Genomic DNA, 144179 nt, shown 5'->3' on the forward strand with positions numbered 1-144179 from the left:
CAAGGCTGAAAAAAGGAAAAAGAAGCAAAAAGAGGAAAGAAAAAGAAGAAAGAAGGGAGGGAAAACAGGTGGGAAACAAGGAAGAAGGAAGAAGCCTCATTCAACTGAAAGTCTGGAATTGGGGTCAAATTTGGGACACAAATCACATCATTAGGGCTAGGTTTGTACCCCTTCCTCCTCAGTTCTAATTTCCTTTGCATTGATCCACTCTCAGCTAGGCTCTTCCCTTTGTATGGAAATTACACTTCAAGAATTATCTTAGCAGCCTCCAGAAGTGAATGAATATTTTTTCTCTAATATTTCCCAGAAAACAAACAACACAAAAATCCTTGGACACACTTTGGTTTGAATTGCCCTGGGTAGGATCGCCTATGCAAATCTAGATCCAGAAAATTTTTAAATCATACACCCTATATTACTTTCCCAACTCTACCATAAATAAGTACTACAAATTTCTGTGGCTTAAAACCTCAGAAATCTATTCTTTCACAGTTCTCAAGTCAAGATGTTGGCAGGGCCAAGCACCCTCTAAAGAGGGTTCTAGGACAGAATCTTTCCTTGTCTTTCCCAGCTTCTGGCATTTCTTGAGTGGTAAACACTTCATTCAGTCTCTACCCCCACCATCCTCTCCTCAGTGTGTGTCCCTGTGCCCTCTTTTTTTTTATGAGGAGTGCAGATGTATTTAGACCCCACCCCAAATCTAGGATAATTTTATCTCAAGATCCTTAACTAATTACATCTGTAAAGGTCTTATCACCAAATAAGATCACATTCTGAGGTTCCTGGAAGATAAATTTTGGGGAGACTATACTCAACCCACCACACAACTTAATACAAAATTAGAAACTAAATGAGACCAAGGAAAGGAAAGAATATGATCTCATAAAACGATAAGAAAAAAATGTGAGACTGTGGATATAGTTTTCACTTGCTATGTAACAAACTACCACAAACTTAGCAGTTTAAAGCAATATCCACTTAGTATCTCAAACTTCTATAAGTCAGGATGCAGGTGCAGTATGGCTGGATTCTCTACCGGCATCCCAGAAACTGAAATCAAGGTGTTGGACACATTGAGTTTTAGCCTGGAGCCTCTGAGGAGTAATTCACTAACAAGCTCCATTCAGATGGTTGGAAGAAATCAGTTCCTTGTGGCTGATGGACTGAGGTTCATGTTTCTTTGCTGGCTGACAGCTGAGGACTATGCTTGAATCCTGAAGACTACCTACATCTCTAGTCACAGAGTCATCTCCCTCTTTAAAGCAAGCAACATCAGCACCTGGATAGCTCAGTGGTTGAGCAGCTGCCTTTGGCTCAGGTCATGATCCCAGGGTCCTGGGATCAGGTCCCGCATCAGCCCCCAACCCCACAGGGAGCCTGATTCTCCCTCTGCCTATGTCTCTGCCTCTCTCTGTGTCGCTCATGAATAAATAAATGAAATCTTTATTTAAAAAGCAAGCAACAGAAAATATGCTTTGTGTTGAATCTCTCATGATTCATTGCTTCTTCTTCTAGGAGAACCAGTTCCTTTTTTAGGGTTTACCTGCTTGGGTTAAGCACACCAAAGTAGGATCCTCATCTTAAAGTCAACTTATTGAGATCTTAATCAAATTTGCAAACTCCCTTCACAGCAGTACCTAGATTAGGGTTTCACTGAATAACTGGGACAAAGTATCTATATACTGGGGGCATATTTCTTAGGAACCATCCTAGAGTTTTGCTACCACAATGGGTCAAGGAAAGGTTGCCTGAGAAAGTCATCATGAATCTGAGACTATAGGCTGTCTTAGCTAGATGAGGAAAAGAAGGACCATTATGGGGATAGAAAGAGTGAAGAGCTACTCTCATTAAACTGTGAGGATGCCCACATGGCAAGAAGACAGAGAATATGGGTGAGTCTGGAGAAAGGTACAGGTATATGGGTAGGGCCACATCATACAGAGCCACAAAAGCCATGAGAGGACTTGAATCCTCCTCTCTGTGGGGTGTAGTTTATAGCCAGAGGCTAAAGTAGAATCTCTCTCACCATCTACAGAATTTGAAAATTTGAAAAAGGCCAAGTCTGTAGGGATAATAGCCAAAACGTTTACTAACTAATTGGGCAGAGTTACCAGCCTTGATCCTGGGCCATCCTCCTTTCTGTAGGCCCTGCCTGCATTGTCATTAACCCTCTGCCTGCTATTTGTAGGGAGATCCAAGGGGAGGATACAGTGGAGGACCCTTAGTTGAGTGACCACATAATTTATCACCCAAACTAAAACAGTTTTGAGAGTGATAAAGGGCATTCTATTAATGACACTAGGATAAGAAGTATAAACCAGGACCTTCAGAATTTTGGGTCACTTTAGTTTTTGGAACTCAAGGCAATGACTATTTACTAACCAAAAAAGAATTTAAAAAAATATGTTAACAAAGTAAAGTCTCATTCGTGCATATTGACTGCATATCTGCACTACACACTGAGGCAAGAGGCTTGAATTCAGTAACTAATGGGGCATTAATTGTCATTCTGGCAAATTGTTCTAATACCCCAACTTCCCCTGCTTTGAAAGTACGTTTACTGCTATTTCTCCTAAATTCATTCCATGTGAATTCCATTTCACCTGATTTATGGATACACATTTCTTTCTTTCTCAACGTGTAAATTGCAAAATATTTCCTGTGGCTTTCCACTGTGATAGCATTGGGGAGAAATTTGATAAGACAAATAAAAATTCCTGAATGAACAATGGCGAGAATTGTGCTCAGGGATGCCGTCTCTTCAAGGTCTGAGGTAGTTTAATCCTTGCGTGTAAAGCCTGGATGGAGTCTTCCGTTCCTGTGCACAAAGGCCACTCTCTGTAGGAAGTCAGCCAGCTGTCGCTTTGCTCTGCTCTAAGCAGAGTAGAGAAAATCTCCACTGATTCCACAGGGGAGCATTTCTCGCTCTTCTCCATTTAGCAGCATGTTACCCATTCCTCAAGAGCCTACCTCAAATCCTGCCATTCCTGGGAATTCTTGGCTCATGATGCCAGCTGGTGGCTCTTTCTCTCTCAAGTTACACATTTTATGTCTTTTGTGTGCATCACGTGATGGGTATTTTATCACATAGCACCCTGTTCGGTAAGTGCCTATGTTTCACAATGTCCCAATTTTGTGTGACTTCTCACAACCAGATCCCGGGGTATAACAAATTGGGCTAATCAGCTTGAGCCCCTCACTTTGGGGGGCCCTCACCACTCCTGGGACCAGGTGGCTAAGGTTTCACATGACAGGAGTGAAGGGGAAGGGCTGCCAACTGGTCCGAAAACAGATCTGAGGCTGGTGTACACGCAGTCAGTGAATCAAAATGACCCTGAGGGCAGCAGCCCCTTCCACATGCTCTCTTAGGAACATACACTTTCCTTCTGTTTTGCCTTCAAACAGACCCTTGAGATTCATCTTAACCTCAATATTCCCCAAAAAGCCTGTGGAGACCAGGCTCATTGTGGTCTACCTTATGCCTGTAAACCTTTAGGAGTATCTCAAAGTATTTCTGCAGCCTCTGTCTAAAGCAAGTGTTGGCAAACTGTTTCCGGAAATGGACAGAGAATAGATATTGTAGGTTTCTAGGCCATATGGTCTCTGTAGCAATTGCTCAACTCTGCCATTGTAGTGAGAAATCAATGAATGTGGCTTTCTCTAGTAAAACTTTATTGACAAAAACAGATGGTAGGCTGGATTTGACCCACAGGCCATAGTTTGCGGACCCCTGCTCTAAAATTCAGTGTAACCTAGTGTCCGATCAGTATGTAAGCATCTGAGGTACAAACTGCCTGATTCATCCAAGCTTTAATTCTGTATTTTTCAGCCTTTCTCCTTTCCTTTCTTACATTATATCCTTGGTTTCTTAGTAACAGCAACTACGTATTTTACAGGGTCCCAATAAGTCCAGGCCCAAAGGGGAAAAAAAAGAAACATACTTTTCTATACCTAGTTCATACTTTGCTTGTTCTACAAACCTGAAAATCTCTTACTGAGGAAGAAGTAATATATATTTTTTAAAATCTTGGGAGCCATTTGAAAATGCAAACCTAAGTAGAGAAAATTGCAAGCTCTGTGCATGTGTTACAGCACATTAGTGAGGGATGTAACCTCATTACTGCTGACCTGATTTACCGTGCCTGTGTTGAGTAATCACATCAGAACTTATATGAATGAAAGCTTTGTTTTGCTGTCTTTTTAATAGTAATTGTCCTATGATGCTGAACTTATAGGACAACCTGAATTTCTTTTCTATTAAAGTGGCTAGCATGATTTCTAGATTTCAGTAAGTTCCTATTGCTAGATTATAACACAAAAACACATGGTGGATCTCTGCTGGACCCCCATGGAGTTGGAGAATGTTCTTAGTGTGAATTTGAGAATCAGTGTAAGTGAATTGCTGACTTTCCATCAAAGACTCCAGTGACTTGGTCTCTTTGGCAACCTGAATAGCTAGAGAGATTCCCAGCTATTCAGAAAGTAAATAATTCCAGGATAGCTTTCCTATAAACTGTGTTCTTCTCATATGATATCATCCTATTTACTGCCCTACAGAATTTGTCCTTTTGCCTTTACTTGCACCTTTCAACTCCCTATTTCTGGACTTTTCCATATTATCCAATTCCTGTGAGATGCTTTTCTCCCTACCCCAAAGTTATGCCCCTCCACTTTGAGATCTTTCCTCAAAATCCTGTCTGTGTTTCAACCTTTTTGTCATAGTAACATGTATGTTAGAATTCTCTATATTACTTAACAATCAAGACTGGAACAAGATTTAGGGCAAAAAGCATGAGCCTCTGAGCTACATGTTTATGTAACAACTATAAAACCACACAGAGAATCCATTAGTCACTACATTTCTCACTAACCTGGCCCTCACTGCAGGGACTTCTTGGTCTTGAGGTCAAGGGTGAGACATCCAAGGCACCCCTGCCTCCCATGATCCATGCATAAGTCTTCCTGCCAGTGAGGAGACCAAGTACAGAACCTAAAATCAGCACAAGCAGTGCCTTCAAACACAAGGCGCAAAGGCCAAAGCATTTTGAACTCCCTTGGGAAGAAGTGTTACTGGGGTCAGATGGGTTTTCTTTTGAATGCCGAAATTTAACGTTTTCTCAAAAGACGCAGAAGAAGTTGTAATAGGAAAAGAATTCCATAAATAAAGGTTATTAAAATGCCAGAAAATCGTCAAATGATAGTCATACAAAACAGATCCCTTGTTTAAATTTTAAAACAAGCCGCCCTCACCTTAATAGGAAAAATATGTGTTTGTTAAGCTCAGGGGCCCTATTCTGCTTTCAATGAAAATCCGGAATTCCTGCTTAAGTGAATGGGGTGTGTGTGTGTGTGTGTGTGTGTGTGTGTGAGTGAGTGTGTGTGTGTGTGTGTGTGTGTGTGTGGCAGGTCTTTTAGAGTAATGATGGAGAATAGAGGGATGGGCAAAGGAGCAAGATAATGTTTCAAGGCAGAGTTAGAACCTGGAATAAGGACCATCCTGTGTGAGGCAAGTACTCACCACACCAGGATGACTATATACAGTTGTTGAAGGCCAGTATCCATTCTGATGCATCAATGTTTCATGCATTACAGTCATTACATCTTTTTAATATCATTCTCCTAAAATTTCTTTGCACCAAAAGCCTACTTTGCCTAGCAGTTGAAATTTGCTAGAGGTCTTAAAAGAGAGTTATTATTTAAAAAGGGGTCATAGGGCAGCCTGGGTGGCTCAGCGGTTTAGCATCTGCCTTCAGCCCAGGGCCTGATCCTGGAGACCTGGGATCGAGTCCCGTGTCGGGCTCCCTGCGTGGAGCCTGCTTCTCCCTCTGCCTGTGTCTCTCTCTCTCCCCTCTCTGTGTTCCTCATGAATAAATAAATAAAATCTTTAAAAAAAATCAAATAAAAAATAAAAAGGGGTCATACACCATCTTACAAGGACTATTTCCCTTATCTTCTTTCTGAGTCACATATCTATTATCTTTCTTTCACATTGTCACTTGCTATGAATCCAGAAAGATACATGGTTAAGTGCCAATATTGGATGGCAATGGATGGTTAAATGGCAACAACATAAAAATTTACTTGTGTGCGATCAAAGAAAGATGGTTTGGGGTACAGTCATTTTATATTGTCCAGTTAGGTATAATTAGCAGTATTGCATCAGCTTATGCAATGAAAATTTACATTTTTAAGAACTAAACTATTCTAAAAATGAGAAAGATATGCTGTCATATACTCAAGAGTGGATGCCGCAAATAACTCTCTAAGTAGCTCAGTCAAAAAAGGGGGGAGGGGTGATGGTTTAACATCATGAGATACTTAGAATGGCAAAAACTTCTCTAAGGCACAAGGTCTTAAGTCTGGAACATAGTCAATCTCCTCTCCCCCTAAATCTCACTCTTTATCTCTCTGCTAGTTGGGTCCCTGCTCTCACGCTTCTCTGCATCATAGAGACATGGCCACTGATAACTCTAAAGTCACACACTTACATCCTTTGGTCAAAAAGCAAAATGGCTCTCTATTTCCCTTCTTCAGTTTTCAATACCCAGGGGAAGGATGAGGGTTGTCCTGAATTCTCCCTCATTTCAGGTATAACATTTGAAGAGTCCTAAGAAGAAAACAGCTTCCTATCTTAACATATGACATTTAACTATCACATCCATTAAGCCTCTGAACTTCAAAAGATCTTGATCCATTGGCACATACTAGTGACTTACTATTAAACAATACAGTCTACTGTATTGGCTAAGAATGAAAGGAATAGAAGACCTGTCTGGAGAGACAGGACACCAGAGGTTAAAGTGGGTGGCCCAAGGGGCAAGACTTCCTGGGCTTGGAACTTGTTTTGCTGCTCTCTGAATATCTGACTCTGGGATGAGAGCTTAACCAAGATGGCAAATGATAATGCCAGATAAGCCCAAAAAAGGGGCTTGCAAGAATTAAATTTAAATTAAATCAGTATCTGACACTTAGTATGACATACATCAAAATTTCACACTGAGTTAATCCTTCTTTTATTATCCAATGTAGTGCTAAATCATTTGGTCTAACAGAGCTAGCCAAAGGCAATAATATTCCTTTCCAGGATAAAATTTAGCAATCCTTAGCAGTCATACAATGCCCATTGTTTTCTGACCCCATCTCACCTCCCACTACTCACCTCATATAACCACACCAGATTACTGTCCCTTCTCTGAACCAGACCTATGTTGACTCCAAACCCCTGGGATTTTGTATATAAATTTCCTGCATTGTTCTCTTTTGGTCATTTTCCCCCAAGCACATCTCTATGTATCTTTGAAGTCCTAGCTCCTGTGACTTCCTCTGAATTCCCAAAGGACATGTGGATTGCTTTCCCTGCTTTATCTGCCTCCATTATAACAATCGTCATCTTATATTATAATTGTTAAGAAATTTGTTTTATTCTACTAGAATGTAAAAGGAGGCAGTGTCTCATTCAATTTTCGGTTTATTTCTAGAGCCAATAATGACCAGAATATAGTACAGTTCAATAAATGCTGTTGAATAAAGGGGGAGATTCATTTTCTTTTATCTCAAACTTCGCTGCATTGAAGCATGAAAAGGGATGGCATTTTTCCCAGATAGGAAAAATATCACAAGATTGTTGGGCCCAAATTCATTTGAGCACAAAGGTGTCACTGGGCAACAGATGTCATCATGCAGTTATCCTCTCCAAGTCATAGCCCTTTCTAGCAGCTCACTTCTAAGGGTTTAGTACATAATCCCACCCGTCCTAAAGGTAATACACTCTTTCATCTAAGAGGAATTTCTCCGCTTTGTTTTAACAAGTGTGATCAGCTCCCTGGAAACATTTGCAAATCCCAATCAGAAAGAAAGCTTCTTATAGCACACAGACAAACCGCCACATGCATGATATCACATGCAGAACAAAAGAAATATTATAGGGCTGACCAGCTCAGACATCTCTGCACTAATATTTCCAACAGATGTCAAGAACCTTTCCTCTTTTCATAATGTGATTGAGATAAATGTGTTACATTATTCCTTAGAGTAAAAAGACATTTAAAACTATGAAAAGATATTTGCATATGGATGTATCCTTAGGAAGATATAGAAATATGTGTATGCCTATCTTGTATACGACAGTTTTTACTAAACAACAAAAAATCCGATACTTTGACATACCTACAGCTTCTTGCTGCCTGTTGTTTGTTGAGTGCTTTTTAGGTCTATGTTATGTTAGACCTAAATCATTGAGTTCTTAACCATTTAAATGGTAACCATTTAAACTCTTTGAGAACTCTGAAAAGTAGGCATTTTTAGACCCTTCTAACATAACAGAAAACTAAAGCTTGGATAATTTAAATAACAAGTCAAAGGTCAGACATCAAGTAAGAGGTAGAGTGCAGATTTGAATCTGGTCTTATCTGATTTTAAATTCCTTTGCTCTACATTTTCAAATTCTTTTCACATACATCTCATTAGAATACTTCAATAACAATATGAGGCAGAACAAAAATACAAAATATTATACCATCTAAGGATATGCGTGCGTGCATCTATGCCCGTGTGGACATTCACACAGACTACTAGGGTTTGATGATTTTAAATGCTCAAGACTTGTTTTGAACCTAGAACTTTTGACTCCAAAGAGATTTCGGTTTTACTAACTACTTAAAAAAACTATGTACTCTTTATAACAAAACCTATATTTAATGAAACTAATATCCACGGTACCAGATATTTTTATTTCTTTAGGCTATCTATGAACCAATCATCCTTTCTATGGCCAAGACATATGCCTAGATTATAGAAAAGACTACCTTCCAATGTAGACTTGGAGAATGTCAGCCTCCCTTAAAACTAGGGAGCAGATGCAAGACGTAGGTTTCTCTAATCACAATCACCTTTCCTGAATTTTGGATTTTGAGAAGGAAGACGAGAAAATGGTCCACATAGAATCCATTGTGGTTTGTCTTGGATGGTGAGGTGGAGATACAGAAGAATTATCACCTGCATCAGTTTTCAGGGGCAGAAGTGCCCAACAATGGTGTTGATGATGCTGGCTACTCTGGTTGTGTCTCATAGTCATAGTTTATGTGTAGGTTTGCGGCATGACTTGAGGTATTGTTCCTGGTTGCATCGCCCAAACCAGTTCTCCGATCCTCTTGGAGAATTAATGAGCCACCACTGATTTCCTAATAAATTGCTTTACTAGTTATATTAGTTTATTTTTGTTGCTTTCAATTAATTACACTATCAAATGCCCCTACCATTGGTCTAAGTGATAGATACTTTTTTCTTGGAGTCATATTTGACTATTTAAATAGGTATAATTTCTGAAGTTACATATACTTCAGAGAATTTTTTTCTTTTTTTTTAGTAAAGAAAATGCTTGTGTTCCAAGAAACTCTACAAGCGAGAAGGAGAAAGGAATAAACATATCATGAAACAACCAAGTCTTGTTTAATCTTACAGATCTTCTGCAGATGTTTAATACAATCATCCTTCGTTCCTTTCGTAACATTTTCCTGAAAAATATCTTATTTCTATGGGGAAAACTTTAGGCATGAAATGACTGGAATGACTGCAGGATTTTTTGACATCTTGAAAAAATAACTGAAACCAAGAGTATTTTGAAGTTAGCAGTAACATGCAGTCACCCACAGGGATATCTGTTTCCTTAATATTCTACCTTCAAAAATGTGACCTTTGATGGTCTGCTTTTTATATATGGGTGTGTATTTCTTTGATATTAATGTTTAATCATCTTTAGAGATGCACTCCAGTTGGAAATCTGGAATTTTCCCTCTTGATGTTTTTAGTAGTTTTTATTAGAAGCTGTATTTCCCAGATTGTCTCAGCTGAGGAAAGCATCATTACAGTAATTTGGCAGTAAAATTTAAATATTTCATGAGGGAAATTAATCTTTATTTGGTTAATGAACAGCAATGTAGACACTGTTTTTCTTTAATGAATGAATGAGGAATCTTCTGGAAATTTCATTCACTATAAATGACTTTATTGTCCTCAATATTTTAGCCCCAAATCTTAGAAGATTAGATTTTTGTTTGTCTGTTTTGTTCTGTTTTATTTTGTTTATGAAAAGGAAAGAGAATAATGAGAAAAGAAAAAGAAAAAATAGGAAAGGAAGAAATGTAAGCTGCCAGTCAGAGTGGAACAGACTGTCTCTTAAAGGATACCACTGAAAGTCATGGGCAAGTTTTTGTTCATCTTTTGGCTGAACACTAATAGCCACAAGACCTATTTTGTTCCATCAGCCTCCACATCTATATCATACCTACCTCTTTCCGTTCCTCAGAGGATCACTAATTTTGTTCTACCAGCTTCTTGGTTTTCTTCTTTGCCATGGCTTATAAGTCAACTGAATCTCCTGGTACAATTGTACTCCACTGAGGGACCCACATCCATCTAAAAGTTTCTCACCTACATACTATGAGCCAGGAATTGTGCTAAGCGTCCTACATTTGATGGTAAACAAAATGAATGGGGTCTTCACTTTTGCCAAATATACAGTGCAATGATGATGACAACTTTTTCAAAAAGATTTATTTTCTTTATTTATTTAGAGAATGTGCCCTGGCAGGAGTCCAGAGGGAGAGAAAACCTCAAAAATCCATTTTGAGGAGAAATCCTCAAAAGTCCTGCTGAGCATGGAGCCAGGTGCAGGATTCCATCTCACGTTCCTGAGATCATGACCTGAGCCAAAATCAAGAGTTGGACACTTAACTGACTAAGCCACCCAGGTGCCCCTTAGTAAAATAATATATAAGCAATTACATAAATACAGATACCTTTTATGAAGGAAAAGAGAAAGACGCAGAAGAAAAGTTGGAAAAGGTAAACTCACAGAGGAAGCTCAACTGTTGGAAGATTAGTGAAAGTCTATCTGAAGAGACCAATTTAAGTTAAAATCTGAAAGATGAGAAAGCCAGCCAAGTTGTCAGTTAGCAGAGGTGAAGGTCCATGCAAGGCCAAGAGTTTGATGCTTGGGAATTAAAATAAGGTCACTAGCTAGAGAAGCAAAATAAAGGGCAGTCCACATTGAAGTTCTAGTGTAAAGCTGGGAACATACCACTTAGGGCCTAGTAGACCAAGGTATAAAATAATACAAAGTAAAATAGTAAGCAACAGAAGGACTTTGAGCAAGCAAGTAATATCATCTGATTAATATTTAAAGACTATTCACATCTTTAGAGGATATATTTTGCAAAGAGCTGATTTACTTGTAAACTTTAAATATGATAAGTATTATGCAAAATTCCACCCACTGAGAGGATTTCTCTTCCCCTATTGTCCCTCAAGGCCAGTCATGCTGCAGGTTGTAATGCTGGTGCTAGCACATGAAGCATAGTCATCTTAAACAAGGCTCTTTTTCTCTCCACATCATTTGTTCATAGGAAACTGCTCTTAGGGCCATGATAGTATTTTGAGAGAGAAGCAGCAGTATGTTTGAAACAGGCATTGAGGGTATATCAGCCACTTTGTGCCATCAGGACATGCTTGGATCCTGACCTGTAAATTCAATTTCCATTTGATAAAAGAGTTCCCAAGGAAACATTTGACTTCATGGCTCATCCAATCAGATGAGGCTGAATTGATGCTGGAGATACTGTGCTTAGATAGCACAGTAACTCTATGTTTAGTCTCTATGAGGTCACAATAACAAGTTAGGGTCTCCTCTCCCAAATAAAAAATCACCTGCTGCAAAAATATCCCTTTGCTCCAAGCTCTATGGAGTTTGCCATCAGCTCATACCACAGTGATGTCTTCCATAGATACTCTATCAGATAGGTAAAGCCACTGCTATGACAAATTATCTCTAATTCTTACTAGTTTAACACTATACATATTTTTTTTTGTCCCATTATATTATAGGTCATTGGAGGCAGTGAGGGAAATATCCTCTGCTCTAAGATCTTCCCATCTTGTGATTCCCACAGGTCCTCAGAGATCTCTGGATTCAGACAGGTATTATGGAAAAGGGGCTTGGGAAGGGTTTTGTGGGGCAGGTTCATAAGTGATATACATCATTCCCACCAATCCTATTGGGTAGAATTCAATCATAGGAGCTAGGTGTGGATCTAACCATAGGAAGTCTAGATAATTTAGTCTGGATGTGTGGCCAGAAGAAGAGAAAATGAATATGGATGAGCACTACCAACTATTTGGCAAATATTGAACCCATTAGATCCAATGGGTCTTAAGAGATTGGTGACAACATCCTGATTGGGTTCTAAGTACATTGCACTTTATACACAATTTTGAGCTTTGCCAAGTCAGAAAAGATCATTTTATCAAGGCTCGATTTGTAATAATAAGCAAAGGCTGCAAATCGCTGATCAGACCACGTACAGAATAAGATCTTTCCTTGGGCCCAGTGTTCCATTGGCACAAAAACAATTATATATCAGAGTTCCATTCTAAATCTTTAGACCATTGAATGCCATCATCTCTCACATCCCTGGCATTGTTGGCTTCTACCCAAAATTCAAGTCTTTTTGTACGCCATTCCCTGCCAAACTCTCATGCAAACCCCATTTCGTTCTACTCATCATCGCTTTGAGTCTCTCCTTGCCAATATTTTTAAGGACACTCTCTGGAATGCATGTTTAAGTGTAAACTCTCTATCTATCATCACCTTCAATTTGCTCACAAAAGGTTCCCTTTACCTAAAACCATCCCTAAGATCACGTTTCCCTCTATTTTTCCTTAAGATAAATTTTTTTTCTCCTTAAGACTTTTCCCATTTGCTTTTGGTCCACTCAGGTAGAGCCTACACATTCTCCAACTCCATGTTCCCACAAGGTTAAAAATAGGGAGCAGACGTGAAGATCAGGAAGCATGTGGAAATTATTCAATAATTTCTTGTTGCCCATTGCTACTTGTACAGCTTTACGAATCTGATCCCCTAGAGTAATTATATCTCTCTGGGACTCCTCATCCCTGTCATCTACTTATATTTTACTTCCTTCTCCACATTCACTAATGATATTTAGCAGTAGATTTATGGTCTTTGATGGGCGTAGACCCATAGTCTTGCCAACATCTTAGATGACGTCCATGTCCATTCTGACAATCCTACTATCTTAGGCAAAGTGCTTCTTGGCCTCCTCCATTTCAGTGATTCCTATCTTCACACAATCAGTTTCTACAAATCTTGGTTATATTTTTGTGAAATCCCACGTAGTGTTAGTTAAATTCTAATATGCCGCTCTCCCACCACAAACTCATCATTCCAACTCTTTCTATTTCTTGCCCTCATACAGATGGTCTGGCTGTGACACCCATCAATGCTTCCTAATTACCTGCATTTTCCAGACTTACTTCTTTTCATTTCCAGCTGATTTGTTTAGGATTCTCACATAAACACCTCCTTGTTCTTTCCCTAAACGCTTGTTTTCTTGCTTTCTTGTTTTTTTCTGCCTCACCTGTCCTGGAATAGTTTAGACCTGGGTAAATTTAATTGTCTAACTTGTTTTTTCTGTCTTTCAGACTGCTGAACACTGCTAACGCATTCTACCCAGTGATCTTGATGAGAACCAGTATTAATAATTTCCTAGCTCATATATTAATAACCCCAGGAGCCCCTCTAGCTACCCAAACTCCTCTTTTACATGCTCTTTAGCAGGTGTTCTAAATTTTGCTTCTTCCCTCAAAACTTCTAACCCATTACCTGCTTGCTCACTCATGGAAGCTTTGGACACAGCTAATCAAGAAAGATTAAGATCTGTTGAGGCAGAGACCTTTAAGTCCTTTCTGAGAATGAGGGAACTATCAAACCAAACAGAAAAATTCCTATTGATTAGAAACCTTATTCCTCACTTTGTTCCGTCTCTGAAGGAAAATTAAAACCTCAGCTCTCCATCTCCATAGGGGATTTCTCACTTACTTTTTACAAAGAAGCAATTTGATATACAAGCAAACATTTGCATTGTCTTTGTGATATGTCAGGCACTTTTCTGAGTGTGTTATGTATATCAACACATCAGAGGTGTGACTCCATAAGCCACCACATGCGTCTTTCTAAATTATAGCATTTCCTCTGTTTATAATTAGAGTCAACACAGCACTCTGCTTCTGCCTTATGCCTACCTCACATTAATTATGTAACATCTAAACTGTTCCTCAATCTGTTATGGTATCAGCTAAGATCAGTGACCAAAGTCCTCTTACCTAGGACCCTGTCCATGGTTGGCCAACTTCACAAGGACCAGATCAGTCTTTTAGAATTAGAGAAGAGTTGCCTTGTTTAGCAATGGCCTTGATTCTATCTTCAAGAGAGAATATGACTGATAGTGAATTCTCTAGAGAGATCAGAGATGTGACTCAAGGGGAATGTCCACTTGAGGATAAAGAAGGCCAAGTAAGGAGCATCTAATGTTTGAGGAGACCACTTCTCCTTATCCAGATACAGGTCAGTCTCACATGCCAGAAAATACTGAAACCTATATCTAAATCCCAAACCCCAAACTGCTACCTTAAGTTCTAGACACAAATTTTCCTGAGCATGCCCACTTCCCTCCTCTTGTGTTCCCTATCTTAGCTAATGATCCCACCCATTCCCAATTACCCAGACTAGAAATGAAGGAACCTTGAGTCAAGCAGTCACAAAAATCAAAAAGATTCCATCTTTCACGTCCCTTTTCATCTTCCTCTTCCCAAGCTTTCATCATAGCCTATGTAGATAGGCAAATAAGGCTTCTCTCCACTCCCAAATCCTAGACGGGGGCTTTCCTTTGCTGTACTATCAGAGTGATATTTCCAAAATCTTAATCTGGTAATGCAACAGTTATACATTTTTCAATGGTCCCCAGAGGTATTATGATCAAGTTTTAATAGTCCAGGTAAGTGTTCAGGGCTCCAGATGATCTAGATCTGCCTTGTCTCTTCCTGTTCCCTATTTTGAATCCCTAATTCCAGGCATACTAAATACTCCAGTCCCTTAAATAAACATGATAGTTCTTATCTTCATTTTATTGTGTATGCTAAGTCCTTCAACAGACATCTTTTCCATACCACCACTACCAAGCTAAGTCTTACTCTTCTCTGGATCTCAGATCAAGTATCATCTCCTCTGAGAAGCCTGGTTTAAAGATTCTCCTCTTTCCTCTGAAGACACCCAGCAATCATCACACTTCACTCATTGTGTGTTATAAAAAGTTTAAATGTCTGTCTGCAAGCATGATTAATGCCTGAGGGAATTCACTTCCTTTATTCATGTTTATGTCACAATACTTATAAAAAATGGTCAGGTACATATTGGACACTAAATAAATGCTTGAATGAGATTTTTGTTTGAACTGCACCCACAACACCCCCACAACACCTTCTGGTGAAATTGCCGGTGGTAGACCTTCCGAAATTTCTATAGCTATCAAGTATATAACAATAAGATGTTTTATAAAGAGAAATGGACCAAATCAATTATTTGAGCCAAGGCAAAGTCAAAATATTTATTATAGTCTAGTTGCTTTTACAAAATACAAATTCAATAATGACCTAGCAACTCTTAAGGATCTACAAGCTTTTAAAGTCATTTCATCTTAACATGGCTATAGGGTTTTCACTGACTTCTACCAACATCAAAAGAAACAAGAAAAACATGTACATTTTAAGTGCAGGAGGAAACAGGTTGCAAATATCTTGTGTTTTGTAATAACTTTTGTTTCATGGAAGTTTCTTTGCAGATTATAAATACTTATCTTAAATTATCTTATTGAAGCTTTAAAATCACCTGGTGAAAGATATATCATAATTCTTATTTTATAAATCAAGAAACCATGACCAGAGAAATTAGATTTGCACAAAAGGACATAACTAATAAGTGTAAAGTATTACTACACAATATTACTGTCGGTTTTCTGTCATGATTCTATATAAAATTTTCTGTTACTCATTAAATTTTCCTCCAATACACAGCTAATTGAGTAGAAGGAGTAGTCCAACTACACTCCAAATTATTTAAAACAATAAAGTTCAGTGTTTAATAATACAGATTCTGCAGAGAACTGAGGCTGTCATTGCTGTCCTGGCTATCCCACCTCACCTTCACCACTCTGATTCTATTTCCATATCAACAAACAGGGATGGTCCATAGTGCGTTCCTCATAGGGCCATTCTGATTACTGGATAAGATAATAAATGTAAAACACTTAAAAAGATGCCTGTACAAAGTGCTATTATGTAATATTAAAAACTAATGAGGGGCAGCCTAGGTGGCTCAGTGGTTTAGCGTTGTCTTCAGCCCAGGGCATGATCCTGGAGACCTGGGATCGAGTCCCACGTCGGGCTCCCTGCATGGAGCCTGCTTCTCCCTCTGCCTGTGTCTCTGTCTCTGTCTCTGTCTCTCTCTCTCTCTGTGTCTCTCATGAATAAATAAATAAAATCTTTTAAAAAAATTAATGATTTCATGGAAATGATGACCTATGAGATTAAGTCTACAAAAAGTTGTGCTTACAGGGTAGTTCAATTTTTCCACCTAAATAATGCCACTTAATTTAAAAACTAATCAGACTCTCAATCATATTTATTTATGTTTAAATATATATACAAATATATATACAAAACAGGATCACTTAAGCACCTCATCCTAAAGGTAAAGTAATTGACACATACTTAGTTGACCGTTGAACACACAAGTTTGAACTACATGGATCCACTTACATACAAATTTTTTTCAACAAATACAATACAGAACCATAAATGTATTTTCTCTTCTTTATGATTTTCCTAATAACATTTTCTTTTCTCTAGCTTACTGTATCATAAGAACACAGTTACAATACTTGTAACATAGAAAATAGGTGTTAACTGTTTATGTTATCAGTAAGGTTTCTGGGCAACAGGAAGCTATTCATAGTTAAGTTTTGGGGGAGTCAAAAGCAATATGCAGATTTTTTACTGCATTGGTGGAAGGTGGGCAGGTTGGTGCCCCTAACCCCCATGTTGTTCAAGAGTCAACTGTAGTTTTAAAAATATAAAGACTTTAAGAGTCTTTATGTTTGTATTTTGAGAAAATTTCTTTCTTTTTTTTGTGGGGGGGGGGTATTAAGTTGGTAACTAATATGGTGGCTGTACTCTGTTTCAAATATTTTAGGCATGTGTAAGAAAAGTGAAAATACAAATGATTTACTTATAGAAATGAATGTTTATGGGAATAAGTAACACTTAACATGATTTATGGGTAGATGTGGTAAATATAAACAAAAATAGAAGGTTCTGTATAATAGTGGGTTTTTTTTCCTTTTTATTGCGTACATATAACAATATACCTAAAAGCTACATGTAAAGGTTAAAATTCTATTTCATTAAATATTATAATTTTTCACAGTGTTACACTAATTCATAAAGATGGATTAAGTCAAATACAATATTATCATAAAATAGAAAACATTTTATCATAAAAATAGGAAGCATTATTATTATTTCCCCACAATAAAATACTTCTATTATAACCTTAAGACTCAAATGATTATACATTTACTTAAAGTATTAAGCAAGAGCAACTAGATTTGGAATATTTATTTAAGTTTATAATATCCACCATAGCGAGTAAATAAATGATAAGGATTAAGAAAAACGAATACCAAGATCATGGCATGAATGAGTCCTAACTCCTTTTTGGGAGAATGGGAAGAAGGTGAAGCCTGTTAAGAAAGGAGGCCAGAAGCCAGAAGGAGTGAAGGGAGCAAACAAATATCTGTTTCAAAAGAATATATGAGCTGTCCTAACTGCACAAATATTTCTACCAAGCAACCATTGAATTCCCATGAAGTCATGGCCAAAACACCCAGGAGGTAGAACGAAGAAAAGTGAGAGATATTAATCAAGACATTCCATCACCAGTAATGGGAAAACAACAGCATTTCACCCACAAGAGGACTGATCATTATGAATAGGTATCCTGGAAATGCTCGTAGAACGTGAAGACTATGTAACTGGCCAGTCTGTGAGCACATTTCTTCACCATAGTGATTCAAGTGAATGATTTCCATTGAAAATATGTCTCCCTGACACTCTGGAGTCAGTCATCTAAATCTGGCTTATTGGGAAGTCTGCTGGGCTGGACATGAAAAGCAGGTATATAATTGTTAGAAGAACATTTGATATTAGCATTCAGGAAAGTGGCCTAGCAAGTCTCTTTATGAACAAGGCAAGGACTTACATGTTTTTGATTTCCTCTTTTCCATCTTGATTGCTTTGAAAATGCCATTTCCTTTTGTTCAATATGTTCCTTCCACGTTGTCCTGCTAGAAAAATCCCCCTTATTCTTTAAAACATGGTTCAAATGTCACTCTCTGACAAAAGCCTAGTCGAAATTCTCAGGCAGAGCTAACCAAATCCTTCTCTGTGCATTGCTCACACTTTTATAAGGACATTTGTCATACCACTGTAATTATTTCCAGGTTGATCTGTCTAGTAGACGATGAGATCTTGGAATAAAGAAATGAATGAGAAAATGAATGGAGGGACATGTGTTTCAGAAAGGGAAATTATTGCTTTCTGTTCATTTAATGCCAAGAAAAATAGCTTTCTATAATCTGGGATTTCTAGCACTTTGAATTTATTTTATAAACTATAAATTGGGGACAACAGGTGGCTTCCATTTAACTGACTCAAAATTTACTTTTCTAACCCCATGTATTCATTTTTCTTTCTTGTTCTTGTCAATAGTATGCTTTGGATCAGTAACCCTTTCCTCTAAGAAGGAAAGGTCATTCAGATTTTTATTAAGTCCTAACAATTTCCTTTTTAGCTCTCTTTGTTGTTCTGCTCGCCAGTCTTGTGAACAGGGGATGCCATGTTTTTCTGTGAAAGAAAATGCCTCACAGAGTAACCCCATCCTGCTTGAAACATTGAACAACTTTTACTTTTATGTGCTGGAAAGAAAAAAAAAAAATGCTGCTCAACATGTTCTTCTTCCTGAGTTCGTTCTAATTTAACAGGAGAAAGGGAAAGGGTGCTTGGCACTCAAAAAGCTCAAATGATCCTGAAAAAATGTAAAATTTATGGAAATTTCAACTCATGTAAAAAACAAACTTTTTCCTCATACTTCATAGGCAAGATATAAAGAAGTATGGTTGTCAAAAAACAGAAAATTTCCTTCCTCTTCTTTAATGAAAACTGAAAAAAATAGGAAGACTTGTTTTGTGAGATTATTAAACTGTATACCCATGGAATCACATTTTTTTTTTTAAAATGCTTCCTTTCCTATTCACCAGAAAAGTAAGGTTGATTTTTTGTATTCTAGCTAATTTGAATGTCTGCTTATGGGTTTTTTCTTCATTCCCCTTCTAAAGAGAAACTTATAAGGGTTTAACATGTCTAGTGTACACTAAACAACGACAAAATTAAGTCCTTACATAATTACTATTTTTTAAGGATTTATTTTTGCCGAATTGTGATTCTGCCCACAGATTTCCAGTTTCATAGTATAGACAATGTGAAGTCAGAAGCAAGCATTGGTGCTGCTTTTCTGGCAATAGGCTAAATGAAAAAATATTATGTAGAAATTATGTATGGAAATATTTGTTCATTCAACAAATATTTGTTATGTTTTTATAAGTGACAGACACAGTAGACCCAAGAGCAAAACAGACAAAAAGGAAAAAATCTTTGATGTGTAACTTACAAACCATTGAAGAGAAACAGAACATGAAGATAAATAAATTAATAGTGTGTGTGTGTGTGTGTGTGTGTGTGTGTGTGTAATGTTAAATGGTGATAAACTGTTAAGTACCAAGGAGAAAACTAACAGGAGAAGGGAATTGAAAGGGCCTGATTCCTTATCCTATCTTATTTTTTATTTTATTTTTTTTAAGATTTTATTTATTTATTCATGAGAGACACAGAGAGAGAGGCAGAGACATAGGCAGAGGGAGAAGCAGGCTCCTCACAGGGAGCCTGATGTGGGACTCGATCCCCAGACCTGGACTCCCTAAGCCGAAGGCAGACGCTTAACCACTGAGCCACCCAGATATCCCTCCTTATCTTATTTTAAATAGAGTTATTAAAGGGGCGCCTGGGTGGCTCAGTCAGTTAAGTGGTGGACTCTTGATTATGGCTCAGGTCAGGATCTGAGTGGTAGGATGGAGCCACACTTGGGGCTCTGCCCTCAGCAGGGAATCTGCTTGAGATGCTATCTCTCCCTCTCCCTCTGCCCTTTCCCACTGCCCGAGAGTGCACTCTCTCCCTTTCTCTCTCAAATAAATAAATCCTTTAAAAATGATAAAATAATTAAAATAGAGCTACTAAAATAATTTTTATCATAAGAACATGCACATAAAAACATAGTTTGATCAAAAAATAGGAAATGAGCCCTTGCTCGAGCTCTCTCTCTTTCTAAAAAAATATATATATTTAAAGATTTTATTTACTTATATATTTATTCATGAGAGATACAGGGAGAGAGAGAGAGGCGGAGACATAGGCAGAGGGAAAAGCAGGCTCCCTCTAGGGAGCTTGATGTGAGACTCAATCCCAGGATCCTAGGATCATGACCTGAACCAAAGGCAGACGCTGAACCACTGAACCACCCAGGCATCCCCCCCATTTTTTTTTTAAAAGAGAAAGAGAGAAGAACCTGAGACTTCACAAAGCAATATTTAGTATGCCAATTTTTTGATTATGTACTCATGCATAAGAATGAACTACTTATTGTCAAGATTTCAAAAAAACAATAGCCTTTGAATTAGGTGATTCTGGTTCAGACAAAATGACACCAACACAAGTTTAAAAACAGGGAAGGGGAATAAGTGCCATGAAATTGAAGCTCATCTGCCTTCTAATAACTTTTATATCAAATATTTCTTTTAAGGGAAATAGTATGCATTCAAGCATAGCATCGAAATTCCCTAATAAGGAAACACAAAGAATACAAACAAAACAAAACAAAACAAAAAGCTTAAAGCTTAGCAGATCTGGAGTCTTTGGTATCCAGACATGATTTATATTACAAACAAAAGCAGTGAGCCTGGCCCAAAGTACAGAAGTGGAGCCTGATGAACTCAGAGCATTGAAACTCTCCTCAATAAATCACAATTACCAAAACACCAATGATAAATAGTTGGAATTTCAAAGTATTTAATAGCTCTCCCTATCTGTTGGTTTGTTGACCATTTGATACTCTCCTTCAGAAAGTGTTCTTTGGTAGTTCAGCCCCAATACATTAATATTTAATCATGAGCCCATTGGAAACATGAGCTAGGAAATTTCTAAAGAACTTACTATTATAAACAAGACTGGAGCGCTGGAAAAGAATTATTTTTCATGAATCTATGTTACAGTTGAGAAGAGGAAAAAGGCTCTAAGATCACTTTAGATCAAAGCAGAGATGTTTAAAAATGGAAAGAAGAACTTAGATAAACAAGGAAAGGAACACTGTTGTTTCAGTGTCAATCAGAATGTCTCCAAAAAAGCAGCTAAGTCAGGGCACCTGGGTGGCTCAGTCAGTTAAGCATCTGACTCTCAATTTGGGCTCAGGTCATGATCTCATGGTCTTGAGATCAAGCCCTGTGTTGGGCTCCACACTCAGCAAGGAGTCTGCTTAAGGATTCTTTCTCTCCTTCCTTCCTCAGACCCCACTCCATGCTTGCTCTCCATCTCAACTAAAAAAATAAATCTTAAAACAAAGCAAAAAAACAAAACAAAACAAAAAACAAAAACAAAACAAACAAAAAAAACAAAGGGCAGTTAAGTAAACAATTGATGTGTTTAGGGAGTGTAATCCAAAAGAGCAGGTAAGAATGTGAGTTTTATCAATAAATCCAGTCAATGATCATTTTGCATAAATATAAATAATGTTTTACTCTTGTAACATTTCATCCATGCAGAATGACTCAATAACATTTCTTTTTTTAATATTTTATTTATTTATTGAAAGAGAGAGAGAAAGAGCATGAGCAGGGGGAGAGGGAGGCAGAGGAGGAGAAAGAGAATCTTGAAGCAGACTCCCCACTGAGTGTGCAGCCCAAAGTACAGCTCGATCTCAAGACCCTGAGACCATGACCTGAGCCAAAAGCAAGAGTCAGACACTCAACCAATCGTACCACCCAGGTGCCCCAATATAACATTTCTTAAGTTGTTTCTTTTAGTAGCGTCATGAAGCAGCATCGATCTCCTCATTTTGGAGATGATGAGAATAAAGGCATTGAGATTGCAGAGGATGAATATAAAGGAAAAAGTGCCAGAATCAAGGCTAAATCCAAAAATGCGTATTTTTAATATTTTTTGTAATTATCTAAGTATTTATTTTTACACTGTTAAAACATTTTTATCGACCATAATTTTTAGCATTGTCTTGAGATCGTAATGCCCAAATATAAATCTAGAATTCCCAGTTCTCCCAAAGTGGACCCCAACACCAATAGAATTCCCAGTTCTCCCAAAGTGGACCCCAACACCTATTTACAATTAATGCAGCCTCCATAATTTACCCAATCAATCCCTCAATTACTCTGGATGGGACTTCATTGATAGGAAGAACCCAAGCACCTTCAATCTAAAATCACTTTCCATTCTTGTTCCCCACGCCACAATTGAGAGCTATCAGCAGGAGAAAGGCTTTGAATGAAACATAAATTGGTATTGTAAGCAGCTGTAACTTTAGGGAAAAATGTTTTGAGCAAAACTAGTCCTGAGCAGAACTGTAAAAGTGTAGTGTTTCTTATCATCACCATCAATTCTGTTTCTCTTTTCTGGATTATTTTGTTGGGTTTGTTTTGTTTTGTTGGGTTAGGTTGATTTGTTGATGTTTTTAAATCAAAACAATGCTAACACCAACTAGAAAACAAAACAAAACAGAAACACCTGCATTTCAGATGAGCTTGATCACAAAGCTATTGCCACGTGGAATTCACTCCAGAGTCTCTCATACTAGAAGTTTGTTCATCCTCTAGGTTTGCTCCTGAATTTTAACCACATCTCTAAAGACAGTAAAAAAGAATCAGAAATTCATACAGTCCCAAAAACAAGAGGATTTGACTGATTTATGTTCTCCAAAGAAATGGGTCTCTAATCTAGCTGCACATCATACTTTTGATTTTATGTTCAAGGCTTAAGGTTACACATTAAGTACAAATTATGGATGATGCATATTTGAAACAACTTGTTAAGATAAAATATTTCCTTCCATGATGTGAGATGACTGCTCACCTCATTCTCTACCTTTTCCAAAACATACAATCCCATTGACTCTCACATGAAAATCCCAAGCAACATACTCTTAAAATGTGTATCCTTAATTTTTTTCATAGGTCATATAACAATTTGTAGGTATAAGTTAAAGTCTTCCTTCTACCACTCTTTTTTTTTCTCATCACAACCACACCCACTAACCAAGCAACCACTATTAGAGATTCCTGTAAATTCTTTCTGAAGTTCTAAGCCACACACTTTTGATTTTGCACTACTGCTAGCATACCATACCGAATACTCTGTATTTCTTTTGCTTAATATCAGATCATTCTATATACATACATGAAGAGCTCACTCATTATTTTATAAGGGCCCAAGGTAACCCATTTTGAAAACTGGCTCTTGTCCTAACAAGAACCCAAATGAAAACATTCTCACTTACCATGGCCCTTCTTCCTGCTTCTATTCTGGGTTCTTAAAATTTTTCCCAGGCACTGACCAAAGTTGCAGCTCTACTTTTACCACCACTATCCGACTCCCCTTGGCTCAAACTACCACCTTGGATCTTGGCCATTGTCTACTCTTGCTTGTGTGGTTGCCTACGTATACAGCCCATAAGCCTTTCTAATCTATGCCTGGAGTTGACCCTCATTAACTATAATATTCTCTGAAATTACATGATTTGTTAGCAGTCACTGAGTTTGTGTCCCTTCTCTGTCACACACTGTCAACTACATTTCAGCATTTCTAATCTCATTTGTTTATCCTGAACCCATCAGCAGCCCTCTTCTGTGATTCTAGAACAAATGGTAAGATACACAATGTATTTTTCTTCCTGAGCTTAGAATCATCATGTTGCTCCTCTTCTTTTTTTGAAAATACAAGTGTTGGCTTTTAAGAGGAACCTCTTCTCTGTAATATACTTAAACAATTCCCAGAGCAAAAGCTCTCTGCTCAACTATGAAAATGTTGCTCAGAGAGTAATTTCTGTGACTGCTTTCTTTCGCAACTTTTCTTTTTGACATAATCCTTCTAAAAGCTTTCAGCACCTCTTAGATGTTTTCTGAGATCCTCTGAGACATGCAAAAAAATGTGAAACAAGCAGCCATTTGTTCTAGCATCCTGAGTCTACCTCCCTCCTGAAGAATGCTGCCTATCTATTCTTTATTCTCTAGGAAAAGAAGAAAGGTGGTTTTGATCCTACCCTTTTTCCTAACACTGTAATATTACTTGTTAATTAACTTATAGTTCTGCTTAGCCTCAGGATAGAAGCAGATGTGTTTTGTTTGAAGGCTACATGAAAACTAGAAAAGAACAGAAACCACTTGGCCTCTTTATTGTTTATCTCAGTTAAGGGTAGAGGCACCATCATCCTCCCAGTCAGCGGGAGATAGGAAACTGGGAATCAGTTTCAAGAACCTTGCAACTTCCTCTCCAAAACATCAGCATCTTCAATGTCTTTGAACTCACTCATTTTCTAGTCTCATGGACATTGACCTAGCTCAGATTCTCTTTGCTTCTAATGGTTCTCCTCTTTATATCACCTTCCAGGGAGGCCTCTGAAAATACAAACAGCTACTTTCCCCTGTGCCTTCTTTTTCTTCCCTGGAGGGGGAGGAACACTCAATGAGTCAGATCCCAGGCATGTGCCTAGGCCACATTTACTATTGAGCAAGGTCACTGTGGATTAATAATCGGACCCATGGGTATGGCTCTTTCTTTTGCTTTCTCCTTTTATGGATCTAGAATGGCAAAATGGTACAGGACTTCTCCCACATAGGGGAGACTGAGTCAGCCTAATGTCCTGCTCATCACTTCCCTTTCATACTCATTTCAGTCCACCAATCTCAAAAGTCTGTCCTTCCTTAAGGCCAGGAAGAGCACAGTGCCCAGGTTAGGGTCTAGACCTAGGGATAAAAAAAGAAGCTCCTCTGGCTTCTAGTCTATATACCACCTTCTAAGCCCATCTTACTAGATAGAGTTCTCTAGAGTTGAGGACAAACAGTCCAACTAATAATAAAATATTATTTTGCTTTTTCTTACCTTTGACCCCCCCACATGGATATTTCCCTTGGCAACCTTATGAGAAGAATAGCTGTATTCCTGTTAGTATTTGGATACCAGACCATCAGTCCTAACATTCCTTGGAACCATAAACGGCATGGTTCTGCAGTCCATATCCAATCATGCCAGGTCTTTCTTGGAATTCTCTGATGTTCTGTTTGCCTCCATTGGTACAAAATAAAATTTAAATCTGTAGAATGCCATGTAAGACTATCCAATATCTAGGACTAAACCTACCTTTATAATTTCTTTATTCACTTATCTCAACTCATGAATTCACCAGCCACTAACTTCCTAAATGGATCCTTTCCATGGCTCCATGTGTGGTTTATACTGTTTGCCCTCCAGGATGCTCTCCCATACTCTTGACCCCCACATGCCATACTCAGTCACTTCACACTTAACCACTGAGCACCTTCTATGTAGTAGGCACCAAGCCAGGGCCTGTGGAAATGTAAGGCAAACAAGATATTCAAAGTCCCACCACTCCTAGAAATCTTATCATATCTTCCCAGCTGCTAGGAATATCTCCTTCCTTTGTGCTCTGATCTTACCTTATTTATTGTGCCTTGGACTACAGAAATGTACCTATACTCCACATCCCTGCCACTGAATAACATGTCTCCTGGTGGCAGACACTATTTTTTTTATTCATCCCTACATTCTTTCAATGCCTTAAAAAGAGATATGTTTATAGATGACTTTATAAGATTAGTTAATTATTCTGCTGTCACCTGGAAAGTCAAGCTTGGAGTCTGGAGGTGATGGCTAATTTGTAATATTAACCAACATTTGCACACCACTTATTACATTCCAAGCAAAGATTGTTCGAAAGACCTTGCATACATGAATTCAATTTTCCCTCACAACAGCCTTTTGAGGTAGGTGCATTATTATATTCATTTATACAGATGAGGACACTGAGATATGTTAAATAACTTGCCACACAGTTGGTGAGTGGAAAAGCCAGACCACTGATGCTTATAGTGAATGACTAGGTCAGAACGTGCACATCAAGGGTACTTTCTGGAAAGCTCCAGCCTGAGTATTTCCCTTGCAATTTCCTAGAAGAGTGGATATCCAAGGTCATTTCAAAGGAATAAACCACACTGTTAGGAGATGGAACACCTCTGAAAAAAAAAAAATGATGAGGGCATCAAAATTGCTGAGCTGTAGTACAAATAACCCTTAACTAGCATCCAAAACACTTGGTTTTCCTGGGCTTTGCCACTTAAGAAGTGGGTAACCTTGCATAGGTTACCCCTCAATTCTTTTCTTATTGGGAAATGGGCATAATTATGCCTGTTTTGTAGGGTTGTTGAGAAGATTAAATGAGACACTAAACAAGACAGCATTCAACATTAGAATATAGAACAAATGGAAGGATCCGTGTAGCTTCAGTTTTATGGCAGGACTATCCTGGTTGGCAGGGTAATGGGCAGGGAGTTTGTTGGGAGTCCCAGTGAGAAAGCTGTCATGTGGGGTTTGGTACAAGACCTGAATTTGCTTCTGTAGTCTGTGAGGATTCATTTTTCGCTATGTTGAGACAGAGAAAGAGAGGGTGAACAGGGCCTATTTTAACTCCAGAAATTTTGATTGGAAATTTTCTCCTTATTTTCAGTACTGTTTGAGAACCTGTTCCAGTGAATAAAATGATTTCCATCTAAGTTTAAAATCCAAGTCGATATTTTGTTCTTTTTTTAACTTGCAAGACTTGGAAATCACAGGCCAGAGCTGACAACATTCAACATTCTAAGTAAGGATCCTCCTAGGGGATTCAAAAATCTCCCTAGCAACTTCTTCCAGGTCCTTATATTGAACCCGAATCCCTCTAGCTGCAGCCCTGTTCCTCCAGCTTATTTTAGGAAGGAACAGCTGGTCTGCAATCTCCATATAATATCCATTCATGGATTTATGAAATCGTAATGCATATTAGCTGTGTTACGTATTCTGAAAGTAGCAGGCTCTTAGCGTTACCAGCAGTCATTTTTCAGTCCTCTGCAAAATATACCCCTGGGAGCTCTTAGCAGATGTTTGGTAAAAATTATTGAAAGAAACAAGAAACAAGACATTCCCTGGTTTTAAATCCATGGTGAGTAAATCATTCAAAAACAGCCACTAGGCATCTCAAAGTCTAAAAATTAGGAAAGGCACTCTTATTGTCAATATCCTTAACCAAGCAAAGACATCACAAGTTGAATCCCAAACGAAGATGCGATCTCACACAGGAGAGCATATTCCCATCACAACAGTTATGGCTTGTGTATGTTAAAATACCATTTTTAAAACTCTGATTTTGTGTAATCTTACCTACAAAGAAACAGATAGGATCAGGCTTTGTGTAACAACCTAAATCAGGAAGCAAAGAGAGAGAGAGAGAGAGAGAGCAATAAAGTAAGAATAAGAACAAGAAAAAAAGGAATGGAGGGTCAAAGGAAGAAGGAAAAGGGAGAAAAATCTCTTTTTAGTTATTCCTAAAACACATATGGCTATTTTACAGCATTTTATTTGTTTTCATTTATTTTCTACATTGCACTATGCAAAGCCTGTTCTGGGAGAAATCTTGGAAGGAGTGGATCAAAATAAAAGGGGCATATAGGGTCAGATGAAGAAAACAATTTCCCTGGAGAAATACTAAACATTGCAACCTCCCATTGTACTTCTCACTGAATGAGTTTCTATTCATACCAACTCATGATTTCTTTCCTCATTCAGTAGACATGGAAACTAGCACCTTGCTATTGTTATTTGTCTAGAAATTGACATTTTCTCCTTCCCCACAAGGATGTTTGAATTCCTTTCTCCTAAATATCCCCCTGGTTATAAGTCAAAATTCATGTCTCAGCAGTTGACAAAGACTATGGGCCACAAAATTCTATGCTTTGCTTAGAGCTTAACGTGTTGGCTGTTTCTAAGAAGAGAATGAAGTTCCAAATTATGCATAGTTATGAGGGAAGCATTTTAGGAAGTAATCATCAAGGAATAACAAAAGAAAGCAATTCCCACTTGGCACCCTGCGAAGGAAGAGATTGAGCTTTTAATGCTGTGCTTGTAATAAGTGCATGCCAAAGAAACCCCAGACTGAGATTTTGAGAATAGAAAACAGAGAATGGTGAGACACTTTGTGGGAATAAACTTCATGTACGTCCATCATTGCAGGGCACTATGTGCATACAGAATGCTTTCTTCCTCATCCCACGAAGGGAACCAATGTTGTCTCCGAAGACAAATATCCCTTGTATGAGAATACTTCTATTATTCCTTCACAATGGTAAGTAACACATAGCCAATGTGGACAGCCTTGAAAGTACAGAAATTACAAAGAAAAAGGGAAAATTCCCCTTGACTGTGATACCCCAAGAAAAACATTGATCACACTTTGATGTATTTTCATACTGGAATTATTTTTTTCCTTAAACAATGGCAATGTATTGTCTCATAGTTCTGGAGGCTAGAAGTCCAAGATCAAAGTGTTGGCATGGTTGGTTCCTCCTGGAATTTTTTCACACCCAGAGAGATTATTCCTTTCTTATGAAATTCTGATGACTCTGTAAATATGATAATTTTCATTTAATATAATAAGTATCTTCTATGTCATTGAATGTTTTCAAAAATTAAATCGATGCATTTTATTCCATAGTACAATGATGGTATCATTTGGTTGACCATAGTCTATTATCAGTACTGGGTTGGTTCTAATTTTTGAATATTACAAATAAATATTTAATAGGCATTGTTGTACATAAATCTTTGCTTAATCTCTGACAATTTTTGTAGGATAAGTCCCTGAATATGAAATTACTAAATCAAAGGGAAAACAAATATTTTGAGGCCCCTGTCCAAAATTATCAAATTGCCTTTCTGAAAAAGCAGGCCAATTTATAGTCACACCTGTTAAGTGAAAAATGTCCATTTCTTAAACCCATAGAAATCATTTTTGTATTTATCTTTGACAATTTAAGAGTCATGACATGGTACATCACTGTTAGTTTTACGTGCACTTTCTTAACAATTAATATGGTTGAACAGAGTGATTCCTATTAGTCAAGTGTTCACTCAAGCCAAAATGTTGCTAGCTCAGACCTCCTCAGCACTTTCCTTACTCAAAGCAGGGACAAGCGGAAGAAGCAAGGTGTACTTGAATTCTGGATTTGGTTTCCTCTTCTTGGCAATCCTTTCATTCATAATACCAGCTTCATTCATGAAATCTCATTATCTAACCAGGAAGTGAGATATTTACTTAGAAATGTAGACTACAGTGAATCATTGAAGTGTGTGAACATTATAAATAGATTCTTGTGGATACTAAGAAAGATGCTTGTAAGTTTTAAAATATAAAAGAAAGCCTAAGTCAGTCAACTCTGAAGATAGGACTGCAAATTCCCATCTGTATAGCTGATATGGTTAATGTTAAGTTTCAAGAATCTAATGTCAGTATTTGTATTTCAAATTGACCATTTTATTATCTGGTGTGTTGGCTATAGTTAACAACTTCAATAATAAAAACAAAAATCATTAATACACATAGACCAGCATATTAGATCCTAGATTTAATAAGAAAGAGAGATCGATGTTGCCCTAAAAGAATTGTGTAGGGCAAGTAGATATTCACTGCAAGAAAGTGCTAGATATAGTGTGATTATATTTTTGAAATATCTGAACTGGCTTTTACAGATATTTAAGGGTATTTTCTTCTGTAGCCTATCTTTTACCCTTTTCCAATCCAACCACCTAAGCCTTCTTCATTTATTATCTCAGAGGAGGCATATAGCCAGACCAAAAGTAAAGGTGATAAAGACCACTCATTCTTCTATTTCAAAAATCTTTACCCTAAGGGAGTTGAAAAGCTTATTTTAGTCATTCTGGGGATTTGAGAAGTGAGTTCATCCACTAACACCTGCCCCAGTAGTTGATATCTTCTCCCTGGACAAGAGAGAAGGGAAGAAAAAGGAAGTGCTGAGAAGAAAGAAGTGAATTGATACTAATCATAGGGGCCAACTGGCCCCCAAGAGTGTGCCCAATATTAGGAAACTCAGAAGCAGCAGACAGGCAGCAAAATCAAAGAGATAAAAAGAATGAGAATGGTTTCACAGTGTAGGTGCTCGTAGGTATACAAAACAAGAGACTGCTTTATGGGTTCTCATGTTCTGGCATGGCACAGAAAAAGCAGAATAATTCTCATGTGCTTTCTTAGGACATCCCCAAACAAGGCAGTTGCAGGTGGGAATGAGGGCATATTCACAGTCACATAGAAAATGGTAAGTAAGAACCAGACCGGATGATGCATGTCTGTGATAGATGACATCAAGGATTAAAGGCATTATACATCCTTCACTGCAAGCATTTTGGCACAGCTAAGGTCAGATTCCTATCCAGTAAATAGGTAAGAACAACATCTCCAAATGTGGTGGCAACAGAAGCCTACCAAGTTTGTGCTTCTTTCTCAGTGGTAGAGGATGCAAGATGCAATACTTTGTCCTCTTCTTCACAAGGGATTTCACAGCATATTCTAGACCATTAGATCCCTACAGCTTTACTGATGTGGCCTACCACATCTTGAAATATGGTATAATTTATCTCTCATCCTCTGGAGCACATGTAAATTACAAAGAACTTCAAATATCTGCTATTTATCAGTCCAATTTGCTCTATCAGTCCAATTAACATTATCTCATCAATACAGTAGACTAGGTTCTGCAGATATCCAAATGGTCCAATCCCTTTGGACTATATTATAACAAAAGCAGGGAGGATTAATTATCCCTGGGAAAACATAATAAATGTATACTATTTTTGTTTTTGTCCCACATCAACGCAAATTGCATCTGAACCTACTTCCTCATAAGGGTGGAAAAAAAATATATGTTCACCATATTGATCACTTCATACAATGTACTGAGGCTGTGTTAATCTACTATAGCAAAGTCACGGACCTGGCCCAGCAACTGCAATTGGGAATGTCACTTAGTTAAGTTTGAAGTAGTCTACTCTTATCCACCAGGACCTATCTGGTTTCTGTTGGGCCCAGCTGATGGATAAAGTCTGGATATAATGCACACTTTAAGTCTTTAAAGGTGACATTAATATCTTCCATTTCTCCTGGTATGTGACACTGCCTTTTATATACCTCTTAGCTGGGGTAGTGGTGTGGAGTAGGGACAGGGACCATTTCAAAAATTTCTCTTTGGCCTTATACATTTTGTGTTAAGGTATTTCTTATCCCCACAGGCCAAGGAAAAAATATGAGGATTATAGGTCCAGAAACTGGGAGAGGAACCATGACTTTCTTTGGCATAGCTGCCCTCAGCCTCCTGATCATCCATCCATGATTTCTTTTGATAACATAGATTAAGCAGTATCATTATTGGCCACCCATCTATCTCCCTGCTAGGATGTACTTTGTTAACAACCTAACTCTCTGCATGTCAGGCTTCTTCACTGCTACTCAACCTTGACTCTCATTACAAAAATTAAGCCCTCATTCATTCAGAGGTTAAGCTTTATTACTTGGTCTCTATTATTTTGGAATCCTATAATCCCCTTTTCTATTAGGAAGCCAAGATATACAACATCTCCTATCATTAGCCCTAGCATACAGAGCATGGCCACTACTGAACTTCCCAGTAATATGAGTACCCCCTTACCATCATATTCCTCATCACTTTGATAAATGAGGGGTATTTCAAATCCTCCCATAGAACATAGTTAGCTGGTGGGGTCTCCAGCCTTCCTTGGAATATCCAAGCTACATCAAGTGTATTCACTCCTCTAAGCCTTGGATACATTATTACTCCATTATCTTCCACAGAAATTCTGATACTTGTATTTCATTTTGTATAGGCCATTTCTTTTTCTCAAACTCATAAAAGTCATCCTAGCAGTATATTAGTGCAGTCTCCCTGGCTTCTGGTCAGGTGATAAATTCTGTGTCCTGGGAAAATATTCCTATACTGATCAGTTTTTCAGTCCAGTGCTCCCTGGATCATGTCTATATTTACTCTCATAGCTCCTGCAGGTACCTACTGGCTGGGCCATGTCGCAACATTAGCCTCTTTCTTTCCTTAGCAGGATAGCATTTCCCCAGGTGGATTATACTATAAGTTGGTCCTGATTTGGTGTCTAGGAAGGGAAGTAGTGGTGGACACTATGGCAGGTAGGGTGCATGTTGTCTTACAAGCTAGAGGCTACTGAAATGTCTTCAAGCCAAAGGGAGCACGGTCCTCTAATAGAAATGAGAAGGCCAGTTCTGCAGGCACAAAGTTTTAGAGGAATCCAAGTTTTCAAGGTTCTTGAGTACATCAAATTAGATGTCTTCATATCAAGTCTCAACATGTCATGCATTTCTAGTCAAGGCCTTGACCTTGGCCTGGCATATTTGCCAGAGTTGAATATTAGACCATACCTAGAACTCTGCTACAGACCTATCCTCATCACCAGGTTTTTCTGGCTCCTGAATACAAGAAATGAAAGTCTCATCATACAGAGGTAAGGAGGCCTTCTGAGTTTCACACTTCATCTTCAGTTGGTGATGAATCACTCAGTTTTCTGCAATGCATCCAGAGCTCCCAACAGCAATCTGATTCCCTGGACCTTATAAGTAGAATTCTCCCCCTGTATCTCCCAAATGCCTGAGAAATAGTACCAGCTAATGCATTCCCTTCCACAGAGATCGTATCTCCATCTCATCTGCGGTGAACACGTTAACACTAGCACAGTCACGGTATACAGCGATTGCTTGTATTCCCACCTATGTCTGGGTCTTTGGTACAGTAGTCTAGCTCCCAAACTTCATTTCGGAGTCTGCTTCCTAGAACTGCTCCTAATACCTACCACCTTAGGTCAGGTCCCTTGAAAGAGAGAATTGTGTGCTGAAATTTGTTTGGAAATATATTTGGGAGCACAGGCAAAGACCTAAATGAAGCAGATTTGGGCAGGGATGGAGCTAAAGAGCAATGCAGTTATAACTGAGGTCTCAGATAATTCTTTAGGGAGCTCTGGGCTGGGAGAGACTCTCAGAATTGTCCCATATTGAGGCTAGGGGGTGAGCCTTTGTACTCCCATTTCAATCATCATTGGATATGTCTTGCTTCCAGGAAAGGGCTATAACCTAGGGCACCTCTTTTAAGCCAAGGTCAAGTTTCAGGGTGGAATGAAGCTGTGAGCTCTCCAGAGACAACACTCTCCTCAGCTGGGGGAATAGATATCTCTGTGCTGATAAAGGAATCTGGGAAGAGTACCCAGGGTCCATTTCACCTGGTTAGGGCCTCCAATTCACCCCCCCTCCAAACATAGCTACAATGTATATAAAAAGCATAGGAAACCCCAAGTTGACTAAAATTGTTTTTGCTACCACTCTAGCAGGATAGAGATTCTAAAGACACGTAGAATAATATCGGTAACCATAGCGATGTTACCTTAACCTCTTACATATGACAAAAAAAAAAAAAAACACTACTACAAAATTAATTTATAAATATCCTAGTCATTTATTCAACTATATTGCCAAACGTCTTGCCTTGTGTGTCTGAGCTAACTGTGGTTCAAAATACAGAGATAGATAACAAAGTCTGACTTCATGGATGTCAATCTTACAAGGGAGGTCTGGCAATGAGAGCAGAATGAAGTATCCAATTGTCTGGTCAGAATTATCTAGTGGGTTCTAGTCTGAACGATGGCAAGTCTAAGGTTTACCTATGTGACAACTATGTCCAGATCACTTTTTGCCAGTAGAGTATGGACCCCAGGAATACCAGACTGCCCGAGTCGAAATCTGAACTTCATCACTAAGTACTTACAGTAAATTATTTTAACCTTTCTGGGGCAACATCTATGTGGATCAAATGGTGATTATTATTGCATATAAATCGTGGGGTTGTTGCAGGGATTAAAATTTAAAAACTCACACAAAGTACTTAACACTGTGCCTGGCACATAGTAATCACTATGTAAATATCAACTGTCATACATCGTCTCACCCTCGTAGACTTAAAATCCAGTTCCAGTTATTAAAATTCAAGGTACTCACATTTCTCTTTTGGATAAAGCATATGAAATGAGGTGCATCTGGCATACACTCAGACTGGGGTGGGATCGTGTAGAAATATGGGTTATTTTTGATGCCACCAATTCTGCCCTTGGTTACTAATTATTCATGTAATTTAGAAATCAAATCCATAATTATTAAAGGTGGAACAGTTGCTTTGTTGCTCAGCTATTCCCTGATCTAAATTTCATGTCATTCATAGTAGGCGGGCCATCCAGAACGTCGTAATCATGCCTCTGGGATGACTTACCCAATATTTGTTTGTTTATTTGTTTACCTCTAGAAGAAGGACCAACTGCTAACCCATTCCATTATGCATGTACCTGGGTTTCCCAAGTCTTTGCATCCAGACTATCTTCTATCACTATACTTTTCCTATCATGAAATTCAACAGTTATATGGGCGGGGGGAGGGGGGGATTATACGAAGAAAATGGAACTTGTCCTTGTTCATCATGGAAAAGAGAAACTATCTCTGCCCATAACCTCCAGGACCGCTTGGCTGCAAAGCAATAATGCACCACCCGGGCTGGGCTTCCTGCTTCTTTTGGTACCACTGGGACTGGCTTAGCAGAGAAGACAAAGCAAGAAGCAGAGCATGAGCAATTCACACTACAGTGGTATTCTTGCTACCTGCAAGACTAATTGAGGAGGCTCGCGTGTGAGAGTTACAGCCAGCCTCCTGGCTTCCCAAACAATGACACAATGGCTATCACACACTACAGTGCACACGCAGCTTGCAGAGGCACCAGCTCACTACAGCAGATGCTTAGCACCTGGCTGTGCTGTGAGCTGGCAGGGGCACTCACCATATCCTATGCTGCAAAATCACAGGAAGGGCTGTTTATAAACCTGCGAAAGGAGGAAGCGTCTTTAAAGGGAAAAGGCTTTAGAGGAAATCCAGCTGCCTGGCACATTAAGCTGTTTCCCCTGCCTTCATCTTCCCGGGGACCTTGCAGTAAGTAACGCAAAAATGACCATTATATTTTCGAAACACCGCAGAGTGTTCTTGGGACCCAAGGCAGTATAGCCGGTTTGCTGGGAAGCTGCATTTGGGAGCTGGTAAGAGCATTTCCTCCTAAATTGCTGAATATCTAAGACTTTATGTGAAAGTCATCAGATGAATGTCTTTAACCCCGTTTTGCCTGCAGTCCGTTGGGCATTCCGTAGGTGTTTCAGCGCTTAATAAAACATGTCAATAAAGCAAAAGAAAGAACTGGGCTGAATTCTAAGAAGCTCCAAGTTAGACCTTCCCTGCAAATTCAGATGGGTAACACAGGACTCGATCACAGTTCTGAATCACAGCCACCAGGCACTTGGTTGATTTCGTGCAATTTACCAGAATGACAAAGATCGCCACATTGCAGCATAACTCTTCTGCATACGGAAAAATCTAATGAAACCACTGGGGAAATTAGTTTTAACCTAGTGCCCAACTGTAAATCTTTCTATGGCTGGTCACAAATTTAATCTTTGGCAAAGCTCTGGTTTTCAGCTTTTCCGTTGTTTTGCCCTACAAAGCTTAGGGTGCAATTGAATCATTGCCAAAAATGATCATGGTTAAAATTAAACCATATCCTCATATCCTCTCTCTCTCTCTCTCTCTCTCATTCTGTCTCTCTCTCTCTCACACACACACATGCACACACACACACAATTCATTTGAAGCAAATACCGACAACTAGATTTTACTCCCAGATACCAGATAACATGAGAGAGAGAAAGAGAGAGAGAGAAGGAGTGCAAAGAGTCCCTCCTGGCACTCTGTGTACAAATGCGTTTTCTCTCCACCACTTTCCTTGTGAAAGTGTTAAGAATATTACGTTAGAATGCTTTTGCAGGACTCCAAAGATTACCATCACCGTATTTCAGAATCACACATAGAATTATGATTTCCCTTCCAAGTCAAGTGCCGGCCTGAACCCCTGGAAATGCCTTATTCTTACTCCTTCCCACTATTCAAGAAACTCCTGATGTGAAAGTCATCGGAAGTTTGAAAGGACCAAACACAAAGCCACACTACTTTTCTCCTCCTAAATCCCTCTCAAAGAGTCACCTCTGGCCAACTGGTTTTCCCTACCTCAGCTTCCTCCAGACAGCTTAATCCCAACCTACAATATTGAACATTCCTGACTCCTACATCCCACTGACCCCCTAATCTTTTAAATCACTTCCCACTCCCCTTTCCCACATTCCTTGGATTTACCCAACTTGTGTGATTCAGGATTACTTTGCTTATTTACCTTGGGTCACCCTGGGATACCCAGAACTATTCCAGGGCTTGGTGAGTTTGCTGTCCCCTAAGGAAGTTAGAGGTAGATGACCTATAAATCCAGATTCTAGGACACTAATACATGTCCTAAATGCCAGATTTAGCATGCCAGATTGAGCAAATAAACATGGAGAGTATTCAATAAAATTTGAATTTTGAATAAACAATATCTTTTGTGTAAGCGTGTCCTTCGCGATATTCGGGGCATATTGAGAACCAAAATGTATTTGCTGTTTACCTGACATTTGGGTTTCTCTGAACATCCAGTGTTTTATCTGACCACCTTAGCTGAGTCTGGACATGGTGAGGAGGAAGTCAAAGCTTAATTAACCGGTGATATTCCAGAAGCATAGCTCAACAATGTGACAGATGATCCATGCCTTGCCTTAGAGTTTAGGAGAGCCTGTAGCAAGAAGGGCAAATCAAGGGGCTCTGGGTGGCTTAGTGGTTGAGCATCTACCTTTGGCTCAGGTCATGATCCCAGAGTCCTGGGATGGAGCCCCGCATCAGGCTCCCCAGGCTCCAGAAGGAGCCTGCTTCTCCCTCTGCCTATGTCTCTGCCTCTCTGTGTGTGCCTCTCATGAATAAATAAATAATCTCTTAAAAAAAAAATAAGGACAAATCAAGGCATGCAACTGCCCTTCCCTTGCCCAACACCCATGGCCAGTATCCTTGATCAGTCAAGATACCTCTTTCTGGTTTCATCACAGCCCCTCAGGCATCTATTACAAATTAATCAGATCTTGCTTGTGAGATGAAACTTTACAGTAATCTTTGGCCTTGACAGGACTGAGAAGGTGGAAATATAGAATTACTCAGGCTTGGTTCCCAGGCAAATCTCAATGCATTCTCCTATAGTCTCTGAAAAATGGGGGAAAAAACAATTACCTTAAAAAGCTATAAAACTGTAGAGTTGTTACTAGGTAGCTCAGCTTTGGTAATAAATGATTCTCTGGTAGCGGCTCTAAAATATGGATTATAATCTACATTGGGCCTCTTAATAATGCACATTCTGTGGTTCTTTCAGCTAAACAATGCATAATTCATATAGTGTCATTTTTATATACATTCAGTGACCACATATTGGCCACCTAGTGAATGAATGAGTTAAAGTTACTAAAATACTGTATTTGCAAAATTAAATTCTTGTTTGAGTAGAGCTTACTGATGAGTCTAATACAGGGTGCTACCTCACCATGTAACACTAGAAGGTTGCACAACTCTGAGAGCAACTTGTGGAATTCCTGCAGATTTCAGGAAGTGTACTTGGTTATCTGTGCGGTCTTAGCGTAGCCATGGTTTCCAAATGCCTTCTACTTATGAATTACTTTTGGCTTAGCTTCTTCATTCACATTGGACTTTGTTGTGGATTGTTTGGTTAACCCCAGAGTGTAGAGTGATATATGCTTCTATCAATGGTACTTGAGGACCATAATTTTGCAATCACTAGACTTTAAGTCATATATACATTGTGACTCAAATGCAAATCATCTCTACCACTCTGTGAAGGCAAACCACAAAAATTTGCTTATACAGTGACACGTTCCCTCTTATTACGATATTCTTTTTCCTCTGTAGGGTGGGAATGGATAGAATAAGTGGGCTTTGGGGTCTCTTGCCCTGCCAATCACACTATGGTAAAAAATTGTTTGAAAAATTCTTTTCTAGAATAGTGATAGTCAACTGTAATCAGGTGATGTTAAATACTAATACATTAGTGATATCATTAGGTCAGACTTTTCTTCTCAAGAAAAATGTCATGCCAAGAAATATTAATTCTATGATAATAAGATTCCAATCAAAATCACATCACTATTTTTTTTAATTAGACTAAGCATAATTGACTCTTTCCATTTCTTTTCCCATGAATATTTGTCTCCTCTTCCTTTATTATGTTTACTGACAGTTGCTAGCAATCAAGTAATGGCAAAGCCAGATCTTTTTAAAAACTGTACAGGAAAAAAAAATCTTTGAATAGACAAACTCTTTTCTATTTAATTTCTTTTTCTTTTTTTTTTTTCTGAAAACTGGGAAAGTACTTCCTGCATTCTATTTCAGGACTAGGCCACTTTGGTCTCTTTAGGAACATAAACCAAATGTGTCACAAAAAATTAGTGACTTATGAAATCAGTGGAGTGGGTGTTGACCTGTATTTTGTTTTAGAATAGGCCAGAATAGGATAGCATAGCATAGACGACATACATTTCCCCCCCTGAAAAATTGTCTTCAGATGCAAGTGCATGAGCACACATCTTCTATGCCACAATGTAAAATGAGTATCTTGCCATGTGGAAGGGTGAGTTTAAAAAAAAAAAAAAAAACTTGAAAAAAACATTGCCCTAGACTAATGTTTCTCAAACTTAACGCATAAAAACTACCTGGGGATCCTGTTAAAATGCAGTTTCTGATTCAGCAGATCCACAGTAGGGCATTATATTTTGCATTTCCAGGAAACTCTGAAGTCATTCTGATGTTGCTGGTCCTGGGATCACAGTTTGAGTGGCAACACCCTAGAGGAAGAGCCACAAGTCATGTGCAAAGGAAGACTAGCCCTGTACAGGAATGGCAAATGGAAACCCTATATTCTTATATATCCCACTCCAGATACCCAACTAGCATGAGGAGCCTCCTATCATGGAATCTAGCTAAAGTAGTTCTTTCTACCAGAACCTCAGACTGCTTATCCTCCTTCTTCTGTTGCCTTATTTTCCTCCATTCCAATTTCCAGAACCCAGTTGCCTTTTCCAGTCATCTATGTGTTCTTGTACCATCCAGAGTAAATTCTCCATCTGGGTGACTCCTATTCATCCTCCAAAATTCCCCTTTGAAAGTTTCCTTAACTACTCCCTTGCCCTGTGTGTGTGTGTGTGTGTGTGTGTCCCTGGTAAAAGAGAATTCCAAGTACCCACATTAATCACTAACTACCCATAGGGTTTATCACCTGTCCTGGTACTCTAAATATACTTGCCACTCTAGGATTTTCAGTTGACATCAAGTTTTGGTCGATTATATTTCTATTACATTTCTTCCATTTTCAGATATATTTGTTCTTCAAAAAGTTTTCCAGCTAAACATTAATGCCTATCTCAGAGAATTATTGATTTGCCTTAAGCAGAATTATTATATGTCATCCCCTTTAACTGCTGCCCTGAAATGTTTGAATTCTGCATATGATGCTTCTGGTGTTCCTAAAGCCATCCCCAAGCTCTTGCTATATCTGCATCAAGGGCAAAGACAGTCTAAAAATGGTACTATTCGTATAGGTATTATTCAGGATTAGCTGAAGAATGATTTTAAAGGCAACATGGTATGACAAGCATGTAAAGTGTATTTTCTCCTTTGATAACATGGTCTACTCAAGATTTCCAATTGTATTCTTATATCCTTTTTATCTGTTATTATTACAGAATGATGTATTCTACATAAATACATCTTGAATTAAAACTTCACCCCTATGTGTGTTTCATGAAGTAGATGTTCAAAGCTTTTTTTTGAAAAGGGTATGGTATTTCGATTTTAATCATTTTATGTTAAGTATTTCCAAGCCATATGATACGCTTGTTTGCTTAAACAAGAAATTCTAAATTTGATCTACTTTTTCTGGATTGTTAGCATTATGACCATCAATCTATAACAAGAATTAAGACTTGTTTTGTTGTTGGTGGTGGCTTATCTTCTTTCTTCAGTCTTCCCTTCCTTTATCAGCTCTTTTCAATGTATTTTATCCTGAAGAAAAATGACCAAGTCCTTAGAATTATAAGAAAAGTAGGGGCTGGGAGTCAGAAAGCCTGAGCTCTAGTACTGATTAATTCTTAACCAATGATAAGAATTTATGCAATCCCTCTTCCCCAGCTTCAGTTACCTGATCTGAAAAGTATGTGAGTGACATGATCTTGAAGGTCCCCTCCAATTTGAGAAGTTCTCTTCTCACCCTTTTTCCCTGTAAATAGCCATCCTGCCTTCCATTCCCCATACTCACAATTTTCACACTCACACTTCAGCCTGGAAAGTGCTTCTTCCATGACACTCAACACCTTGCCCCACCTTCTTACTATTTCTCTGGTCTCAAGGACACATCACCACCTCCAGGGCACCTTCTTTGAAGCTCCAAATCCTGGATTATATGCCTCCCCTGGGTGCTCCCATAATATCCCTACCACTTCATATGCATTGTGTGTAATTGCCTGTCTTGCTTCACCTGACTGGGTACAGCAGGAGGGAAAGGGCTTACCTTCATTGTCCCACAGCCCTAACATGGGTCCTGCCATGCAAGAAAGGATGGAGCATTGACAAGGGGACTTAATGAAAAAGCACCTTTATTCATTCAGGAAATCAATAAGCCCAAGTGACCATGGAGCTCCCTAAAAAAGCATGATGCAAGAATTCGGAACACTAGCTCTCCTTTTTTTTTACTCTTCTGTTGAGATTCAAGCAGCTAGAAATAGCCTCTGGATAAGCTTCTTCCTTGTATAAATTACTCTAGATAAGTTATTTTTCTATGCATGTAGAAAATTTTCATTTTGTTGAAAATCTTCCAAAAACATAGGTTGAAGTTTATGTATTTCTCTTCTCTCATAACTTCTTAAGGTAAAGTGTTTTGATTCAAGGGAGGTGAGAGGAGAAGTTACCTCACCATGGGTTGGATGGATCTTAACCCTAATATCTCTCTTAGATCCTGCCTTGACCCATGCAAGAAACCCTTCTCTGCCCTTTCTCTCTTTAAAAGCGAAAGACGAGAAAAACACCAAAAAAATCTTCCTTGTATTGGAACTCTGTCAATAACTACAGGGCACTGGATTGATCACTATGGTGTTTTATGAGTTTTCTCATTTTGCATCTACACCTTCTGAAGGTGTGGAAAAAGTACCGTGGATTCATCTGCAAAGAATGAGTTGCATCCAAATAAGATTCACAGCATGAAAGATAAGTAAATTTTTATATTTTGCTACTTGACAGAAACTATTTTTCTGAAATTTAATAAATCCAGTTGGTTTATCTTTCTTTGAAGAGCTTAGAGGTGCCTAAATGCTGAGTATTATTAAGAGATACTTAATTGACATTTTTTATGACATGCTACCCAAACTATCCCTTCCAGTAGAAGATGTGACATTTGTACACATCATCCTTGTCTACTAAGTATGCTTTTTTTCTTTCCCTTGTATTCTTCTAAGTTGACCAACTCCAAAATATTTTGCTTTAGGATGAGCATAACTGTCAAGTAAAAGCTCATTGTTTTTAAGTCAAAATTACATCTAGTTAATGCTACAAATTCTGTCAATCAGTTTCCCTTATTATTCTAGAAATATATATGAGAGAGTTTGATTTTTTTCAAATTCTCAGTAATCATAGAACAAGATTGGGTCCTAATTGCTAAAAATGGCTTAGGGAGGATTCCTCAAAGACCCATTAAGTCGCTGTTGGCACCACTGAGACCTTGGTTTCACAACAAAGAGAGCTAGAAGGAATAACAATTGAGCAGAAAGAAAAAAAGAGGTTACAAAAAAAAATTTTTTTAAGCTCTTCAAATTGCACAATTAAGATATATCTGGAATAACAAACATTGGAAAGACAGCATTGCAGTATTTATTTTGCAGAATAACACTTTAAGAATTGGTTTGTTTACTATCAGGTTTTCACTCCTGTTGTCATCCTTTTATAAATAATGTTTTCACATATATGGAGACAAGAAGCTTCCTGCATTAAAATTGTGCTATTGTTCCCAAGCTCTAAAAGTTTCATTGTCTACATTTGAATGCTAATACATGTAGCCTAGAATTCTCATTAATGTTTGATTTACATACCTACCCCCAGGAAATTTTTACCCCCCTTCCTTCTGATTCTCAATTGCATATTTGTCCTTGTGTCACATGGGAGAAATTCGAGAGGAATTTAGGACTTTTGCCAAATTCTCTAAATTCTTGAATCCTAACAGTTCAAGTACGATGAAACAGGAAATCCAAAGGGTATCCTCTGAGCAGGAAAACACCTCCTCCCTCATCAAAGGAATACAGTAAAACAATCCCTTATTTCAGGGAACTTGACTGGACTGTGAGAAGGGTGGCATACCAGATTATTACAGAAAATTCCTTCAAAAACTACTTGAGCCAACTCTAAATATCAGTCTCCATCACATGGCTCAGCTAGGATGCTAATTTGTCCAGAGAGTAGAACCAAGATGTCCTTCTACCAACAGACCTAGGTCAGGGCTATTTAAAGTTTCCTCCAGGGACTAGTGCTTGTCTTCAAACTGTTTATTACCTGTCCATAGTGCCACAAGCACAGAAATTGGAAGTATTTAGAAACTATTTAGTCAATTGACTTGCCTAATCAGCAGACTTATGTTTGTAGATCTTTTCTTTCCTTGGAAATAAAGCATAAAACCTGGTCCTTCATCATATATAGTGTGAAAAGTCATGAAGTAGGTGTTCCTTTAGGCACTTCTAGATTGTTGTCATTGGTGATGGATGGGCATAGCTATGGAAAGAGCCATTCAGACACAAGAGATGGCTGCCTAGGGTGTCCCCCAACTATTTGAAATCTTCCCGGGCTGAGGCACACTGGGGAGGAAGGGCACCACCACTATTGCCCAACCCAACATCAGAAAAAATGTTGTAGGCTTTTTTTTTATTATCATTAAACCTTCATGAAAATGGAAAAAATAATAATTTCTCACTAGGAAATGGTACTGGAGCCTGACTCTCCCTCAATTACATACGGATTCAAGATAATTTGCAAAAACACTCTAAACTGGTAACTGCCCTCCCAGAGTTTCAGCTACGATACAGTAGCATAGTAAAGGATGCTTCATTCTGCAGGTTCATTGTCCAGAAGAATTTTAAATAGAATTAACAACACAGGGGATTGGAGTATCTGTTATTCCACCAAAAAGTTAGATGCACTTAGACTATCAGAGAATTTTCACATCCTTAGAGGATCTGGGAATGATCATAAAAGACTTACTACTCAGGGATATTTTTTCAAAATTCTAATTCTCTTCTTGATGGCATAACACTCAAAATAGAGTGTGTAGGGCAGCCCCAGTGGCTCAGCGGTTTAGAACCACCTTCAGTCCAGGGTGGGATCCTGGAGGCCCGGGATCGAGTCCCACATCAGACTCCCTGCATGGTGCCTACTTCTCCCTCTGCCTGTGTCTCTGCCTCTCTCTCTCTCTCTCTCTATGTCTCTCATGCATAAATAAATACAATTTTTAAAAAAATAGAGTATGTATAAATTAGAAGCATCCAAACTTATAACTAAGGTAAGCCATTTCAGTATGACCTGTGACTGGCAGAGTCTGGACTGCTTGTTGAGAGCCAACAATATTAATCTATAAGTGAATATGTGTGAATATTGTCAGAGAAAACTAAGAACGATATCTTTTTGGCCCTATAAGGCATTTTTCAAGTTAGGATAACACACCAAGTGACTTTAAGTACATCTTATATCTATTAAAGTACAACTTACATCAATTTATTTTGATTTGCAAAACTAACTGATACTACCCAAAGGCAAATGTTTTAATGCTTGAGGTTCTCCCTGATATCCTTAAGCATTTAAGAAGGAAAAGATGCTGAATGTCATATCGACTCAGACTTATTGACCCTAGTTGCCTAGAAATATCAAAATTAACCATAGAAGAAAAAATCTAGAAGTCTGATGGACACCGACTTTCTATTTTTCAAAGTAGAACTATAATAAATGAGCTGCATTATAATGATTTTATTGGAATGTATATTTGAGGATTCTGTGAACATATTGCTTGGATCTACAGGGAAAATGTTGTATATTTTGCAATTTCCCATCTAGGTGGGACTTCAAAAGCCACTAGGAAACACCGAGATTCACCATTCCCATTGGATGCTCTTTAGAACAGCTGATTAACACCACATGAAATTTGCCAGAAACACACCTATAATACCCTCCAAAATAACATTTCAGAATTTTTTTATATTTGACTGAGATTTTTTATGTTTGACTGAGAGCCTAGGCTGAGCACTGATGTATGTTCTAGCATGAGCTCTAAAGGTTGGGATGTCGAGTTTCCACTCAACGTGCCAGAAGCCTAAGGAAATAAAATCCTACCTCTCTTGCTTGTCTATAGACATAGCCAATGCTGAATAGAAAGAGTCACGATATGAAATGAGTACACATTGTCCAGAATGTTAAAAAGGCATTTGTTAGCTTCATAAAGTAGACACATTCATAAAGCCTAAAATAGCAAATGACTGGAAAGCTACTCCTTGCCAAGTGATAGGGAGAGAAGTTGAAAGCTCCTGCTAAACAATGTACAATAACTTTTACCAGTCAGGAAGCTAGCGAGGCAAGTAACAAAAAGATGTCTTGCTTTATAGATAAGTCAACAATTTAAGCATCAGTAAAATCTTTAGCTACAATGGAATAATCTCTCTTATCATAAATTCAAAAGCTCAGCATTACATTGTAGAGCAGGGACACCAAAGAAAAAGGTGTCCATCTGTGATTAGATTACCTTAGCATCGTCCATTAATATTAGATATTCCCCTCATGAACATGTTTACCTGTTATTCAAATGCAGTTATGGTTGAATCTGCATTCAAATATTTGAAGTGTTTTTCTTCTTCAAGAAGAAAAAAATAATAATAGCAATAAAGGACTGTTGGGATGTTTCAATTTTGCCAAGAGAGATGTTTATCTTCAGCAATTATGTAGGAGAAATCTTACTTTTCTCCTCCCTTTCCTCCTTCTCTTCCTTCTCTAGCTCTTCTCCTCCTCTTCTTTTTTCTCCTTCTCCTTTTTCTTGTCCTTCTTCTTATCATTTCTACCTTAGAAAGATGTCAGAACCAACAATAGCAGCCTTAAATTCTTGGGTGGAGGAAGGGGAGCGTCACCTGCTGAAAATTCTCCTTTTAGAAAAATAGAAGTGAATATTCAGCATCACTTGAGAACTGTTCCCTCTCCAACACCAAACCTCCAGAGTCCCTTTGCTGGACCACCAATGAGGATGGCTGGTTCCCAAGGAAGTCTTTGTAATCCCCTTCACTTTGATGACTTTGTAAACACAATCACAACTGATAGCAGGTCCAGGACAAAATTCTTTTCCTTCTTCCCCTCCTGATGCCCTCTGTCCAGTAACAAAATCCACCAGAATGAGGAAAAAAATTAGACAAATGTTGTACTTTAATGCCATTTCCTTCTAGATACAGAAGATTTGTAAATGTCAGAGAATGCATTTGATCCCAGAGAAGGCCAAGAGGAAGGGGCAGGAAATGGAAAGCAGTAAGGCTTATGTTCTAAATATGAATATCAATTTCGAAAAGCTCTCTGTTTCTGAACTTGAATAAGTTCATTTAACCTCCCTGCTTGCATTTTACCACCCAGATTGGAGGGACTAATTCAAAACAGAACTAATCTGAGCACCCCACTGAGGTTGGTGTTTCTAAAATGCTTCACACTGTATAAAAGGGGGAGCTAGGTGCCAAATGCTATTACTGTCCACTCCTGCCATGTTTCAAATTGACCTCTAACCTTTGATACAATGGAGTGTGAAACCAGCTTTAAGATCTATGTAATGCCAAACTGGCTCCAAGGGAAAATAGAAAAAGTAAGGCTGGCTGAGTAAGCTCTATCATACCACAATTTCACAGTTGAACCAAAAGTAGTACCAATTCAAATTGTAGGGTGTAAAGAGCCTAAAACTTTGAAGTCAATGCCCTGGAAATTGAAAGGGAGGGCTTGTTTATAACTGCAAGTTAACCCTTAGGTAGGATAGGATCAAGAAACAGAACCCCAGGGATACCTGAGTGGCTCAGGGATTGAACGTCTGCCTTCAGCTCAGGGTGTGATCCTGGGGTCCTCGGATCTAGCCCCTCACCAGAATCCCCACAGGAAGCCTGCTTCTCCCTCTGCCTGTGTCTCTGCCTCTATGTCTCTCATGAGTAAATAATTTTTAAAAAAATCTAAATAAAAGGAAACAGAAATGCAGCCACTACTACAAGCTCATCTCTCAAGTTATTGAATTTAACTAACTGTAATAATATTAATAATGATAACAGTTGCAGCCCCATTTTAACGATCCCTCCTATGCACCCTGAGGTGTGCTGAATGTGTGGCCTGTGTTACCTCACATACATCTCAAAATTCCACAATAAGGGAGAGTATCTTATTACTCCCATGTTACCCAGAAGGCAGATTGAGATTGAATGCATTGCTTGGAGTCACTTGGAGAGTAATAAAGAAAGCCAGGATCCAACTCAGGCCACCTGACTTCATGGAGCACAAACTGTGACAAAACATCTATTCTGAGGCAAAAATCTCTGGTCAGAAAGCAGCAGATGGGCAGTAGATGCTGCAGTGCAGTACTTCCCTCAACACTTGCCTGACTGTGAAACCATTTACCTTTCAACATCTTGTGACTCCTGGAGCTGAAGCCTAAAGGTTTTCACGGGAATGTGAAGGCTGCAGATGGGCTCTAGCCCTTGTCCTATGGTCTCCATAAAATTCTCATTTAAGACTCTCCTACTCACAGCCCTTCATGTTGCGAAGTGTTTCTTTAAAGAATTTTAGGCCATATTAGGCTCCAAGACCACATGTCTACTGTCCTCTCTCCTTTTTGTTCTTGTCTTCTAGTTAAAGGAAGAAGGAGATTTTTTTGTTCTCCTCTGAGAAGGACTGGCTTCAGAGTGTCTTTGGCCAGTGAGTTTCCATCCCACCCACCACAGCCATGACATCCCTCATTCCTCTCCTGAAGACATGGTTGAATTACTCCCTCAGCATCCCCAGACTGCCCCAAACACTCATGACAGTTTGGAAAATATCCCAAAGAAATACAACACTCTGCCTTAACTTGTCTTCTGACTTTCAGCTACTTTTCTCCTTCTCTCTGGATCCTTCATTTTATTTCCAAAAAGCCTAGAGAAATCTACCTCTGGGTAATTAGAAGTTTGAGAAAGGTTTCCAACTAAAAGCCAGAAATAATTTTTTCAAAAAAAAAAAAAAAAAAAAAAAAAAACAATAACTTGCCAGTCTAAAGGGAGATTTTTTTTATACAGTGACTCAAATTTCTGTGGCCAAAATCTTCTTTCCCGATCATGATGATCTCCCTATTCAGTGGAAGATATTTAAGATTCTCTTCTTTTCCATAGCTGTGCTCTCACTGTGATAGACATAAAAATAAGAGAGAGTTACTCCCTATACTCCAATTCCTTATAAAGCATTGCTGAAAAATTACGTGTAGTGTGTTCTATCAGAAGTTGCCATATTTCTCCCATGAAAGCATCTTCTTCTACATTAATGAGCCTCACCATTGTCTAAGTATCTGCTCAGAGTTACAGGAAATCAGCAAGGGAAAAATCAGAAAGGACTGAGATAAAAACTGGCAAGGTCAGTGAGACCTGGCAGAGAGTTCCGTGTGCCTTGGGAGGTCCCAAGTGTAGGAGTAAAGGTGGAAAGTGGGAGATGTAAGAAGCAAGGAATAAGAAAACACTGTTGAAAACCCAATTTGGAGTGATTGTCCCAATCAAACATAAATGGACAAAGCTAAAAGAGCTGAGTTCAGGAGCCACATTCAGAAGTCCAGGCTGGGCAGAGGGGCAGAGGTCCAATCTAAAACCTATCTACATCACTAGAATTCTGGAATTCAAAGGAGAAAGGGGAAAAATGCACATTTCAAAATACTTGAAAGCATATCTCAGTAGCTGAAGTGGGAAAGTTGAATTAAGACAGCCTCTTCTGAAACAGCATCTTTAACCATCCCAAAGGGGCTAATGGGAGGTGCCCTGCTCCCAGATAGACAGGCTTGGTGAGCAACCTTCTCAGGGAATGCATTGTCATCTCAAGGCAAATTTGTATAAAGAATAATAATATATTTATTGACTAGGACCAAAGAGGGTATAGTCAGTAAATGTAAATTCCCTCCTTTTTAGGATACCATACTTATATTAGTAAAGAGTGGTGTTCATTTGTGACACTCTTCTGGGACTCCTATAAACTGAATGTCTTGGTTCTGACCTGATTCTGCAGAGTGTACTCATGCAGGCATGCAGAGCTACTCTGAAGAACAATGCCCAGGTTTAGGGTAAAACTCCTGACCATTTATCCAAGCAATATTCTTTTCACTTCTGCTAAGATCAGCTATCCTTTGCTAACCCAGTTCAAGAATTCAACCTCAGCCCCTCCTTAATGAAATCTGAGATGAGGGTAGCCAGAATAATGCCCCCCCAAAGATGGCCACACCCTAACCCTCGTACTCAGGAAAATGTTATGTTATGTGGCAAGGGAGAATAAAGGTTGCAGGTAGAATTAAGTGGGCTAATCAGCTAACCTTAAATGGAGAGATTATACTGGATTATATGGGTGGACCCAATGTAATCATGAGGTATTTTTTTTTAAGTGGAAGAAGGCGGAACAGAAGGAGATGTGATGATGAAGTCCAAGATTGGAGTCATACCCATGAGAAGGACCCAATGTCCCATTGCTGGCTTCAAAATTGGAAGGGAACCATAGGGCAAGAAATGCCAACAGCTTCTAGAAGCTGGAAAAGACAAGGAAACAGATTCTCCTCTACAACTTCCAGAAAGGAATAAATGTCTGCCAATACTTTCATTTTAGCCTACTGAGACCCATAACAGACTTCTGGCCTATAAAACTGTAAGATAATAAATTTATGTTGTCAGAAGCCACAAATTTATGGTGATTTTTAAAGTTTCCGTAGAAAATACAATTTCCAAGAGGTACCAACTGCTTCTGAGCCATCAATGAAGCATTCACATTCAAGACAGGAAGGGTCTCTCTCCTATGCAGAGAAAAGTTCTCATGTTAAAGAAAAAGATTGCAGTTGGTGTCTTCCCACATGTATAAAGCAACTAGGCCACAAATGACTTTTGGGTCCAAGGAATGTGTTGCTATGCAATATAATGGTGAAGAGTCTAGGTTAAGAAGTCAGACAAAACTAGTTAGCAAGCATTGCCAACATATAATTATCCAGAAATGACTATATATATCCTGTTTATACTGGGGTGTGGATTGTTTGAAAAATGCAACTTTTCTACCCCCTCCCTCTTGTTCTCCATCTCTCAGACATAAGAAAGGGGAAATAGACCTTTTTTTTTTTTTTCTCAATTCAGGTTCACACCTCTAAGACTGTCAAGAAGTAAAGAGTACTAAAGATGGAAGATGACATTGTTTACTGTTCCTGAAATTCATTCATGGCTTTGGTCAAAGGGTCAAGCATTCCAAGCTCTAGAAAACAGAGAAAAAAAAAGGGCATAATTCCCAATCCATCTAGAAAGATGTCCATTAAATGTTACTTTTAATATTGGAGAGAACTATTTCTCAAGCCATGTATAATGAACACAGATTTCCAAAGACGGCATCATTTTATTTGCCACTTTTCCTGATGGAAAGGAAAAAAGAGGTCATTCCAAATCAGCTATAATGAAGCCTACTATTCCTGTATGCTCTACCAATGAGATAAAATTATTTGGAAGATCTTTTTCCTAACTGAACAGAGATCAATTCTCCCAAGCCAAAGTTATCTTTATATCATTCAATTAAACTCTTTTCCTTCCTAAGAAATGGAAACCAAAAGAGGTAGAAATACATTTCATAAGAAAGCTGAGAAAATAGTCAAATATTCAGAGAAAAGAGGACTCACAGTGCCACGAAAGCTGCATAAGGCCCTTTTGTACCCCAGGGGCATCTGGGGAAGCCACATATGTATGTTGCAATGGAATTGTGTCATCATTTCCCTGAATCTGAGGGGAGGGTTTGCTCTATATAAATTGTGGTCACAGAAGCTAACTGAGCTCACTTCTGTTACATTTGTGGCCAGGAGAAGAATTGCACGTAATTATGCATCTTTGTTCACCATGCGTGGAAACAAATCCCGGAAATGAAACCAACTATTCTATCAAGTTCTCCAAGCACATATCCATCACATTTACCAGACCTCAAGAGTGTGAATTTAGAAACTCAAGAATGGTGCTTCCCCTGCAATGATTTCCCAAGGTGTGTGGTCAACAGGGGATGGAATCCTTTACAGTGTGACACGGAGCCAGGAGAGAGTATCTGGGTACAACATTGTAAATGAAGGACAGCTTCAGTCACCTAATACATCTGCAACAGCTGTTTTGGCACCCAGTTATTGAGCTCACAAAGACTTATTTAACAGTGAGAATACACAACGTAGTGTGTGTATCTGTGTATGTTTTTAATGACCTACACACAGGCTACTATTTTATAGTGGCTTCCAGCAGAGAGAGGAAAAAACAAGATTCAACTATAGAAGCTGTCTACATTTAATATTTCTGTTAGTTTTCTGTCTGCCAGTCTGGCAGATTGGCCCAATTGGAAAAACAACATCTATGATTGCTGAAACAGTTCCTGGCTACATTTGGCACCCTTCATCACTGTACGACACAGAAATCCCTGTCTGCAAATCTAAGGCAAAAGAGGCCAGGCTTTGTGTATCACCAAGACTTATCTGTTCGTCTTTATTTCAAAGTCCAAATTCTAATGTCATTCCTCAATTCAATAGCATAGCAGTCTGCCACATTTCACAAAAACAATGCAAACTCTATGCAAATCCTTGGGTTAACTAGATGTCATCAGTCCCGTGTCACTATAAAAAAATGAATCTCTCTCCTGTTTTCTGCTTTGTTTTGTTTTTCTAGGCCAAGAAAAAAAAATCCAAACTTTTATTCATTTCACTCAAACTCTATTTTTAACGGGAGTAGAATTAAAATAATTTTTCTATACATTGATATACAAATAACAAAAATACACTTGACATCATGTGCTTTTGATTACTGTTGGACCAACAAAATTCTTCAATGTGGTGAAAAATGTTTAAAAAGTACTGAACCTGAAATTGGAAGTGCCAAGTCTGAAACTTGGTCTTGACTCTTAGTAACTGGGAGAGATTTGACAACTCACTCAACCCTCTGAGTCACCCAGCCTCACATTATTGGAACATCAAATAGGATTTCATGTCTGGTAAAAGACAAAGTCCCATTCAAATGTAATGTGATATACTAGAAAATTAAGAGAGAACACATTTGTCTGTAGGTAGTATTTAAACCAAAGCTTACCAGCAAATAAATCTGTAATTCTTAAAAAGAAAAAAAAAAAAAAAAAAGGCTGAAAATCCTATTCCCAACCTTCATCAGTGTTCATCTGTGCTCTTGTTGAGTGAAGAAACTGTAATATTTGGTCCCACATCTAATTAGGTCCTGGAAATTCAGCAGGATGTGAATGGAAGTTTTGTTTCTATGCAAGAAATCCTGGCAACCAGAGCATCTTTTTTTCTCAGCACATCAACATTCCATACCACAAATTACTGGCATAGACTGCCTGCAGAATCAGCTACCTTACCCTTAACCCTTTAGCTGCCAAGGGATGGGAAGTACACATTATCAGCAGAGATGCCATGGCCCAGGGGATAGGCATAGGAGAAGACTGAGAGCACCTTGAGTGAGGCTTTGAAATGGTTATTACAAATAAAGCATGAGCTTTAAAGCCAGAGTGTGGTCATTCCAATGTTGATTACACCATTTTCCTCTTCCCATCTGTAGGTTGACATAATAATAATCCACAGGATGGTAGCCTTGTTGTGGAGTTTAATAAGATAATTTCGGGACACCTGGATGGCTCAGTGGTTGAGCGTCTGCTTTTGGCTCACGTCGTGATCCCGGGGTCCCAGGATAGAGTCCCGATGGGGAGCCTGCTTCTCCTTCTGCCTGTGTCTCTGCCTCTCTCCCTCTCTCTCTCTGTCATGAATAAATAAATAAAATATTTAAAAACAAAATTTCAGATGCGTGCCCCAATGGCCAGCAAGACAGAAAATACCCAACAAAAGGTTGCCATTACTCTAATTATCAACCGTGAGCTAATGTTTTGGGGTGCTTTAATGCTCACCCACATTTTCTATGCCTGAAAAACTGTTAGTTATGCAACAACTCAAAAATATAATATTATCTCAATAACGGCATATTCCTATATGTTTGTTTTAGAGTAATTACATTTTTGCAATAGAAAAGAGCTCTACTCTTCTTCCCCTCACACATACAAATCAGCTCAAGCTGGAAAACTAAATTTATTCTACTGTTTTTTCCCAAATCAATTTTCAAATCCTATCAATTTAATCTCTAAAACCCTCTCTCAGAGCCCCCATCCCTGCTCTTGTTCCTGCCCTGCTCTGCCCTGGACCTCACCACCACTCTCTCCAACAGCTTCTTGGTTTCTTATTTTGTCTCCATGCCTCCGATCTTGTACTCCTTCAACCCATGCTCTGCACTGCCACTCATTTCTGGATTCCCACTGGGCATCATGGGTAACATGAAGAATAATCTTCCAATAAGATCTCATTAACCAAAATATTCAAATTCTTGACTGTGACAGATAGTTCCCTTCACAAACTGATCCAAGGGAACCTTTTGGTCACAGCCAGGCACTCCCTAGGCACTGCCATTTTGTACCTAAGTGTATGCAGTGGGGTGTTCCAATGGGAACTTCTACTTCAGTGGACACCAGATGCCAAAGTAAGGGTGAGGCTGATGTAGGTTAGCAGAGGTAGGCAAAGCAAATAGAACCCTGAGTGTCTTTACCACACCCCAACCCCATTTAGGGTTAAAAAAAATGGGCCTATATGTGAAGAGAGGGCATTTTGTGGGACATTTCCACTAAAGAAGCTATTACCATTTAGTCTTATCCTTATCTTTTTTGGAGAGAGATGAAGGGATCCTACCTTCTAAACTGCCCCACCAAGAGAAGACTCGCTGCCCCAGCTGCTAGGAAAGCAAGTGGCACAATCCTTTTGGCTTTCAGCCCCTACAGAGACTCCCTCGGGTACAGAAAAAAAGCCTATTTCGGGCAGCCTGGGTGGCTCAGTGGTTTAGCACCTGCCTTCAGCCCAAGGCGTGATCTTGGAGTCCCGGAATCAAGTCCCATGTCTGGCTCCCTGCATGGAGCCTGCTCCTCCCTCTGCCTGTGTCTCTGCCCTTCTCTCTCTCTCTTTTCTCTCTCTCTCTCTCGTAAATAAATAAAATCTTTAAATAAAAGAAAAGAAAAAAGCCTATTTCAAGATCCTGCCCTATCACAGTGGCCCATATCCAATGAAGAATCCAGTGATGGAGGCCACACTATTTCAGCCTATCAGGCCAAATCCAAGTGGCATTTTTAGCACCAGAACTTCACCTGAGGCCTCCTTCACAGCTCAACGACTCCCTCTCCCCTTTCCTTCAAGTGTTGATCCCTTAGGCCTTTCCCAATAAACATTTTATATGTTAAATTTCTTCTCAGAGCCAGCTTCCAGGGGAATCAAACCTGCAATAGTGTGTTCTAGTGGCTTACTTTCAATACATCTGCCTCCCAGGCTGTAAGTCCCTTGAGAGCAGGGATGAGTCTTAATGTATCTCTGCATTGCTCAGACTCGGCACCTGGGAAGGGGCACAGGATTTTCATTTAATATAAGACATCAAAACCAGGATGAAAGAGTGAAATGCAAGATTTTAAATCAGCACAGGAACACTTTTCTATGCGAGGGACCTTTTTTAAAAAAAAATTGATTGATTGATTTGAGAGGGAGAGAGAGAGAGAAAATGCAAGCACAAGTGGGGGAAGGACAAAGAGAGAGAATCTCCAGCAGACTCTGCCCTGAATGTAATGCCCAATAGAGGGCTCAATCCCATGACCCACGAGATCATGACCTGAGCCAAAAGAGAGCGGAACACTAAAACTACTGAGCTACCCAGGTGCCCCATTTATGCAAGGGTTCTTTAACATGGGGTGGTCCTCATTGTAAAAGAGAAATACTTTTTTTTTTTTTTTTTTTTTTAACTATTATCACTTCTATGAGAAGAAATTTTCCCTTAAAACATTTCTGGCCTATGGCTCTAACCTCATTCTTACCTGTAGAAGTAAAGTAACTCACCCAGTCACTAGATAACCCTGTGGCTTAAGGACACTCATCCATTTGCACTCACATTTACATATGTAGAGAGACATATTTGGAATAACACTACTGGCTTTTCTCAACCCTCAGTTTTTTCCCAGCAAAGGAGAAACTGACTTATTGGCAGGTAAATTTGATAAAAGGAATTAATCCTTCCTCTTCCCCAGGTAATTTGGAATCTACCTACCTAACAAAAGCATATTGTCTTCTCTACTTCTGCAAGCTATACCGGGTAGCCCCCAAGGATGAAGTATGCAGCTGCAGAAAGCAAGGATAGTTGTCTGCTTTGGGGGTAGATTAGCAAGCCTCCTTAGCAAATTCGCTTGTGCTACTTATTTATTGCTTAGGAAAATATTGCTAAAAACCTAGCTGCTTAAAACAATTTGTTATCCTACAATTTCTGTGGGTCAGGAATCTTGACGTGGCTTAGCTATGTCTTCTGCTTCAAGGTTTCTTATAAGATATCAGCCAGAGCTGAGATTTCATTTGAGGGCTCAACTGGAGAAATATCTGCTTCCAAACTCATTTGGCTGTTGACAGGATCACTTTCTTGCACGACATTGGGCTGGGGCCTCAGTTCCTCATGGGCTACAGCCCAGAGGCTGCCCTATATTTCTTGCTTCTTGAGTGTCTCCATCTTGCTTCATCAAACCCAGTAAGGGAGAGGGTCAGTAAAGAATCTACCAGCAAAATGGAAGTTAAAATCTTATATATAGGCATCACTGTTGCCATTCTATTCATTAAAGCAAGTTACTAGGCCTCAAGGGGAAGAGATCACATACACATGAGGATACCAGCAGATTGATGTCACTGGAGGTCATGTCAGAAGCTGCCTTCTACAACCCCTAAGCCCCATTGTCCAGCAGTTTTATCAAAAAATCATAAAGATGATTATTCTTATTCCCATGAGTCTGATTCCAATGCCCATTTCTCCATTGGTTCCAATCTCAGGAAGGGAAGAAAAATGCCATTTATAGGGCCCCCTCAAGGCACCAACAACCATCCCTGAGATTATTTCACTCATAACTAGATAACCTTTCAGGGGCAAGGAAGACTGACCTCAGGTCCCTTTCTTGACTATGAACATTTATCCCAGTGTAAGGCAGACTCTTGCTGAGGACATTAACTTTAACCTGTAGCAAATACGCTCTGCACTTATCCTTAGAGAAACTTGAAGGAACGTACCCCACAACCTCACCCAGGCTAATGATTTCACATAACCAAATGCTGAGGCCAAATGTATACTTGTCATGCCAGCTCTCAGGAGACAGAAATACTAAAGACTCATGTGACTCTGGAGGAATGGCACTGGAGGGCGTGTGACGCCAAAATCCGAACCATGTCTCAGTCACAGAGAAGCGTTGAAAAGTGTGCCACGTACTTATCACCACAAAGGTCCTGTCCATATTGAAACAAATCCAAAGGATAAGATTGACTGAATTACATAAGTCCTTCTGTGCTCAGGAAGCATTCTCAAGTGCCATGCGTAAGACAGTGACATTTATACACTGGAAAAGGGCTTCAGAGCTAAATTGGAAGCAGCTAAGCATTGCTTGGGGCACTCATATACCTTACTTCTCTAAGGCATTGAAATTAATAGGCTCTAATAAAATGGAGCTAATTGTAGGTAAAGTCAAAGCCACATAAACCCCCCATGAGAGCAGAGGCTGGGTTATTCCCTCATCACCAGACCTATATATGGCAAAGTTTTATGGATATGTGTTTATAGGATGTTTTATAGATGTGTGTTTCACTGTTTAATTGCTAAGTTTTTGTTGTGTGTTGTTTGGCCACTAACAGCCTTCCCAATTTTTGGCTTTTTACCTACATTACAATGTGTGTGATTGCCATATAAGACTTCTGGATAGCTAAGGAGATCCTTTACAGGTTTTTAATTATTTGATCAAAAATACATATCAAGAGTACCAAGATGAGAATCATAGCCAACAACAGAAACACAGGACTAAATTAGATGTAAGCATCTTGACAAAGTATGGTAACAGGTGCTGGGCGTCTTGTGTTCAAATAAGAAAAGAAAGTCTTAAGAGAAATCTCACAGAGCTTAGATCACACCATGGTTTAGTACATGCTAGACATTTTGGTTAGGTACCTTCTGAAGATACAGACCATTTCTCTGGGAAATGGTGCTACCTGGACATTGTGAGAAGAAGCCTTGCCCTGTTTACAGCATTGTGCTTATTCCAAAGTTGGACAATCCATCTTATAAAGCAAGGTCATCCAACAGATGCCTCTGAGATAATGGAAATCTAGTCTGTGCTGCCCAATACCTCACACACTAGCATGTGAGACTACTGAGCACTTAAAACATGGCTAATAAGACTGAGGACTAAATGTTTATTTAAATTTGAATATGAATAGCTACCCACAAATAGTAGTAACTATCAGACAACACAGAGCTAGAAATTTACTACTCAAAGTGTGGCCTGGAGACCCATAGCCTTGGCATCCTCTGTTCATAGATTTCCCAACAGAATCTGTGTTTTACCAGGAATCCTAGGCGATGTGCACACACATCAGAATTTATGGAATGCTACTCCAAAATATTTCTTTATAAGACTGGCTCTCTAAGGGGATAAAAATCTCAGAGCTGTTTTTTTGAACCGAGAAACTAGAGAATGAAATCTTCTGGAGTCCTATAAAATGTGATCTGTATTCATTCAATAGACACAGTCTTTCTTCTCATCAGGGCTGACTTCACAAGCACATTTGGTAAAAGATTTTCGCTGACCCTAGAAAAGGCCTCTGTAGTACACCTAGAATTTCCATGAAACTTCCTGCCATTGATACTGGTTTGCCAATAAAGATCAAGGCTCAAAAGTTTATGTCCTAAAAAACTAATATGAAATTTGCTCTAAGCCAGGAGAAATCACAATATTAGTTATCTGAGGGATGCCTGGGTGGCTCAGCGGTTGAGCACCTGCCTTTGGCCCAGGGCATTATCCTGGAGTCCTGGGATCGAGTCCCACATCAGGCTCCCTGCATGGAGCCTGCTTCTCTCTCTGCCTATGTGTCTGCTTCTCTCTCTCTCTCTCTCTCTCTCTCAAATAAATAAATAAATAATCTTTAAAAAAAATATTAGTTATCTGAGCACTAAATGTAATAAGGAAGAGGTGAGGAAGGACACTTTCCCAGAAACTTAAAGTGGAAAGAAAGGAAGACCACAGGGGTGAAGGAAGAGAGAAGAAAGGAACATTGATGTTGCATGTAGCATGCTACACAGGCTATGTTTCTGGACTGAGAAAGCCCTTGTGGTCCAGAACCATTTTCTACAGAGAGTGGCAGCAGTCACTCTGAGAAACTAAATTCTGGGAACGTGAGGTGCCTACGTTGGAAAGGTCAGAGTGCCCCCAGAGGCACCTATATTTAATCATTCTTCAGCACAGCTGTTCCTACCACAACCTAAATTGTCGTTGTCAGGAGCACTAATGTGTCCCTTCTGTAGTAGACATCGTTGCTTGTATCTGTTTGCTTGTTTTCAGGCTCTGCAGGCACGTCCTCTTTTTCCAATATTAGCTCCATAATATCATCTGGGGATTTACCCACCAGTGACTCTTAGCCAAGTGTGTCACTACTTCCACACACAAGCAGAAAATAGGGCAAACTCAAACCACTAGCCCGGTGATGGTGATGAGTCCCAGGAAGTTTACCTACATCAATCAAAACAAAACAGAAGCATTGACTTTGGCTGCAACTTCCAGCAAAAAGACCCTTGTCCGTTTTAGTTGGACTTGAAACTGTGAAGTGTTGGGTTAAGCAGCCCTTTATAAGGTAGAGGAGAGAACCTGTATGAGTCTAAAGACTGAAAAGAAGGATGCCAGTTTTTTAGGATCTGACTGAAGCCTCGCCTAAAGTCAGTCCTACACACTGTACACCGCGCGAATCAATAAATTGCTTCTTTTTCCCTCAAAAAGTCTGGATTTAAATGCATATCGCTTGGAACCAAATAAGCCCGAACAGATAGAGCTCCTCTCGAAGGAATATCTTAAAAAGAAAAAGAAAAAGTTGGCTGAAAGCACAGTGAGGTAAAAAACAAATGACAAATGCGGTGCTCTAAATAACACGTGGCTAAGAATACTGCTGTGAACAGGAAGCTTTCTTACTTTCTTTCTTCTGTACTGTATAAAGATTTCTGTAAGTAAATATATAGCCCAGAAATAAGATTTACAAAACAAACTCTTTAGAAAACATGAAAATATTAACTTGTGATGATAAAACTCCCAGTTGTTCCCATTCATTTATGACAGAAATAACATCATCCATCCATCACTTTGGTGAGAAGTCACAAGATTCCAAGTGTATAATACTTAGTAGCTCCACTTCACAGATTCAGCAACATTTAATTTTAATGTACAAATAGCAAGAGAAGTTAGGCTACACACTCTCAGCTATCTTGCCCTATTATTAAAATTTTACTTCTATAGAGAAAGCTATGAGATCAGAAGAAATAAGGGAGAAATACTTCAATGGGGTTCCCTAAAATGTTGGGAAAAAATTGTTATAGTGAATACAATTACTGTAAGGCACATGTTAATATGTCTGGGTTGTTTCTTATTAGTGAAACAATGTTTGGAACTGAGTTAGGAGTCTATTTCATATAAGATATTAGACGGTGTAAAACACATAAGCAGCAATAATAAATCAGTGTCAGGGTTTCTGACAGTGCATAATGTAATACCAGGCATAGAGTGGCATTCTATCTTGAGCCACTTGAACCACTTACACCCCTAAAGGAAATGCCAGTCACGTGTCCTAAGTAACAAGTTTCCACAACACCGGAGACTTCCAGCATTCCATTGCTTTTTGGACACTATATGCAAAACTGCATCGAACATGCATTCATTTTAATATGAATCATTTTTAGAGGGAGCTAAGCATTCTGTGTCAAATCAGGAATGGGAGTTGCAGCCAATGAAGATGAGGGGGAAAAAAAGATAGCTTATCCCTTACTGCTGGCAAAGCCAATTAGGCGTATCTTTGTTTCATGACAGCTATATAAAGAGTTGGGAGTTGGGAGTGTGGGCATTTGATATGGATGTGCAAACTAATTCTTTCTGTTGGCTCACATAAACAACAGTTAGTGGCATATCCGGTAGATGTTGTTTGGCCTCACTTCCCCAGACCATGTAAGGCAACGCAATTTGATACCTGCAGAGGCTTTTTGTCTCTTATCCAAAAAAATTACAAGAGCTTCTTCAAATAGAGTATTTAAGATGTGCTGAGATAACAACCCTGATCCATTAGAATATTCAGTTTGAAACTAAGATCAAGCTCACATTTGCATTATGGGCTTGATGACCTTGACTTTGCATTTCTGCCTTGTGCTAGCAATACAGTAACCACTGGGTATACAAATTCAGCACCAATATGAACTTTGTCATTGAATTTATTTTATTATGTTTAACCTTTGCAATTTATTTACTGGTCCATCTCTTCTGCTGGATGATGAGGTCCCAGAAAATAAAAGCTTCATTTGTGTCTGCTGTGCCCATACTACACACATAGTGGGAACTCATCTGTTTTTGAAATAAATTCAGTATTGGTTTCTACAGAGAAGTGTATTAAGCATTTTGATTAATATTTATTAAGGAAGTCCCACAGGTAAGGTTAGTAGGATTCTTCTGGCCAGCACTCATTTTTATTTTACAAACACATAATTTTTGAAGTTCTCTTAAGCACAAAACCTATGGCAATAGCAGCCAGCATTTCCTTATTTTAGGTGTCCAGTAAAATACTAGGAACTGTCAATCCCCTATTTCTCCTTTTTTATATGGTAATGCAATTACTATCTAAATGTTATAAGTAAGGAAACTGATACTTCCTTAATAATCAAAGGACTTAGTTGTATTCTTAAATTCATACAATCTGAAACTTGAGTCCTCATTCTTAGCTATCCCACTACACTCCAACCTATAGATTGTATATTTTGATGACCATGAGAAGTAGTGGGGAATCCCAAGTCTGTGGAAATAGGCAAATAGATAATTAACTTTGCTATAAACTCTAATCATTCTTCCTTTTTGTTTCTTAGTTTCAGAAATGAGATCAACCACATAAATGCATTCAATCCCAAAGGTATATATGGAAATAGATCACAGAAGATTTTAAATCAGGAACTTGTTTGGCTTCAAGCAAGTTGGCACAAACCAACACCATTGCAAGGCACAGTCAGCTCTGTGCTCAAAAATGGTAAATGTGCAGAAGGAGCAATGAATCCTACTGCTTCCTGAGGATTGGTGGGTCTGAAAAGTTAGTTGAGCATGGAATAACAGCATTTCTTGTGTCAATGGCTCCTCCTGTCTCAGGTGATATAAAAATGACAAAGGGAAAAATATTATGAGCATTTTCTATGGCAACTGGAGATGCTTGGCTAGATAGCCATCACGCTAAACAGGTAAATAATTAATAGTGACTAATATATATTTGGACACAAAATGTTACTTGATATTTTCACATAAAGTTTCCAATAGCTTTACCAACATTAAAGCATATTTTTGTCATGTAAAATAAGAAAAAACAATTCCTCTAAACTAACACTAGAAAAAAAAACATTTACATAAGGTTAAGCTCATTCTGTTTCTTTTACAAAGAATCTATTTTGAATTCAAGAGCTCACAAATAATGTGGGAGACCAATTAGGGGACTACCAGGATGGCTGCGTTATTGAATATTCTAGAAATCATAGTCTGTTTTCCCGAGCCCTTTTTAATAGATCCAGAAGGGAGTAATTGAATATATGAAACCACTTGTCAGAGCTGAGACAAAATTAAGGTCAGTCTTTCAAAAAGCCAATAGTAGGAGAAACCATATCAATAATAATTCATGACTTGATGGCTTGATGGGAAAAAGCATCCTCATCTTCAGGCACTTCTACCTTTCCAAACATTTTCCCTGCCAAAGTCCGCCATCAAAAGTAAGAGAATAGCGATCTTGGAAAACACTGGTTCTGAGATTTGAAGAAGTTTGAGCTAATTTCTGAGATCATACATTCATAACATCCACAGGACATCCCCAAATATAATGCACAATAACAACTGGTAAAACAATCCATGACACCTAAACAGAATCAAGCAGGACCACGGATCCAATAATTTGAAAAGAGTTGTATAATAAAGCATCCAGATAGTCAGGTCTGTGGATTCTTCTGTGTTATGGTCTATAGTCATATACACTATATTTACATCTAATAATTTAGAATTCTTTTGATCATTGCAACATCTTTGTAGGGTATGCAAGCCTTGTCCTCATGCTACAGATGAAGAAGCTGAGACCTAGAAAATTTTAGGGATTGCCATTTTCATACAGATAATATAGTGGAGAGCCATAATTCCATCCTTTTCCTGACTTTTCACTAAACTAGGCAATTTCTCAAAGATGTTAACGTGAAAATGCTCAAATATTTTAAATTCTTTGGAATGTTTATATATTGTGGATATATTACTTTCCCTGTGTAAGCAATCTATGTAGATTATGATTCCAGTTATACTATCAAAATAATCTAGTGCCATTATATATAATCAGGCAATCTTAAATTAGAATGTGATATGTTTTCAATCTGGCCAAAATATGTAAATTGGTAAATATATTTAAAATGCAAACATATTACAGAATATGCAACAAATACTGGAAGCACTGGACATGGAATTTAAATATCATGGGTTTTAAATAGGCTGTATTTTGGGGCACCTGGGTGGCTCAGTCAGTTAAGCATCTGCCTTTGGTTCAAGTCATGATCCCAGAGTCCCTGGACTGAGTTCTACATCTGGTTCCCTGCTTGGTGGAGAGTCTGCTTCTGCCTCTGTCCCTTCCCATGGGGAATGCTATTTTTATGCTTCCCGTGCTATCTCTTGAGCTCTCTCTCTCCCAAACAAATAAAATCTTAAAAATAAATAAGTAAATAAATAAATAAATAGGCTGAGTTTCAAACCGAATGGCCCTGGGCAAATCATTTAGCTCTAGAAGGTTTTTCCACCCATGAAAAGGGAAGCTGATTGGTCCACTCTGCACCAGCTTGAAGGTCTCATTTATTTCTTGCTGTTGTTATTGTTTTGTCAGGGTTTTTGAAGTAATGTAGACATACACAAAATATTAAAAATCAAATAGCATAGAAGGGTTTTTAATGAAGGCATACTGGGAAGCTGGAGCTGCTGTAACAAAACATCATTGACTGGGTGGCTTAAATGACAGAAATGTATCTTTTCATAGTTCTGGAATCTAGGAGTATAAGATCAGAGTGCCAGCATGGTCTGGTCCTGTGAGAGCCTCCTTCCTGGCTTGCAGATGGTCACTTTCTTGGTACATCTTCAAAAAGCCAATATTGAATGGAGGTGAGGTGTAGACTTTCCTTTTTCTTATAGGCCACCATCTTATCAGATTAGGGATCTACCCTATGACCTCATTAATCTTAATCATCTTTTAAAGATGCTATTTCTAGATATTACCACATTGAGGTTTAGAACTTAAACATAGGAATTTGAGGTGGGGACAAAATTTAGTCCATTGAAGAAAGTAATAGCTCCTTCTGGATATTTAATCTGTTTATAATTGTCAATCACTTTTAAAGGTGGTTTTACTCTTGTGATGGTATCTTCATGTCTTTTCCATGTGCATTGCAGGGCTCTTGGACTCAGAGGCTCTTTAACTCTTTGAGGTAAGGGGTCTCTGTTCTGAGGTCCCAGATGACAAAGTGGAGAAGCTTTGCTCTGAGGCATCATGTCTCCCCACACCTGCCATAAAGTTGATTCTATTTCTTTAATAAAAATTTGAGTTTGGGAGAATGGGTTGCACAATAGGAAAAAAAAAAAAAAAGTTTTGTCTCCCTTTGGAATTAGAAGAAAGGGGTCTGACTAGAGCTGACTCATCGATATATAGATTTTAAATTATTCCCTACATTTCCAACCACCTTCTCATTCCTGTGTCTCCTCATCCCAGCAGCCTCTGACACCTGCATTCCTTGTTGGCTGCATCTTTGTCTGAGAGTGTTCAAGTCTATGGCTATTCTGAAATATAGAACACAGACTATACGTGCTATATTTCATCAACCAAGATTTTTTAAATATCTTGTTTGCTTCAATTTGCCCCAGCTAGATTTTTTCTAGACTAATGCTTGATTTTTATTCTTTTACTAGCATTATTATTAAGTCTCCAGAGGCAGAAATAATTAATCCATTTACACAGTTCACCATTTTCAATGGGAAGCCTGTTTATACTTAATAATTGAAAATTTACTTCAGTAGCCTTTCACTCGATATTCAACAAACATTTATTAAATATTCTCTAACTAATAAGCATTGACCTACAAGCCTAAGAAATATACTGTGCATTCATCTAATAGTTTTCAATCAGGCCTCTTCTGTGTGCCAGGCATTGTGAAGGACTTCATCATTTAGTGTCCCAGGATACCAAAGTAAACAACCAAGAGGAGCTCTAAATTGTCTTCTCTCCAAAAGCTAAAAATTAAGAGAGAGATTGATTTCTGTCATGGATCTGAGTGGAACAGCATCTAGAGTCTCTTTCAATTTAAGAATTCTGAAGAATGCAATGTATAGGGAGGCCCAATGATCTAAGATGGTCAACAAGATCCATAAAGGTACCTCACTTTATCAGTTCACTTCTTTCCCATGGTAATAGTTATTTCTTTAGTTTTGGACTGGACTTGTGGGCAACCTTCTCAAAACTACATTTTCAGCTTTCTTTGCAATGGACTATGAATGAGATTCACCTGCATACAACTCCCAAATTGTTTATTTAAAAGGAAATGCCATGCCCAGGACCTCTTGTCTTTCCCTTTATCATGAGCTATAAATATAGATAAATCTCTGCCCAACTCCAATCATGCAAAAAAGGACTGTGGGTGGAAAAATAAAATGGATGGAGATCAAGTCCCTTAATGACTTCAGGGAGCAGGGTTTCCCAAGCAAGCTAAATTAGACAGATGGTTACATGAGGAATTGAAAACTTTGTCTCTTTTCAAACCACTATAATTCAACAGTCTCTGTATTACAATATCTTAAACTTTGCCCTAATAACCTAGTTTCACTAAGTGTCAACTCATGATCAGTTTTCAGACATATATTAAAATTATAAAAGAATGTTGCCAACTATAGTTTCCAATAATTCAGATTATACTCAAAATTTCAGGGGCTACATTTCTAAAAAGTAATTCAGTGGACAGAGGCATAAGGTAGCAATGACTCTAACCGTGGGCTAAGAGAAAAAAGGAGCAGTGAAAGAATTAAACAAGGCTCCTGAAGTTTCTGCTCACATCAGCCACTGCCATCCACATTCCATTAGCTTATGCAACTCAGTAAAAAAGTCTGGCTCAGTGGGATGGGGATGCATACCATACAGGACACTGTGGTCATTACAACAAAGGGTAGGAATATACAATCTTCTTACAAAGAGGGCAGCAATAACTGGGAGCAGTAACATAATCTCAACCATAACCAAATGGAACAAACTTTAAGTAAATTTCAGCTACAAGCCAAATAGTTTAAATGGGCTTCAATTTTATTCATATAACTTCATCTTCTTTGTGCTAAGTGGAGTCTCATAACTGGAAGAAAATATACTGTGTTTAGTTAAAACAGATTTTAGAGAGCCTTTGACGATAATAGTCTGGATTTATCAACTCCTATGGTCAGATATTCAAGTAGTCATTGCTGTATTTCCTAATATTCTTATCCCCTCATCTCTAAACTCTATACAGCAAATAAAAACATTTTGGCTATGGAAAGAATTCTAATCTTTTTATATAAAACTTATCTTTGGCACAGTTTTATGCAACCTTAATACTACCTTTAAATGCAACCTTAATCAACTTGCAAATTCCATTGATTAGAATTTAAAATGACAATTTCAATTCTATCATGAAGTAAGGTTTAAAAAGGACTTAGAAAATATTCCTCTACCATTCTAAAAAACTTGGTCTTTTCTCCTCTTTAATTTTTATTAATGTGAAGTTCATACAGCTTTTATTCAGAAATTTCCCAACACACAGAGAGAAAACAACTACCTTTTTTTTTTCTTTTTCAGTAAGGTTTGATACATGGCTATATAAGCCATGTATTATCTTTTCTCTTTTTTCATCATTTAACTACATTAGTAAAGTAGTATACAATTTATCAGATTATTAATTTGAAAATCATGTCTATTAATCAATTGATTAGTCTTTAACATGTACAAATAAAAATTCTATTTAAAATGTAGGAGAATAAAAGGAAGCCCTATGTGAATGAGCATAGAGGTTATATCTTAAAAGATCACTCAAATGTATAATTTTTAAAAGTAGATCAGTGGCTCAATCAGTTGAGTGTCTGACTCTTGATTTCAGCTCAAGCCATGATCTCAGGGTCACGTGATTGAGCCCTGCTTCAGGCTCTGAGCTTAATGGGGAGTCTGCTTGAGATTTTCTCTCCCCCTCTTCTCTCCTCCTCCCCTCATGCTCTCTCTCTGTATCTCTGAAATAAATAAATAAATCTTTTTAAAAAAAGGATCAGTGGAAGATTTCTGCTTTTGGTCAGTACTAGAAATTTGCAAGAGACTTTTGCTTTTATAGTCATAATCAAAAAATAAAATACTTATAAAAAATAGTAGTATTCTGAACTACCAATGATATGAAGATGCAAAGAAATTGAAGGGAACCAAATACTGTATGTATTAAATAGGAAATTTAAGTAGATTATAAAAACTGAAAAAGGAATTAAATAAAAATGCTAGAAAGAAAATGAAAATGAAGTATTGATTTAAGGGTAAACTGGATTCACCAGAAGGAAAAAAATCATTGAACTTGAAGCAAACTTATTAGGAAGTATGCAAATGGAAACAGAAATGGAAAGACAAGAAGGAGGAGGAGGAGAGTGTTCAGAATTTATGATACAATATTAATGACAAAAGAAATTCTTTAACCTGAAGGAAAATAATATCAGATGGAACTCAAAATTGCATAAGGTATGGAGAGTAGCAGAAGGAATAAATCTGGGCAAATATGAATTAGTAATATGTGCTATTATTTTACATGTATATATACTTTTGGACATAATAAATAATAATAAATAATAATGATAATAAAATATTGGCCATTTAAAATAAAAATAGCATCTATGCATTGGGAGGAATATAGCACATGTAGTGAAGTAAAATGTGAGATAATAATAGAACAAATGTTGGGAAAGGGTAGTTGATATGGCACTATTGTGAAAGTTCTTACATTGTTAATTGGGAGTAAACTTTGATAATAAAAATGTATATCACGATACCCAGAATGGTTAATAAGAAGATAATCCCAAAAGATATACCTAAAATATGTGATTCATTCAAAATAATAAAGAAGAAAAAGAGGAAACAAAACTAAATTTAGTTTTATTATAAGATGAATAAAACTAAATAAAATTTAAAATCCAAGATGGGAGATAAAGCACATCATATTAATAAATATTAATAAATGGAGTAAATGGAATAGGTAAATAAATACTTGGGCAAAAGGCAAATATTATCAAACTGGGGTGGAAGGTGAGAAAGCAAGATTTGTATATTCTTTACAAGAAAGACACTTTCAATATAAAACAGCCAAGATGAAGATAGAAAGGTGAGAAAACTTGTACAAAATAAACTGACCATAAGAAATCTGGTATAGCTATACCAGTATCAGACAAAGTGGAATTTAGAACAAGCAGTTTCATCAAGGATAAAGAGAAACATTATCTAATGAGAAAAGGCTTGATTCATCAAGTAGATAGAGCAATCCTAAATGTGTATGCAATAAACACGGAGCTTCAAAATACATGAAGCAAAAACAAGTGTAAAACATGACTTCCACTTTTGGTCAATACGGAATAACAGGAGCTAAACTTACTTGCCTGCCTGAGACAATGTTTTTAATAGCATATATAACACATTGGTTTGCAAAATAGTGTCTAAGTGCATTGAAGGCTCATGATCCCTGAGAGATGGGAAACAAATTATTCCGGGCTTGCTGCCTCTACTTTGCAGCATAGGGAAGAGAAACTCAGACAACACCTGGTGGAGCCCAGTGGACTCCCTGAGTTGAGAATTCAGGAAGACAAGCCCATCTAAAGTCCTCTGGACAAAGTACTAGAAAAGAAGAGAGGTGTACAGAGAAAGAACCCTGGGGTTTTTTGGAGAGGCTCCCTCAAATGTCCAGTTGAGTACTGACAAATACATACATCCAAGGAAATTACCCAAGCTAGAGAAAGAACTACCCAAAAGAATTTGGGGTACAGTTCTTCATCCTTACAGAGAGCTGTTCATAGTATATTTTTGTGGTAGACACACTGAAAACTTTTGTGACCTTTGGAGAATTGCAGAAAGTGAATTCAGTCTTGCCTCAGTAATGGGGAATCACTCAGCCTTCCCCAAGCACTGATCCACTTTATCCTAACAAATTTTAAAAACAAGATCCAAAAGTATCAAACTGTTTCCAGAACTAAGCTCTAGAATATTTATAAGACTGCAAAAATAATTAACACCCACAAGGTGTTTTTTTCCACAGGAAAGATCACAATGTCCAGCCTCTAATAAAATATTACCACACGTGAAAGAAAGAGAAAAATATTACCCATAATGAGGGGATAAACAATTAAAGCCAACCAAGAACTGATACAGATGTTAAAATTAGAAGACAGAAGATGGTTATCATAAAAATATTTTATTTCAATAAGGTAAGTAAAGGCCTGGAAGATACTTTTAAAAGACCCAAAATCAAACTTCTAGAAATGCTACCATACATAATGTGTGAGACTTAAGATACATGCTATGGAATTAATAGCAGATAATAAAAAAATTGCAGGAAAATGATCAGTGAACTTGAAGATATAACAATAGAAATTACCCAAAATAAAGCACAGGATACTTTATTTGGATGATGAATCTAAAAAATAAGCAGAACATTAAGAGCTATGGGACAACCTTAAGTGTCTTAGTATAAGTGCCTTGGATTGAGCAAATATGCTTTCAATATAAAGCCAAAAGCATAATCTATAAAAATATCAATTGATAAATTGGGCCTCAAAATTGAAATTTCTATTTAAGCAATTAAGTAAAGAGAATGACAAGGCTAGGAAGAAAAATTTATAAATCATATATCTGAAAAAGGACTTGCATTAAGAATATATAAATAATTCTCAAAACTCAAAAATAAGAAAATAACCAACCCAGATACAAAGATACAAAACGAGTAAAAGATTTGAACAGGCTTCACAGATAAGCACATGAAAAGATATTAAACATTATTATTCATTAAGAAAATGAAAATTTAAGACCACAGTAAGCTACCACCACATCTCAATTAGAATAGCTAAAATTTAAAAGACTAACCATACCAAGTGTTGGCAAGGATGTGGAGAAACTAAAACTCTCAAATACTGCTGTTCTGGGAATGTAACATGGTTTAGCCACTTTGGAAAGCAGTCTGGCAGTTTCTTAATAGAGGAACTGTACGACTAATATATCATCCAGCCATTCTTAAATTCAAGATCTAAGGTAAGTTAAGACCTCTGTCCATGCCAAGATTTATACGTGAATATTCATAACCACTTTATTTATAATAGCCCAAATGAGAAAACAACCACAGTGCCCATAAACACATAAATGGATAGACAAGTTGATCTATCCATACCATGAAATATTATTTAATAATAAAAGGAAATGAATTATTAATACAGGGCACAGCATGAATGAATCTTAAAATCATTATACATGGATAAATCCTAAACATCATGTTGAGCAAAACAGACACACAAATATACTCACCCAGTTGCACACACACACACACACACACAGCAAAAATACATATCTGTGGTCCTCTTTAGTGAGTTTCAAAAATAGACAAAGTTATTGTATAAATTTAAATTCAGGAAGTAGTGCCATGCAGACAAGGTGGGTGGATATTGACCAGAAGGGATACAATTCAATTTTTTATGGTGATGAAATTTTTTCAGTAATGATTATTTGTTCATATACAATTGTCAAAATCCCTCAGCATGAACACTTAAGATCCATGCAGTGTATTATGTGTATTTATACCTCAATAGCATTTTTAAGAAGGACCATGAAAAGTAAATTACTATTTTTATCACCCTTCACATATTATCTCTGCAATTATTTACGCATTGCTGTTGCAGAGTGAGCATATTTCCATCTTCATAAGAACATGCTCCAAACACAATTATTTCAAATACCCTAGGGAAAATATTAAAACACATAATTTTTCTTTAAGAATACAATATATACCAGAAATGCAATACCAGAAAAAGCAAAAACAAGAAAATAAAACTAAAAACAAGAGGTAAACTTAACCCCAAAGGGATTCTCTAAAACAAAAACTTCTTCTAAGCTTAGTTTAAACCAAATGTTTTCTTCATGCTCAGGCCTTTTCTTAAATTTCAGCTCATCTGAGGAAATCATACATATGGATTTTCATGGCCATTTGAAAATAATTGCTCTGTACCTATGTTCTGAGGGTATTATCCGCCCAACCAGCCAATCGAAACTCTCCTTGTAAAGTCACTTCTATGTTTTGTTGTTAGCTGGTCCTAAAACATAAGTCTGAAAGTAAAGGCGGGATTTTTAAGCTATGAAAATTAAAATCTCATTTTACTTGCCAATTCTGGGCTATCATCAGATCCTACTTACTAACTTGGGAGAACCAGATCCTCCAGCAAGTTATACCACACCCACAGAAAGGAGCACCCTCACTGAGGCCATTGGACCCACACAGGACACCTGTAACCTCAGCAAAGGGATGGACCCATGCTATCCTGCATGCTCCCTCAACTTCTCCTGTTGTCCATCAGTGCTGTCCAGAAAATGAGTAAGAGTCGGGCATTTGTCAATCTGATTTAATGGATGATGGTGTTTGACCAAAATATATATACATATGGTGTCTGTCTGGCTCAGTCAGTAGAGCATGTGACTCTTGATCTTGAGGTTGTGAGTTCAAGTCCCATGTTGAGTGTTGGGATGACCTAAAAAGATAGACATATAATTAGCAGCAAAAGAGAGTAAAGGGAAGAAGAGAACATGCTGCAAGAGCAAATGAAGAAGACAGGGACAGAGCAGCAGACTTAATACTACTGAGCTGCTGTCTCTAAAATGACATGACCCCTTGCCTCACAGGACTGTGAAGCAGACTTTTTTACATTAAATAGAAAATATCAAAATAATCCTTGCTTTTGTTTAATTTTTTATTTGGAGACATTTGTGATATTCTTTGAACTTTGAGGACCCTACTTTTGTGACCTTGGATGTCAGAAGGACTCATTCTCATTTGGGCGTAGAGGTGCGTACATATAGGGAGGGCTGTATGTGATTATGTGTGAGGTTTTTTTTTCCTGCGTTGGCTACCCCAAAGAGAAAGATTTGTAAGAGCCCCACAATTTTAAGCAGAGCCAATCATCTTCCTTTAGTGCAGAAATTATTCAAGCTTATATACAGCCCATATATCTGTGGGCTTGGAATCTAAGAAGTAAATTTATTTTTTTCATGTCTCAATCAAGTTGACAGACCATTCTTGTTCCTAGGAATCATAATGTGGATGACAACCCTTAGAGATGTTCAGGGCATCACCTGCCCAACCTTCCACTGAGCACTCCTGTGTATACGCTTCCTTCATTAAAACATCCAAATTTGAATTTCATGTTGCCAGACTTTACCACCAAGCTCCTCTCCCTAATGGCAGCCATCCTCATCATTTCTCAATGCTTTAGCTCCTGGACCTAATGTTCCTTCTCTTGAAACAAAGAGATGATTTTTCCTACATTCTGACTTCTGAGATTCTTGAGTCCCTGTATTCTAATGACAATGTTCTTCAACTTATCTCAGCCATTTATTCACCGTGCTCATACCAGAACAGTGGTTTTCAAAGCTAGGTCTCACTATCACCTGGGAACCTGTTAGAAATAAAAATTCTCAGACCTCACATTGACCTATTGAGTCAGGAAATGTGGGGTGAGGCCCAGCAATTCGTGTTTAATAAGCTCCCCCATGTGATTCTGATACTGGTACTTGTTCAAATTTGACCTCACTATCACCAAAGAATGCCATACCTTTATAATCCAGTTCCAAGAATGCCACACTCTGACCTCAAGTTAACTCTAGTGCCTTCACTCTGATGGCCCTTTGACCCTCCCAGGACCTCATCTCTCCCTTGAACACCCTGTATATTTCAAATCACTTCTTCATATTGTTGTCCTTTTACTCATTCGGCAAAAAACAAACAAACTCAACCCTGGTTAAGCCCAAACTTCAACCCATTTATGGTCTATAGCAAAAGAGCTAAATATGGCTAAAGAAAATCTACTATTACTTTAAATTTGCAGCTGCTATTCTCAGGGTCCCTTCCTGCCACAAGACAATCCCTGCAGATTTCCGATTCTCTTGGTCCTCCTACCCCCTGGATGACTGTGATGAAACTTCACACTTCTTCCTCAGTCTTCACTCCCTCCGTGATGACTTTGTTTCCAGTGTTATCAAGAACAGCAACAACCAGAACAGAACTTCTATCATGTCTACTCACCGACCAGCTTTGGCACCCCTACCCTCTGCCTTCCTTCCAGTTTCTGCAGACGGTGTGCACTTCTGGGTGAAATCAACCCCTTCCACTTGTGCACCAGATTTCATCCCCTCTTGCCTACTCAAGGATTTTGTTCTAGGAATTATCCACTCTTCTCTGCTTCACTAGCTTCTCCCTCTCTATCTGACCATTATGTCTACATAAATATGCTGTCATTCCACCTGTATTAAACAATCACAACACTCCACCAAAGAGTTTCCGTAAAGGTCACCACTGACGTTTGTCTTTCACTTGTTTAACCTGTCAGCCATAGTTGACACAACTTTTCTTCCCCACCAGCTCTTCCTTCCCCTTGGATCTCCTCATATTCCTGCCCCCTGGTCAATCCCTCCTTCTTTACCTCCCTTCTCACCTCCCTGCCTACTAGAGAAGTGAGTGATACAGCGGAATCACTCACTTCTCAGCCCTTATTCCTATTCTTCCCTCATTCACTCCCCTGGTGATCTCATCAGTCCCAAAGCTTTAAATATCCTATAAACTCTATTTTCTCTCTGTGGCCCAGGCTATGAGCCAAGTTCATGCTGATATATTCAACTGCACGCCTACCATCTCCACTGGCCAGCAGACATCAAAAACTCAGTAGGACCGACACCGAACTTCTCCTCTTCCTCATCAAACCAGCTCTGATCATAATCTTCCTCTTTCTGTGAAGGGTAACCACATGCTTCCAGATGCTAAGATCAAAACTTTCAAATCATCCTTGACTTCTTCTGTTATCTCCCACATCTCACAATTACTGCAACAGTAATTCTGTTTGCTCTGTCCTTAAAAGATACCTCAAATTTGATCACTTTTCAATGATAACACAAAGCCTTGTGTTATCACAAGGATTATTGAGATAGTTTCTCAATATTATCACCTCACCTTTTAGTCAATCAGTCAGAGTAATATTTAAAAACAACTATCAGGGATCCCTGGGTGGCGCAGTGGTTTGGCGCCTGCCTTTGGCCCAGGGCGCGATCCTGGAGACCCGGGATCGAATCCCACGTCGGGCTCCCGGTGCATGGAGCCTGCTTCTCCCTCTGCCTATGTCTCTGCCTCTCTCTCTCTCTCTGTGACTATCATAAAAAAATAAAATAAATAAAAATGATTTAAAAACAACTATCAGATCTCTCCTCTCCTCAGAACTCTACAAGTTCTTTTAGTAGAAAATCCATCTAGTTGAAAATCTAGTTAAAAATCCAAAGTCCTTATCAAGACCTACAACGTTCTATATGATCTGACCTGCCATCATATCACCAACTCATTGATAACTATTCTCCCCTTGCTATTTGTAGCACATGGCAAGAGTTCTCTTACCTCAGGACCTTTGCACTTACTGGAATAGATGACTCCCTCACTTCCCTCAAGGCTTTACAAAAATGTCATCTTCTCTGTGAGGTTGTCTTTATCACCCTTTTCCCATAGTGCTGGGAAAAGGGTGGTACAGCCTCCTTTCCTTATGTCTTGCCTTATGTCTCTCTGTAGTCCTCATCTACCTCAAAAATGCTATGTAATTTACAAGATTATGGCCCCCTAAAGGGGGAATGACCTGCTTTGTTTCTTTCTTTCTTTGTTTTGTTATTGAATCTCAATTATGTGGAATAAGTGCTGGAACAGAATAGTCAATAGTAAATAGATAGTAAATAACTTTTGAATGAATGAATGAATGAACCAGGTCTTTAAAGGTACTCAATAAGACAGGCATCATGCTTGCTCTAAACTGAAATGAGTCACAAAAGCTCATGCTGTTATGCATCCTGATTCATGCCTCTTCCAGAGCATTTTTAAGTAAATTAAAACCAATAATCATTGCTCTTGCATGGGGGAAAAAATGGAAATTGTCCTCTCATGAGCCAACTCTGCAATCAAAGAAGATGTACAAAATAGGGCACTTTTAACTTAGCAAATACAAAATATTTTTCCTTAAATAGCAAAGGTATCAACAGAGAAAACTAGTTAACAATTTCTCTAAGCTTCAACCTCTCCTCCCCTAGATCGTGGCATCTGAGATGACTGTCACTTACTCAAGATTAACCTCATCCTCCTCACCCTTATAAGACAACTTTAGGTTCCTAAACTTAAACTTCCAAATTTTAACTTCTATCATCTCTGTTTTGTCATTACACAGTACACACCTACAAATAAGCTATTTCCTTAAAAGACAGGTTATAAATCCAAGGCCATACTTATATGAGAGTAACTGAGTAGAACTAGGATGAAAAGCCAGATTTCTTTGATACTCTATATCAGGCATCTACAAACTTTTTCTGTAAAGGGCCAAACAGTAAATATTTTAGGTTTTGCAGGGCATATGATATTGCTACAACTGCTCAGCTGTGCCACTGTAAGGCAAAAGTGGCCATATGTAAATGAATGAATATGGCTACATTCCAATAAAACTTGATCTACAAAAATGGGCACCTGGGTGGCTCAGTTGGTTAAGTGTCTGCCTTTGGCTCAGGTCATGATCCTGGGATCTGAGATAGAGCCTCTCACTGTGCTCCCTGGTCAGCAAGGAGTTTGCTTCTCCCTCTCTCTCTGCCCCTCCACCTGTTCGTGATCTCTCTCTCAATTTCTCTCTCTTTTTCTCCCTCAAATAAATAAATAAATAAATAACCTTAAAAAAAGACACTTTATTTACAAAAATCAAGTGATGGGCCAGATTGAACAGCTAGGCTACACTTTGTCAAACTCTGCTTTATGCCTTCTCTGTATAGTTAATCAGTGCTTCCAGAGCTTATACTGCTTCTTGGGTATAGAAAGCTATGCACATGTTTTATAATGAGAGCAGTTTGTCGACAGTTATAATGTTATTGTCTCAGACTTTGCAAGATGTGAGTTGTACTCAAATCATTTATCTCACCTTCCCAAAGAGAACATTAAGGAATTACAAGTCAGAAAACAGTGAAAATTCCATTGAACAGTTTTTTAAAGGGAAATATAATAAGTCCACTTATACAAATGGACATCCACTATCGATGTAGGTTAGCTTTTTTGCATTCGCAAAATGGAGTGTTCAAAAATGTGTTTACGTGTCTTTCCGTAATTTTCTAAAGATAAGACTATTGATACTTGCCAGTTAAAAACACAAGGATCAAATCTGCAGCTATTACAAGACAGTAGGAAGTCACTGTCCTGGAGAGAACAAAACAGTAGAGCTACTCTTGGTTATCAGATATGAAGATGTACAAAACTCGATTTGGGGATTAGGTAACACTTTCACATCCACTGGCCTTTACTTCTTTAAGTTTCACCAAAAGAAGTGGGATAAAAGAAAGAGGCATGAAAGGAAATATGGCAAAACCAGACATCAGTCCAATGCAGTGGTTAAAAAAAAAAAAAAACAAAACCAAAAAAAAACTTTATTAATGTTGGGATGAGAATAAAAGGAAATAAACTGGTAAAATGAAGAATAATAACCATAATAGATAACACTTACTCAGCATTTATTATGTGCCAGGGAATGTCCTAAGTGTGTTACATATATTAATTCACTTAATTTTTCACCAACTCTAAGACATAAACACAATTTTTTATGGCCCAAATTTCTCAAAGAAGAAATGTTAAGCAATTTGCCCAATGTATCCATCCAGCTAAGAAGTAGGGGAGGTGGGATTTGAAGTCTCAGAGTGTGATTCTACAGTTCATGCTTTTATCTGCTTAACTCTATTGCCTCTAATTAATAATAGGTTATAGAGATTCTTTTTTTTATTTGGAAAATGTTAACCCACTAATAGGCAAAACAGAAAAAGCTAGTGGAGAAAGTCAAGAAAAAACTGTAAAGCGAAATCTCAAAAAAAGGTGAGAAAGAAACTCATGCAATTTTAATCTTGGAAGAGAAAAGATACATTTTTAATTAAAATAGAAGAAAAGACATGTTGGAACGAGGTTCAGAGAAAGTGTAGTTGCTCACATTCAAGTATAAGTGGAGAAATCATTGGCTGACTAACAGGCACAGGGGTTGAAAATCTGAGAGTGTAAAAAGCTCTTGAAATGTCTCCTGTGAAAAATTCAACAAGATCCCCAAAGAGCTCCATCAGAGGACGAACCCAGAGCGCAGCTTGGGGCCAGGTGGCATGGATTTCTAATGGACCCAAACAATTATCCTATTCTGACTTCTGAAAACAAGCCAATTATAAATCAATTATCTATTCATTAAGGCAATTGCTCTTGTGACTCATTAATCCATTTCAGCTATTATAACTCAAAAGTTACAAACCATATCCCTTCATAAAAGATTCAATAGGTCTGACTTATCACTAATTCATTCTGGCCTTCTCCTCAGTTGGTCCAAATCTTCAATATTTTCTCTACTTACTGATTTCATCCATTCTAAGACACAGAATTGTTTCAGATATTATCATCACAGAAATCAGGTTATGTCTCACGCTTGATGATAATATTGGGCATATTTTTCCCTTGTGGTACATAAAATAACGATGTATCTTACCATCTATGACATATTAGATTAGATGAACAGCATTATTTAGTTTGCCTTCAATTAACCTGAACACTTTCAAGCCATGGAAAGGCTAGATACTTCAATACTACTCGAGATTTCTACGGCTCCTTATCCTACCTAACGCATTTCCACATGTGCTGTTTTGTACTCATGCCAAACCTATGAGATAGGTGTTTATTATCACTTCTTTTCAGAGGTCCAGAAATCAGAGGTCCAGAGAAGTTAACTCCCCTGCTCAAGGTCACTAACTCAGGGACCCAGGAGCCAAATGCATGTCTTCAGGTACCAGCTCTGCTTCTTCTACTACCCTGCCATGATTACCTTCTAGGATTATGCTCTGAATAAAAGTACTAGTATCCTACACTGTAACCAAGGTCTATCAACTACCTGTACCACTTTGGTTATAACTGACAACCTCTCACTCATCAGTGTATAGGAAAGGCATATGCTGTAAGAATCTTCCCCAGCATCACTCTGTATTCGTGAACAATAACAGGCAAAGTAACTGGCTGTGAAATCACTTCCTATCCTTTGAATTCTTTTAATTTCACAGGCCACAGTCATCAAAATCCCAGGGTCTGCATGCTGATAGACAGAAGCCTTCTTGTATGCAAGAAAAGAAATTTTTTAAAAAGAGAGAGAAAGAGAATGCGTCAAACTGCTCTGCAGGATCAGGGCAATACTTTGAGCTGATGAAATAAATAAAGATAGCCAGTGTCATTATGCAGCCAGTGGAAAAACAACTCTCAACTCCCAATTTATTTGAAGACTACCAGAAAGAGTAAAATGACACAAAACTGACACAAAAGCCTGTTACTTACAGGGAACTCAATTAAATATGTCAATTGGCCAATAAAACTGCAATAGTCAACCCTTCTTTTCAGCATCACAAGATACTGTTTACCTTACATTACCCACAAAATAGACTGCTTGCAGATGATGGTGAGCTACCCTCAGATTACCAGGCAGCCACACCAATTTGGATGTTCATGCAAATAAAACAGTCAAACTTCTAAATTACCAGTCTGGCTGAAGAACCAGATTTATTTTGAGAGTTTGGTGACCGAAATAAATAGACTTAAAGCCTGAGGGTAGGCAGGGTCTACTTGGGTTGAGGGCCAGATTGCATCCAAAGGCAGACAAAAGGCCAGAGGGCATACTAGAAAGGATAGTAAATGAATTTCTGAATCAACTCTGTCACATTGGAGATTTAGCCAAATGCTATTGTAGACTCAGGCTATTAGACAGTAAAATGTATTGCCAAGGGGTAGTAAGTAAAACAGAGTGGCACTGAGGCAAGAATAGATCCAACAATGGACAGATTATGGTAATTTAACCAAACAAGGGTTGAAGGGAGGGTGCCTTAGTAAATAATTTGGGAACAAAGGGCCAACAGTTTGGAAAAACAGGTAAAACTGGATTATTACTTCTTTCTTTAAAACAAAACAAATTTCAGATGAACTTAGAAATCAAATATAAAAAAAAAAAACATAAGAACACTAAGAAAAATATTTTTACACTCTTGGGGAAAAAAAGACTTTCTAACAATCTCAAAAATCAAAAACAAAGTAAATATCCATAAAGGAGAAAGATCAGCATATTTAACTCCAAAAAACTGTGATGTTTTACATCGCAATATTTCCCCACAACCAGACTGAAGGATAAATGGCAATCTGAGGGGAAAAAAAAAAAAAAAGGAACAACAAACAACTATTTTCAAGCCTCTGCCCCTAAAAATTAAAATATCTGCTTTTTAAAGTTTTAGCAAATCGATATCTTAAATAACCGAAAGCTGCTTCACAAAAGAAAAACAGAACTAATGACTGCATGAGGGATCTTATTTGGGGGATGAAACATTCTAAAACTGATTTTATGGTGATGGTTGCACAACTTGGTAACTTTACTAAAAAAGAAAAAAAATCATTGAATGGTACACTCGAAACGGGTGGATTATAGGATATGTGCCTCAACAAAGTCATTAATAAAAGGACTAATAAACTTTAAAGAGACGTTCTTCCTTATTAATATTCAAAGAAATGCTAATAAAGCAACACCTCCTGCTATGATCTCCTCCCTAAACTTCCACAACCTCATGTTGTCCTGGTTTTCCTTATTCTTCTGTCTCCATTTTTCCTTCCTCGGCCGAACTTCCTTCCCATTTTACCACATTCCCTCCCTAGGAATTTGTCCTTCCAACTGGCTCGGTACTAACAGTAGCAAGGATGTTAAACAACATGGCAGGCCTCTTTTCTAAGCTCAGGAACGGTGTACCCAGCTTCCTGCATGGTGTCTCCACTTGGTTGAAAGGTGAACATTTCAACTCTGACTCACAGTTCTCTTCCTCAAGTCCTCCCCTCCTCTATATGTGGTTTCTCCATCCTCTCTCTTGCTCATGCCAAAACTCAAGAGATTCATCCTTGGTACCTTCATCCTCCTTACTTCCCTCATCCAATTCACCCACCTATTCCTACAGGATCTATGTCAAAAATATCTTTGGATCCCATTCACTTCTTTGCAACCCTACAGTTTCCCTAGAGTCCAAATATATCAACTCCCACTGAAAAATTTCAACAGCACCTAACTGGCTTCCATTCCTGCTCTTTTCTATTTTTAATCCATTCTTCCCAAACTACCAGCATCATTTTTTTTAAATGCAAATAATAGTCTTTTTGTGCTGGTCATCAAGATGCGTCAATGTCTCAGATTCTGCTTCCATGAAAGACTTGGTGCCCAGAAAGGGATATTGATGTCAATCCCTTTAGGGTGGCCATGGCTGCAAAAGAACTGCCTTGCCCCAGGTCACACCCCATCCTGGGGAAACCCATATCCAATATTGTTTAAGTAGTGGAAGAATAAATGCCCAAATATCTCAGCATCACCGGTACCACTCTGGAGGACCACTGCTCCCTTTAAGCAAGGCTGTGGTTAGACCTAAACCCCAGGTCACCTTCTCCCTCTGCTCAATTCTTCTTTTATCCCTTCTCCCACAGATGCTAATCAAGAGCACTCCTTAATAAACATCCTTCCCACTCAATTCTGTCTAAGGCTGCATCCTCTAAGGCTGCAGTAGTCTGCAGCTATCTTTTGTTTCCCTGCTTAACTCCCCACAATGCTATTTTGGGGGTTCTACTGATCCAGAAAGATTCCTCTCTTGCCATTCTCTTGCTCCATTCATGCTGAGTCTCTGTTTCAAATGCACCAAGCTCCTACAAGGCGTTTTTGCAAACTCCTTGGGATTTGTGCACTGATGAATCCAAAATAAACTTTCACCATGTTAATGGTATCCAAACCACTATAGGCTATGGGAACAGATCATCCATAGATAACACTTTTCATCACTTTATGAGCTTCGTATAGGAATGGCTCTGTCTTAGAAAACTTACCATTTTCTATAGCACCTGGCACAGAGCTTTGCTCACAGAAGACGCCCAACAAATAAAATGTGTATGGAATTGAGTTATGTGTCTTGGCTACAAATTCTAAATTGCAGGACCAAGTCACTATCAATGAAGAAATCCTCAAATAGCTTTTTACTACAGCTAAAGCCAAATTCCAATGAAGAAAGGGGATGGAGCGATAGAAGACAATTGATATATAAAATGTATAACTGTCTTATAAAGTTGGGATAGAAAGTCTGTCAAGGCAAACTAAATCACAATCTCAGCAATGACTCATCTGCAAGGTATTTAAGGAAACAGCAAGAAGTGTACTGGGCTATCTTTTCTCAACTTGTTTTTTTAAGATTTTTTTATTTACTTATTCACGAGAGAACAGAGAGGGAGGCAGAGACATAGGCAGAGGGAGAAGCATAGGCTCCCCATGGGGGAGCCTGATGAGGGATTCAATCCCAAGACCTCCAGATCACACCCAGAGCCAAAGGCAGACGCTCAACCACTGAGCCACCCAGGCCTCCCTCTTTTTTCAATTCTTGATTATCGCATCTCAGAAACTCCCTTTTAGGAAAATTTTCTTCTCAATTAATTCATGCTTGATTAATTCTAGTCCATTACGCCCTTCCTCTTCCCTCGTTGAATCTTGTGCAAGTAGATCCAAAGGAAAGAATACTTGATTCTCCCTATTCATGCAGAGTACATCCCTTCTCTCCAATTCCAAGACCCTTTATTTAATGACATTTTTCTTTCTATTCAGGATCCCTATCGACCAACTTCTATCATTTTGGCTTATATATACACGCACATGGCTAAGTAAGATGAAATATACGTTCTTGAAACAAACAGCTGTGGCCCCTTTGAGAAGAACCTCCTTCTTAGAAGGCATTAGAAAGGTAAACACAGTTGACCCCTGAACCGCATGGGGGTTAGGAGCACTGATCCCCTACATAGTCAAAAATCCACATGTAACTTTGACTCCCCCAAAACTCAACTCCTAAAAGCCTGTTTGACCGCAAGCCATACCAGTAACATAAATAGTTGATTGACACATATTTTATATGCTATATGTACTACGTACTGCATTCTTATAATAAAATAATCTAGAGAAAAGAAAACATTATTGAGAAAATCTTAGGAAAGAAAAAATACATTTACAATACTGTACTGTATTTATCAGAAAAAAAAACACAAAACTGTATAAATGGACCTGCACAGTTCAAACCCTTATTGCTCAAGGGTCAACTGAATAATGATTTAAATAACTGAAAGGTCTGAAAAAATAATCTATTTGCATTTGAAAGACCTCCAGTAGAAGAGGACCAGGACTTAACTGGCAGGATAATGTCTCCTTAATCATGAATGACGTATTTGTTTGGGGTTTTAAATTTGATAGATAAACAGATTGCTTATATTTTAAAAAATCATTATAAAACAGCTCTTTAAAGATGTGAGGAACCTGAACAAACAACAGGTAATAGAAGTTTGTGGAAGAAAAGGAATGACAAATCGCCCCTAAACAAGCCAGCAACTTAATTATCACCTTTACTGAAATCCAAACACCCGGGTTCTTGTTTCAAGGAGACCTACTCACAGAATATTTTCATGACTAACCTTATGTTTGCAACTAAAGATTAAAAACTAAATATTATTTGACAAGTTTTTATATGACGACATACAGAGTGGCTGGAGCCTGGCTGTTGACTCAGACATTTCTGCCAACCTCCTTTGCCTGCCAAAATATAGCTTCAATAAGCACACATAAATTTTATTTTTAATAAATAACCACAAAACGGTTTCATAAACAGACCAAACTGTGGATAATTGTAGCTTACAATGAATATGTGTTACAGTTTCAGTAAATAGAAGTTACACATTCTGAAACTGGCACACCCTATCTCCATCTTATGGATTGATGGCAAACCAGCTCATGTTGGAACAGCCCCGTGATTTTTCTTGGTAAGAGGCCTACATCCTAACTACTTAGGCTCCTGACTTCTTGCAGTAGCCCTCCTGTTTGTCTCTGCAGACATTAGGTTTTAGAGTCCTGAGAATTTAAAAGGAGAGCTGAGGTCTCCACTTGGTGTCCCAAAAGGGTCTTTGTGGTAAGAAAAGTTCTTTATGCCCTGAACCAACATGTAGACAGCTAGGATGGTTAAAATGAATAAATAAAGGGCATTTGGGGGAAATAAATACTGATGTGATGAGAAGGAACCAGCGAGAATAAACTGTTCTTTCTAACTAACTTTTCTTGGAATTTACGTGTTCCTTCTAGTCAAAGGATCTTTTTGGAAGAGTGCATTGACTTTTCCTCTGCTGGCAGCTTTTTTTTCTTTCTTCTTTCTTTCTTTTCTTCTTTCTTTCTTTCTTTCTTTCTTTCTTTCTTTCTTTCTTTCTTTCTTCTTTCTTTCTTCTTTCTTTCTTTCTTTCTTTCTTTCTTTCTTTCTTTCTTTCTTTCTTTCTTTCTTCCTTCCTTCCTTCCTTCCTTCCTTCCTTCCTTCCTTCCTTCCTTTTCCTCCTTTTTTAGTAAATCAACTGATTCCTTAAGAAAAAAAGTAGCTAACTGAAAGCTTAATCAATTTTACTTTCTCTCCTTTAGAAAGCAGCTTTATTTTTAAGCTTCCTTGACCACCGTTATGTTGATGAACTTCCCGCCCACTCATGGAAAAGAGTTCCACATTCCTAACACCTCCAGCTCTGAGTCTCCAAATTCACCTTCACTTCGCATTGACCCCAGGAAACATAGAGTGAGAAAAATCAAAGTGGGGTGGGGGAAGGGAGGGGTGATTGGGGTTATTTGTTTCTGGGGGGGGGTGTCTTTTGTTTGTTTCTTTTTTAACAGTTTGGGCTCCCTTTTGAAGACGAGGAAGGAGGTTTATCTCTAGTAAAAACAGGCCCTCGGTGGACAAAAGAAGTGATGATTGATCAAACGGGATTCAGAATTCCAGGCATGCCAACATATTGCTAGGTTAAATGGTAGAGATGACCCCACGACCCTGTGCTGTTGGAAAATGCATAAAAGAACTCTGGCAACATGCTCCACATTCCTATTTGTACTTGATAATCTTACATGTTTTACATTCTACCTGTGGTGACTTTTCACTCAGCTCGCAGTGGGACTTATTCAGCCATAATTTGCAGAGAATCCTCTTGCTGGATGTATGCAACTGGCACCTAGGAAGGACGGGGTAGAGGAGAGGAGAGCAGAGAGAGTAAGATGGTGCCACTGACACCAGGAAGTGCCCAGCCTGAGAACACGGAATACAGCAGAGCTATGGATTAACTGCCATGTGAGCTCAGGGAGAGAATGACTCATGCTGCCTGAGGTTGATCTCGAATGCCTTGTGGTGTTTTGTGACCTATGAAACATTGGCAGCCCACAGTTGCCGCCTCACCATTCCATTTTGCTCCTCAGCACTGCCAAGGTTAGATTTCTGGTCTTAACCTCAGCCCTCCTCCTGTCTGCATCCCTTAAAACCCTACACAAGCCCCAGCACCATTTCTCTAAGCAAACGCTTACTCGATTCCAGTTAGCCAGTTTTTCTATTCCTCACTCCAAATTAAATTGAAGTGTCCCTCTCTATTGCCTGTTAAGCAGTCACGTGTAGAAAGCTTTGGGGGATACTGAGGGTCCCTTTTCCTTCAGAAAGCTTATCAGCCAGTGGGAGAGTTAGACACGTTAAACATGTAATTGGAAAAAGATGCAGTAACAGAGGGGCAAAGAGCATGTGGCGAGCACTTAAAGCAGTGCCAAGTTTCGGTCTGATGGGACCACAGAAGTTTTCACAAAGGTCTGGCATGTAAGCTGAACCAACAGGCAAGGACACCTTTCTCTGAGGCAAGGAAATGTGCAGGCAAAGGACTAAAGACACATGGGTAGGTGACTAAGAGCATCACCAGAGCATGAGCTACATGGAGGAACTGAATAAAGGGCTGCTGATCTGCACCCCATTGGATCCAATAAAAAGTTACTCTGGGGATAATGGGGGTGATTTGAAGTTTTCTTAGGAAAACAAACAAACAAACAAACAAACAAACAAAACAATGGCTTACACTTGACCTCTGATTTAGAATGGTAACTCTGGAAGCAGTGAGAAAGACAGATTGAAGAGACTCAAGTCAAGCTAAAATGGATCCATGGCAATGAACCAGTAACAGTGGGGATAGAGGACTGTAAGAAAACAAGCCCAGGTAGAGGCTGAAGTCAATGTTTTCCCAGTATGGACAAGGCTTCACTGTCACATCTCCACTTCTACCCTTCCCTTTCAACAACCAAACAAGTGACCGAAGAAATCAGATGTTAATTGAATAAAATGTTCTCTATCAAGAACAGTACTGTCCAATAGGAACTTCTGCAGTAATGGATATTGATCACTTGCAATGTGGCCACTGTGACTCCATAACTGGATTTTTAAATGTTATTTAATATTAACTAATTTTAATTTACATAGCCTCATGTGGCTAATGCCACCATATTGACAGTGCCACCCTGGAGAATAAAATTTTACTGACTGAGTCAAGACATTCAAAACATTTCTGAAAAATTTACATTATATTTCTACCAATTATCAGATGACAGTGGCTTTGCTGGATTTTAAAGATGATATCCATCTACCTTTCAAAAGCCCCAATTAATAAATAAGATGCTGCACTTATATTTAGCTCAAGCATAGCAAAATTTCAAAAACATTTTCACTTCCAAAAGGGATTCCTTTGAGTTATTCAGAAGTATTATCTAATCTCCAGCTCTGCTTTGATAGCCTTTCAGTGGTGGATAATATTATGGAAGTCAGGAAGAGGTTGGTTAGTTCCTTCTGACTTCACAGAGAGAAGGATCTGTCTCCTGACTATACATTTTCCACTAAGAGTTGCCCAATGAGTCATTGCCCCATTGTAACTGAAGCACAGCAGGATGACCATGGTGTGTAGTTAAATGTTTTTGTAACTTGATTTGTGGTCTTCACTTTCTGGATCATAGAAATGATTTTGTTCAATATTTTTTCCTCTGTGGGTTTGGAGTCAAGAATTATGATCAGTTCCTAAGGCTTTTACTTTGAGTTTTCCATACAGTTATTTCAAGAACATCCTTTTGCAATTTTCTTGGAAACTGATTCCTTGTTACATGAATTCAGATACACTGTATGTCATGGCACATGACCATTTTCATCACTCCTTAGGATCTCTTACGGACACTGTAAGTAAAACCGGAATTAGAGAACTCTTTGCTTGCTAATAACCTCTGTGACAAAATATAAGAGAGAAGCATTGGGGCAAAAATAGTAATAGGAAGATTTTGGAACATGTTATTTATACATTGGTGTCTCCAGGAGACCAAATGTTTAGAAGGTAGCTATAATAATGTGAATCTCTGGTAACTTTCAAAAACAGGACAGCTTGCCTTGAGATGATAATGAAAGAAATAGATATGCCTAAAACCACAAAGATGGGTGTTTTTTAAACTATGGGTCACAAGCAAGGAGGTCAGGAAATTAATTTCGTGGATTACAACCAAATTTAAAAATGACTGGATTAAAATATAGAATAGAATAGAATAGAATAGAATAGAATAGAATAGAATAGAATAGAATAGAATAATGGAAAATAATGTATGTCACACATACTGAGGGAAGGGAAGGCCATATCATAAAACTCTATGTGAGTACTTCCTGGGTTGTATGTTCTGAGTTGTGATGAAAATAATTTTTAACAAAGGATTACTATACCGAGAGCCTGAAAGCCACTCATTACCAGATGAAAGGATTTAGTTTCCTGGCTGAATATATTGGTCCATGTAACAAATACTTATTAAGCATTATTCTATGCCTGATAATGGATTCGCTTATAAGAACAAAAAGCCCAATACATGGTTACTTCCTTCAAATAACTCACCTTCTAAGGTATACACACAAATCATAATAAAATGAATACTACAATGGATGTAAGAAGAGGTATCTTGGGACTGGCAAAGGAACCTCTACTTCTGCAAGTGATAGAAAGCAGAGAGAAGGCATGGGAATGTCTTCACTGAGTGGCATGTTATTTGTCCTTGAAAAATAGGTGACTTGGAAAAACACAGAGAAGGGCATTCCAAGAAGACAGGCTGTCTTACGTAAAGGTTGAGATGCAAAATCTCCTGTGCCTATGGTCTGGGGTGGTGCTTGAATTTCATTACACAGCTTGGTCATTGAAAAGCCTTCAAACCCAGAGATGCAGTGAAGTCAAGATATTTTATTTTGCTTGCTATTGATTTGTTAGTAATATGATGGTGTTTGATTTGCATCTTAAATCTCTCACATAAGAGCAAAATTTTTTGGAAGGAAAAGATCATCTCAAATGGCTCAAAAGTTATACCCCCTAGGAAAGAAAACAAAAAAAATTATTTGCTTAATAATCAGATTTATAAAGTCATACGTAGCTCAAGCTTCTTTCTTTTGGTGGCTCGAACAACACAAATATTTATTAAAAAATAGAATAGTACATAATCAGAAAATCAAGAAAATTAGGTCATGCTTTTGCATAGTTAGAACTCGCATAGGATATACATCATTTAACTTAATTTCACACTTATAAAATTTACATTATATTGGGGATTGGATAGAAATTGAGGTCCAGAACCAGGCATGTGTGTCATGAACAATCACAAAAGGCTTTTGGAGCCAATTTAGACAGCATGTGTGTGCTTTATAAGCATGAAATTATAGAGAGTTGAAGGCCCTACTTCAAAATAAAACTTTTCATTAATTTTTTCCTTGGTATCATTTACATTTGAGTGTGAATCTATTTGGTATTTATTTCAAATTTATTTCCTTTTCCCTTCTTTTTTCTGTGATATCTTACAGAGGGTTTTTCAGATAGCATTTCAACTCACAGGCACCAAATGATACAGCAGAATTTAGCAGAAGTTTACATGTTAGTCAGTGCAATTGCTAAAAGAGATAATCAAAAAATTGTATCAGACTACGTAAATCATCTTCATCATTCTAAATGTATGTATTTTTCTTAAGATGGAAAAACATCCTTTCAGTTACTTTTCAAATAATCTCAAAAAATGAACCTTGTATTTTAAAAATGTTTAACATTACATATTCATTACTTTATTATGTACATCATAATTAGACTCTACATTTATATTTAGTATGAGGCATAAATTTGGATTGAATTTTTTCCAATTGATAAATGTAGGCTATTTCAGTGGGTTGCAGAGTCTTTAGCTCTTTAAAATCACTTTCTTCTCAAACCATTATAGCATTTAAATGAAAATTATTCTGCATCAAAACAAATAGGAAAAATAAGCCATTATCCTGGTTTATGATTCTGATGATGATGGGCACAGTTACTATTTTTGTTGTTGAAGCTGATACAGTGTGATATTAGTTTCAGGTGTACAACATAGTTATTGGACAACTTTGTAGGTTGCTATATTCACCACAAATGTAGCTCCCATCTGTCACCATGTGATACTACCATAATATCATTGACTAAGTGCCCTATATTGTCTCTTTTATCCCTGGGACTTATTGATTGCATAACTGGAAGCCTGTACCTCTCACTCCCCTTCACATATTTTGCCCATTCTCTACCCCTCTGGCAACCATCCATAATTATGGGTCTGTTTCTGCTTTGTTTGTTCATTTGTTTCATTTTTTAGACTCCACATATAAGTGAAATCCTATGGTATTTGTCCCTTGATGTCTGACTTATTTCACTTAGCATAATACCTTCTAGGTCTATATATATATATATATATATATATATATATATATACCCACAAATGGCAAGATCTCATTCCTTTTTATAACTTAGTAATATTCCACTATGTGTATTTGTGCATGTGTGTGTTTATATTATATCTTCTTTATCCACTCACCTATCAAGGGACTTCTGGATTGCTTCCATAACTTGGCTATTATAAATAATGCTGCAAAACATAGGGCTGCATATATCTTTTCAAATTAGTGTTTTCCTTTTCTTTAGGTAAATACCCAGGAATGGAATTACTGGATCATATGGTATTCCTATCTTTCATTCTTTTAGGAACTTCCATGCTATTTCCCAAAGTGGCTGCATCAATTTACATTCCCACTGACAGTGCACAAGGGTTCCTTTTTTCTCCACATCCTCACTAACACTTGTTATTTCTTATCTTGTTGATGAACCTTGTACTTAGATCTTGCAATTTCCATGGGAATTGCCATTGTAAAGACTTTGACATGGCCTTGAGGTTATAATTTGGACTCCCAAAAATGACTGTTTTATAATGACTTTGATTCAAAATGAGAAAATAAACAGTAACATTTCCAAGCTTTATTGTAGCACAGTTCTAAAACAAAAATTAAATCTTCCTGTTCAGGTGCCTATTAAATTTTTCAGGTCTTGGAAGAGAGAAGTACAGTAATTATGATTGCAGTCTCTACCTAAGACTTAAAAATCAAACAAACCCAAAAGAATCATAACTTTTTAAAGCAGTTCCTAAGGGTTTTCCAGAATAGGAAAAGTGATGATAAGTTAGCTTGTATTTGGGTTTGGTTTTCATCCTGCGGGAATGAATATCAGAGTGAAAAAAAAAAAATATATATATATATATATATAATATCTTGGAGTAGAAGCTGCTACTTCTTTCTCTAACTGCCTGAATGCTGTCATGTCAGATTTTTCAAATTCTTCTCTACCTCGGAGAAATCAGATATTTCCTGGAGCACCAAGATGGATGCCTTTCTTTTCAGCAAGATTTCAATTGTCTACCTGTTTACACAGAAGAGGCTCTGTAATTTAATCCCCACCACCAAGGACAATCATTATGATTAAATCGTGCACTGGTTTTAACAAGGTACACCTAATAAGCACTTCTCCTCATCAGATCCTGCACAAACAACATTCTTTCATTGTGCAACATGTAAAATAACTCCACTTTTGTGTCCTGTTGCCGCCTCTGACACCAGGCTCAACATGCTATCTCTTGACTGACTTTTCACTGGAAAGCAGAAGAGACACCGCTCAACCCAGGAGCCCATGACTTCAGCTAGTTTAGCCTATATGAAAGCAGGAAAGGAGACATATTTTCCACTGTTTGTACTCACTGTGGGTTTTTGGTGTACCACATGCCTGAGGACATGTCTTTCAAAGCACATGGCAAACAGAATGTGCCTCAGAGAACACGGCTCTTTCCAAACTCAGTTTGTTTCCTCGATTTTTAAATCTCTTCCTTCTAAAACACTCTTTATTCAAACAGACACATGCACATGTACACACACATACACACCCACAAATGGAATTTAATAAAAGTAAAGGAATACCAGAAAGGAAGACAAAGCTTTAAAAAGAAAAAAAGAAATACATGTTAAAAAGGTACACAACCCAGGATAAGAAAGAAAACTAGAGGAAAGGAAAACAAAATATTTTCAGCTCTGTAAAAAGGAAAAAATTTCAAAAGAGGAAAAAAAAAAAAAAAAAAAAAAAACACCCAACAGAATTGCAGCTCATGTGTGGATTATCATTTCCTTTGGAGACCAGAGGTGGAACATGTGGGTCAGCTTCTCCTATCTCTGTCCAGTGTCTTGGCTGTTTCTGTGTTTTTGTCACCATATCTCACATTTTCCTTCCTTCTTTCTTCTTCCTCTTCTCCGCCCCCCCCCCCCCCACCTCCCGCCCTCCTTCTCCTTCTCCTTCTATATCCTTCCTTCTCAGAAAGTGAATAGAAGGTGGCCCTTTCATAACTGACTATTCACCCCTGGGAATGTGGAAGAAAAATGTCAAGAATTCTAAGCCATCAAGCAGCATTCATCTTAGGCAGAGCCGTAGTTTAGGAGGGAAAGTGAGTGAGCCTGGACACCAGAATTGTGGAGCTAACATCCTAGAAATTATTGATACTTATATTTCCCATGTGAGGACAACTCACAATTAAAGAACAAACTGATAGAGTCACAAAAACCCAATAAGGGCTTTTAGTTTGTTGTTTCCATTAGGGAACTTGTTTTGATATGTTCCTTCCATTCATGGCAGGCTTTGAAACAAGAGAAACAGCCGTCTTCCAGAGTCTTTCAAATCTGCCTTCCACATCAAATCTCACAGCTGAGCCCACACCCTAGATTATACTATGCATGCAAGCAGTCATGCGCATATAACTACATTTCTCCCAGAGAGATACTTTGCTGTCATTTCTAGAATAAAAAAGAATTAAATATAAAGATATGATAAAGATCTCCAAAATGCATATGTATATTAGAAAAAATATATGTAAATATATATAACTTTTCCTAATATATATCTATATATATGGAGAGAGATAGATGATAGATAGAGGTAAATGATAGATCTTTTTAAAAAATTTTTTAAAAGATTGATTTTAGAGAGAGAGTGTGTGCAAGTACAAGTGGGAGAGACAGAGTGAGAAGGAGAGAGAATCTCAAGTGTGTTCCATGCTGAGCAGCCCCATGCAGGGCTCCATCTCAACTTCAAACCTGAACTGAAACCAAGACTCAGCCATTTACCCAACTGCGGAACCCAGAAGCCACTGTAGATAGATCTTCCTGTTTCCCCATCTTGCCCATGACTATTTTTGTGTGCATGTATCTTTTCACATGAAGACAATGTTTATTATGACTTTCCATCAAAAAAGTCACACATAATAAATTTCCAGAGGATTATCATGAATTTTCACTAATTAAATCATGATCCATCTTTTGGCCTGGTCCTCTAGGACCACGTCTAGGTAGCCACTCATCCAAGAGAAACAAATACATCCTAACCTCATTTGCATATAGCCCCCAACTTCCAGAGATAATGTGCATTAACATGAAACCTGCTATCAAAAAAAAAAAAAAAAAAAAAAGAAAAGAAAAGAAAAGAAAAGAAAGAAAGAAAAGAAAAGAAAAAAAGAAAAGAAAAGAAAAGAAAAGAAAAGAAAAGAAAAGAAAAGAAAAGAAAAGAAAAGTAAAGAAAGAAACCTTGCTATCCCTTCCTCAAATCCCAACAGTTCCTCCTCTGGCCTAGTTCTCAGAATAGCTGTCCTTCAAAGTTGATGCAGCTGCTGATGTTAATAGAGGTGTTGATGATGGTGGTGGTAACAGCAAAGATGATAGCCAACAACTATTGAGTTACTATTTGGCAGGCACTAACCTCAGTATTTCTCACAGATTATCTTGTTTAATCTTTATAACCCCATTAGATAAGACTCATCCACACTTAATAAGTAAGAAAACTGAAGCACAGAAGTATTAGGCAAATATCCTACTCAAGGCCACACACTAGTAAGTAACAGAACCTAAGCTTAAAACCAGATATCCAATTCCAGAATTTGGGCCATTAACCCAAACTCTCTCCTGCCTCTTATGATGTCCATGCAGGTCCTGAGCCACTGACACTCTGGGCCCGGCTATAAGAGGCTCAGGTCAGGCACAGTGAGGGTGGGTGTGCAAGTGCCGAAGTGTACATATGTATTCAGCTGACTACATTTGGGCAAATTTAGAGCCAATTGCTACACAATTGATTGGGCTATGAAATGATCCAAAAATATAAAGGGCCAAAACAAGCAAACTGTTTCACAGTCTGGCTATTCCTTTCGCATAGACAAAGCCAGAATCTCTGTGAGCAAGGCCAGTCTATGGCAATGTGGAGAACACAGGCACCCCCCCAGGTATATTCTTCACCACTCTCCCAACCAATAGATCCACAGTACACACTATCACAGACATCCATTTGTGTTCTGATAGTCCACCTGAGACATGAAATAAAATGTAAGTACAACATACAAACCCATGATTACACAAGAAACTGAGGGTGAAGGCACAAATACTTTTTACTAAAGAGTTCTAGAAAGGTATGAGGTTCACAGTGGCCCAACTCTTCACACTGCTGCCATACACACATGCGCACACACACACACACACACACACGCACATACACATGCATACTCTACAATGGGCCACCCAAATGGCAGGCAAAAACAATCAGAGAGCAGTAGGCAAAATCAGAATGAAATGCTTAAACTGAGCAATAAAAATCAGAGGGAAAATATTTCATGTATTCTGCTCTGTGATCATTCAGTAAATATACCGAGTATCAGTCCTTATAGATTAAGTCAAGGAACTTCCAGTCTAGTGCAAGAGATAGACACACAAACAAAGAACAAAGCAGAGAACATTTACCATCATTTAAAGTCAGCCATTTTGTGAATGGCCGTGTGCAACTACATGCATGTAAATTTTTGAGTGGATTTGGAATGAAACCTATCTCATACAGGGCTTAGCTGTTGTTTTAAGGTTCTGCTTATGTCTCCTTCCCTTAATGGGTGGCCAATCATTAAATATGGGTAACTTCAAGTATCAGTGAATCTTGGCTCCATGTTTAATTTCTTTACCTAATTATTTGGCTCACATCCTGAATATCAGGCCTCTATAACCTGACTTCACACATGCTTTCAGGTAACTTCAGTTAATGGATCCTGGTGTGCAATGGAAGACTGTGTTATATTATGTGCAAGGCCTGTCCTTTCTCAAATGAATCTTTTTTTTTTTTTTTTAAGATTTTATTTGTTTATTCATGAGAGACACACACTAGAGGCAGAGACACAGGCAGAGGGAGGAGCAGGCTCTGTGCAGGGAGCCCGACCTGGGACTAGATCCCAGGACTCCAGGATCACACCCTGAGCCAAAGGCGGATGCTCAACCACTGAGCCACCCAGGCATCCCTCAAAGGAATCTTAACATTGTTTATGGTGATAAGATAGGTATACAAACACCTTTATCTCAATGTGATGCAAATTACTATGAGTGTTCAAGAAGTAAACAGGTTCCATTTCATGGAAAGAATTCAAAAGATCTTTTTTTTAAATTTAATTTAAAATTCTTAAGATGAGAGTGTTTAAAAAGGGAAGGGAGGGCAGCCAGAGTGGCTCAGTGGTTTAGCATTGCCTTTAGCCCAGAGCGTGATCCTGGAGACTGAGGATCGAGTCCCACTCCGGGCTCCCTGCATGGAGCCTGCTTCTCTCTCTGCCTGTGTCTCTGCCTCTCTCTCTCTCTCTCTTTGTGTCTCTCATGAATGAATAAATAAAATCTTTAAAAATTAATAAATAAATAAAAATAAAAAGGGATACTGGGTTTTATGCTATATGTTGGCAAATTGAACTCCAATAAAAAAATATGCAAAAAAAAAAGAGAGAACATGTTTAAAGGTGATACATTTGCCCTATTTGCATCTAATAAACTCATCTCTCTTGTGAAATAAAAAAATAAATACATAAATACATACGTAAATAAATAAATAGGGAAGGGATAAAAATCAAATTCATTATAGTTCACAAGTCTTTAACAAGATAATACTCAATGTCCCTTGTGTCTGAAGACTTTAACAGCCACTTGTGTTTAATAACTTCAAGTAGCTGAGGACTTCACCAGAACCTTTTGGTGATTATGGATTTGTTATCAGTAATATGCACACTCAAGAAGCTCATAGGGAAGAGCTTCAATCTCAGGTAGGTTTTTTTTTTTTTAATTTTTTTTTTTTTGAAATTTATTTATGATAGTCATACAGAGAGAGAGGGAGAGCGAGGCAGAGACATAGGCAGAGGGAGAAGCAGGCTCCATGCACCGGGAGCCTGATGTGGGATTCTATCCCGGGTCTCCAGGATCGCGCCCTGGGCCAAAGGCAGGCGCCAAACCGCTGTGCCACCCAGGGATCCCTCAGGTAGGTTTTAATTCAGAGGCTCAAATAAAGCACCAGAATTAAAATTTCTCCATCTTTTGACTCTGCCCTCTGCTGTGTTGGGGACTTCAGATAACTCTAGGCTCACATTCTCCCATGTTCAATCCTGCAAGGAAGAGAAAATGTTTCTTCCCGGGAACTCCTGAACATCCCCCTAGATTCACTCCTTTCCATCTTTGAAGCCATCACTTTGGTTAAGAGGCTTTCATGCACTGAATGGTCAAGTTTGTGTCACAGACTCCATTCCCGGCATCAGATATGACAGTCTACCTGAATCAAATGGACATGGATTGGAAAAGGATGGTCAGCAAAGAGAAGGGAGAGGCACCCGATGTTGGGTATTTCAAACAAATATCTTCATTCAGAATATTCATTCTTCTGAATGAATGTTCATGAATCTTACATTCCAATCAAACATGAAGCAGCATCAATGAGGAATATAGGAAAACAAAAATATCGTGGTTTTTGAATTAAAGCTTCTATGTAAATATTTTATTCTTAAACCTATATTTGTCTTTCAATGAGTGATTCTACAGTCCCTTGAATCCCTGTTCTTCTCTGATGCAAACTCTGGATTTGTAATCCTTCCTCCTGAGCTCGTGTGCCATCTGCTCTCGTTCACAGGGCTCCCTTTCCATTGCCGTGGGAGGGTTTCTGGAGGGAAAATAAGTGCTGACTCTTCAATCAAACATGTGTTGAAAATAGAGAGAAATGTTATCTCTTAAGCTTATCTACACATTGAAACAAAACAGAAAAAACACGCAAAAGCAGGAAAGAACACAACTACACCCTGGATGACTTGTCCATTAGTGTTACTCTGGTCTCAAGACTTTCTACTCAACTGTAGGAAATGTATAATAGTTCTGAGAGCACTATTTAGTGCCAGGGTTGGGGAGAAGGAGGAAAGATCATAAATGCATATGAATGTTTCATCCCACAGCAGATCACACTTTTAGCTAGGCTGAGAGTAAACCACGACCAACACCCCACAACCACAGCTATTAGACCCATTCAAACACCCACTGAAACATACACACTTCTCATCATCTGCCTTTTCAGATAATTACCATTATACATTTAGAGCAAGTTTGTTTGTATAAGCTTTTTAATTGTAGGTTGCTTCAAATTCTCTTTGGAATCAAGTGAGTTATACATGAACCATAACTTATTATTAGGAAAATATCAGGTCCTTAAGAAATGTATTATTGGTTGAATTCATAATAATGCCTAGTGGCGTACATGTTGCCCCACTTGAGTGGGACACATCATAATTTTAATGAGGCCCTGTAGGAGTCCTGGAGACAACACCATGACTCAAAGAAATGACTAATATTAGGAATTCCAGACATCATGGTAGATGCCAAGGGGAGAATTGTCTTAGCTTGTGTTTTACTTGGGGACTTCCTAATTTCACTATTTATTTTGCCAACAAGTAGAGGGGGTCTCATCTACATTAAACCTTCTGATACTAAGGTAACAACCTCTGAAATAAGTCTTGCAAAATCCACCAGCCTCGTCCAAATTAGATTGATCTCTTAAATACAATTAGTTTTCTGGCCAAACTCTTTCACTCATAAAAAATAATATGCAAGAACTACATGTGATTCAGAACTTTTAAAAGGATCTTAAAACAGGCCTGAGGAAATTATGCATTTATATGATGACAGCTCTGACATATTTCAAATATAAATGTCCAGCACTCCACATTGTGCAGTTCTGGGCAGAGGGGTGTTCCCATACGTGTTGTACTTTATGGGAATGGTGGTTTCTGAAGGTGTGTAATTGGTGGCCCAGGATATATGTCATTCTCCTAAAATGCAGCAGTGTGTGTGTATGTACATGCACATGTATCTATACCTACAACTACATCTATATATCTCAAATTAGCTTTAGTCCTTCAGAAATTCTTTCTCTACTCAACAGAGAATATATTAGTTTGAAATTTTGCAATGCATTTGTAACATGGAAGCTAATCCAAGCCCTTTATAGCCTCCTACTGTCATTCTAATGTTGATAAATTATAAATGATGACTGAATTTTCCAGACATGTATGCCTTATCCATAATCTTAAGTTGTCTACTTGGTTTCTTTATTCCTATTATATATATACACACATAGTACTAAGGTGTGTGTACATGAGTGTGTGTGTGTGTGTGTGTGTGTGAGAGAGAGAGAGACAGACAGACAGACAGATACATAGAAAGATTCAAAACCATGGCAATCATGAAGCAAGTTCTCTATAAGTCTAGAGAACAGGTGTCTAACCATATCAGGAACTAATTATGTGAGCCTACACAAGTCACTTCCACTTCTGAGTCATACTGTAATTTTTAAGTTACATATTTAATTTAAAGAGGCTGAAAATTTATTAGTTGGTGATGGTCTACTTAACGGGTTCAGAAATACACAGAAGCCGTCCTCAGAGGGTTCAACAGCAAACACAAGCTGGATACCGCTGTCAGGACATACAAAAGGCCTCAAGCTTAAAAGAAAATTGGTGATTCATACAGCTGGTATAATATTTTCTCTTAGCTGAAGTTAAGGTGAATTAATTGTAATAAAACTACCCAATTCTAAAAAAGAAAACCAAGCTGGACTATAACTGGAATAACACTTAGCTAATCTATCCAAATTGGATTTCAACCAAGTTTCCAGGGTAGAGAAGACTTATGACTGGTCACTAGTTTCCAGTACAAGTTTCAGTTTTCAAAATATTTCCTTTAAAAGAAAAAAAAAAAAGGAGCAGAATACCAGTTTTGAACTTTAAAGAATAAGACCTTGCCGCATATATTCCTGGAATCTTGCTTATTGCTGTCTCACTCTTTCCCCCTACCTTCTCATTTCAGTAAAAAGGGACATTGTCCAACTAACATGATCCTTTCTTTGTTGCAGGACTATCCTCACTTACCATCCTGGGGAAATGAAGAGTATCTATAGCAATATAGCCTTTCACATATTTAATCGTTACCACTAAAGAAATCCATTTATTCTTTCCTTATTTCCTCCTCTATAGATTTTCTATAAAATGTATATTCACCCTCTCTGCTGATTTATATCTATGGAAAATCAATGTCTTTCTTAATGCTCCAGAGATGTAAAGAAATAACCCATTCTCGGTAGCAACAAGATTACATTCATAGAGATAATTTGCCCGTGAAATATTACCCAGCAGTCTTCTGACCTGTTACCATTACTCAGCTCTGTGGTGCATTTTGTCTTTTCTGAGTAGATAGTGTTTGTAAATAAAATATTTTCACTACTAAACCAGATAAGGACGCAGTCTTGCCACTTGCTAGGATAGTGACGACTAGATACCGCACATATCTGTATCAAATTCAACTCTTTCCTATTGTTCTCAAAAATTACTTTGGAGATGAGCAAGTTGATGTTTAACACCAAGTCAACCAGGAGCCTTCTTATTGTTCTTAAAATCTCAGAGGTCATTACATGGGAGACATGGAGCCTCAAAGGATCCACCTTAAATAACCTTGCTATGTAGGAAAACCACTGATACCCACAGTGGTGAAGGGACATATCCAGACATACCCAACATCCCACAGGTGCCAGTATCTAAACAATCATCTGTCTCCTAAATCCCAGGGCAGTCTAAGTGGCCTAAGTCTGATTGAATTAAGTCTCAGTGTTCTTGGTCTTCAAATTACCCAGTAACACGTTGACATGCAAATAATTTCAAAATGGACATGTTTCCCATTTTGCTATGCATACTGGATAAAATTCCATTTCAGAGGATGGCCTGGCAAAACATCAATAGCTTGCCAGGAAAAAGAGAGCAATTTTTCCCTTTGTCCCAGGAATGTCGTCCCCAGCAAATATACCCATGGGGCAGGAATTCCCATTATGTGCAACAGGCAGGATCATCCCTCTATCTCTAAAAAAAACTATCTCCAGAAGTCTTTCTCTGTAGAACCATTTTGGAGAGAAGGCAATACACTTTGTGTGGTTCTTCCATGGGGAGGACAGGGAAAACTTCAGAGGTGCTCACTCTGAGACTGAGCTCACCTGCAGGCTATTTTGAGGCCCTTCCATTTCTGTGAACCAGATAGTCTTGCTGCACACATTCCTGCCATAGCTCTTCTGCTCTTTTGCCACCCCTTCCACCATCCCCCAAAAAGAAGTTACTCCTACTCCTCTCTCTATCACCCATTCTCCCATCCCAAATAAGGAGAAAGATGACGAGAGCCTCTCTTACAGGGTGGGGGCAGGAGTTAATGGGCAATTCTTCTTGCTCATGGATCTCACTCTGGAAACAAGCTGTCCCTGAAGCAAGCACTTTTTTCCTTTCGTCTGCCCACCTGTCTTGCAGGAAGGCTTCCTTCCCCAACTATGACACCTATGACAGAGTAGGTACATAGTCAGAACTCCACTTTGGTGTTGGGTCCTAGCCACATCTTCCTTATATCCAGAAATAAAACTTATTTCTCTCTCCTGAACCCCAGAGACAATTTCAGAATTGGTTCAGAGTCTGGTGAGGAAAAACATGGAGATGAGGTCAACTGGCCCCTTTAGAGGTTTTGCGAGGAATGGAGAGGTAGAGTGACAGATCCCATGGAAAACCTGCTTCAAATGGGAATTTTAACAAAAGAACTGAGCCAAGGCCAACATCTTAGTCTTATTTGCCTTAGGCCAAGACTCAACAGGGAAGATATCAGGTATTTTTGGCCCACCTCTGATTAATCCATAAAGAGATTCATGGAAGAGGTAAAAATGGTTATAGTTACTCATAGAGAAGCCAGGAGGGAGTAAGATAGAGTAGGGGAGGAGGCGGGTTTGGGGCAGCATAGCACAGCGCATGGAGCACAGAACCAGGCAACCCCCCTGGGTTCCAATCCAGGCTTTTCTTCCTGGGAACACTGCGCCCTTATGACATTCTCTCTGGGGTGACTTTCTCTCATGTGGGAATAATCATTTGTACAGAAGGTTGTTTTAAAGACAATATATGGAAAGCCGTAAGAAACAGTAAAGAACAATAAAAATTGAAGGGACTGTTGTGTGAAGCAAAATGGAAAATCATTGAAAGATAACACAGTAGGCCATTGACACTTGAACAAGAGTGTGAATCATGTGGGCCCACTTATTCGCAGATCTCTTTTCAGTAAATGCAGTACAGTAGAGTGAATGCATTTTCTCTTTCTCATAATTTTCTTAATAATATTTTCTTTTCTATAACTTACTTTGTTGTAAGAAAACAGTATAGAATACATGTAACATACAAAATATGTGTTGTTTGTTATCAGTAAGGCTTTTGGTCAACAGCAGGTTATTAAGTAATTAAGTTTCAGGAGAGTCAAAAGTTGTATGTGGATTTTTGACTGTGTAAGTGGGTCGGTGCCCCAACCCCTGCATTGCTGGAGGGTCACTGTGATTTCAGGCTGGTGGGTCTACGATGAAGAAAGGACCCTGACTTGGATAGGATTAGGGAAGGAAGAGAACTATCTTAGGGCAGGACCAAGACAGAGAAGGAGAGCATCAACAGACCCAAGTTCAGCTCAGGGCCACCACTGGCCTTTAAGTCATTCCCTTGCAAACCAGAGAACAATGCCCCTACCCCACACAGATGAGCCCCATGCCAAGCTGCTCAGTGTGGTGAAGTGGACAGGGAAGGCAGTTCAGCCCCCATTTGTCTTGATGGCCTGTAATCCTGTGTACTGCACAACCCAATTGCACTTGCCAGATCCTGATTCTGTGTGAGCTTGGGATACCCACGTTTCTCTGTTTTCTGGTTCCTGTCCCTAGAAAGCTGGAATTATAATTCGTGCTTGCCACTCTCACCTGGTTTTAAGGATTACATGATGTACATGAAAGCACTTAGGGAGGCATATACAATGACAGATTATTACAGAGCAGCCTAACCCAGATCTCTCTAGCCAGGCAGTAGGGAGGAGGGAGACCGAAAGGCACAGTTGGTCATGATTAGGCTTGAAGACATGCTGCATTTGGTACAAAGAGGAACAGTGGGGGATCAGGAGACATGTGCTCACTAGCACCATGAGGGATGCAATAGCTTTCCTCTTGTTATTCTTCTAGCAGAGGGAGATCACCATTTTTGTCATGTTTTGTATAATTACCCAGAGGCTATGGTGACATTTTTGCATACTTAATCAATCTAATAATCAAAACCTGAGACCATGTACACTTCACCTCTGTATTAAATCTCTTCTCTCACATCTATTCAGTTATCCTCCCCCTCATGAGTCTCTTATGCCTTCATTTCTTTTCTCACACATTCCTGTAATTTATTCATCTCAAGATGCACTTCTGTCTCATTTAATCATTTAAACAGACCTTTGGTGCCTTTTTAATTGATTCTTCTTGGGTTTTAATTTGCATCTTTGACTTTGCTATCCTGATTTCTTTGACTATCCTTCTCTCTACATGACATATGTTTATGCTTTAGCAGGTTTCCAATATTCTGGAAGGCTTCAGAGGCCAAGGTTGAAAAAAAATGTTATTTTAAATAGAATCCTATTTGATTGGCCAGGCAACTGAGCAAAACCAAGAGTAAACACTCCACCTTCAGGAAACAGACAACCAGGGTCATCCTTTGATGCCCAGAGCCAACCTGGCAAGCTCCTAAGCCAACTGAGGATTGCCAGAATGGAGAGAGGCTCATTGATCAAAGAAGTGTAGGGTTTCCTGTGAGGAATTTAAATTTGATTTTGCTTCTGTAAAATTTAGGAACCTACTGTGTGTTTCCCCTGCATTTGGATTCCTTTTTATAGGAGGTGGGGTGTTGGAATAGGGGAAACACACTAATGAATTAATAAATGAGTTTGTTCAGGAAAGCAAGGAACAAATGAGAGGCTCAGCAACGATGTATTCTGTATTACCCGCTGGGAACAAGATTTGTGTTTTTAATTCTGTATAGATTAAGTAGAATTGCATAAGGATTCCTATAAATTAATTTCACCATATTCCGTCCATGATAGGAAGAAAGGGAGGGAGGCAAGGTGCTATGATTCTGACTCCATGAGCCCATATGGTAGATAATCCAATGAAGTCTTCCCAATTTCCCACCTGGGGTTCTAACCTTGGGTTTGGGTTACATGAGTGATTGAATTTTTACTGGGATCCCGCCACTAACCTGACACAATCCTTCTATTTTTATTTCCTCACTGATATAATGGGAGCCATAAGATGGAAATTATTCCCAAGTGGTATTATGCAAAGGAGCTAATATTTTTAAGCACCCAGAAACTCTACCATATGACAGAGAAGTACTGAATATTATGGATGCCACATGCATTTTTTTATGTTCTTCAAAGGAAAAAAAATTATTACTTGAGTTTTAATCACAAGCATAGAATCATTAAACTTGCAATGTGGATGTGTAAATTCTGCCAAAAAAAAAAAAAAAAACCCACATGCAAGAAAATATTCCAAATCTTTCATTTGTTTTAATGAGCTTCAGAACCAACTATTGGCACCCAATTTTTTAATATGCATCCACTTTCCTATTGCTATATTTAAACATTCTTTCACAAAAAGTGGTCAATTTACTTCAAATGTACGATGGCTTTTTAATAAACTAAGACCTTGTTATAATGAATATGCTGCCTTAATATTTTCTCTTGGATCAATTAGAAGACCTAGATTCTAAGCATACATATGTAATGTTATGAGTGCTGATCACTGCTGGGCCCAGAGCTGGAGTGATTAAATTCAAAAGAAAAGGAAAGATGGAGAGTGCTGAGAGCACTCAGGTTAAGACAGAACTGGAAGCAATAATAAAACATACAGGTATATTGTAAGAACAAGTCCAAGGGATTTGAATGAAGCTCACGCACAAAGGAGGTACCAAAAGATACTTGAGAGAAAAATATATGTGCACGAAAGTTTTGGTAGTCTAGCCCCAGCAAGCAAACACCTATTATTCTTCCAAAGTCCTCTCATTCTGCTGAATCTCATAGAAGACTCCATATAATGTGAAAATTAAGGATATTCAGAGATTGAAGCATAAGACTGAAAGGTCTAGGCACTACACACAAAGGAAAAAAGATATGTGTCTGCAGAGCTGCATAAGAGCCACAGGCCAACATCAAAATGGAACCAGTCTTGGTGAGCTGCTGACCTGAAACACTTTCAAATTCCTTTTCCTAGGAATTTCCCAAGATTAACTCCATAATTAAATAGCTAGACTTTAGGAGTGTGGAAGGGGCAGGAGCTGCTGGCATAGAGAATATGCTCAGTTCCAGGGGTTCAAACATATAGATTCAGGAAGCCAATTTCCCATTATTAAGAAAATATTGACAAGGAAGGGAAGATGGAAGGACCTAGTAACTGATCACAGATGAGAAAACCCTTATTTAGAAATAATAATGAAATTCAGAACATCTTTGGACAGAATCTAGCATACAAATAGTTGCAGGCAATTCTGGAAGGAAAAGAAATTAAAATAGAAATTATTACTCTCTAGAAAACAAATAAGCATTGACCAGATAGCCTTATACTTATGTTCAACTTTTGCATACCCATACATTCACATATGTTGGTGAAATATGACAATATATGTGATAAAATGAAAATAAAGTCTCATAAATGAAAACAAAATCTCTAATTCCCACTCAAAATTTCTACCCTTCTCAACAACAATGTGCTCTGATACAGCCCTGTGCTCTAGGAAATAGGTTGAATTGTGTCTCAAAAAAAAAAAAAAAAATGTTGGAAGTTCTAACCCCCAGTACCCTATGATGATTCTATTTCAGGAAATGGGGTCTTTGCAGATTATCAGCTTAAGATGAAGTCATTAGAGTAGGCTCTATCCAACATGATTGGCAACCTTATAAAAAGGAGAAATTCACGATGGCAAATGATGCGGAACATTTTCTTATGTGCTTGTTGGCTATGTGCATGTCTTCTTTGGTGAAATTTCTGTTCATGTCTTCTGCCCATTTCATGATTGCTTTTTTGTTGTTGTTGTTTCTCAGGTGTTGAGTTTAATAAGTTCTTTATAGATCTTGGATCCTAGCTCTTTATCTGATATGTCATTTGCAAATATCTTCTCTTATTCTGTATGTTGTCTTTTATTTTTGTTGACTGTTTCTTTTGCTGTGCAGAAGCTTTTTATCCTGATTAAATCCCAATAGTTCATTTTTGCTTTGGTTTCCTTTGCCTTTATGGATGTATCTTGCAAGAAGCTACTATAGCCAAGTTCAAAAAGGTTGTTGCCTGTGTTCTCCTCTAGGATTTTGATGGATTCTTGTCTCACATTTAGATCTTTCAACCATTTTGAGTTTATCTTTGTGTATGGCATAAGAGAATGGTCCAGTTTCATTCTTCTGCACATGGCTGTCCAATTTTCCCAACTTGCCATATCAGGGAAATACAAATCAAAACCACAATGAGATACCACCTCACACCAGTGAACATGGCAAAAATTAATAAGACAGGAAAAAATAAATGTTGGAGAGGATGTGGAGAAGGGGGAACCCTCTTGCACTGTTGGCGGGAATGCAAACTGGTGCAGCCACTCTGAAAAAGTGTGGAGGTTCCTCAAAAAGTTAAAAATAGAGCTACCCTACAATCCAGCACTTGCACTACTAGGTATTTACCCCAAAGATACAGATGTAGTGCAACGCCAGGACACCTGCACCCCAATGTTCATAGCAGCAATGTCCACAATAGCCAAACTGTGGAAGGAGCCACCATGTTCTTCGACAAATGAATGGATAAAGAAGATGTGGTCTATATACACAATGGAATATTAGTCAGCCATCAGAAGCATTTGCTTCAATGTGGATGGAACTGGAGGGTATTATGCTGAGTAAAATAAGTCAATCGGAGAAGGATAATCATCATATGGTTTCACTCATATGGGGAATATAGGAAATAGTGAAAGGGATTATAAGGGAAAGGAAGGGAACTTAGTGGGAAAAATTGGAGACAAACCATGAGAGACCCCTAACTCTGGGAAATGAACAAAGGGTTGCATAAAGGGAAGTAGGCAGGGGTGGGGGTGTTGGGGTAACTGGTGATGGGAACTGAGAAGGGCACATGATGGGATGAGCACTGGTTGTTATACTATATATTAGTAAATTGAACTTCAATAAAGACAAATTTTTAAAAAGGAGGAATTCAGACACAAGGACACACACAAAGGAAAATGCCATATAATGATGCAAGTGAAGATGGAGACTGGGGAGATCTATCTACAAGGAGTGCCAAAGATTGCAAGTAAATCATCAGACACTACAAAAGAGACATAGGACATAGTCTTCTCCTTAGAGCTCTCAGAAGGAAAGAACCCTGCCAACTCCTTCATCTCAGATCTCAAGTTTCCTGAATAGTGAGGCAATACATTTCAATTGTTGAAGCTACCCAGTATGTGGTTTTGTTACAGCAGCCCTAGGGAACTAATATACAGTGGTTTCTTTTACTACCATATCCTCAAACTTCTAATTTCTCATAATTATCCAAGATTGCTGGACTGGTACAAGAATGCTCACAGTATCTCTGTCTATAATAGCCCAAATCAGAAATAACCCTAATGTCCGCCAACAGTGGGATAGAAAAGTACAAGTTAAGACTACCGTCCATCAACAGTAGAATAGATAAGTAAATATTAATATAAGCACACTATGGAATGCCAAACAGCAACAGGAATAAACAAGCCACTGCTATTCACAACAACATGAAAGATTCTCACAAATATTGAGCAAAAGAAACCAGAGACAAAGAAATACATAATATATGATTCTGTTTAGACAAAATTCAGAAATAGACAAAACGAATCTTTAGTGGTAATAGTCAGGAATTTTACCCTTTTGTGAAATGTGGTTATTGACTGGATGGAGCACAAAGGGATGCTTCTTGGCCAAGAGAGATATTCTCCTTTTTGGTCCAGGTAGTAGGTGCATGGGTGTGTTCACTTTGAAAATTCATCAAGCCACTTACCTATAATATGTAAACTTTTCTGGATATGTGATGTAGTTCAATTTTTTATTAAGTTTTTTATTTTAATTCTAATATAGTTAACACATAGTGTCATATCAGTTTCAGTCGTGCAAAGTAGTAACTCAACAACTATACATTACTCAGTGCGCATCACTGTAAATGTCCTCTTAATCCCCTCACCTTCCCTCTGGTCACCCTCTGTTCTCTATAGTTAAGAGTCTGTTTTTTGGTTTGTCTTTTTTCCCCCTCCCTTTGTTCACTTGTTCTTTTTTTCCTTAACCTCTACATATGAATAAGATCATATGGTATTTGTCTTTCTCTGACTTATTTTACTTAGTTTAATACTCTCTAGCTCCATCATGTTGTTGCAAATGGCAAGATTTCATTCTTTTCATGACTGACTAATATTCTGTTACATATCATATATTATATATATACCACATCTTCTTTGTCCATTCATCTCTTAATGGACATTTGGGCTGCCTCCATAATTTGGCTGTTATAAACAATGCTAAAAAAAAAAAAACAATGCTGCAAATAAACAGGGATGGTTATATTCTTTTAACTAGTGTTTTCGTATTCTTTGGGTAAATATCCAGTAATACAATAACTGGATTGTAGACTAGTTCTCTTTTTAATTTTTTGAAAAAACTCTATATTGTTTCCCACAGTGGCTGCACCAGTTTGCATTCCTACCAACAATGCAAGAGTATTCCTTTTTCTCCACATCCTCACCACACTGTTGTTTCTTGTTCTTTTTTTTATTTTATTTTAGCTATTCTGATAAGTGTGAGATGAAATCTCATTATAGTTTTGATTTGCATTTCCCTGATGACGAATGATATTGTGGATCTTTTCTTGTCTGTTGGCCATGTGTTTCTCTTCTTTGGAGAAATGTCTGTTCATATCTTCTGCCCATTTTCTAATCAGATTATTTGGATTTTTGGTGTTGGATTATTATCACTTCTTTATTCTAGTTACTAATCCTTTATTAAATATGTCATATGCTGTCATCTTTCCCATTCAGTAGGTTGTCTTTTATTGTTTCCTTTGTTGTACAGAAGCTTTTTATTTTGATATAGTCCCAATAGTTTATTTTTGCTTTTATTTCCTTTGCCTTGGGAGACTTGTCTGGAAAATGTTGCTACAGACAATGTCAAAGAAATTACTGCTTGTGCTCTCTTTTCTAGGATTTTTATGGTTTCAGAATATACTTGTAAATATGTGACACATCCTAAATCATATACTGGACCATCTTCCAAAGACTAAGAGAAAGAAAATAATATTCATTGAGTGTTTACTATGTTCCATTCAATAGCCTAAGATTTAACATACCTCAATGTATACTTTCAACCAATGCTTTGAGTTAGACACTGTCATTACAGATGAGGAAGCTGAAGTTCAAAACATTTTAAATAACTTTCTCAATATAATGTAACAACCAACACTCAAAGTCAGAATGGTGCTATGCATTAACTGGAAGGCAGCAAAAGATAGTATAATTTTCCCCTTTTATATCTTTTCCACTGGATAAAGTTCTGGGATAAATCTCTTGTCTATCCCCATGGGACACAAACTAGGCATATCAGATTCTGTCTCCCTGAAAGTTGATCTTAGAGCAAAGGGCATGAATACTGGATTCATCCCAGGGTTGACATTCTTCCTATTTTACATCCTAAACTCCCAAAGTTAATCTGGTTCTTTCAGTATTCTCCTCAATTCTGTAAACAACCTCCCAGCTTTCCAATAAATTCCTCTTCTGCTTAAATAGGCCAAACTGGGTTCTACGATGGCAGACTATGTACCCTCACTGAATCAAGGAGGAACATCTTGGAGTGACAAGAACAAGACCCAGAGCAGACCTGTGACTTGCTGGCATTTCTCCACACAGAGCAGGCACAAGTATCAGGCCCCTCACCACTGCTCATTTCTCCACTCCATCTTCTTGCCAAGTGACAGCTTTTGTTACCGAGTTGCTGAAACATAACTGTGGTTGTGTAAAGAGTCCCCTTTACAACACCTCAGTTTTGTTTTTTTTTTTTTCAGGCTTTCTTCAGCTGCAGTGGACTTTGCCAAGTATCATGATCAATTGCCCAACATGCTCCAAGTGCAACTTCCACAGCATTTTGGCAGTTAATCACTGGTGGCTTTGCATTGTTCTTTGTTTCATGTGCCATTTCGCCCATTTGTTTGTTTGTCCCTTGTTCTTTATACTCCTCATGCTGCTCAGCATAAGGTTAGCACTCTGAGGTTGAGCTGAAACCCCAAATATAAGATCATTGCCTCCTGTTATCCAATAATTTTAATTTCAACAGTGAGCCTGATAAGGAGAAGGCTCATTATCCTTACATTATCCATACAAATTATCGTTTGTTGATAATTAGTATGATGCTAACATGTTCTCTAACCCTTTTTGCACTCCTTTCAAACACATCCATTTCATAAGGATGTAGATAGAAGGTGTTTTACTTGGGTTTCATAAATGCCAGGCTACTATGTATCTTCATTAGCTCCACTCAACATTCCAAAGCTCCCCTAAAATGTCCCTCTTCAAACTATATTAAACATATCCAACTCTCTATCTGAACTTTGTCCCCACTGTTAGCTCTTAGGTTTAATATTCTGGAGGTTGAAATGAGGCTAAAGTTTAATTGCCATCAGGAAGAAAATCCATTTATATTTGTAATTTTGAACTTCATACCAAAATTTCTATCACTGAACAGAACCCAAGAAGCATTCTAACATTCTGTTTTATGTGCTTGGAATCTCTGAAACTCTATCAGACACTCAAAAATGAGCATGCAGCCACCCAAGGGTTTGAATAACAAAGTTGGAAAAGGACAGCCAAAAACAATAAATTGGCCTCCGTGGTCTGAGCCAGACTCAGCCATGTATAACTACTGAGCTGGAATAAATAAGACCTCTGTTGAAAATGGTAATGAGAATATCTTTAAAAAACTCAAAGAATAAAGTCAAGAAAAATGACAAAACTTAGTTCTAAAACTTTAAAATACGTTACTTCTAAAACGTCAAGGCATCATTTTAATAAATGGTGTCTTGACCTCCATGCAACAAATTAAATGCTGATATAAATAAGGAAAACATTATTTTGATGCAGCCTGAGAGCTCCTGACATTGAGACAGAACATCTCCATAGAAAAGTGCTTCCCAAAAATTTCCCCAGAAATGCCATAAAAGCAAATGGACTGGGAACATGAGCCTACTAGTAGGCAGGGGACACAGCAAAAATAGCTCATCTCCAGCATTAAATGTCTTTAAGTCTTGTGTTTCTCCTACAATATCATGGTAGCTTTGCATTAAACATTAATATATATCTGTATAAATTTTTTAACGACTTAATTTAATTATCTTTGGGAAATTTCTGAAGCTTAATATTTTATTAAACTTTGCATAAAGCCAATACTTGGAGAAGACATGTCATGTTGATCCTAAGAGTTCTTGAACTCTGCGCACCACCAATTATCCATACAGACACAAAAAGGCCAGATTAATAAGCATGTTTTTAGCAGAATTCATACATTTCCCAATCTATTGGCAAGCAACTACTACTAACTGATGATATGAATATAACATTAGGAAGCACCCTAAGATATGCATATTCCTAGAGGATTAGTTAAGGAATTGATTTGGCTGCTATAATGGAAAGACCCAAAATAATAATGGCTTAAATAAGATACATGTTTCTGTCTCATGTTAAAGTCTTGGCTAAGGTGTTGGCCCATGTTGGAAACCAGGCTCCATCTGTCTTGCCATTCTGCCATCCTTAACATGGCTCAAGGTCTCTCCTCCATCTAGCTCTTACCCTTGTGTTCACATCCATGAGAAGACAGTTGTCCTTCTCTGGAAGTGGCACACGTCATTCCCATTAATATTGCAAATGCGCAGAATTTAGTCACGTGGGCCACACCTAGTTGCAAGGGAAAATAGTATTTAACAAGACAGCCTTATGCTTGCAAAAGAAAAAGAAAGAAAAAAAAGAAAGAAAGAAAGAAGAAAGAAAGAAGAGAAAGAAGAAAGAAAGAAAGAAAGAAAGAAAGAAAGAGAAAGAAAGAAAGAAAAGAAAGAAAGAAAGAAAGAAAGAAAGAAAGAAAGAAAGAAAGAAAGAGAGAGATTAAACTAAATCATAAGAAATGGTTATTAGAGAACAACCAGCAGGTTCTGTCATTTTCGACTGAAGTTATCAGTATGATAAGACCACTTGTTCAATATTCAGTAAAAGAGTACCAGAAATCATCTTCTACATATTGTGGCTAAATAGTCATAGGTATTGATTGATATTGTATAGAGTTGTCAAACAATTAGAAATTTAGTTTAATAAAAGAATCTAAAAAAAAATTAAAATAATTGAAATCAATAAAACAGAAGATGACATATAAACATTCTAATCCAGGTGGCATTATCAGTGAGCCTTAAAAATTTAAACTATGGGCACTGATGGAAAATATTTTCATGAAATGAGATAAAATGCATTTACCACTTATTTAATTTTAGAAGAGTGAAATAACAAAATGGAACTTTATTAAAGTACTTTGCTAAGGTTAAAAAAAGTATTAAAAAAGAAAACCTGGGTTAGCAAGATGGAAGAGGTTAGGGGTCACAGGAAGTAGACTCTCAGATAGAGTTGAGTAATGAGTGCCCTTATAAGGGCATTTGGGTGGCTCTGTCAGTTAAGCATCTGCCTTTGGCTCAGGTCATAATCCGAGGGTCCTGGGACCAAGCCCTGCATTGAGGCCCCTGCTCAGCAGGGAGTCTGATTCTCCCTCTGCTGCCTCCCTCCGCTTGTGATCTCTCTCTTTCTCTCACTTTAATAAATAAATAAAATCTTAAAAGAAGAAGAAGAAGGAAGAAGAAGCAGAAGAAGAAGCAGCAGCAGCAGCAGTAGTAGTAGTAGAAGTAGTAGTGCCCTTATAGAAGGTAAAGGAAGGAAGGAAAATTGGGTTGGGGGAAAAACTGAACAGTAATTCAGTCCCAACTAAGGCCTCAGCAGATGCCATAGGAAGCTTTGAATGCAGTTGGCCTATCAGAATTGTCCTCAGTTGGAGTGAGAATGACAAGCCCTTTATACTGCCACATCGATTAGTCATTGAATGTGGACCATTTCTGGAGGAAGACATGATTTGGTAGACAAAGTATTCTTCAACTGAGATAAATCCTAAAAGAGACTAACATTTGATGGCTATCTTCTAGCAGCCTTTCCAGCCACTGGGCAAATAAGTCTCTCCACTGTTGCAGGTTTGTTTTTCTGAGAAGCAGACTTCAAAACATAGATTAGCATGTAGGATGTTTAGGGAATGTTCTTGAACACTTGTTAAAAGGAGAGGAAAGAAAAGCAAGAGCTGATACATCCCAGTGAAGAACTTAGCAAATGTTAAAGGAGGCTCTAGAGCTTGGTTGGACCTTCAGATTGGTTCCCTGCTGGGGAAACGGGATCAGGTCTTTACCTCCTATATTGATCAGTCACTGGTTGTGGGCCATCCAGAAGGAGACATGACCTTGGGTGAGGCATATTTCCTCAGCCAAAGCAATTTCCAAAGTGGAAAGACAGCTAAAGAGTCTTGTCTGGCAATATTCCCAGCAGCTGGGGAAACAGATCCTCCAACCCCGGAAGATCTGGGTGCATATCACAGTGTTTACCATGCAAGATACACTTAATATTTTCATCTCGTGGCCAACAAAAAAACTTCAAAAAAATCATTTTATATGTGAAGAACAGATCCAATAATTTTATCCTTATGAAACTGAAGGCACTTGTTACCTTGCTTTTTTCTCCAAAGAATACTTGGTAATATTCACATAAATTAAATATGGGACTGATATATGACTCTACTATATAAATATTTCTATTCCTTTCACTCCTCCATTCTAGTCTTGCCAGCAAATTCCTGCCTTTATTTCCCTGCAAAAAACAAAGCTATCCGCCTTTTGTTCCCTCTTCTACCCTCCCTGAGACCCTGTTCTCAATGTCTTAAAAAATAAAATGTGATCCATTTAGGGGTGAAGCACTCTATACCTTTCTCCTGTCTTCTTGCAGCTCACACATTCTTTCACTCCCGCCACTTTTAAAAGCTGCTTTTCCCCAATGAAATATCTCTATTTTGCATATTTAACGCATTTACCCATTCTGAAAATGTCTTTCTTGACTCTTCTGCTTTCCCTAATTACGGCTGTGCTTCCATTATTTTCCTTGCCATAATTTCTTAAACTAGCAACATACAATCATGGACTTGTTCAACAACTCTAGTCTACACCCTAGTGCCCTGAAATCCTATGTTACTTCTCTTCACATGCTCCCACCTACATCCTACATGTGCCCTACCCCCACAAAAGGCTACATCAATCTCTTCTGGGTGAATTTTTTCACAATCCTCAGACTTGACCTTCAAGTACAATCGGACGGTGAGCACCCATTTTGTTCTGAGACTGGACTTGACTGACACTGTGTTTTGTTTTGTTTTGTTTTGTTTTCCTGAGTCCCATTGCTCATTTTTACTTTTTCATTCTTCTCCTGGTCACCAACTGGGGAAATTGTCCAAAGCTGCCATTAACCCTTTATCTAAAGCATCATTATATGTTATCACCTCTCATTATTTTTTAAAGACTTTATTTATTTATTCATGAGAGACACAGAGGGAGAGGGAGAGACATAGGCAGAGGGAGAAGCAGGCTTCCTGTGGGGAGCCTGATTCAGGACTCGATTCCAGGACCCTGGGGTCCCCACATGAGCCAAAGGCAGATGTTCAACCACTGAGCCACCCAGGTGCCCCTCTCTCATTATTTTAATCATTACTCCTATGCTGATGAGTCAGACAGGCATCTCCATTCTGTTTTCTTGGGTGTTTTCTTCTTGGAGCTCCATCTACCTCAGGGACATTTGTATGTGCTCAACCAAAATTTGCCTCCAAATCAACAAATTCAAGACCAAATCCATCATCCATAGAAAAGAGTCTTCCACTTTAGCCTCTTCAGCACTTTCATTCTCCTCGTTGGTTCAGGCAAAAAATTTGAAGACATCTAAGAACACAAGGTATGCAGGAAAAGAAAGCCACATCCATTATCCTAATATCAGCATTTCCTGAACCAGACAGTCTTTCTGTCTTTAATCCCCCCATATTCCAATTGATCCTATATGTTGTTTCTGAATTTGAATAAATGTCAACATTTCATTCCCCTTTTCAAACTCTCATCCTAATTGTCTAAAATGTGGAATCCAGACTCATGAATCAGGTTCTCAAGACTCTCCTGAAATTAATACCAACCTTCATGGCCAACCTCATCACACACAAACTCTCTTCCCAGTGCCCACTCTCAACTAAGTCTTTCCTTATACTATTTTCCTAAGAGGAAGTGACCTGCACCATTCATTTATTTTATTAAACTTATTCTTCTCAGGATCCATATTAGGATTAAACAGTTAGTCATACTCTTCTAGCCCACTGCAACATTCTTCTCTTTATTTTTATAGCAAATCTCAAGTGTCCATTACAGTAGCTTGCCACACTATGATTTGTGGGACTTATAATTATGCCATGTGAATGTATCTTATCATTTCTGTTATAAGATATTTAGAACACTTTAGCAACATTTTTGAGGGCTTAAGACAAATTCAATAATACTTTCTGCATTAAGATTAATTTTATTGTATATTATGTAGTATATTATATTAATATTGTATTATTATTGTAAGAATAATGTAATGCAATGCAGAATTTCTGTCCAAAGCTTCAAAAAAGAAAAAAGTAGAAACAAATCCACACCTATGTATTATTAAATGGTGAGAGCAAAAGTGGTTAGGCATTACAAATACAATTATTTTTAAAATTATAATTATCTTCTTATTATTGCATGATTTTCATTTTTTTCTAATGAAATAAGGCAAACTAATTAAATAGCTGGAACATTGATGATAGACGTGCTCTCTTGCTTTTTCTCACCTAAAACTCAACTACTTTTCAATTATTCTTAATGCCAAATAAACTGCACACACACACACACACACACACACACATATTTCCTCTGAACAAATCCTAGGGTTTTTTTTTATATAATTTTGTTAAAGAAGACCACACAAATGGGTAGGAAAGAAAACATTTTGTCATCCTTATGCTAGGACACTTACACTAAAATATTTTTGCCAAGAAGAAATAGACTAAACATACATCAAGCCAAATGGAGACACTTACTTTCGTGACTAGAGGTACTTCTTATGATTTAAGACATTAGACCATAATTTGAGAATGTTTGAAAAGAGCATACAATTGCTTTATGTTTCTGACAATCATTGTCCAAAAATCTATATATCCAAAAGATGTGCAAACAGACATGAGTGGTTAATACTATTGTTTTATGTTATATTTTAGTTTTTTAAACTAGCACAAACACTTTTGAGGACAGTTATTTTCTATTGCTGTATTATTTTGATGTTCTACTTTTTTAATGAAATATAAAGTTAATCATGGTCATTTTCCTTGGTCATCTCTATCTTAGCATTTCCCAGCCCAAAGTTCAAGTACAAAAAAAGTAGAGTTTTTTGATACATACAGTATTTATTGCCATTTTTCCTTCATCTGGTTAGAATTTTTCAAAAGAACTAGTTTCTACTAAACACTACCTTTTTTTTTTTTTTTTGAGGCAAGAATGCTTTCTTGGGTGTGGCATGGGCATAGATTGGGACAATAGTAACCCTTATTCATTTATTTGATACATACTTTTAAGCACTCGCTTATGTGCAAGGTTCTATGCTAAATGCTAGAAATACAGCAGTGAAAGTGACATAGTCCTCATCCTCATCAAATTTGCATTAAAAAGAGTAGGAAGATATTAATTATGCAATAATTTAATCATAATTGTGATACATTTAACAAAGAAGACAAATAGCTTGGTAGCTAGGAGACTCTTTTGAATTATCCCTTTCTTCAACCATTGTTCCCCTATTCTTTATACCTGGGTTTTATTCCCATAAGAGATTTGATTTAAACTGCTCGTAATTAACAAACTCCAGAGGACCTCTCTTGAGTGACTCAGCATGACTCTGCGAACTTTTCAAAGAGATCAGAGTACAAGATTTTGAAACACAACCAACATGTTTTGACCAAGCTTAACCTTATGAGATTTGACCAGGGTAAGTTAAATATAAACAGGCATCTTTAAGAGTAACCATACATTAGACAAGTTCAAAATGATGAATGGCGAGCAGTCCCCCTCAAAATCACACCCACCCTCTCATTAAGTACAAGAAAGGCACACACTGACAACTCTCAGAAAAGCTGTGATTGATCATCATCCTAAAAACAGAATCCAAAAGGAATCAGCATTAATTATAAAAGAGTTAGATCCGGATTGTGAAATATATATTGAGGCTCAAACACATTGCATAGTAAATGAATAGTCTACTTGACAGAGAGGCCCTGCACCTCTCACATCACTGCTGCCCAGATTGAGATATGCACATGAAGAGATTCACAGGAGACCTCCCCTCTCTAGCAGAGAACAGGCAGGTGGCACTAGGATCCCTGGGAACTACCCTAAGAGGCCAACATCTACTTCCAGCCACAATCAGTGCTGGCAGCAGGCAGAGCAAACACTATGCATGGGCAAGGATACATAGGACCTCGGAGCAGTACTGAGAATAGTATTTTCTGTTTTTTATTTAACATAATTATCCAAAATAGTAGGGTAAAAAAGACCCTAACACAGTAGAATTGCACCAAAACTCTAAATGAAAGGCTTCTAAAACTCGGGTCCTATATGAAACAGTCTCTACCCCACCTGAAAGTCTGAGAAAGACATTCGACCTCTACAGTAAGGACAACTAAACCAACCTTTCTACTGAAAAGCATCCTGCATTGTAAAAGTATGAGATAAAAGACGAAAGGAAAAGAAAAATATGGAACCATTATAACAGAATAACATCTGAAACTCCGAAAAGAGTATGCCTTGGTTCTAAGAGTTGGCTCTAATGGTCTATCTAACACTGAAACATTAGACATATTTCTCTCCTTATGAGATAATTTACAGAAGGGCCATCTAATAGAATTAGCTATGTAATGAAATAAGGTATATAAGATTTTCAAGGAAGAAACAAAAATATCATTTTTTTGCAATAGAATCAATACAAAACAAATAAAACGAAATTAACAATACTGGATACATCAGAAATTACCATTTTTAAAATACAATAGATAAAAATCTTCTTCTAAATACAAATATCTTAAATAAACTGAAGCATAGTGTTAAAGGCCTATAACGACAACAACAACAAAAAAATACTTAAAGGATGCCTGAGTGGCTCAGTCGGTTGAGCAATGGACTCTTGGTTTAGGCTCAGGTCCATGATCTCAGGGTCATGGGATCGAGCCCTGCAATGGACTCCATGCTCGGTGCAGTCTGCTTGAGATTCTTTCTCCCTCCTTTTCCCTCCCACTCTGCCCCTCCTCATGCATCCTCTCTCTCTCTCCCTCTTTCTCTCTCTCTCTCTAATAAATAAATAAAATCTTTTAAAAAGTACATTGGATCTTTACTCATGGACTCAAAATCCTTTTAGACATGAAGACTTGTATCATGTATGGGTCTTCCCATATGGGAAGTTTCAATATCCTAAGGATGTTAATTCTCTTCCAATTACACTATAAATATAAGGCAATCCAAATAAAAATCAGGAAGTTTTAGTTGTGAGTATAGGGCTGTAGAGTGTGGACCTTAACAACATGATTCAAAATTCACAAGTATATGCACAAAATTAGAAAAACAAGAGTAATGAATAGGCTCCTTTAAGTTAATCAAACATATTATAAAACTACATTAATTTAGATTATTTCAAGTAAAAAGGAAGGTAAATACATAGATGACTATTTTGGTGGATGATGAGGAGTATAGGTATACTAAAAACTGAAGTAGCTTAAAACCCAATCTTCCATTCACTCTGGTTCCAGGATGGCCTAGGGTAGGAAGAACATAGGATATGCAGGAGCAAAGCATAGCCTGGGCTCACATGATCTACTTTCTCAGATAGGACTCACCATTCTCACTTCCCAAATGAATCAGTACTAAGATCAATCTTGCCCCATCCTAGGCGAGCTGCTCGTGTGGACAGTTTTGTGCTTCACTATTCCAGTGGTCTTTGTCCATCCAATGGTTACCTTTGATTTGGCTGTATAAGCTGAAATTCAACTCAAGAAGCAATGCTACCTTAGCAGAGTTAGTTTCATCAGATGTATATATCAAGTATATGAAGAAAAAAGTACCATTTTCATGTAACAAATACTACGCAACGTAGAAAATATAACATCGTGTGGCAAGTTGTATTCTCTCCAGGATATCAAATAAATGTGTCCAAATAAATTCTAGACAATCACAGATTGAAATATAGGTGAAACTATTAATTTATTAAAGGTATAATTGTAACCATTCTTAAGATATCTCCAAAAGTAGAAATACTAACAAAAAGGATTGGGAAATGTGAGTAAATTAAAGTTTCTTGGGAGGGAGGGAGGAACAAGCAGAGCACACAGGATCTTTAGAATGGTGTAAATACTCTGTATGAAACTGCATTGATGAATACACGGCTTTATACATTTGTCAAAACACACAGAATATACAATAGCACAAGTGAACCCTAATGTAAACTATGGACTTTGGGTGATAGGGATTGTACCCATGTAGTTTCTTCCATATATACCATTGGCCCAGGGCGTGATCCTGGAGACCCTGGATCGAATCCCACGTCGGGCTCCCGATGCATGGAGCCTGCTTCTCCCTCCCTGCCTATGTCTCTGCCTCTCTCTGTGTGTGACTATCATAAATAAATAAAAATTTTTTAAAAAGTGGTATGGAATGGTAGCTTGTGGGGTGGTGAGAAACAGGGTAGTGTATGGGCACTTTCTATACTTTCTGTTCAATTTTGCTATGAATCTAAATTTACTCTAAAGAATAAAGTCTATTAATTTAAAACAAAACAAAAAATTTCTCCATGGAGAAATACAACCATAAACAGAATTTTTTAAATCAAAACTTAAGAGGGAAATTATTTGTCATGTGCATAATAGGAAAATGGTTACTAGCCATAATATACAAACTGTGCCCAGTTTAAAAAAAAAAATTGTAAATACACTATTAGTTTCCTAGAGCTGCTGTAAGGAATTATCAGTGGCTTGAAACAACAGAAATATATTCTCTCACAGTCCTGGAAGGCCAAAATTCTAAAATCAAGCTATAATAGTGACATTTAAAGGGCATAGGAAAAATCCTTCTTTTCCACTCTAGCTTCCTTCTTGTGGCCTAGGAGTCTCTTGGTTTGGGGCTACCACTTCAGTCTTCGCCTCCATCGTCAGGTGGCCTTCTCCTCTGTGTGTGTGTGTCATCTACTCATATCCCTTATCAGGATACTTGTCATTGGTTTTAGGGCCCACCCAACTAACCCAGAACGATCTCATCTTGAGATCCTTAATTATAGCTGCAAATACCCATGCAGCGTAAATGCCTGACATTTTAAGAGTTTCATCATCAAGGTAATCACTTAAAACAAAACAAAACAAAAAAACATTCATTTTAAACAAACAGATTGGCAGCTGCTTCTGGGGAAAAAAAAATAATAATAAAAACAAGAAACAGGTACAGAGCCAGGCCCCACACACCCATGAAGTTTTCTTTTCGGAAAACCCAGGGCAACCTAGATAATGTGGCTTGAATGACCCTGCTACCACTCTCCCACACCCTAATTCCCACTCTTAGGCTTCAAATTAGCAATAATAAGTGGCCTTTTGAAACTTCAGACACCCTACCCTTGGATCCTAGAAAAGGCAAAGCCCCAGCTTCTCCCTCTCTTTCTTTGTCTCTCCCCTGTCATCCCTGTGTCCTCACATGCCTTTTAGGACTTATGACTAATAAACCTTGTTCCTCAATGTTCCCTGATGGCTTTTTGCTGGAGTATATCCTGTGATCATAATAATAATGAAAAGGGCTAGTCTATCCACAACCCTAGTGGGGGAAATGTCTGTGGGGCTTGCTACTAGTAATGCTGCCTAAGTGGGAGCCTCAGAGCATTCTAGTCAAGAGCATCACGATCAATAGGCCGGAATAAACAGAACAACTCTTTCTCCAAATAAGTTCACATTCATAGGTCCCAGGGCTTAAAATGCGTACATGTATTTTGGGAGCCACCATGCATTCCCCTATATACACTCATAAAAATTAGGCAAAATATATTAACAAGCAATTCCCAAATTAAGAAACAAATTCTTTTTAAAAATCATCAACCTCAGTAAATATCAAGTAAATACAAATATAATTACATTGAAATATTTTTCACTCTCAAATGCATGATGAAATCAAGAACAAGCTCTGTGTAACTATATCCAAAGTTTATCTTGGAATATTTGGAAAATTAGTCCTCTAGGAAATTATTTCTTCCCCACGAACTTCAAGCAGTTAGTGCAGAAAAATAATACACATAGTTTGAATTTCCAATTTTGATTAACAGCTAAATAATATGATTTTATATCCTATGTCTCACTTTGAGGGTTTTTACCCAGAGAAGCAACAAAATGAAAATTGCTTTACATATTACTCTTCCCAGTAAATTTTTTATCTCAGAAATTAGATGAAAACTTGGATACATCTTTAAAAATATGAAATAAGCTTACTCTTAAGTGTTCACATATAAAACAAAGAATCTTTCTGAAAACCATATAACAATTCCCTAATTTAATGGTTTTGCTAAATCATAAATTTTTCCTGAATATACCTCATATTGGGAGTTAAGAATATATGCTGGTACAACCACCTCAGATGATATCTACTAACAGTGGACAGACATAAACTCTATTACCCTGTTCTACACTAGGCATATATTAAACAAAAGTGTGTTTGTAATCAACACTATTGAAAATAGTCAAATACCCTAAATGATATCCTTCAAACAGTGGTATGAGCAAATAAATGTGGCCCATTCATACGATGAGATACAGCAATAATAAAATAAACTACTACTTCACAGAACATGGATGGATCTCACAAAATAAAATTGAGTGAAAAAAGGCCAGACACAAAGAGTATATATATATATATATATATATATATATATATATATTCTTTATATATATAAATAAAAATAAATATTATATATATATTATGATTCTATTCATATAAAGTTCACGGACAAGCAAAATTAACATGAGAGAAGTCAAGACAGTGATCACTGTTGTGGTGGGTAATGCCCTCGAAAAGGTACATGGACACCTGAGAGGATGCTAGAAATGCTGTTTCTTGATGGAGGCAGTAGTTACATGGAAGTATTTACTTTGTGAAAATTTACTGAGCCAAATACTTGTGATTTATGTACTTTTCTGTATATTATATGTATGATTAAAATTCTGAACCACTACTTCTTACCTATTTTCCCTTTCATGGCCAACAAATTGACAGATGTCCTAAGGAGAAAAGCAATAGAGAATATGCTTCCTCTTTCTCTGAGACCTTCACCTATCAAATCTCAGGATGAGGATGAGTCTGATACATCTGTTAAAGGCAGTGGCAGAAATCATATAGGTTTATTTGCTTGCTTAGGATTCAATGAGACAACACCTATCAAATACTTAGCATAGAGCTGGGGACACAGTGCTACACTAAATTGACTTTATAATTTACCACCCTAAACAGGACATTTCTGAGTGTCAGAGACTGCTATTAATAAACACACTGGACCACAAACATACATTCAGATTTCTCAGAGACAAATTGAAAAGTAGGGTCAACCTAAAGCTAAATAAATTATGACATGTATAATTAGTATGCTTGAGCTGGCCTTGCTGTTAGAAAGTACATTAATAGGTTATAGTTTTTTATTTATAAAAGTGAGGGAGTCTTGTATTACAGATGGAGTGTTACAGTGAAGCAATCATAGATCAATTACAAAACATCTGTAAACAATGCTTAACTGCTCTTGTGAAAAAAAAAAAAAAAAAAAAAAAGGTCTCTGCAGAAGGGACACCATCAGACTTTAGCCCAGGTCAGGAAGTGACTCTGATGCTAATGTTTTTCCTAGCTCTGTAGACTGTGCTGGAGAACTGAATTCAGACGACCAGAAACCAAAGCATCCTCATCTTTTCTGGAGAACATAATTTTTATCACTTACCATATTTCTTCATATTAAGTATCTCCGTGTTGAATTTCATTTTTTATTTATAAGTTGGAAGCCCAGTAGTCCGGGTAGCATGGTTTATACAAGCATATTGCTATAAATGCCATTGCATATTACAGAGAAATGTTTGGAATCCCATTAGCTGTGATTTAACACATTTAACACAAATTTTCATGTTTACGCCTAACTGCAATTGTGTCTTTTCTTGCTGACACCAAGATCCCCTGGGTGGGCCTCAGAAGTCGATGACACTGGGTGGCCAAGTGTGGCAAAACAGCAAAAGACTGGGAAATAAGACAGAGGCAAGTTTGGGTAGCACATGTTATGCTCATTTCCTGCATAAATATTGGCTATACTTGGGTTTCCTCTCCCTGATATGTATAAACACGGTTTTTCCCTGGTATTCAAAGATGACATCACAAACCAACAACAGAAAAAAAAAATCTTTTTTTTTTTTTTTCCAAACCGAGGAAGAAGTTTCTGATGTTCCATTCTACTCTTTCTTCAGTTTGCTGTTCCTGTATAAAGTAGTTGGTTCTATAAGAAATTCTTTTATTAAGTCAGAGACAGGCATAATTGGACAAGGTCACTATTGCTCAGTGTTCTTTCTCTGACCCTTCATGATATCTGGTTGCCAAAAACATTCAGAAAATGTCAGTCTACTATAGAGTCTACCCAAACACATAATTTCATTTTTCATATTTTGCCAAGCCCTATTCTCCCACATTCAACTTCTGAAACAAGTTTGATGTGAAAAATACTGGTTTAATTCACCATCCCCCTCCTGCCTTTTTTGCTGCTTGTTTACTTCTCAGACTATAAGCTCCTCGAAGGGAAAATGTGCAACAACTCTTCTTTCCTGGTTGTAAGAGTGCTGTTTAGCCTCAGCATCACATGTTTATTGAACGAAGGAATAAATATACAAGGAATCAGTAGCCCCAGACTGATGGCCAGCCCAGGTCTCAAGGTAACTCTTCAAACACACAGCAATCACATCAGTGAGTCTCATCCTGGGTCCTCATTGACAGATCAACTTTTCAAAGCTGGAGAAACGGCCAACTTGGAGGAGAGGGTGACCTAAAATTATGTACCTGGCTCCTCATCCTCTGCACCTGTTTCTGGAGTACCCCAGTAAGTAAAGAGCATTCTAGAAGAGTCCAATCATGAAGAGGGGGTATGTAGACGTTGTAGCATTAGGGTACAGTCTGGGGGCCAGTGGGCAAGAAGAAGGCCCACCTCTTCCCGGAGTCTGCTAGAAATAGTATATGCCCCATGAGCCTATTTTTGCATAATAAAAACCCCGTATACTGAACTCAAATGTGCAAGAACAAGAAGACATGGTATTTTATTTGTCTGAGACTGAGAAATATAATCAGCTCATCAAATCATTCATGACACCCTATCTGTTGGGTAGCAAGGGGAAAAAAAAAAAAAAAACAAAAAACAGTACACTTCAGGTCAATAGATTAACTTGGTTTGAAGCAAAACTTTAAACAGTCCCTTGAGATCAGTGCTTGGTTTCCCAGGTCCTCTTCTCTAAGATGGCTTCTGGCTCCATGAGGTCAAGGCATAGCCATCCGTACTTTATGCCAGAAAAAAGGAAGAGATGGAGTCTTCAAACCCACATGGTACCTCTGTGTCTCCTGTACCCTGCAGTTGATGGTCCCCACCCCAAGCCTGCTGCTCTGAACTGGCCTCACTCTTGGGCATCTGCTTGTCTCTGGGAACTGGTGATGGGAGCACTCTAGGCCTGCTCCCTCCTGCTCCATCATAGCTGGGTCATGAACACTAGCCAATTGGACTTTGCCTCCTCAGTCATGCCAACACCTCTCCAATTCTCTCCTATGTTCTCTGCTAGCCCTTGACCCATCAGCCTTATTGCAAAGAGACTCCCAGTCCCACCTACATAAACCAATCTGTACCAACCACCTTTTTATCTACCAACCAACCTTTTCATGTTTCTAAGAAGAAAATCCTTCACCTGCCCACCCACCTCCCAGCCCCCACCCCCAACCCGTAAAATCAGCATGACTTATTTCACTTCCTCTCTTCAACTGTTCGTGTTTTGACATGAAGATGAAAACATGTTCCATACACCAATTGCATTCCTCCCAGCTTTTCTGGTAAAGCTTTTCTAAAATCAGTGCTCCAGAAACAGGTTTTTCAGATTTCATCCTAACCTTTGAGTTTTTCATAATAATCACAGTGTATTTTTTTTTAACTCAAGAAGATTACTTATCTGGTGTGTGATAAGGACTTCCATCCTTCATCAGTTCACAAGATTAACCCTTCTACAACTCCTTCTTCCTCCTTCAAAGTACCTCAAAATAAGACAAGAAGGAATAGATATAGGGCAACACACCTTGTGCTGCCTATTTACGATAAGACTAAATAAAAGGTTCAAACGTCATGCACAAGTGCTGTGAAGCCCACTGAAATGTACCTGCCTTTGCAGTTCAAAGTCTTGACTAGAAAAAAATATAGAGATAAAAGGAAATAAATCATTTCTTCCACCAGAGCCAAAAAAATCTGTACAGTGCAAAAAACATCCATTTTAAGACAAAATTTAACTGGAATTTAAAATCCCCCAACAATCAAAGATCTGTGATAACAGATGTGACCATAACCCACCTTCTTGGATCAATAACAGACACAGGGGCCCTGAAGCCAGCCACACTCACTGCAGATCTGAGCTAAGTCATCTATGTCCCCACTCAGACGCCAGCCACCACACCCAAAGCAAGGAGCCAGGCCTCTCCAGGTGGTATTTTGGTCACCAAAATGCCAGTCTCCCCCATTGTTCTTGAGACTTCCAGGCCCATCTTCCTGTGGAGATTTTGGAAGAAAGGATGTAGGAAATCAAAATGTCAGCTGTAATGATAGCTCAGCTAGGTATTAAGGCAGAGGTCTGACTCAAAGCCCAAAAAAGCTTCCTCCTGCTTCCTTCTTATGATAAGTAACCCACTGGCAGATCAGCCATCAGAGAACAAGAGCTTTGCTCTAATGAGAGCCCCACTTGAAGAACCTCTGTACTGTGTAGTTCCAAAATAGTTGATGGCCATCTATGCCTGTGCAAGTGTCCTGGGGTAGCCATAACAAAGTACTACGAATTGGGTGGCTTAAAACATTCTCTCATAGTTTTGGAGGCTGAAAGTCTGAAATCAAGGTATGTGGGCAGGGCCATGCTGCCTCCTAAGTCTCTTAGGGAGGATGCCTCCTTCTCTCTTCCACCCTCTGGTAGCCCAGGTGTTGCTTGGCTTGTGGCTGCATGACTCCAAGCTCTGTCTCCCCCTTCATCTTCACCTTTTCCCTGGCTCTCCCTCTCTGTGTTTCACTTCTTATAAGGACAGCAGTTGTACTGGATCAGAGCCCACACTAACCACTTCATTTTAACTTGATTACATCGGTACAGGCCCTATTCCCAAATAAGTTCACATTCACAGGTACTGGGGGGTTTAGACGTCAACAGATTTTTTTGGAAGATATACTTCAACCCATAGCAGTGCCCAAAATCTTTAGTATGTTTATTCCACCACACAGAGAAGCCAGGACCAAGTGATATAAAAATTTTGCCTTCTAGTAAGTCAGATAAAGTGTGTTTTCCATCAGGAGGATCCAGTGAGAGGGAAATGAAGAGCAAAAACTTCCCAAAAAAGACACTTTCTTATGTTATGGGCAAGAGTCAAAGGAAGTAAGATTAGGAAAGAAGCAGTTTATTTTACCATTACACTGTATAAAGAGGGACTCCCAGGGACTACTTTGGTAGCACCTACGTGTTTAATCACTTTATGAGTTGATCTAACTATGGATATAAGTCATTTAATGTACTAAAACTAAATTTGGATGTTTTTATCATTTATAAAATTCAGTTGACCTGAAGGAAGTAACTGATTTAAGGTTAAATATTAAGCAGGTAAAAAGCAGAAAATACTACCCATATCAATAAAAATCAAAACTTGCAAATTCAAACAAGTGGCTATTGTTTTTGTCTGTCAAAATGGCAAAGATTAAAAAAAAAACTCCCTAGTATTTTTGATTAGCAAAGATATAAATAAAAAGGCCTTCCTTTACATCACTGGTGAGAATGGAGATTATAACCCTGTAGACAATAAGTTTGCAATAAATATCACGTACTTTATGAAAAGAGTCTCCATATGACCCAGAGATTCTTTTCCTAGGAAATTATCTTAAGGAGAATCTAGTGCATGTGTACCAACTTTTAGTTATAAGAATTTTCATCACATTAGTGTTCCTGAAGAGACACAAACTAAATCAATATTTATTTATTTATTTTTTTTTAAATCAATATTTATAGGTAAATAATAATAGAGCCATGTGATCAACTCCACTTGATGCCATTTTTTTAAATGATTCTGTTAGATCAAGGATCAGAAAACCACAGCCCACAGGCTAAATCTGACCCACTGCTGTTTTTGTAAATAAAGTATCATTGGAACAACCATACACATTCATATATGCACTGTATATTGCTGGTTTCTCAGGTTTAAATAGTTAGGACAGTATTGCCCACAAATCATATAGTATTTACTTTCTGGCCCATTATACAAAGTTTGTTGATCCCTGCTATAGAAAAAGTCATATAATATGGATGAAGTTGTCAATTATGCTTATTAGGGATCCCTGGGTGGCGCAGCGGTTTGGCGCCTGCCTTTGGCCCAGGGCGCGATCCTGGAGACCCTGGATCGAATCCCACGTCAGGCTCCCGGTGCATGGAGCCTGCTTCTCCCTCTGCCTGTGTCTCTGCCTCTCTCTCTCTCTCTCTTTATGTGACTATCATAAATAAATAAAATTTAAAAAAAAATTATGCTTATTAAAAGGAATAGTACAAAATAATGTGCTTGATGGGAGTCTATGGTTTTAAATGTATTTATTTAAAGATTTATGTATATATGTGTATGTAAGTCAGTACAGCAAAAATTAATAGTCATTATCTCAGGGAAATGACATTTTGAGTATATATTTTTCTTTTTTAAAAACATTTTCTATCTTCCCAAAATGTCTGCCATGAATATGTGTATACACATATAAACGAATTTTTAAAATAAATATTACTAATTCAAAAATTGATTTAACTTTGAGTCAGTTCCTTAACCTCCCTGAGCTTCAGTTTTGGCTACTATTCATAATAGTATCTTCTTCATAGGCTTGTTGTGAGCAGTAGTGAAAAGATCTACTTATACATAAGGTGAGCAGGAGTGTCTGGAAACTTCTATCCACTAATAGAGTATCAGTAGAGAGTCCTGACAAAACTGCTTAATGCACTGGACACATCTGCCAAAGCAACTCCAGAAAAAGTATAAAGCAATATCCACATCTGGTAGAGGAGCATCAAAGTTCACAGTAGTTTTTACTTAAGCAACTGGTCTGACTAGCAGCACACTGTGGGGCTTTCTGCAGGAATGGAGCTGTGCCTAATTTTGGTGGAAACTTTTAGGTATTGTGTTTAGACGTGTGTCATATAATTCTTACAACATTAGATATAAAATGGCCAGTTTGGCTTAATGATTATAATAAGAATCCTAAAATCATAATTCATCTGTCTTTCAAAATTAATAACCACATCAAGATTTATTTGAAACCAAGGAACACAATCACCTCAGTGAGAAAGGACTTGTGTGCTAGGCAGACCCCATGTAAACACCATAAAAGAGTGAGGGAAGAGAAGTTATTCCAAAATTGTTCAGTTGCTTTCTCTCCCATATTCAGAGTGATAAATTTTGTTTGGTCTATTTTGAGGCTTCATTTATCTCCTGGAAAATACAATATTTCACTAAACCAGTATGTGTCCAGTTTCTTTTCATTTCTTTTTAAATGTCTTCCCATTATCAAGTTGCCCAAAAGCCTTTCCAGAAAGGATGCAAAGGGTATCTGAAAATAATACAAAACCAGACCAAATCCTTATGGACCAAAAAAACCTAGGAATGCATAAATTATATAAATCGTGTGTTCTTGTCACACACAGTTAAAAGGACTGTTGATGCCAGCTGTCCTTACATCAAAGAGGAGATTTTGATCTCTGCTGGGAACTAGCTGTATAATTATTTAACATTTCTTTAACTCTCCAACTACTGTTCATTGTAGGTAATATCCCAAGTTCCTTTTAGGAAAAAGCAAAGCAATCAAATCAATTTTGTTTTTCTGATTTATTTATTAAAGCTTACATTAATGCTCAAATATATTATACAATATTCAAAACTATTTTTAATCAATCATTCAGTTACTAGAAATTAAAATTAAAACAAAAAGTATCCCAACTGATTAAGAGTACAAACAGGACAGAGATGTCTATTATTTAGACTGAAGTTGATTCTGCAGGAAGCCAAAACATCTAGTTGATTTAATTAAAGAAAAGAGAAACTTAGTCAATCCAGATGTCTGGCATCATTAAAACCAAACACAGGGATGATTGATTGAATCTTTGACGTGATTCACCAGATGTTTTAGCCTCTTGGAGACAGACTAAAAGGAAAGGATTCGGATGGGTTTCAAATTCCTTCATTTCTCTCTGGGTACTCAGTGTGTATCTTCTTTGCTTCCACTTTGGTTACCTAAACCCTGCACCCTATGGTAACATGATCTCCTATTTTCTTTCAGACCAAATCTTGGGATATCTTGATCAAGTAACAAATTGAGAACCAAGTGGTAATGTATAAACAATTTCATTTCTGCTCCCTAGACATATGACTTCATGCCGCCTTTTTTTGGGGGGGGGGGGGGGGCGGAGACTACAGTGCATGCAGCTCCCAGAAGCTGAGTGGTAAGAAGCACTGAAGATGCTCATACACATAAAATCTGACAAGATCAACCAAAATGATAGATCCAAGGAACATAGTCTCAAAAGGTATTATTAGCTTGATTGCTCTGCAGTGTGAACATTCACTGTTCAGATTGCCTATAATCAGCTTTCCCTACATTAAGCCACTAATGAGTTGATGGTGAGATAAGCTTTTCCTCAAAGGACATAAATTAGAGGCTGACAATTACCAAAACAAAGAGAAGAAAATACAAGTGCATTCCTTCATAGTGTCATGGGGATCTGCAGGTTTGTCTGAGTTCTGAGTTAGGACAACTCAACTCCTTTTTTAAAGCCAGCTGATTGGCAACAATCATCCTAAGTGTAGGCAAAAGAGATTCCACCCTATGTGTTATAATTTAAAAACAAAACAGGTGATTTCCTTATATCTCCATCTTTGGCCTGAATGTCCCATCCCTGAGAATAAGGTCACTATAGCTCTCATCTTTTGCATCTCCGTAGAGCTTCACATGTATTATCTCAGTTGCTTGGCTCAACAGTTTAAGAAGTGTATCATTATACCCATTTTTCCTCAAGAAGCTAAAGGACTTTCCTAAGGACATAGTGAGCAGTGATCAAAAACCCAGATATTCTAAATCCTAGCCTAAGTACCACAGTTGCCTCTGAGAATGAGTTAGAAAAGAAATATTGAGACCATTGGGTCCAAGAGGACATGAGGTAAAAATGCACTCTAAAGAACATCATTCGTTAGATCAGTCTGTTGATACTTTGAACTTCAGTAAAGGAAAGAAATAGGACAGGCCCACTCGGGACCCAAAAATTGTCATGTAATTTCATGTATTTGAAGACAATCTTCATAAAGCCAAATTTACTAACTGAAAATTTCTGGAAAACAAATTTTCAACTCACTTTTCCTGGCATAAAGCTGAGCACAAGGCTAAGGCTGGGCAAGTAGAAAACAATGTCCCTTGAGTCAAGCAATTGGTTATGACAAGGAATTTGACCCAAACTAAGCCAATGAGTACAAGCCCAAGGGCTTTTGCTGGCACTATCAGAGAGAAGAACCTCCCTTTTCTCTGGTATTAATGCCCACAAGGACAACAGAGCATCAATGGAAAATCTGCCTGAAGAAAACCCAACACAGAGGAAAGCAGAGCAGAAGGTTGAGCAAGAGACATCACCCAATCTCCCAGCCCAGATCTCTGAAAGATGCTGATACCAGCTTTGACTCTTTACTCTTCAGTTCCATGAGGCCATAAACTCCCCTTGTCATCTGTTTGTTTGTTCAAGTTACTAAGACTTGGGTTTCGGATGCTTATAACCAAGAGTCTCATTCAACACAGTCCTCAACCTAACCTTTAAACATTCCATGTACCAGACTTTCTGAATGCTTTAAATTATAGTGTGGTCAACTTTGTTTTTAAAATAAAACACTTTAGAATCACAGGACCCTTAATTGATGTGACAGCCATGAAAATGTGCCTCTCAGATCTCTCACTATAAAGTACTGACCAATGTCCCAGATGTTATGCTCTGAATCCACCAGCACTTTTGATCCAATGCCATGTGTCCCACCAGCTGCTTCCAGCCAATGACTGAGGCAGCAGGAATAGTGAGCAAGCCATTTGTATGAGATGTAGGGCAGCTCTAAAGAGTGTCATTGGCTGCAAGACTCCCCATCAGCCTTTCCAAAATTTCTTATAACCGTACACTGTCCAAGAGTCTTCCATCCAACCTTTTTCCTTCCCTCTCTCTAATACAAGAATGTGTATCATGATCTAAGAGCTGTCTCAGGATATCCCAGTTCCCTTCCCATTTTCCTTCACAGGTATTTTGTCAAGAATTCTAAAGGGTTGGAGATTTTCTCATCCTGCTTACAAGCTAGCAAATTAGCCTACCACCATTTCGTGGATGCTGGCAGAAGACAAGAGACTCATAGATGAGAGACAAAGGAGAGTGTCTTGCTCCCAGCAATAGCAGTAGCTACAATATCAACATTTGCTTTAGTTACTCAAGCTGGAAACCCCACAGGATGATATTAAGAAGTCCAAGTGACACCCCTACATATGGGAGGGTTATTTTGGAGTTTTATTTTTGAGATTGTTTTTAGAGAAAAGGTTCCCCAAGCTTAGAAAACTTGAATTTCTTATAACGAGCCTGAACTTCAGCTTGAAGGGAGACATTTTTATTATTCTGGAAGGAGACACTACTTCTGATTTCCAAGGCTGTTCATTATACAAGTGTCCTTGAAAAGATAATGTAGAACAAGGGAAGTCACTCCCTTTCCTCATGAAATGTACAGAAATGCAAGAGATTCATGTGTTTCTCATTTCATCCAAAAAGTTTCTTCTACATCTAATCTTATCTTGACCTCAACTTCTAGGAAACTCAAGCTAGCAGAGATGGTGTTACTACTATTTAGATTGTGTGGCCTTTAAAAGTAGAAATAATGTTTTGCCTCTGTTTTCAGCCTCCACAGCACTTGGCAGGGTGCTTACCAGATGCATGTTGATAAACTGAGTCATGGAATTGAGTTTAATAGTCTAACTAATGAACATAAGACTTGACTTTTAAAAAGGGAAAGGCATTCTTAATATAGGCTATAAATTATTTCTTTTTCCATATTAGTTGAACTGTTGCTGTACACTGATTCTGTTTAGCCATTTCTTTGTCTCTGCCTCCTCCAAATTCCCAAGGTGATGACTGTCACATATAAGCTTGGCCCAGTCATCATTGAGCCAAGAAAGATCCTTACAAATACCCTAACTACTGGAAAATAGAGCCTAAGGGAAGAGCTATTATCTCTTGATTATGCACTACAAAAATAAGGCTATATGTCTCATAATGTACGCATAAGATTTTGATTTATAGAAGTGACTTAATGATGACATGGAGAGGCCAATGGGGTTAAGAGAAGAATTTTACTATTTACATTTCCCAAGAAGAAGGGATATGCCATGTCATATAGAGGCACACAAGGAAGCACCAGTTTGGGGCAGGAAGCAGGAGAGAGGGGAACATCCAAATCAGAGGCTTTAGTGGCTTTCATGGGAAAGACATGGCAGGACAGGCTAAAACAGTTTAGGACTGGTTGGTTTAAGTAATTCCATCAAACCTTGGGGCATAGAAGCTATCCCTAGTTGTCAGGTACCTGGCCCTGGGATGATGTAGGGCAAGAGAATATTGGCTTGATGTGGGGTTGGAAAAGGAGATGGTTAGGGAGTATGGGCTCCGAATTGGTTAGTTTACATACAGAAGGTGTGTTCCCAGGTGAGCTTTTCACTATCTCTAAAACCTTGGTAGCCTTGGGGATGGTTACTCTCCAGTAAGTGAAGCCACAATTGCCAGAGCATCAAGGATACAAAAAATAAGAAGATATAGTTAATATAACTGGCATTGTGATGAACAGATGCCAAATAGACCAAAATACAGTCTAAGAAAACAGAACATGTTGTCTCCCTCTCTGTCTGAACCACGGACAGCTCCCGGTGCTCGCTGCAGCTCTCCACTAGTGAGTAAGTCCTCCCTGAAGAACTCTAGTTCCTTGAATGATGAAGAAGGAGTCCTTTTGTTTGTCAGTTAAGTTGTTCCAACTTGTCTTTACCCAGAGGTGAATTTTCTGGCCTCCTTCCCTTTACCTTGACTTTTACCCTCACCTTCCTGGTTGTTTGTTCAAATGGCATCAGTGCCCATGGAGAAGGCCTACTTGAATTCAGTCGGACTTTTGAGCAGAACCAAGGGGAATAAGCCATGTCTTCCATCACAGCCAGTCTTTCTAATCTTACTCTATCTCTGCCTTACGTGGATTTCATTCCCAACTCATCAGCAGGAAAAACCAACATATTATATCTTTCTAATTTAAAACAGTTAGACATGGATGGTCAACTTGATAATTCTATTTATGACCAAAATACAGATTGGAATTTGAAATAATAAAGAACAGCTCAGCATGGCTTTTTATAAGTATATTCAGTAAATATATAATGAACTCATACATTTATTGCCATAGGTAAGCCATTGATTACAAACTAGTAGTGAATTTTCATTGAGTTAAAAATAAAATTCTACTTCACAGGGGTTTTTGTGGGGCTTTTTTATGCTGTTAGGGGAGGGATGGGAGACTCCATATTCAAGACTTATTTCTCTGTAATCTGCTTAAAAACTGCAAAAAATGAAAAATACCAATGCCTTAAAAACTCTCCGAAGACTCCAACCATGGACTAGTAAAAAAAGAAAATAATAAAAACTCATTAAGAATTCAAGCTTTCAAAATGAAATCTAATTTGGCATTAAACGTGCACAGGAGAATTAAAATCAATGCTTGAATTACATAGGTCCCTGGTGAGCTTTCTGCCATTGTAAGTGGTGGTCTTTAAATATGCCCCCAAAATGGAACAACATGATAAGGTGGTACCAGCCATGTAGTCAAATTCACTGTGTAAAGCAATAGATTGTTACAAAGTAAAGAAAATATGTGACAAACTGTTTTATTTCTATATTGTCTGTGAGCTCCACGGTCCTGTGGATAAAGCTGCTAAATAATTAGTCTTGCTAGCCCACAGTCTTTACTGCTTGCCAATGCCTAATGAGCTCCTATTTTCATTTATGGAAGTCAATGATTCATAGGGCGCACAGAGAAATCTTTTATCAATTAGGTATAAAGAATCATATTCCCATCTTGATTTGTATCATCCCTGGATGGAAACCACTTTTGCCAAGCACTATAGTTCATCAAGAACTATCATCATACCATTTATATGTTTCACAGCCATACTCAATTCTAACTCGATTTCCTAAGACAAAGTACTACTGTAAGTGGAATTCAGGAAAACAAGGTAGTTGTAGCTTGCAGGAGATTCTACAGGGGAAAATAAATCCCGTGATCTGTTGCTGTGCTAACCTTAAAGAACATCAAGTCTAGGGGAAAATATACACTGTGTCTAGGTGGAATCCATAGCTGACACACATGAAAAAATGAGTCAAAGTAAATATCCTTTATTTCATTTGTATGGATGGAATTTTGTCTTTACTACATAGTCTTTTAACTTCTAGCCAATTGTCAACAGAAACACATAGATACAAATACAGTCAAACTAGTATCTTACAATTTCACATAAATGGAAATATTGCCAAACATGCCAGAGTATGACAGCTATGGAATACTTCAGGATTGCTTTTTATGCAACCCTATTTACTGAGCTTGATTTCAAAGTGACAAACTGGTTTCAAACTAGCAATTCGTTTTTCCCACACACACACTAATTGGTGTCTACAATAACACACTCTCCTTCATTTATGGAGATGATGCTACGGATTTGCCACTTTCCAAGCCCGAGTAGGTAGATGGTGAATTAGTCTGTCAGTAGCAGGAATACATTTGCACTTATCTCTGCCTAATTTCCCCTTCTCCTCAAACATGTGAACATCAGCACACATCTTTAGACAGTTAGCTGGGAACAGGGTGCAGACAGCAGCCATGGCTCTGTCCTCAGGGTCTATCTCAATCTTGACCTCGTGAGAGGCTCCTGGAGACAACATCCATAAGTTATCAGATAGTGCAAAATTAGAGCAATCAGCTGTTTTCTGGGACATTGCCTTCTCACACAGGCAATTCAAAATACAACCTTACAATATTTTTCCTGCTTTCCACCATGTTCATTTTTTAAAAAGAAAAGGTTATATACACTGAGGACCAAAGTTGCCCTGACTTCTAGAAGTCCTAAGTCTTCTTGGACTTGGAATAACTTCAATTACCCATTTAGACATTTTACATTACATGCAAGAATATTGAGGCAGCCATGACAAGATAGTAGGGAAAAGAAAACCCCAAGTCACTCTATAATAATTGGTTCATATGTGATTGCCAAACGTGTGCCACTAAGATATATAAAAATACATATTTGTTTTCCCAGATACAGAACACTAGAAAATAAATGTGAAAATCACTACTCTGAGTCCTTCCTGAAATAGACTAGTAGAGTTTCTAAAACTTCTATTTTGCAGGGTAATATATCTGTCACTAATGACACATGCGTCAAAAATCAGCATACCTCCACTGAGAAGTTCCCTAAATATTCAGGATTTGGTATATATTGGCTTTTAGAAATGCTTTTAATTGTAGAAAGTATACTACAAGAGGGAGAAACACTCTAGTTATTTTTGCTGAGAAACACTCAGCAGCTATGTTTACTTCTGAGTATACCCTTCAAATCATGCATATCATTATCTAAATGTTGTTTTGTGATTATACTATAAACATGGACACCTTGGTTTTGTTCTTTTATAGGATGGAAACCATTACTATGAAAAAAGATAAAGTCGAATAGACTATAAAAAGGCACTGATTGTTAAGAAAGATATAACTATTGTAAAATATGATTTCACAGCAATGAAAATGTACTTGTGAGGAAAATACGTTGACCCCTTAGGCAGGGCTAAATGAGGCTTCTCTAGGGGAACATCAAATACTGAAACATTTTTCTAAATGTCCTGGAAAAAAATTATTTTCAATGAGAATTATAAAATTTGCCCTAGGGCAGATAAAGATTTTGTGGAGCCTTAAAAAATAAAAGAACCCAAGATACAAAATTAAGTATGAAAATGAATATTTATTTATAATGAGAAAATAACTCACAGGACATCACAAAGTTTTTGTAGCTGACAACACAAAATCTGGAAAAGCATCATTCTTATTAATTAAACAACTTTTATTAATTAAACATATTTATAAGATTATTCCTACATTTTTGAATGAATACTGTTTGATGGCCTCTTCATATGAAAACTATGTTGTAATATCATTTTCCATAGAGAGAAGAGAAAAAAATGCACTTTGCTCTAGCATGGTTGGTTGAAATCTATTTATTATTGACAGTTTATAAAACTTCTTTTTAGCTTGGTGGTTTTTCTATAATATCATGCAAATTTCAGAGTTGTCACATTTGGGGAACCTCTCTCAAGCTTCTCCTTTATATGCTGCTTGTCACACTAATAACTATATATCCTGCCTTGTCAAATATATTGCTGAGGGAGCCATATAATATATTAATGAGGGAGCCATAATATATATATATAATATAATATATATATATATAATATATAATATAATATATTATATTGAGGGAGCCATATAATATAATAATGTTTCTCCATTACACTTTGCCTCACACCATTTCTGTTTATCTTAATAAACACCAAAAAATTATTAAGAGAAAAATTGTATTTATTTCACATTAATATTCTTTACTATTTTGAAACACTTTGCAGGTAATCAAACTAATCACAAATAATTATATTTCTAAAGTGATTGATAATGGTATCTGTTTTCCTATCTTTCATATTTCTCTTTAATAATCTATTTATCATCTCATGGCTATTTTTAAATCAATAAAATTATCTACCAATGTAATAAAGTCATCAAGAAGCACCTATGTTAGGAAGCTTAAAATTCTTAATGTTGTAAAGTAAAAAATCATGATGCAGGGGCACCTAGGTGGCTCAGTTGATTAAGTGACCCTTAATTTTGGCTCAGACCATGATCTCAGGGTCATGGAATCAAGCCCTCCATGGGACTCTGTGCTTAGCAGGGAGTCTGCTTGAGATTTTCTCTCTCCTTCTCCCTCTGCCCCTCTCCTCCTCTCTCAAATAAATAAATAAATCATTTTTTAAAAATCATGCATTCTAATGGGAACACATAGCAAATCTTTGAATAAAATGGCATGCTATATGACAAGTTTGAACTGGGAACAGTTGAAAAGAGGAAGTTGACAAATTTCTAACATTAAAATTAACCCAGTTAACATCTCATATATTTTAAAAATATGTCCCATTTCATTTTCTGCTGAGGCAACAAAACCAATCTGAAGGCAAATATAATGTATTAAATGTGATTATAATGATAGAAGTTATTACAATACTACATTGTTTTATAAGTGATTGGACCAACTCCTATTATCTTATAATGTTTGCAAAAGATGTCATTATTTTATTGCACTTAGTAGATTTAAATCTGAAGATTTCCTTTTGCCTGCTAATTCAGGTCAAATCAGACAACTATGCATTCTCATCCAAAACTCAGAGATCTTTAACCTCCTGTGGGTAAAAGTCATGGCTGATAAATATTTATAGGATTCTGCAGCAAAGCTTCTGTTTGTTAGAAAAATCTCCAAGAATGACATGACCTCAGAATTTTCTGGAATCATGTTCCTGATGTGATCTATAGGGATCAGAGGCTCTTGCCTTGTTTAAATATAAAGCCCTAGGGAGGAACTTTAAAAATTGAATCCATCTTTTATGTTTGACATTCCCTTCACATTGGAGCCAGAATTTTTTTTTATTTTTTTTCTTAATCTGATAAGCTAAAACTTTAAGTGTGAGATAGTATGTTATGGGATATAAATATCAAAATGATCAAGACTGACAATTTTAATGACATCTAAAAAGTTGCATTTCTATTTTAGTAACCTGCCCCTAGGTTCCTCCCAGCCTCCCCTTCCCTGCTTCTAAACATCCCTACATACTCTTCCTCTTTCCACTTAGCTTTGAAGAAAAACTACCTTCTCCCTGTTAAAAGCTAACTCAAGACCCATCAATGAACCCCATGCCCTCCTGGCCTGAAAGGATATAGCTCTGCAAGTTAGCCCTTCTCTGCTTCATTTTCAACCCCTCCTTCTCTACTAGCTTCTTTTCATTCATTACTAAATATATTCAAACGCCTCCCATTTCCAAGCACCTTCCCCTTGTCCTGTGTCTATTTACTTTCCTCTCTCTCTCTCATTCCCTCTAGGGCCAACCTTCAGGAAGATGTCATCTTTGGTTGTCTTCCCTTATAACTTTTCCTTAATCCTCAATGTATTCCAAAAAGGCTTCATCTGTGCCATGAGCTGCTCTCACAATCATTACGAAGTCTTCCACATTCCAAGATCCAGAGATGACCCTGAGGCCTTATCTTATTTCAGTTCTCCGTAGCATCTTCTGACCATTTCATTCTTCTTGAAGTTGCTCTATTGATGCCATCCTTCTCCCTCAATGATTCTCTGACTATTTGTTCATGGGCTCCTTTGTTCTCCTTCTCATCGTGGGATACCCACGTTTCTGTCTGCAACCCTCTCCACTTCTCATTTGTCATCCTCTCTTGGCCACCTCATTCATCTTTGTGATGTCAACTCTTACCTATATACTGACGGCTTTCAAAACTGTCTCCGTCCTAGACCTCTCCTGTATAGATAGCTACACTTCCTCTTAACAGACATCATACCTATAGCTCTTGTGGGAAGCCTTCTTTTCTCACTAACAGTAATCTCCACAAGGACATGGACCTGTCGTTCATTGCTGAATCCCCAGTAACTAGTCCAGGGTGGCCATCACTATGAAAAATGTAGCATTCTCTTATTATCTTAAGCTCAAAATTTGAGTGAAATTTTCTGATTCTTACCTCTCACAAGGGAGCATTTAGCAATTTCAGCTGATCCAATTTCTTAAATATCTCTTGAATCTGAATCTCTCTTTCCTTTATTGCTATAACATCTTAACTTCAACCAGTTAATTTGACTGGGCATTTCCATCCAGCTTCTCTTCCCTTCTACCTCCCCATAATTACCCCAGGGCTCTTTAAAAAATGCAAATGAGTCCACATTTCTTTCCTGCTAAAAGTTTTTCAGTGGTTCCCCAACAGGTTTAAAGACCTTAATCTTTTAGAATATGTGCATATATTTATGGATATGCACAAGCACGTATGTATTTGTGTATGTACATGTGTATATATCTGCAGATGTGTGAGCATGTCAGCCTTCCTGACTTGGCCCCTGCCTACTTGTCCAGCCTCATTCTTAGTGTTCTCCCTATTCTAGTTCTGCTCCAGCAATACCAGATGATTTACAGTTCCCCAACTAAGGCCAATACGCTGGAATGTCAGTATGATGGAATGTAACTGGCAGGTTTGTCTAACTTCCCACAATCCAGCTCAGATGTCTAATTTTTTGTTTAAGATCTTACTCAATCCTTCCTTCTCCATAGCTAACTGTTCCTTCCTCTATGTGGTCCCACTTCTTAGTATTTACTTCCCCTGTTGCCTTGATGACTGGACTCTACTGGGTATTTCAGCTCAATCCCAACCATTAGGCAGTTAGTATTTTCCAAAAAGTCTAAGTATTCTTAATAAATTGTGTTTGTTAAAGCAACTTTAGGTTCACAGCAAAACTGAGAAGAAAATACAGAGAGTTCCCATATATCCACAAACCTCCACCCCTACCGCCATACTCATAACTTCCTCCACTATCAACATCCTACACCACAAGGGTACAATTGTTACAATCAATGAGCCTACATTGACACATAATTATCACCCAAAGTCCATAGTTTCCGTTAGAGCTCTTGGTGTTGCACATTCTATGGGTTTGAGCAAATGTATAAGGACATGGATCCCCCATTATAGCATCATACAGAGTAGTTTCACTACCCTAAAAATCCTCTATGTTCCTCTATTCATTCCTCCCCATTAACTCTTGGCAATCATTAATCTTTTTACTATCTCCAGAGTTTTGCCTTTTGCAGAATGTCTTATAGGTGGAAGCACACAACACGCAGCCTTTTCAGATCAGCTGCTTTCATTCAGTAATAAGCATTTAAGCTTCCTATACAGAATCAGCGACTTTTTGATTCCCTGGGACTAAGATAGTTCTGTCCACAGAATAGATACCAAATAAGTCTCAGTTGCATTAAATCCATAATTTGTTCTAATTGTATAATTATTTGCATTTGTCCTCACTTGAAAATACATTGTTCTATAATTTTCTGTCTTCTTTCTCTTATTTTAAGGGAAAAAAAGGCCAAGTAAAAAAGAACATAAAAAACCCACTTGACTTTTAGACTTTAATGTATAAATTTAAAAGATGACGAGTAATATTTTCCATATACAATCCTGAGATTTAGCAACATTTATTTGTACTTTCTTTCGAACCAAAACAGTATATATCCATTAACAATTGAATTCTTTGTTTCCTTAAAACTGTATTTTCAATGGCATTGACTTCTCTCCATTCTGACCATTTTTTCCTGATCATCTTTTCCATTCAGGACCATTAAGCCTGAAGTGACACTGTCAATTCAAACTAAGCTTTTATCTACAGCAATTATGTTGCAATTCTGGAGTGAACTTTCTGAATTCATTTCAATGGCAACACACAAATGACCATTCCACTTTATGTCAAAAGTAAGAGTATACATAGGAATTCTTGGCTAATACTACTTATTGACACTGATGATTTGTATTACCATAATCCATTGTCACGTGAATCATCCGGATTGCCTGAAAGCATGCTCACAAATGCATCGTTTCTCAAATGTTGGTGTACATCAGAATCACTGAGAGTGTTCATTAAGGTTGACATTCCCCAGCCACACTCAGTAGACCTCCCTGAGAACCAACAACATGCATATTTAATGATCATCCCAGGTGATTCTGATACAGATGGTGTGGGAATCTGCTTTCAGAAACGGAAGTGTGGAACTTCATATAAAAATGCTTGCAAGCAGGTGGCTACTAGCTACAAGAAACCTCTCAGTGAAAGTAATGAGACTGATCATCTGTTAAATTTAATGCTCTATTCTAAATGAAAATTACAGGAGCAAACCTAATTGATTTCTATGTGTTAATTAACAGGGGGGAAATAACCAAAATGTCTCTAGTACTGCAATCTGTAGGATGGTTTGTACTTAAAGACAAAATGGCTGTTTTATTAGTATGGTTACATTCTTTGGGTGAGGACAATTCTCAAGAGTCTGGAACTTGAGGAAATTTCTTCCTATAAAAGGAGGTTGGCAATCTTAAGAATTTGCCCAAATCTGCAAAGTTCTGGTATGTCATTTTCCCCATCAGATTAGAAATACATTGCTAGTAAACATATTGCTCATTTGGACAGAAAATCAGCAATTGCATTTAAATCTCTCCAGAGGTACCTGAAAAGTTCATATGGCTGGGAATGATTAGCTGAAAGCCAAATAATAAAGCCATGTTTGCTCCCTCCTTTGCCAGCATTGTTCCTTTTCTCATCACAAACTCAGGCACGTATAAGTGACTTCATCCTTACTATCTCATGCTCTTTCACCAATTGTTTGAGCTAGTGAGATCATATTGATATGCTTAATCTCTACTCTTATTTAAACTGATAGATAATAACAAAATCATGTTGTGGATTAAGAGAAAATAATTGGTAATTTATTAGCTCATAATGGAAATTGTTAAAGTATATTGTGATTTTTTTTTTTTTTTAATCACAGCACATCCTCATCAAGGTTCTCAGTAATAAGGACCAGAGATAAGCGAATGCTCCCAGGGTTTTCTGAAAGTATGATCATGTTTACTTTTTTTCTTGAGTATAAAAGAAAATTTTATAATTTGAAATTGTGTAATCAGTGAGAAGTCAAGAAATGAAAAAGGTGCCAAGATAGAGTAATAAAGCAGAAACTAACTTGGACCAACTTTAGAATTGGGCAAATATGTAAGAAAGTGAATACATTGGGCATTGATCTACGTAGAGAAATTTCATTTCTATGAAAGTTAGAAATTTAAAATGAGCTTCTGACTAATAGAAAAGTCAGGAATATATCTAGCAGATGGACTTCAGACACTTGTGAAGTGGTTGGAAACACTGCTATCTTTAAGCAGATGGCCAACCTCTAATATCTTAGGGTCAAAATCAATACCCTTCTCACAGGAAGCACCTTTCCCTGACACCAGGCCCTCTCTTTAAACTTCTGAATGTGAATTTCATAAAGAAAGAGGAAAACACATAGAGATAAGCATACAATGCATTGTTTTCCAAATGCATAGTTATTAAGGAAAGTATTTTGGAGATAGATGCAAGAGAAGAAAAAATAGTAAGCCCAGAAGTATATACAAGCAAATTTTACATTTTAGTAATGTCTAATTCATTGCCAGTTATCTCTCCACCTCAATCTCCAATGAGCCTCAATTTGAACATGTAAGCTTATCCTACAGAGGGACACAACTCTTACTAAATTGGTCTCACAGACACATCTTGTCACCTCTAGGCTTCATATAGTTGAACAGCAAATAATTAATGAGCACTTAATGTGTGTAAGAGACTATGCCAGCCCTGTTCAGATTTCAAAAGCTTTCAAGAATAATCCCTACCCTTATAGAGCTCAGATGTTCTGGTAGAGAGCAAAGACAAATGTGTGAAGTCCCAGCACATAAAGTTCTAGGTTGGTTACCAGGACAGAGACCTCACATTTGTTTAGGAGAAGGTAAGAGAAGGTCTCTCTGAGGAGGTGGTACTAAAACTAGGTGCAGAGAACAGGAAAGATTCAGATAGGCAGAGGAGGAGAGGGATGATCTGGAAAGGGGACACCTTCTTGAGAAAAGCAGAGTAACAGGACAATGTGGTAAAGTAGTGAACAGATTTCCTGAGGGGTAAAGAATGCAAAAAGAAAGAAGAAATTGCTATGTTAAAGAGTAGTTAAATAGATTGAGCATCCATCTTCAAAATGAGGTTTAGGAATTTGGACAGAAAGAAAGATGTAGAAATGCAAAAGGATAGAATAATCCTTGAGCATTTATGATGTGCCAGGGACTGAGCTAGAGGCTGTGGGGGAAAAAAATGCACTGTTAACCATCAACACAGAATGAAAATTATTCTTAAAAAATGTTAGCATGGGGTGTCAAGTTTAAGAGCTAAAAAATTGATTGCAGGGACACTGAATAAAAGGTCATTTCAGAAATAAAGGAAGATCTTAATCCAAGTGGTGGCAGTGAGCAAAGGAAAATGGAGAAACATTTGTTCATGCTGTTTCTATCATGTCATTTTAATAAAGTAGATATTTTCACAACATGTTCACTTTGAGGATATTCTGAAGAAAAGTATAATCAGAATATATAACAATTGAAGGATTTTCAAAGGGAAAGAGTTCTCCAGAGCGTAATTCCTTAAACCATCTTAATTCCTTCATCACTTTTATAAACAGAGAAGATAAGTGGTTGCTAATTTTTCTATTTTTATTCTTATTTCATTGAAATTATCTTAATCAAAATAAATTATTTTCCCCAGAGAAAGTTTCAAGGCAATAATTGATTTATCAATCACTATTTTTAAAGTTGCTTGGATTTTTTTTTTTGTTAACAACGACAAATTTTACCCTTTTAGATCCCATTAATGTGAGTTTTCTTTGGTGGTAAGTAATTCTACCCAGTTTAACTTATTCAGGTCATATTTCTAAGGATCAAAGAATTATGTCAAAAATATTTGATTTTTCTATCAACTTATTAAACATATTGAAGTTCATGATTTGCCATTTTAACAATGGTTGAATTTATTTTCCATTAATTACTCTACTGGAAATGTTCATTATGATCCCTAGAAATAGACTGATGGTTTGCATTATTTGTCAGGTAATAAGTTAGACATTTTTTGAGGAAAAACAATCCTTAGCTATTCCACATTGCCAAAATGTCAAAATCCTTTAAAGTCTCAAAAATCATATTTCAAAAATGTCCATGAGCATTTTCCCCTCAAATGTAATGCTCCTAGTTCAATGCTCTTGATATCTTAAAGATTAGGCAAAAACAATGGCATCTAAATGGTAGGTTTACAATGGATGGATGGATGGATGGATGGATGGATGGAAGGAAGGAAAGAAGGAAGGAAGGGAGGATGGAAAGAAGGGAGGGAGGAAGGAAAGGGAAGGGAAAGGAAGGAGAGAGGAGAAGAGAGGGGAGGGGAGGAGGGAAGGGGAGGGCAGGGGAGGGGAGGGGAGAGAAGAGAAAATAGAAGGATCAAAACATTTCATTCCAATGTGGAAAAACACTGAAACTCGGTGGTGAGTTGGGGTAGCTGTCTGATTGGGGTTGGGAAACAGAAAGATGAATAAAATATGAACTCATGGTTTTGAGATTGGGTGATATGTAGACTACTAATGGCAATAAAGAAATCAGGGATTCTTTATGATAAAATTTTGAATGCCTTGAATAATACAAGTGTGGACTTTGTTTCAACATTATATGCTTAGTGTCAGAAGAACACCTTAGAGAAACAGAACTGGAATGCAGGCAAGCAGCCTAGGTTGGAAATAACATGGGAGTTACAGAGTCAGAGTCGACACACAGAGAAACGCTAGTGAATGAGCCAAGAAGGGGAGAAGGAGGGGGGTAGCAAGAGAATGTAGCAAAGGATGAGCATAGAACTTTAGAGTCAAAAGAGAGATATAAAAGATAGAAGGCCAAGGAAGGAAGCATGGTCAAGAAAGATGGCAGGAGTTGGGGGCACCTGAATGGTTCAGTCAGTTAAGTGTCCAACTCTTGATTTCAGCTCAGGTCATGATCTCAGGGTCATGAGATCAAACCCCACATCAGGCTCCATGCTCAATGGGGTGTCTGTTGAGCATTGTCTCTCTCCTTCTCCCTCTGTCCCTCGCCCACTATTTGTTCTCTCTCTCTCTCTCGTTCTCTCTCTCCCTCTTTCTCTCTCTCTCATAAATAAATAAGTCTTTTTTAAAAAGGAGAAGAAGAAAAATGGTGGGGGAGCTGGGGAATGTGTCATGAAAGAACCTATGGGAGAAGAAAATTTCAAAAAGAGAAGATTGAGCAACAATAAGAAGTATGGCCACCATCCCTTTATTCATTCAACAGCAGTGAATCACAGCTCTGACCTGGGAATTTTGATAGGTGCTGAGAAGAGACAGTTTCTGCCCTCAAAGAATTCATAGAACAGACAATTCAATACAGGAAGATGAATATTGTTTTATAGGAACACACAGAGAAGTTAGGGATTATCAAATAATTTACTCACAAATCTATCGACTGTAAAATGCTATACATGTAAGGTACTATAATTATTATTAAGAATAAAAGTCAAGGGACCTCTGGGTGGCTCAGTTGGCTAAGCATCTTGCTTTTGGCTCTGGTCATGAACTCAGGGTCCTTGGGTAGAGCCCTATGTCAGGCTCCCTGATCAGCAAGGAGTCTGCTTCTCCATCTGCTCCTCCCCCTCACTGCCATTCATGCTCACTCTCTCCATCTCCCTCTCTCTCTCTCATATAAATAAATAAATCTTAAAAAAAATAATAAAAGTCAAGAAAGGCCTTCTGGATTTCAAGTCAAGGAGTCCATCACTGGCATTCAAATAACATTTCAGTTGAATGGTATATTGTTCCATGTTTATTTAGCTTTTAGTAACACAAAAAATCTACAGTTTTATAAGTATAAATTAAATTTTGGACTGAAGCCAATGCTTCCTGACTTGCAGTATGTCAAAAGAACAAAAGAATGATTCTCTTAACATTTGTCTATATTGATGATCTTCATCCTAAAGACTAAGAACCATGTTAGGCAGTCATGAGACCAACTATGTGTTTGATCCCAAAATCATTGATTTTCACATAGCTTCCAAATTTAGAAGTTGTGCCCCCAGTGACATTGTTCTAGTCCTTTAATATTCTTTCTCAGGGAAATGCTGCAGAACGCTAATGATTACTAATTGGAAGAAACAGTAAGAGCTCTATTGAACCATTTCTCAAAGGAAAATATCTAATGAGCACATTTATAAAAATAGACTTTGAGTGTTTATGTAAAATAGCTGTTTTGCATTTTGTAAAATGAACTTTACATTAATATGTTGGTATGTTATGCTAGATAATTTTTGATAAATTCCATTTTGAGCTTTAACTGATGGAAGATAATGCAAGATTCAGTTTGAGATAGTTCGGGGCCAATTAAGATGGGTTGATGGCCCGAAGACAAGGAATGTGAGCAGTCTAGCCTCTAGAAGCTGGGAAAGGGCAATGAAATTAATTTTCCCTTAGAAGCTTCAGAGGGAACAACCCTGCAAATACCTTGGTTTTAGTTCAGTGAGAACCATTTCAAACTTCTGAAATCCAGACTATAAGATAATAAATTTGCATGGTTTTGAGCCACAATATTTGTGGTAATTTCTTAAAGCAACAATAGGAAACTAATACATTTTCTTCCTATTCTTTAAGATTTTACCCTTAAACTATGTTTCTCAAGAAGAAAGCAGAAAAGAAGGCAGTTTTAATGCACTGTGTCCTTAATAGTTATTTGTTGAATAAAGGAATGAATGAAGAGGAAGCTTTCTGCTTATGAGGTAGACTATTCCATTGTTCTGATTGATAGAAACCTCAACCTTTCATTAAGTCAAAGTCAGGTTGTAATTTCTGGCTGCCTGACTGACTAGGAGAGTAAATTCCATAGTGTCCTCACTATAATTAAAAGCTGTGTATTTATTTCATTAATATTTACTAGGATTACAAGTAAAAGAAAACCGCAAGGTTTGCTGAGGGGCATCTCACAATAAGTGAACTAAATTGGGGATCAGAGAACATAGGGACTTTGGTAGGTTAGTGATTTAAAATGAAATCTACAGCTATTGGTAAATACCTACTATGTGCAAAGCCCTGCACCACATACACCAAAAAAAAAAAAAAAAAAAGGCAAAGACATGTTTCAGGCGCTTTTTTGGATCAGATTCAGGAGAATTTGGAGAGCTGGGGGTGGGAGGATATGGATGAAGCGAGTCAAGGCAAAGCAAAGCACAATGACACACTCAGAGGTGCTGAATGGACCTCTCACTCCTCAACAAATAGTGACTGAGCACCTACTAATGTGCCAGTCACTGAGCAGGAAGGAGGAAAACAGAAAGGCAACATACTGAAAATAATGTTTTATAAGTGTTTTGGAAATAGTCTGTAGAACCTGGAAGAGAAGAGATGAGCTAAAGAGCTTTT

The 144179-nt window shown here is 37.9% G+C and overlaps 2 long non-coding RNA genes across 6 annotated transcripts; both read left to right on the top strand.

Annotated features, from left to right (window-relative positions):
• Positions 1-11679: 11679 nt before the first annotated feature.
• Positions 11680-68134, top strand: LOC102157117. Of its 5 annotated transcripts, none has more exons than XR_005378751.1 (5): positions 11680-11796; positions 11881-11973; positions 28363-28474; positions 60493-60855; positions 67972-68134. It is a non-coding gene; the product is annotated as an uncharacterized LOC102157117 (long non-coding RNA). The 5 variants fall into 5 exon arrangements; XR_005378752.1 differs by lacking the exons at positions 60493-60855; positions 67972-68134 and adding exons at positions 30398-30461; positions 48885-49125; XR_005378753.1 differs by lacking the exons at positions 60493-60855; positions 67972-68134 and adding an exon at positions 49618-51652.
• A 12516-nt stretch (positions 68135-80650) lies between these two features.
• LOC119865854 lies at positions 80651-84549 on the top strand. Its single transcript, XR_005378276.1, has 3 exons — positions 80651-80780; positions 82484-82631; positions 82727-84549. It is a non-coding gene; the product is annotated as an uncharacterized LOC119865854 (long non-coding RNA).
• The last annotated feature ends 59630 nt before the right edge of the window (positions 84550-144179 follow it).

Source organism: Canis lupus, chromosome 25, assembly GCF_011100685.1.
Source record: "Canis lupus familiaris isolate Mischka breed German Shepherd chromosome 25, alternate assembly UU_Cfam_GSD_1.0, whole genome shotgun sequence".
Classification (NCBI taxonomy): domain Eukaryota; kingdom Metazoa; phylum Chordata; class Mammalia; order Carnivora; family Canidae; genus Canis; species Canis lupus.